General features: G+C 57.7%; 3 protein-coding genes across 5 annotated transcripts; 2 read left to right on the top strand and 1 right to left on the bottom strand.

Moving 5' to 3' along the window:
- Positions 1 to 4,382: 4,382 nt before the first annotated feature.
- Positions 4,383 to 12,955, top strand: KLHL17 (kelch like family member 17; the record flags this gene model as incomplete). Its single annotated transcript, XM_084220234.1, has 11 exons — positions 4,383 to 4,599; positions 5,449 to 5,570; positions 5,983 to 6,204; positions 7,125 to 7,241; positions 7,913 to 8,126; positions 9,288 to 9,432; positions 9,888 to 10,055; positions 10,328 to 10,416; positions 11,266 to 11,339; positions 12,036 to 12,217; positions 12,727 to 12,955. Exons 1-11 carry the CDS (start codon positions 4,389 to 4,391, stop codon positions 12,953 to 12,955), a joined length of 1,773 nt encoding a protein of 590 aa, XP_084076360.1. The 5' UTR covers positions 4,383 to 4,388.
- Positions 12,956 to 18,470: 5,515 nt separating this feature from the next.
- PLEKHN1 (pleckstrin homology domain containing N1) lies at positions 18,471 to 65,773 on the top strand (the record flags this gene model as incomplete). The annotated part of the gene is made up of 18 exons (XM_084220408.1): positions 18,471 to 18,550; positions 20,066 to 20,165; positions 23,930 to 24,076; positions 24,330 to 24,410; positions 25,924 to 26,011; positions 27,277 to 27,401; positions 27,932 to 28,066; positions 28,397 to 28,477; positions 30,705 to 30,774; positions 30,980 to 31,137; positions 31,612 to 31,803; positions 59,888 to 60,085; positions 60,499 to 60,547; positions 60,890 to 60,934; positions 61,254 to 61,420; positions 61,680 to 61,832; positions 62,331 to 62,464; positions 65,629 to 65,773. The coding sequence occupies 18 exons, from the start codon at positions 18,471 to 18,473 to the stop codon at positions 65,771 to 65,773; spliced, it is 2,148 nt and encodes a 715-aa protein (XP_084076534.1).
- On the bottom strand, positions 65,065 to 72,982 carry PERM1 (PPARGC1 and ESRR induced regulator, muscle 1). 3 transcript variants are annotated; one of them, XM_084220011.1, is made up of 5 exons: positions 72,855 to 72,982; positions 70,399 to 72,054; positions 69,448 to 70,326; positions 68,218 to 68,334; positions 65,065 to 66,270 (listed from the first exon to the last, which is right to left on the bottom strand). In XM_084220011.1, exons 2-5 carry the CDS (start codon positions 72,050 to 72,052, stop codon positions 66,191 to 66,193), a joined length of 2,730 nt encoding a protein of 909 aa, XP_084076137.1. In that variant the 5' UTR covers positions 72,053 to 72,054; positions 72,855 to 72,982; the 3' UTR covers positions 65,065 to 66,190. The 3 variants fall into 3 exon arrangements, with proteins under 3 accessions (XP_084076137.1, XP_084076135.1, XP_084076136.1); XM_084220009.1 differs by having other exon boundaries at positions 69,448 to 72,054; XM_084220010.1 differs by having other exon boundaries at positions 69,475 to 72,054.
- Between the last annotated feature and the right edge of the window lie 48,914 nt (positions 72,983 to 121,896).

Below are 121,896 nucleotides of genomic sequence, written 5' to 3'. Positions count from 1 at the left end.
GGGGAAGGCAGCAGCAAGGGTGGCAATGCAATTTATTCTGTGATCGGCCCGCTGGAAGAGGGAATAATTTGGGATGTCCGAGTCTGGGGGGTAAGGGCAGTGCAGATCTGCTGTAGCTGTGCAAACAACCCTGGCACCTGATTATTGATGGGAAAATGCTGCTCCACTGGGATCCTCTCCCTCCCCAGGGATCCAAGCTCCTGCTCCATCCCGGGGGGGTTTGGCTGTGCCATTTTGGAGGGCCCTGGTGCCACCTCTCAGAGCTGCCTGTGCTGCTGTGCCACCCTGGGCTCCAGCCCAGTGCCTCTGAGCACCTTGTGCCTCCCCAGAGCAGCACTGGTGTGGAGCTGCAGAGCTGTGCACAAACAGCTGATTTTCCAGCAGGGAGGCACAAAGGGATGGGGACGCCCCGAGGGGGTGGGTTGGGGCTGGCTGCACGTCAGGCCTGAGGGCACGGGGGCTGTGCCCCGAGCCCCTGTCCCCACCGTGCCAGCAGCTGCACAGGATGTGGCCCTGCTGCCTCCCAGCCCTCCTGCCAGACACAAAATCCCCATCCAGGCTGTCAACAAAAAGCTATTCTCCAGGGCCTTCCTGGGGAAAGGGCAGGCTGGGAACTTCTCCCTGGAGGATGCTCTGTTCCCTGTTTATTGCCCAGCACACTCCTTTTCACTCCCAGCAAAATATGGTTTTTTTGTGTGGAGAGAACAGGCCTCCCTTTGGGCAGGGATCATTTGCATTAATTAACAGAGCTGTTATGCACGGCCACGCTCCGGCGCAGAGAAGCCAAACAAACGCCTCCTTTTTTGTTGTTGTTTTATTTTTTATTTTTTTTTTGTGCCACAACCTCAGAGTTATTCCAAGGGAGGCGGCACATCCGTCCCCTCCCGTGGGGACACGTGCAGTGCTGCTGCTGCCCACAAAAGTGGGCTTGTGCTTCCTTTCCTTCCCCTCTGCAGCCCTGCACTCTGCTGTGCCATGTCCCATGGGGCAGGCAGGCGGTGTTCCCGTCAGTGACACCCCACAGACCCTCATTCCCTGGGAAGAGGCTTTCCCAGGGAAATTGGGAATATTTGGTGCTGCCAGCCAGGCGGGGAGCTCAGCACAGGGAGCAGCGCTGGGCTCTTCCAGCCCTTTCTCCACGTGGGTTTTGTTGTGACCCTTAAAGCAGAGGAGCTCTGATGGGAATGGACCTGGTGGGGTGGAGGGGACAGTGGGGACTGCAGAGGGGACAGTGGGCACTGAAGAGGGACAATGGGCACTGAAGAGGGGACAGTGGGCACTGAAGAGGGGACAGTGGGCACTGCAGAGGGGACAGTGGGGACTGCAGAGGGGACAGTGGGCACTGTACCCACTGCAGGGCTCCACCCAGCCCCGTGCCAGGAGGGTGACACTGTCCCACGGGGCTGCTGGGAGGGTGAGCAGCTCCTCAGGGAGCCAAAAGCCCCCCGAGCACAGCTGGCTCAGGCTGCCAGGACTGTGCCCTGCCTTGGGGACACCGAGCACAGGTGGCTCAGGCTGCCAGGACTGTGCCCTGCCTTGGGGACACCGAGCACAGCTGGCTCAGGCTGCCAGGACTGTGCCCTGCCTTGGGGACACCGAGCACAGCTGGCTCAGGCTGCCAGGACTGTGCCCTGCCTTGGGGACATCGTGGAGCCCGGCGGCAGCGCAGGGGCTGCGGTGGCACCTCCCTCGTGTCCTGCTGGGCTGTGTCACAGGCTGGGGGACACTGTGGTGGTGTCACAGCTCAGGGTGGGTGGCACAGCCCTGGGGACCGCAGGGAGAGGGTGCTGAGCTCTGCCTCCCGGCCACGGGGTCACGGTGTCACCCTTGTCACCTGCCCAGGGCCACGCAGTGACTCGTGGCAGGGTGGGCAGTGAGCCCAGCACTTCCAGCTCTTTGGAAGTCCCCCCAGAGCCTCCAGCAGCACCCCCAGCCTGCTGTGCCCTCTGGGGGCTGCCCCAGGGTGCCAAAGCCTTCCTCACAAACCTCCAGGAGCAGCGAGGCCACCTCTCCCCGGCTGTGTCCTGCCTGTCCCCTCTGAGCCCTGCCGCTGCTGCAGATGTGGGAGCTCCTGTCCCCAACCCCAGCCCCTGGAGGGACGAGGAGCAGGGACATGACTGAAATACTGATGGCACAGTGTGCTCAGCAGGGAGGGACACAGAGAGAGCAGCCCGGGCAGGGCAGGAAAACGCTGGGGCTTGCAGCTGGGCATGGGGAGAGAGGTGGGGAGGGTCTGTCTGCTCCCTGCCCCGAGGCAGCTCTGGGGAAGGACCTCTGGAGCCCAGGCAGGGATGTGAATAACAAAAACCCTCCTTCCTGTGGGCATCTCAGCCCGCAGATGGCAATTTGGAAATGGGGCATCCTGGGGATGCTGCAGCCTCCCAAAATGGGATGTGGGAGGACAGGACCCCACTCCCGGGCTCTTCCCTGCTGCCGGGGGCACGGTGACATCCTGCTGTCCCTGCCTCTGCCAGAGGGAGCGGGGACCCCGCAGCGCCCGGGTGATGCCAGCAGCACAGGGCACCGCAGGCTTCTCCCCAGTGAATAAACGCGTTTATTCATCCTCTCATCCTCCCCCAGACTCCCGTACGTGCTACAACTGCTCCTTAAAAAGGCAGGAGCGGGCTGCAGCCCCGGCTGAGCAGCGCTGGGTTGCTGTTTTCGCTATTTTTAGGCTCGGCAGGGCTGGTGCGGAGGTGTGCAGCAGCGGGGGCCGAGGGGATCCTCTCGCCGCGGGGATGCTCGGGTCGGGTTCTCGCTGCTTCCTCCCTGCTGCTGCCTCTCCCTCCTTCCTCCTGCTGCTCAGCCATCCCTCCTCGCCCCCCAGCTCCTGTGCTGCCGGCTCAGAGGCAGCCAAAGGCCTGGATGCGAACAGCAGCAGGGGGAGGAAATCTCTGCGTGAATAAATGTTCCTTGATCAGGCAGGGTTTGTTTTCCTAGAAGCACAGAATGGGTTGGGTTGGAAGGGAGTGTGAAAGTCATCTGGTTCCGTGGGCAGGGAACCTTCCAGCATCCCAGGGGGCTCTGAGCTGCATCCAGCCCGGCCTGGGATCCAGGGGCAGCCGTGGCTTCTCTGGAAAATCCATTCCAGGGCCCCCCCTGAATTCCTTCCCCATATTGAAGCAGAATTCCTTCCCCACATTGAACCTGAATTTCCCCTCTTTGTTTGACCCAGATGACATTTCCCCAGCAGGGGCTGGTCAGAGCTGTCAGCACAGGGTGCTCGAGCTGTGGTGGCTCCTGCAGGGATCACCCAGGGCTAAAGCCTGGATTGATGCCTTAAATTCAGCTTTCGTATTGTCCACGTTCCGTGCTGCATTGGTGTGTGACTCTGAGCCTCACATAAAGTGTCAGCAGGCTCTCCTCACAGCTCAGTGGCACAAAACAATCCTTTTCCAGCCAGAACCAAGGACATCCCTGCAGTTCCAGGCCCCAAAAGTGCAAACAGCAGGGGGGCAAACTGGGAGGGTGGGAGTGCATCACCCACAGCTGGAATTGGACAATGAACCCCAATAGGGATTTGGACCAAAACTTATAAAAGTGTGAAAACTCATGACTGGTCATCTGTCTTGGATCCATGTTGGGTCCATGTTGGGTCACCTCGGGTCCACCTTGGATCTGTCTTGGGTCCATCTCGGGTCCACTTGGCGTCTGTCTTGGGTCCATTTTGGGTCCATTTTGGGTCCGCCTTGTGTCCACCTTGTGTCCATCTTGGGTCTACCTTGGTTGCATCTTGGATCCACCTTGGGTCCACCTTGGGTCCACCTTGTATCCATGTTGGGTCCACCTTGGGTCGATTTTGGGTCTACCTTGGGTCCATCTTGGGTCCATTTTGGGTCTGTCTTGTGTCCATCTTGTGTCCATCTTGTGTCCACCTTGGGTCCATCTTGTGTCCACCTCGTGTCCACCTCGTGTCCACCTTGTGTCCACCTTGTGTCCATCTTGTTGTGGTCCATTTTGTGTCCACCCTGTGTCCATCTTGTGTCCACCCTGTGTCCATTTTGTGTCCCCCTTGTGTCCCCCTTGTGTCCCCCTTGTGTCCACCTTGGATCCACCTTGTGTCCCCCTTGTGCCCACCTTGGATCCACCTTGGGTCTGTCTTGTGCCCATCTTGTGTCCATCTTGTTGTGGTCCATTTTGTGTCCCCCTTGTGTCCCCCTTGTGTCCCCCCTGTGTCCCCCTTGTGTCCCCCTTGTGTCCCCCTCGTGTCCCCCTCGTGTCCCCCTCGTGTCCCCCTTGTGCGTGTCCTCAGCCAGGCTCTTGCCCTGCCCAGCTGACCCCTTTGCAGCCCATTTATCAATCCCCCGTTCCCCCTCTGGAGGTTAACCCTTTCTTTGCCCGGCAGAGGCGGCGGGAGCGCGCTGCCGCCCGCGGTGCCCGCCGCGGCCATGGAGGGGCCGGTGCAGCTGCTGAACCGCGACGGGCACAGCATCTCCCACAACTCCAAGCGCCACTACCACGACGCCTTCGTGTGCATGAACCGCATGCGGCAGCGCGGGCTGCTCTGCGACATCGTCCTGCACGTGGCCACCAAGGAGATCAAGGCCCACAAGGTGGTGCTGGCCTCCTGCAGCCCCTACTTCCACGCCATGTTCACAAGCAAGTAGAGTCCTCTCTTCCCCAGGGACAGGCTGGCAGCTCTCCCCTCTCCCAGTCTCTCCCCTCTCCGAATGCCCTCCCCGTTCTCGCTGCCCTGCCCTCTCGTGTGTCATTTTTGTGGGTGAGAGCAGGAATATTCCTCATTTCACTGCCTTCCCTGCGTCCCTTTGCCCGTGTGCAGGATCTGGGTGTCCCCCTCCTGCACAGGATCCTGGCCCCCAATCCCTAGAGCTGGGCAGGAAACCTTCCAGAAACAAACCACTTGTTCCAGGCATGGTTAAATCCTCCATTCCCCTCCCTTCCCTGATTCCCTTTGCCCACAGCTGCCTGCACAGGGATCCTGGTGCCCTTTCTCCTGTCCTGACCCCCATTCCCTAGAGCTGGGCAGAAAACCTCCCTGGGCTGTGGTGTGGAGGTGGCTGCAGCTCATTCTGTGCATGGTTAAATCCTTCATTTCACTCCCTTCCATGACTCCCTTTGCCCTCAGCCCCCTGTCCAGGATCCTGGTGTCCCTTCCTGCCCACGATCCTGGTGTCCCTTTCTGCCCACGATCCTGGTGTCCCTTCCTGCACAGGATCCTGGTGTCCCTCCCTGCAGGGAATCCTGGTGTCCCTTCCTGCACAGGATCCTGGTGTCTCTCCCTGCCCAGGATCCTGGTGTGCCTCCCTGCCCATGATCCTGGTGTCCCTCCCTGCCCAGGATCCCAGTCCTGGTACCCATTCCCCTGGGGACCCAGAAACCCTCCCTGGGCTGGGGTGCAGAGGTGGATGCAGCTCGTTCCACGCATCCTCCTGTGGGAGAACAGCCCTGCTGGGGGGGTTTGTTCATTTTGGGTGTCCCTTGCCCCAGATGAGATGAGTGAGAGCCGACAGACGCATGTGACGCTGCACGACATCGACCCGCAGGCGCTGGAGCAGCTGGTGCAGTACGCCTACACGGCCGAGATCGTGGTGGGAGAGGGGAATGTGCAGGTAGGAGCTGTTCCCCACATCCCCACAAAGCTCTTCTGTGCCACCTCTGCCTCCTGGGGACTCCTCTCTCTCCTGCTCAGCGCTGCCAGCTGTGCCTGTGCTGGCAGCTGGGTCTGGCAGTGCCCGGGGAGTTCAGCTGCTGCCCTTGCCCGAGGTGGCTCCTCCAAGCTCTGTGCAGTCCCCAGCCCTGTTCCTGAGCACCTGCCGCTCTCCTGGCCCTGGGGGGTGTCACAGGTGTCCTTCCCAGCTGTTCTTCACCTTAGAAACCAGGACTGCTCTGTCCTTTCTGTGCTTCTGTGCCTGGAGGTGCTCACCAAACCTGCTCTGCTCGTGCCTCGCACTGGGACGAGGGCGAAAATCGTTTCCTTGCCCTGGGAACTCCCTTTTGCCCCATTCTTTTCCACTGTGCCAGACCCTTCTTCCTGCTGCCAGCCTGCTTCAGCTCAATGGTGTGAGGGACGCTTGCTGCAAGTTCCTGCTCAGCCAGCTGGACCCCTCCAACTGCCTGGGCATCCGGGGCTTTGCTGACACCCACTCCTGCAGCGACCTCCTCAAGTCTGCCCACAAGTACGTCCTCCAGCACTTCGTGGAGGTGTCCAAGACAGAGGAGTTCATGCTGCTGCCCCTAAAACAGGTGAGGCCCTGCTGGCAGTGTGCAGGTCGGGGTGCAGCACGGCTTGTCCTGCTCTGTCTGCCAGGGAACAGCCTGAGGGATGTGCACTGAGGGGAGGGGGTTTGGCAGGGGGTGTAGCCAGGTTCTGGGCTTTGGCCCCACTCTCTTCAGGCTGTGGGAAGAGCTCTGCCAGCAGGCTGAATCCCATGGGAAACAGGGAGAGGAGAGGAGGGTAGGACAGGAGGTCATTTTGGTCACTGGTGCTTGCCACGTGAGCTCTGAGCACGCTGCCCTGGCTCGGGGAGCACAGCCCAGGGAGGGGGTGCTGGCTGCCCTGGGCATGGGGCTGGGGTGTTTAAATCAGCTCAGCCAATGTTTCTTGCTGGTCATCATGTGGTGCCAGTGTGGCCCTGGCTCATCTCCCGGGGCAGGGCAATTCCCAGTCCCTGCTCTGCATCACCAGCCTGTGTGGATCAGGATCAGACACCTCCATCACCCATCCCTGGGGCGATGGGAGCTGACAATGAGGGGAGGCTCCACACCTCCCCCTGCTGCAGCTCTGCAGCCCTGGGCAGGGGAAGGGACAGTTCTGGGAGCAGCCAGGGCTGCTGGGTCTGTCCCAGGAAATATGGAAGGGACAAATGCCAGCGGTGTCATCTCCCTGCTGCTGCTGCCAGTGACACCAGGGAGAATTGTCAGGCACTGCAGCAGCCTCAGCAACAGTGGGGGGAAAAGAAGAGCCAGGGAGGATGGTCAGAGATGTCCCCACAAAGCTGCACCTGCTGCTTCTGGGGCACCCAGTTGCTCTTTGGAACCCCCAGCATGTCCAGGAGGCAGAGCATGGCCTCTGGCACTGCTGTTCCACTGTGCTGGGAGCTGGGAATGTCTCCTTTCCTCCCAGTCCACACCATCAGCACTGCCCTCCCCACCCCGCCCTGCAGGTGCTGGACCTCATTTCCAGCGACAGCCTCAACGTGCCCTCGGAGGAGGAGGTGTACAGGGCTGTGCTCAGCTGGGTCAAACACGACGTGGACAGCAGGAGACAGCACGTGCCCAGGGTGAGCGGGCTGGGAAGGGGCTGAGAGAGATGGGAAGGGGCTGAGAGAGATGGGAAGGGGCTGAGAGAGCTGGGAAGGGGCTGAGAGAGATGGGAAGGGGCTGAGAGTGATGGATAGGGGCTGAGAGAGATGGGAAGGGGCTGAGAGAGATGGGATGGGCTGAGAGTGTGCTGGGAAGGGGCTGAGAGTGTGCTGGGAAGGGGCTGAGAGAGATGGGAAGGGGCTGAGAGAGATGGGAAGGGGATGAGAGAGATGGGAAGCAGGAGGGAGTGCTGGGAAAAGGGGAGAGGGGCTGGGAAAGAGGTGAGAGTGCTGGGAAGGGGCTGGTTGTGCCCACCATCTCCGAGTGCCTGGGGTGGGTGGGCACATGGCTGGAGGAGGCTGCAGGACAGGGCAGGTCCCTGAGCAGGGCAGGTCTCTGAGCAGCAGGTCCCTGTCCTACCACTTCCAGTCCAGGTTGGAAGGGACCTGAAATCCCATCTCATTCCACCCCCTGCCATGGCCAGGGATACCTTCCACTCTCCCAGGCTGCTCCAGCTGTCCTTGAGCACTTCCAGGGACGGGGCAGCCCCCGTGCCTCACCCTGAGCACAGTTTCTCCCCGAGTTTGCCCCTCTCAGTCCCCCTGCCCTGCCCCACGCCCCGTCCCAAGGCTGCCCTGCCGCCCCCCAGCTGATGAAGTGTGTGCGGCTGCCCCTGCTGAGCCGGGATTTCCTGATGAGCAACGTGGACACGGAGCTGCTGGTGCGGCACCACTCGGAGTGCAAGGACCTGCTCATCGAGGCGCTCAAGTACCACCTGATGCCCGAGCAGAGAGGGGTGCTGGGCAACAGCCGCACGCGGCCGCGGCGCTGCGAGGGCGCCAGCACCGTGCTCTTCGCCGTGGGTAAGGGTCTGCTGCCCCAAAACCCTGCCTCAGAACCCTGCCACCCCCAAAACCCTGCCCCAAACCCCTGCTTCAAATCCCTGCCACCCCAAATCCCTGCTCCAAACCCCTGCCCCAAACCCCTGCCCCATCCCGGGGGGTTTGGGCTCTGTTTGCTCCCCTCACCTCCTGGCGCTCCAGCTGCTCAAAGTCACCCCCAGGTGTGTCACAAAGTCTCTGTTCCCAGCCCGGCGCCCAAAGGAGTCAGAACTCTTCAGTTCTTGCTCTCAAGGTGGTTTATTGTTCCTTGTCTATAAAATTCTTTCTCCTGACCTGACGAGGTCTGCTCAGCAGGACAGTCAGAGGCACTCAGGGCAGTGTTATCTTTTTACACTAAAAACTACGTGTACAATATTTACAATAACTTCCCAATACCTATTGTAAATCAACGATGACCCCGATGAAGGGGAGAGAGAATGATGCCTCTGACTCCATGTTTCAGAAGGCTTGGTCTATTATTTTATGATATATATTATATGAAAAGCTATACTAAGAGAATAGAAGGAAGGATTTCATCAGAAGGCTGGGTGAGAATAGAAAAGGAATGAATAACAAAGGTTCAGACTGACCGAGACAGTCTGGACAGCCGGACTGTGCTTGGCCATTAATTAGAAACAACCACATGAGCCCAATCCCAGACCCACCTGCTGCATCCCACAGCAGCAGACAATCACTGTTTGCATTTTGTTCCTGAGGCCTCTCAGCTTCTCAGGAGGACAAATCCTAAGGAAAGGATTTTTCATAAAACGTGTTGGTGACAAATCCCTATCACCTGTGTCAGACAGTGAGCTTCCACTCTAAACCAATCCACAAGTGCCACCATCTCAGCAGAAGGTGGAGACCAAGAGGGAGAAGGAGAAAGGCTGGACACGCCCAGATTCCTCCATCCTGCCCCCTGAACCCCCATCCTACAAACCCCAAAAATCCATTTTTCACCCCGTGATAAATTCACTATCCTTCTACTCAAACTGTCATGGCTGGCAGACCTTCATATAAGGTTGGTTATGTGCTCCATGGGTCAGAGTCAAAGGCGCAGGGGGCTGGGGCTCTGTGCCAGCGTCCCTGATCCCCCTGGCCGGGCTCCTGGCAGTCCAGCCCTGAATTCCAGTGTTCCCTGGGCAGGTGGCGGGAGCCTGTTTGCCATCCACGGCGACTGCGAGGCGTACGACACGCGCACGGACCGCTGGCACATGGTGGCCTCCATGTCCACGCGCCGCGCCCGCGTCGGCGTCGCGGCCATCGGCAACAAGCTCTACGCCGTGGGCGGGTAAGGGGGCACGGGGGGCAGCGTGGGCTGGGGGCTGGGGGGTTGGAAAGGGCCCTTCCTTGCACACGGGGGGCTCTGTGCCCCTGGGGTGCTCCTGCCAGCTGCTGCTGCTGCGGGGCTGAGATTCCTCCTGGCAGCCCTGGGAGAGAGGGGAGGAACGAAGGGAGGTGTCCCCAAAAGGGGCCAGAGCAGGACTGACCCCACAGTCTGACCCCGCAGACTGACCCCGCAGAAGTGAGCTGGCAGGGATGTGTGGGAGATGCCCCTCAGGCGTTCCTCCCTGTTTCCCTTAGAATGCCAGGCTGGTTTGGAGCCTCAAAGCTCATCTCGTCCCACCCATCACGCCTTCCACTATCCCGGTTTGCTCCAAACCCCGTCCGGCTTGGACACTTCCAGGGATCCGGGGGCAGCCGCAGCTTCTCTGAGCAGCCTCTTCTCCCCTTCTGTCCCTGCAGCTACGATGGGACCTCTGACCTGGCCACGGTGGAGTCCTACGACCCCGTCACCAACTCCTGGCAGCCCGAGGTGTCCATGGGCACCAGGAGGAGCTGCCTGGGGGTGGCAGCCCTCCATGGGCTCCTCTACGCTGCTGGCGGCTACGACGGGGCCTCGTGCCTCAACAGGTAGGGATTGCCTGGCTCCAGCCCTCCCTGCTCCTGAGACACTGTCCCTGAGCTGGGAGCCCTGCTCCTGACCCTTGAGGAGATGTTTTGCAACTCAGCTCCTTCTTCCAGCGGGAGAAAACCCCACTTTGTAGCCCCAACAGAACCCAGCCCATGTCAGCTCCTCCTCCATTTCCCCTGTCTATCCCAGCTCCCTTGGGAGCTGCCCCATGTCCGAGAGCTTTCACCTGGGCTCTTCCAGCATCCCACCTTTCGTCCCTGTGTCCCTGCAGTGCAGAGAGGTACGACCCCCTGACGGGCACCTGGACCTCCATCGCTGCCATGAGCACCCGGAGGCGCTACGTGCGCGTGGCCACGCTAGGTGGGTGCTGCTGGGGGGTCCTGGGCAGGCTGCCCTGCGCTGCTGAGGGCTCCTTTTGCTGCTCTGCTCCAGTCCCTGCCCCCTCTGCCATGCCCTGGGGTGCTCCCTGCCTCTGCCCTTCTCCCTGGCACCTGGGGTTCATCGCGCATCAGGCGGCTCCTGAGGGGATCCGCAAACTTTTCCCTTCTAGTTTGGAGCAAGGGGCTGCCAGTGGATGATCCCCTGTGCCTGGAGAGGGAGGGACAGCCTGATGAGTCCTTCACTGTGGAAGCAGGACAATCCTTCCAGCGATAATCCCAGCCCCACTCTCATCCCAGCAGGAGCTGCCTCTCCCTGGGGATGCTTCCCACCTGGCCCAGCGGCCCCGCTGAGCCTGTCCCCTGCTCTGCTCTCTGCCTTCAGCCCTGCTGCTGACTCAGATCTCCCCTCCCCTCCATCCCCATCTCCTTCTGAGCCTGCCACAGCCGATCCTGGCATTCCCCTGCTCCAGCCTCCTCTGCTAAAAATACCCCGGGGCTCCGGCGGGGAGCACCGTGAGGAGGAGGTCAAGGAGCAGCAGCAGCAGCAGCAGGGAGAGCTGCCTGATGAATATTTCACAGCGCTGCTGCTGGAAGGGGAGGGAGCTGGGCTGGCTGTGCTGGGAGGAGCTGCCTGGGGCAGGGGAGCTCAGCCTGGACCTGTGTGGGCACCCCCAGAGTGGCACCTGTGACATTCTGAGTTCCCCTACCTGTGGGGAGGTTCAGCCTGGAGCTGTGTGGGCAACCCCAGAGTGGCACCTGTGACATTCTGAGTGGCTGTCCTGGGTCAGGGACGTGTCTTTAGCTCATGCCTGTGCCTCTGTCTTTGCAGAAGGCAACCTCTATGCAGTCGGGGGCTACGACAGCTCATCGCACTTAGCCACGGTGGAGAAGTACGAGCCCCAGGTAAATGGGGGAGATTTGGGTGACTCCTGTGCTTCCCCCCTCCTCAGGAAGGCCTTAACCCACCGTGCATGGCTGGGAGATGGAGGGGGATCAGCAGGGACAGAGCATCCAGGGTGCAATCCTGAGCAGACTGATCCACGGCTGCTCTGTCAGAGCTCTCTGGGAAGTTTTGGCCCCCAGAACAGCCCCTGGCCCCGTGGCTCTGTGGGCAGCAGGGATCCTGGCTTTGCCCTGAGCTGTTCCCAGCTCCCAGCTGAGCTCCTGCTGGCTGCACACCCAGCCTGGTGAGCGGGGAGTGTGGCAGGCTGGGGACACGTGTTGTGCCCCGGGACACAGCTCTGCTGCAGCAGGGTCGGCCACTGCAGAAAGATCAAAGAGAAGGTCCTGCAGGCTTCTCACGAGCTGCAAAGCCCCAGCTGCACTCACAGGGATTGGAAATAGATACGGCTCAGTCCCCAGGGCTGGGCTGGCATTCAGCTGGGGCACAACTGGTGGCCTGGCATGGGGACCTGTGTGCCCCTGGGATGGCTCCTGCCAGCTGCTGCCGTGCCCTCTGAGCCAGGCAGCTGAGATTCCTCCTGGCAGCAGCGGGGAGGAACGAAGTGAGGTCCCCCAGAAGCGTTTTCATGGCAGTGGCCAGGACAGGGCTGGCCTGGCAGGGATGTGTGGGGTGGCTGATGGGTTCCCTGTCCCCAGATCAACACCTGGAGCCCCATTGCCAACATGCTGAGCCGCCGGAGCAGCGCGGGCGTGGCCGTGCTCGAGGGGATGCTCTACGTGGCTGGTGGCAATGATGGCACCAGCTGCCTTAACTCCGTGGAGCGCTACAACCCCAAATCCAACACCTGGGAGAGCGTGGCCCCCATGAACATCCGCAGGTAAGGGGCTGTGCCCCTCTGGAGCCTCAGCTGCTGCAGCAGGAGCGGGGATCCCACCTTGCTGTGCCATAAAACACAGGCACATCACGGGGTTTAGGGTTTGTGGCTGGCTCAGCACACTGCTGCTGTGCTCAGAGGGATTGGAGGGACAGCCAGGAGGGCACGGCAGGGATGCTCTGCAGAGGGATTTATCCTCAGCAGTTTGTGTGGCCGTAAAGAGCCAGGGGTTGAGCTGGCTGAGCCCACAGAGATGCTGCTGGGCTGTGGGAGGAATCAAGGCTTGCAAGTCCGAGGATTTTAGGCTCAGAGGGTTTGGTATTTGATGAGGTTTGGATGAGAGTGTCGGAGAGCAGGGGAAGATCTGTGCCTCTGTGCTGTGCTCTGCCTGTTTGTGCCCAACAGTCCGTTTCCACGGGGTGTCTGTGGGGTGCCAGAGCTCTGGGCAGGTCCCCGCTGTGCTGAGCTCCCCCCACACCTCCCAGCCTCACCCCTGTGCTCGGTCCTTCCAGGAGCACCCACGACCTGGTGGCCATGGACGGCTGGCTCTACGCCGTGGGCGGCAACGACGGCAGCTCCAGCCTGAACTCCATCGAGAAGTACAACCCCCGCACCAACAAGTGGGTGGCCGCCTCCTGCATGTTCACCCGCCGCAGCAGCGTGGGGGTGGCCGTGCTGGAGCTGCTCAACTTCCCCCCGCCCTCCTCGCCCACCCTCTCGGTGTCCTCCACCAGCCTTTGACAGCCGGCCCGGCCGTGCCTCGGCCCCGGGGGACAGCGGCGACACCCGCTCGCTCTGAGCGGGGAGCACGGACCCCAGCCCAGCCCAGCCCTCCCGGGGGGCTCTCCCCGCTCTGGGGACACCAGATGGGCTCCAGGGCTGGCCCCTCCTGGAGGGCGAGCAGAGGGGGCTCTCCCTCCGGCCAGACTCATCCAGCGCCCCCCAAACGCTCCTCTGGGCAAGGGGGACCCCGAACCATCGCTGCTTGTGGGGTCGCCGTGCTCTGCCAGCCCTGCGGGGGTCCCGGGGGACACGGCCGGGTGTGACCCCCCCCGAATGTCACTGTAGCCACACTCAGCCCGAGCCCGCGCGCTGCTCCGGGCTCCGGGGCCGCTGCCCCCTCCGAGGGTGTCTCTTTGATGCCTTAACCACACCGAGAGAAGAAGCCCAGCCCGGGCACAGCCCTGCGGGATGGGGAGGGTCCCTGACCCTCTGGGATCCCCGCTGAGCGTGGCTCGGGCCCGGCAGGCGGCCGCAGGGACCGCGGTGGCGTCGCTGCCGTCCTGGCCCAGGTTCCAAGACTGGGACGCTCTGGGAATGGCCCGGCCTGTTTGCTGTTCCCCTCTCTGCAGAGCAGATTCTGGGTTTGTGGAAAGGAAGCAGTTCTTGGAAAAAGAACGGTCCAGCCTTCCAAACGGGAAGGATTGCCTGGCATTACTTTTTTGGGTATTAATTTTTTATTTGCCTTTTTTATTTGAACGCTAATACGACTTCATATCCCTTTCTTTTTTACACTGCCCTGCTATTCTCGAGGCAGCAGAAGGGATGCAGTTCCTTTTCTCATTTGCTGAGGAGATGATTCCTGTGCCCTGGACGTTCTCTCTGGAGGGGTGGGTGTGTGCACGTGTGAGATGCCAAAAGCAGCGCAGGAGGGACCGTTTCCAATTAGCGACTCCCTGGCAATTAAACCACCACTTTAATGAACTAAAGCTTGGATAAATTAGCTCTGTAAGGCCTGTCCTAGAGCCAGGGCTCCCGTGCTGTGGTGTTTTCAGGGTGTGCTCTGTGTGTGAGCCGTGAGCTGAGGCACAGATCAGGTGCTCTCCACGCCACAGAGGAACGACTCAACCGCTGGTACCTCAAATGTAGCATTGTTCAAATGTAGCATTGGAAATATGGTCCAACTGTCTGGAACTCATTCCTTGCTCCTTTTTTCCCCCCCTACTCCCCAGTTCTCACTCACAGAGCTCAGATTTCACTCCTGTGGTACTTGTGGGCGTGAATTTTCAAGTAGCAAGAGATTTCTGCTTTTTAAACTCTTCCGAAAGAGGAGTTTAAAAGGAGACAGGTACTCCCCGATTTCAGATCCTTTTCCTGGCAGTCTGGTTTCCCCCAGACAGGTGCCTGCCGGTTTTCCAAGCCCCCTGGCCTCCTTCACGAGCCCACTCACAGTGCCTGACATTGTACACCTGGAATTCCCAGCAGCTTCTGGAGACCAGGGCTGCTCCCCCTCCAGCCTCTCCCCCAGGACACTCTGAGCTTCTCAGGCTGAGGAGCCCCTTTTGGCTTTTGGAACAGGCTCCAAATCCTCTTTTTGTCCCCTTCTCCCTGCCCAGCCTGTCCCAGCTCAGCAGCTCTCCTGTTTCCCTGTGAGTGTCCAGGCTCTGCAGTTGTCTCCTGCTCCGTGTGGGCTGCCCCAGGAAGGTCAGAGCAATCTGCTTTGTTCAAAAACGGATAAAACCAGTGAAATCTGCTCTGTTTCGTGCATGTGCCTCCACCCAAGGGAGCTCTCAACCCTTTCCATCCCATTCCTGTAGCCAGCAAAGGGATTTCCCTCTCCTGCTGGGCTCACATCAAGGTGTCTGTGGCTCCAGGGCCCCCTTTGGAGGAGGATCAGCCCAAAAGCCCCGTGGAGAGGCAGAAGGGGCTGGGGCTGGGCTTGGCCCGAGGTGCTGAGGAGCTCAGGAGGAGTCAGGAGTGAAGGGAGAGTGGAGCCCAGCCAGGAGCTGCAGTGCAGGAGCTGCTGAGAGGGAAACGGGGCTGGTTTCAAACAGGGGCAGTGGCTGGAGCTGCTGAGAGGGAAACGGGGCTGGTTTCAAACAGGGGCAGTGGCTGGAGCTGCTGAGAGGGAAACAGGGCTGGTTTCAAACAGGGGCAGTGGCTCAGCCCCTGCTCCAGCTGGGGCTGCTGCAGAGGGCAGAGGGAGCTGTGCCTTGGGAGCAGGACCTGGGGGAAGTGAGAAATGCAGCGGCTGAGGAGAATTTTGGTGCCACGTGCCCTTGGCCTCTTGGAATCTTCGGCTCTGCCACTCTGCAAATCCTGTGTGCTGCTGTCCTGCTCCCTGAGGAGCGGGGACAGGGGCAGAGTGACCCCTGTGTCCCCTGGCTGGGTCCCCAGCAATATCCCACCCAGCCTGACCCACGGGCACCCGGCCAGCAGGGAGCCTCCTGTCCCTGCTGCCCAAACTATGCAGGAAAGGGCAAAACAATCCCCCAGCACCTTCTGGGGGTCCCCAGCTCCCTGACCCACACTGTGTGGACACGAGGTGTCAGCTCCTGCCCTGGCAGGTGCCAGGGTGGGATTGCTCCCGGTGCTGCACGTCCCCCGCCGAGGAGGAGGAGGAGGAGAGCTCGGGGGGGACGCCTGTCTGTGTCTGTCTGTCCGTGCGTAGCAACCCTGTCTGAGGGGAGGAGAACAACTCTGTGTGGCTTCCCTGCCAGTTTTAGTCCGTGGTGTCTCACCCGAGGTGTTCCTTGTCTGCGTTCCCAGCAGAGGAGCATCCCCAAGCCAGGGGGCTCCGGGCTCTGGGGTTTTTCCCAGCGGGGCCAGGCAGGAGCCCCTGCCCTGGTCTGGGGGCAGAGGCTCCCTCAGCCTCTCTGCTGGGCACACCTGGTCCAGATCCATGTCCAAGCGTTGTCACTTTGATTTCTCTGTAACTTATCTGACTTTATTTATGTGGAACTCTGTTTCTCTGAATTTTTTGCACTACATGGGGCTGGGGAGGGGATACAAGCAATAGAAGCCAACGTGTACAATAAAGACATTTTCTTTCCTTTAACTCTGTCTCGCCTTCAGCTTCCTTTATTTACTTTAAAACCCACTTTATTCCTCCCACTCTGCCCAGCCCCTGTTCCAGGTCAGCCCCTGATGGCGCCAGTGCCACCTGGCCCTGCCAGCCCTGCTGGTGTCACTGCTGTCCCAGCGAGCAGCCAGGACCTGTGACAGCAGCAGAGCTGCCCCTGCTCTGGGCCGGGAGGTTTTATTTAGCACCAGCTGCAGGAACAGCACGTTTGTGGTCACGGCCTGAGCGTGTTAGCCACGGACCCGAGGAGGAATCGCGCTGTTGTGGCCAGAACACAGCCGGGGCTGTTTGCTGCAGTGTCTGATCCCGGCCAGGAGGTGCTGGGCTGCTGTTCCCCAGCTGTGCAGGGAGCAGAGAGCAGCCCCTGCCGTGAAAATCGTGGAATTTGTGGTGGGGGCCCTCCGGAGGGGTGTCCTGGTGCTGGGCTGGGCCGGGAAGGGTTAATGGATTCCGGACACAAGGGAGGGGGCAGCTTTTTAAAAAAAATAAAAAAAAAGGAGCAGCTTTTAAAGGTCAAAAATGGGGAGAAATTTTATGGCACATCCGTTCTCAGCTGCTCTCTCCTGGCGAGCGGGGCCTGACCGTGCAATCCCTTTTGGGGGAATATTTTGCAAGGGCAAAACACAAACGGGAGTGTGTCTATCAACCCCAGCTTGATCCCAACAGATTCTCCAGGAAAACCTCCTAAAACAGCCTGTAGGTTTGTCACACCACATCCTTTACGGTGTTTCTTACATCGCTGCTTTCACTAAATCTGATTTTTTTCGAACATGCCATCAATTGAGTTTGTTTTGACAAGATCTGATTTCCACAGCCTCGTGCTGATTTGTATTAATCATATTCTCCTCCTGTCACTCTCAAAGTTAATCCAACTCCCTCACAGCTGTTACATCATTTTCCCAGGAACTTCTGTCAAGTGGCAACCCCATAATTACCGGGGTGGTTTTTTACCCATGGAAACACTGATATCCCTGCTAAATTATGCAACTTCTTTGCAAATTCCGTGGTCCTGCAAGACTGAATTGCAACAGTGACTCAAGCCCTTTGTGTTCAGCTCTCTCAAACTTTCTGATGTGAATTCTCTCTATATTTTGATCCAGAGCATTCATTTTGTGTTTACTTCTTAGCAGCCAGCTGAAAATAAAAAGGGTTTCTCATTTCCTATGCCTGTCATTCCTGGGGGGTTTTTCCATCACAGAAATATTGAGTCTGCATTTACCTTTTGTCATTAACTTCTCATTTTTATTGTCTATATTTCCATGCAGTGAGGCACTCACAGCACGATCAGAAATCTTCAGTTTAGTTCCTTTTAAAGCATTTCTTCTCTTTTTGCTGCTCATGCACATCTCCTTTTGCTCTTTGCTCCCATTTCCCACCGTTCCTAGATTTTGGTTAGTGTCCCGTTTGATCTTTTTTCCCGTTTATTTTTATATCTTCAACCCCACCGGGAAGGGGGAGCCCTTTGGAACCCTTCAGCCCCGGGGATTTTTGTTAATGCTTAAACAACAACCGCCAACTTTATCAACTGCATCCTTATCTCCGCCTGTGCGGCCGGATTCCGTTTGGGAAAACGCTCCGGCCGAATTCCATTTGGGAAAAGGCTCCGGGATGGGTTAATCGGCCGAATTCCTCTTGGGAGAACACTCCAGGATGGGTTTCTGAGCTGAATGCATTTCGGGAGAACGCTCCGGGATGGGTTAATCGGCCGAATTCCATTTGGGAAAATGCTCCGGGATGGGTTAATCGGCCGAATTCCATTTGGGAAAATGTTCCGGGATGGGTTAATCGGCCGAATTCCATTTGGGAAAACGCTCCGGCCGAATTCCATTTGGGAAAATGTTCCGGGGTGGGTTAATCGGCCGAATTCCTTTTGGGAAAATGTTCCGGCGTGGGTTAATCGGCCGAATTCCTTTTGGGAAAATGTTCCGGGATGGGTTTCTGGGCCCAATTCCTTTCGGGAGAACACCCGGGATGGGTTTCTGGGCCGAATTAATTTCGGGAGAACGCTCCGGGATGGGTTTCTGAGCTGAATTCATTTCGGGGGAACGCTCCGGGACGGGTTTCTGGGCCGAATCCCTTCTGGGGAACGCTCCGGGATGGGTTTATGGACCGAATCCCTTTCGGGAGAATGCTCCGGGATGGGTTTCTGAGCTGAATTCATTTCGGGGGAACGCTCCGGGATGGTTTTCTGGGCCGAATCCCTACTGGGGAACGCTCCGGGATGGGTTTCTGGGCCGAATCCCTACGGGAGAACACTCCGGGATGGGTTTCCGCCGGCCGCGGCCCCGTGCCGCCGGTGGCCCGGGCGGGTTCCCAGGAACAGGTACCGGCCCGCCCCTCCCAGCCCGCGGGGCGGGAGCGAGAGGCAGGACCGGCTCCGGGCTCCGCTCACACCCACTCGAGTCAGTCCCGGGGCCGGGAGCGGTCCCGCGGCGGTCGCAGAGCGCTGCCGGCATGGGGAACATCGCCTGCGTCCCGCAGGCTCCCGGCGGCTTCAGGAGCTCCTTCCGAAGGAAACCCTCGCTGAAGAAGGAGTGAGTAACCCCCTCCGGCCCGGGGATGGGGCAGCGGGGCTGGGTCTCCTGCGGGATCTCTCCCTCCCGGCGGGGATCTCCTATTCCCGGTGGGTTTGGGGGTGCCGGGAGCGGCTCGCCCCGAGCGCCTGGGATGGAATTCTCAGCCGGCAGGGAACGGGAGAAGCGGCGCCGAGTTAATTTTCGTTTGGGTAATTAAGCTTTCCCCGGCGGGACAGGCTGCGGAGCACCTGATACTCCCTGTTTGCACTTTCTTAGTCACAGTTGTGGTGCTGTTGTGAGAAAACAACATCCCCGCTCCCTGGGCTTTAGGGAGAAAGCCCCAAATCCCAGCGCCCCGCCGTAGGATTTGTGTTTGCACAGCCAAAGGAGGAGCAGTAGAAAATGTCTGTGAAATCCTTTGGGGATCTGAGTGCTGGGCTGGCCAGGGCAGGCTCAGGTACCGCGGCTGTGGGTGGCTGTCCCAAAATAGGGACAGCCAGGGAATGCACTGCAGCTTCCCAGCTCTGCCACTGCTCCCATGGGCACGGCCAGAGCTGGGAAAGAGCTCTGGAGGGAGCCAGGTGATTCCTCGTGAACCTGTCTGTGCCAAAAACCCCTAAACTCTGCCAGGCTGAGGGGTGTCTGATTGGAAGGAGACCCTGAACTGTCCCCCGTGGTGCCAGAAATCAGGGACAAACCTGTAGGAGCCTGAGGAGTTCCTGTGGGTAAAAGAGAGGGGATATCTTGGGGGGTTTGGGGTAAAAGAGAGGGGATCCCTCAGGGAATTTGGGGTAAAAGAGAGGGGATTCCTCAGGGAGTTTGGGGTAAAAGAGAGGGGATTCCTCAGGGAATTTAGGGTAAAAGAGAGGGGATCCCTTGGGGAGTCTGGGGTAAAAGAGGGGGACTCTCTTGGGGTATCTGGGCTCTGGGGGTCTCACCCCAGGGCGCTGTGGTGGAGCAGCCAAGCCCCAGAGCTCCTCCTGTCCCACTGACTCCCAGCTTCCCACGCTCGTGGGGATTATCCCGGTTTTCTGCTGCAATCTGAGGAAGTCCCAGCACTTCCCAGCAGCACCAGTGGCTGCTTGGGACTGGTGTGCACACAAGGAGAAACTGGGAGTGGGAGGGAAGGGGGAGGGAAGGCACCCAGGCAGAAATGAGCCCTCTCTGTGAGTATCTGCCGTGAGGGTCCATCCCCGCTGCAGGGGCTCTGCAGGAGCTGGGTTTGGTCTCTGTGTGCTGCCACGGAACATCCAGGCCCTGTGCAGATTTTGGGGCACAGCTGAGCCAAGCTGATCATTGGGCTGTAAAAGCAAAAAGCTGTAAAAAAGCAGAGAAACCCCAACAAACGCAGCAAAGTCTCTTTTCAGGGCTCCCAGGCTTTGTCATCCCTGCCTGGGCTGGGATGACTCGAAGGCCCGTGACAAATTGCTTGCTTGGTGCCCTGGCTTCCTTATTTCTGGGCAGGACTCACCATGCCTCAGCCTGGGTCTGTGTTTTCATATGTGTTTTGGTTTTTTTTTTCCTTTTCTGTAGACAAAACGGCAAGAAAAAGCTACCCAGCTTCTTTGGGCTCGATGGAGGCCAGGAGAGAGACACGACCACGGACAAAATCCTGCAGTACATTCCGGCCAAGGCAAGTTCCAGCACCTCCAACCCCCTCCCCGCTGCTCCAGGGCTTTATTCCCACCCACCCCAGCACAGCACCCGGGGAGGACGCTGGGTTTGGGTCTGGGGGCTGCAGCAGCTCAGTCCCAGGAGATGCCAGGAAGGGATGAGCCCCTCCCGTGCAGGCGTGGAGGGGACGTGGCTCACCTGGGAGCCCCGCGGGGACACGGGGACATCTCCCCCGCACCTTCCCTCGGGCTCTTTTGTTTCTGGGTCGCCGGGGAGGGAAGGGAAGCGCCGAGCGAGCTTTGGCAGGTGGGGTGATTCATTCCCACGCCGCAGTGAGACGGAGCAGGAGCGGATTAGCAGGAGCCTGGGAAGGGAATCAGGAAGGGCAGGGCTGCCCCGGGCACGGCCCAGCCTTGTGGCCACATGGCCCCGCTCCCAGGGGAAAGCAGGGGGGAGCCAGCAGCCCCCGAGGGCTTGGGGGGTCCTGCTGGGAGGAATTCGGGGAGCATTTGGGCCTGGGTGTCCATGTGGGGAAGGGGAAACTGAGGCGCAGCAGAGGGAACTGCAGGGAAGGCTCCCTGCGGGAATCAGCTGGATCCAAGGGGATCAGGCAGCAAAACCCAGGCCCCAGATGGATCCTGGATTCTTCCCTGGGGAAGCAGGACGAGCTGTCAGAGTTGGTGGATCCTGAAGAAGGAATCCTGGCAGAGGTCACCGGGAGATGCTCACCTGGGAACCCCAGGGAGTGTGGGATCTCTCCGGGGATGGAAGGAAGGAGGGTGGAGCCGGTTTTCAGCCTTTGCCCTCGCCTGGGGCAGCGGGGGTGCAAACTCTGGGCTCAGCCACAAGCTCCCTGTGTGGCCTGGAGGACGCCTGGGCTTTGCCCCTCTCCCCCTGCTGCGTTTTTGGCCGCAGCAGCAGCTGCAGGGCTGGCTCGGAGCGGAGCTGCCAGCACAGGGCAGCCTCGGAGGAGATGGCATCGCCCGCTCCTGCCCGGGACAGGCACCTGGGACGGGGCCAGGCAACATCCCTGGCACCCCCAGCAGCCCCTGCCCCGATTCCCACAGTGACAGCCGGGGGGAGGATGTGCCCCAGAGCCTCTGGTTTGGTGTTTTTCCCATGGAAGAGCAGCCCCGGGGCTCCTGCTGCCAGCTGAGCTCTTCCTGCCGCTGATTCACCGCGGGGCTCGGGGGCTGCAGGGGCCAGCGCGGTTAATGAGTAACCCGTTCTACCTGTAGGATGAGAACATGTCAGGGCACTCGCAGCTCGGGAGGAACCAGGCTGGCGAGGGCCGGGGAGCGCCGGGATAACGGGAACGGCCGGGATGGGGCTGGGGGAGGGCACGCCGCCCGGGCTGGGGAGGATTCCAGAGGCAGGGAAAATGCCAGGCCCCTTCAGCTCTGGCTGAGGCACCCTCCACGGTGTGGGAGCCGCCAGGGCAGCCGATTTTGGGGCTGTGACCCTGTTTTTCCACGGGCTGGGAGCTGCTCCTGTGCTCAGCCACTGCATCCTCTCCTCGGGCTCGCTGCCCCTCCCAGGCTCGCTGGGGTGAGGGAAATGCTCCCTTTGTTCCTGGCCACACCAGGGGCTGGGCAGGCTCCCCCTCTCCCTCCTGCCTGCGGGAGGATCCCTCTGGAAGCTCTTCCCCAACGCTGCTGCTGCGTTCCCAGCTCCCAGACTGCTTTTCCTTCTCAGTGCCTTCTCCATTCCTGGGAAATTTGGCAGCCACGTCCCCAGCAGCAGCAGTGCCCCAGCAGCTGGTGGCTTGTGCTGCTCCTTATCTCCATGCCCATGATTTTATCACTTCACCCTCTCCCCACTCCCAGGTGCTGCTGCTGCTGCCCTTATCCTGTGTTTTGTTATTGCTGTACCCGTGACCAGCTGCTCTTTGCTCTGCTTTTGTGACACAAATTCCATTTTTCCTACGCTGAGCTGCCCCAGGGAGGCCTTTACTGGGCACGCAGTGTGTTCCCTAAGTTCTGTTCCATAGCTGGGAAACTGGGGGGAGGATTGCAGCAGGAGAGGGTTAACTCATGTCCTAAAAACAGCAACCAAATTCAGCGAGGCCCTGGAAGGAGCCCCGTGCTCTGCAGGTGAAAGGGTCCTGACCACTTTTGGCTCCATTCCCAGTTCCCTAGCTCCATTCCCAGTTCCCCAGCCCCATTCCCCGTTCCCCAGCCCCATTCCCAGCCTCATTGCCAGTTCCCTAGCTCCATTCCCAGTTCCCCAGCTCCATTCCCAGTTCCCCAGCCCCATTCCCCATTCCCCAGCCCCATTCCCAGCCTCATTCCCAGTTCCCCAGCCCCATTCCCAGTTCCCCAGTCCCATTCCCAGCCCCATTCCCCGTTCCCCAGCCCCATTCCCAGCCCCATTCCCGGTTCCCCAGTCCCATTCCCAGTTCCCCAGCCCCATTCCCGGTTCCCCAGCCCCATTCCCAGTTCCCCAGCTCCATTCCCAGTTCCCCAGCCCCATTCCCCGTTCCCCAGCCCCATTCCCAGCCCCATTCCCAGTTCCCCAGCCCCATTCCCAGTTCCCCAGCCCCATTCCCAGTTCCCCAGCCCCATTCCCCGTTCCCCAGCCCCATTCCCAGCCCCATTCCCAGTTCCCCAGCCCCATTCCCAGCCCCATTCCCGGTTCCCCAGCCCCATTCCCGGTTCCCCAGCCCCATTCCCGGTTCCCCAGCCCCATTCCCGGTTCCCCAGCCCCATTCCCAGCCCCATTCCTGGTTCCCCAGCCCCATCCCCAGCCCCATTCCCGGTTCCCCAGCCCCATTCCCATTTCCCCAGCCCATTGCCAGTTCCCCAGGCTGTCTGGAGCAGGGCTGAGTCCCAGAGGGGCCCTGCAGGACGCTGGCTGTCCGTGCTGTGCTTCCTCATCCTCATCCATCACGGGCACCCGCAGCTGTCCAGCAGGATCAGGAACGGGGTCAGGAACGGGGTCAGGAACGGGCACAGCGGGAATGGGGACGGGCTGGGGCTGTCACCGGCCCTGCAGGACCCCAGGGAACCGCTGCAAACCTCCCCTGGCCCACCCAGTTTATGCCTGGGATGAATTCCCAGGGTCTGGATGTGCCCAGCAGAGCTCAAGTGCCGGCGGGTGTGGGGCTGAGGGGATCAGGGCTCAGGGTGCAGCCCTTCCCTCCTCCCAGGGACACCCAGGGCTCTTCCCAGGAAAACAGCAGGAAGGGTTTTATCCCCCAGGTGGGGAGCAGTCAGGGCTGTGGGGTTGTGCTCCTGCACAGAAGGAAAAATTCCCACAGAACCAGGAAATCGGGGAAGCCCCCAGCCCTGAGTGCTGCCTCCTCTCCTGTGGTGCTTCCTGCAGCTTTTCCAGGCTTTCTGCAGGAAAAATCTGCCTTGTGGCTGTGGGGCTTTGCCCCAAAGCTGCCTGGCACCCAGGACCCAGAGAAAGAGAGGGATCCGAGCGGGATCCGAGCTGGGGGAGCTGCGGGACCAGGTGGAATCAGAGCAGAGGAAACCTTCCCACTCTGCCCTGCGGAAGGCACGCTCAGGGCGCGCTGGGTGGGTGTTCCTGTGGAGCTGGGGCACCCTGAAAGTGAAATGTGCCTGTGGCCCCGCTCTTTTCCAGCCCAGAAGCCCCAGCTTTAGGTCAGGATCTCCTCATGGGCTCCCAGCAGCGGCCGAGCCCCGGCCCCACGTTGGCAAGGAGACCAACAACAAACAGCCCGTGCTGGGCACCTGCCCAGGAATCCCTGCTGGGAAGATGTTCTGGGAATGGCTCTGCCACCACTCTGATCTGCTTTTCCCTGTGACCTTGGTGCAGATTATTCAGAAGCAGGAAAACCAGAAGGAAAACCTGGACCAGAGGTTCCCCAGCCTGTTCAAGAAGGGCCGAAGGAAAACGGTGGTCAGGAATTTGGGCAAAATGATTTATTACTCCAAGGTCAAGTTTAAGTTCCAGCACTGCCAGGTAAACCTGAGGCTCCTCTGTGTGGGGATTTCTGTGGGAAGGGTGATTCTGGGATCGTGGAGAATTCCCTGGGCACTGCCCACCTGCTCCCGTCCCTGTGGGCACCTGGGGCGCTTCCACCAGCACAGGTGTGAGGCTTTTCCGTGCCTGGGATGCAGAGGGAGGCTGGGAGGTGTCCTGGGATAACCCCAGAGGTGTCCTGGGATAACCCCAGAGGTGTCCTGGGATGACCCCAAAGCTGTCCCTTCTGCAGGAGGTCAACAGCTGCTTCCTGGAGCTGTTCCAGTCCTACCTGTACTTCCAGTCCACGGCTCCCAACGGCCTCACCTACCAGGTAGGGCTCACCTGGGCAGGCTGGGCTTTGGGCTCTGTGGGCACCGGGCAGACAAACCCCTGGAGATGTCCCCAGGTCCCTTTCCCAGTGATGCCAAACCCCAAAAGGGAGTTTTGTCCCCAAGCCTGTCCCCAGAGCAGCTCAGGGTCACCTGGGCCAGGGGTGGAGCAGCCCAGGAGCAGGTGAGAGGTGGCCTGGAGCCACCTTTGTGCTGAGCACAGGGAGCTGAGCCTTGGGGACCCCCAAACGCCCCAGGGGGAGTTCTCCATCTGCAGGATGGGCTTTTCCAACTTTAATTATTCTCTGGGAGAAGGGGGCAGAGCAAGCTGAGCCTCGGGAGCTCTGCTGGCAAACCACTCATGAATCTTTTAACCTGGTGGTGCTGGGGAGCTGCAAATAATGACTGAACTGCTCTGCACCACGGCTGTGGAACAGCAGCCCCTGGATGTTCTCTTCCTCCACACAACCGAGGAGCTAAAACCGAGCATGTTTGGGAGGTGATTGTCAAATTAGTTCCTCTAAGAAATGATTCATTAGCCTTTAGGTGGCTTGAGGTTGATGTAAAACACCAGCAAAACCTCTCCAGTCGTCTCCAAGGCAGCCTTCAACTGGAAATTCCCATGTCAGGAGAAAAACAACATCTCAAACCCTCCTGGCTCCTTTAGAAACAGAGTTTATTAATTGTGGGGGAATTAACAAGGAATTGATGTGCCCCGAGGCATCAGAGCCATTAGCATCTTTTGTGAAGGGTGTTTAGGGAGCCCAGAGGGGAGAGGACAGAGCTGTCACCTTTGGGCTTTGGGAATCTGAACTGGGCCTGGGATCTGGGCAGACTTTAGGGCCAGCCCCATTCTCTGCCTCTCTCCTGTTACATCACCGCTGTTTTGCTGAGGTTTAAAGTGGAAAGAGAAAAAAAAATCCTGTGGAATATGAAAGTATATAAGGGTTTAAAAAACCCCTGTGGAATAGAAAGGTGTATAAAGGTAAAAAAAAAAAGTGGAATATGAAGGTATATAGTAAAAAAAAGTGGAATATGAAGGTATATAAAGGTCAAAAAAATGTGGAATATGAAGGTATATAAAGGTAAAAAAATGTGGAATATGAAGGTATATAAAGGTTAAAAAAATGTGGAATATGAAGGTATATAAAGGTAAAAAAAATGTGGAACAGAAAGGTATATAAAGGTAAAAAACCCTCTGGAATATGAAGATATATAAAGGTTAAAAAAAACTGTGGAATAGAAAGGTGTATAAAGGTAAAAAAAATTTGGAATATGAAGATCTATAGTAAAAAAAATGTGGAATGTGAAGGTATATAAAGGTAAAAAAAAAGTGGAATAGGAAGGTATATAAAGGTAAAAAAAAAGTGGAATAGGAAGGTATATAAAGGTAAAAAAAAAGTGGAATATGAAGATACACAGTAAAAGCCCCGTGGGATGTGCAGGTGTTCCTGGCTGGGGCAGGGGACTGCTGCAGGCTGGAGCCCCCAGTGACCCCCTGTCCTTCCCTCCCAGGGGCTGCTGCCGCTGCAGGAGCTGCAGGTGCGGGAGCTGGGGGCCGGGCAGGGCCCGGGGCAGCAGGACCACGCCTTCCACATCTCAGGTGGGTCCGTGGGGCTCGGGGTGAGGGCACGGGGGGCTCTGCTCCCTGTGCCAGCCCCTGAGCTCCTGTCCTCATCTTCTCTTCCTCCTGGGCCCTCTCAGATGTGGCCGTGGGTGATGCCCTCGGGGTGTGCCTGGGGGTGGGGGTCAGCTGAGAGGGCTAATTAATTAATTAGCGTTTTTAATTGAGGAGCTGGCTGCCCAGGGAATGCCCCGGGTGCGGCATCCCGCAGGGAAAGCGAGGGAGGAGGAAACAGGAGAGCTGCAGAGGCACAGACACGTGGGTGCCCCGAAAACGCCGGACACAAATTGCTGTCATGGGTTTGCAGGAGTCTGCGCCCTGCCTCCCAGCTCAGCCCTGTGCACCCTGCACTTCCTGCAAGACAGACACACTTCAAAGGCCCAGCAAAACCTTGTTTATAAATAATGCAGGAATTAGGGCACTAAAGATACCGCAGAAGGGCAAAGTCCCCCCGTTCATCCCGGCTTATCTGGGTACCTGCAGGTCCCGCAGAGGCAGATCCTTCCGAGCCTGCAGCAGGCAGGGTTTGATATGGGCTGAGAGGTAAATGATTAATCACAACATCCCCGCTGCCTCCTGCCAGGAGTGGTTATTGCTCTCAGCAGGCTGTTGGGAGCAGGCAGCAGAGGGTGTGGGAGGCTGTGCTCATGCCCTGAGATGAGTGAGAGCTGGAAACTCCAGAATCAACCAGCTGCAGGGCTGTCCCTCCCTCCCAGGGGATGTCTGGAGTCATCCCCAGCTTGGCTGGCACGGGTCAGATTCAGTGAGGCAATAAATAAACAAACAGTGCCAGAAAGCCACTGGTGCTCTGCATCTGGGGAGCCAGGGTGGAGCTGGGAGATGATGCAGGGCTTTCCACAGAGAGCTTCCCACAAACTGCTGGGGGGGTTGGAAGCTGAAATCCACCTCTGGAGGTCGGGCTTGGCTTTCAGGCTGACTCTGGGATTTCTTCCTGGCCTGGTTTGGGGTGAAAAGCTGTCTGGTGCTCAGGGCTGGTGTGACAAAAGGGTGGCAGGGAGGTGGCAGCAGAGCTTGGGTGTCCCCAAACCCCTTGGAGGGCTGAGGAGTGTGCCAGCTGTGCCAGCTGTGCCCTGAGGGAGGTGGCAGCAGAGCTCAGGGGTCCCCACACCCATTGGACAGTGTTCCAGCTGTGCCAGCTGTGCCAGCTGTGCCAGCCAGCTCCCGATGGACGCTGCTGTCCCTGCCCAGCTCTGCTCCACTCACCCCGGCTCTCCCACCCCCAGGGCCCCTGCTGAACCCCCTGGTGGTGTTCTGCCAGTCTGAGACCGAGCTGAAGCAGTGGCTGTACCACCTGGAGAAGCAAATCCAGCTCTGTGGAGGGAGCCTGGCCCTGCCCCTGCTGTCCCAGGTGGGTGCCCCACAGCCCTGTCCCCCTGCTGGCTCCCAGCTGGGACACTGGTCTGGATTCCCTTTGGGGGGGCTTTCCTGGGGTAAAAAGGGGGCAAAAAGAGCTTGCAAAGGGCTCTGAGAGCCACTGTGCTGGAAGGAAGAGCTGCCACCAGCAGCACAGCTCCATGGGGTCAGGGCTTGGGTCAGCCCCAGAGAAGCTCTCACGCTTTTGGGTGCTTGTGCAACCACCCAGAGCTTGCAAAACCTTAGGAGGAGGAGGAGGCTGAAGCCTAGCAAACAGAGAGGAGTTGTCTCTCCCAGCCTCTGAGGGTGTTTTAATTCCCTCCCCACTTGTCAAACAGAAATATCCCCCTTGGAAAGGCATTTCCAGGTGATGCTCGGTGTGCAGAATGCCAATCCTTTCCCAGCTGGAAAACTGCCTCCTGCCCAGATTTATCTGTTCTCTCCTGCTCCTGCCACACCCAAAAAGCATCCCCAGGTGGGGCAGGCCTGGCTGGAGGCAGGGGTGGTCAGTGTGTCTGTCCCTAGGGCCCCGGGGACAAGGAGGAGCTGCGCTGGTCCGTGCAGAACCTGCCCGTGCAGGACTGGAGGGGAACCCAGCGGGAATCCCTGGGAGAAATCCTCTGTGTGTCCAAGGTGAAGCTCCAGCACCTGCCCTTCCAGGTAGGACACGGCTCCAGGGAGGGAGGGATGGAGGGATGGATGGATGGATGGATGGATGGATGGATGGATGGATGGATGGATGGAGTGATCCATGGATGGAGTCACTGGTGCAGGCCCCATCTCCCAGCACAGGGAAGCAGCCTAGCCCTTCCCAAATCCATCTTTGAGCACAGGGAAGCAGCCTGGCCCTTCCCAAAGCCTTTTCCCAGCACAGGGAGCAGCTCAGCTCAGCTGCTGCCAGAGCCCTTGCCCCAGCTGCTGTCAGGAGGACAAAGCCCAGGGCTCTCTGGCTGTTCCCAGGGATCCAACCATGTCCTGTCTGCTCCCCAGGAGCAGCACGACCGGCTGCTGGTGCTCTACCCCTCCACGCTGGTGATCGTGTCCGAGGAGCCCTCCGGCCTCTGCTTCAAGGTGAGCTCCCCTCAGAGCACCCTGCTGCTCTCCACCTGCTTTCCCCAGCTCCTGGCATCCCTCCCGTGCCAGCTGGCAGGGAGCAGGCACAGGGATGGTGCAAGGCCTCTTCCCACGAGAAACACCTTGCTCTCCTGCAGCAGCCCAAGGGGAAGGAGCTGCCTGCCAAGGAGTCTCTGGGAAGAGGAGGAGGAGGAGGAGGAGAAGGGAGGCTGTGCTGGCAGGGAGCCCGGCCCTCCTGCTGCAGGCAGGAGCTGGCACAGCCCCAGAGAGCCCCTCAGGGGGCTTTTCCCCCCGGGCTCTGTGCCACGGGCCCACTTTGGAGCTGGGAGCAGCCTGGCAGCACAGCTGTGGGGTGGGGAAGGGCACAGGAGGGGAGGGGAGGGGAGGCTGCTGCTGGTGCAGCGCTGGCACCGGTCTCCCTCTGCAGGAGCAGAAGGGACAGCAGGGACAGGGAGCATCCCAGGGGATGCAGAGCAGCTTCTCTGCTGTGTCTGCCCACGGGAGCAGTGCTGGAGCCGCAGCACAGGCAGGCAGAGGCACTGAGCAGTCAGAATGGCCCTGAAATCATCCAGTGACATCCCTGGTGGCACCTGGGGACGCAGCCGAGCGGGAGCACGGCTGTGCTGGTTAATGGCTGGGCTCGGTGGAGCTCGAGGGCCTCTCTGCCCTTCCCTTCCTGCGATCCTGTGATCGTCTGATGGCTCACTCAGAGCTCCCTGCTCCTCCTGTGCTGGAACAAATGTGCCACAAGGAGCAGTGACCTGTCTGTGACCCCGGAGCCGCTGCTCTGCTGCATCCCTGAGTCACCGAGCCGGGGACAAACAACCCCGCGGAGCTGCAGGGCTGTGAAATGCACAGTGAAGCCCCCGGGGCCCTGCTCCACGCGGCTCCACATCCCGCAGAACGCTGCCATTGTTATCCCCGGCAAGAGCATCTCCCGGGAGGCTCCTTCCCGGGGCAGGGCCGTGGGCAGGCAGAGCTCTGCCCATCCCGGAGCCGCTCCGGACGGCGTTTTCCAGCGCCGGGACACGCCCCAGCACAGCCTGCTTTCGGGAATGTGCTGTTCGCAGCTCCTGGGAACGGGGCACCGCGCAAGGGGGCCCGGGCTGGGCTCTCCCATGAGCTCATCTCTTTTGAAACCCTAAACCTGCCCCGTGCGCTGCTCCCTTCCCAGGGATGCTGCCTTCCCACGGTGCCGGGCTGATTCACCGGCCTGTGACAGGAACCTGCTTTTCCAGAGGCGTGTCCGGGCACGGGAGCCTCCTGCGGGGCTGCCGCACTTCCCCTGCCCGCAGTTTGTTCCGCAGCTTCACAGCGACCGCAGGAGCTGCCCCTGCCAAGGGTGTGGGGCGGGGACGGGGCTGGGATGGGGCTCACCCCAATCCTCCGGTGGGAAAAGGCCCCGGGCCAGGTGGAAAGCAGCAAGGGGGAGCTGCTGGGGGGGCTGGAGTTGTCTGTGGGATGTTGGTGAGCTTCCCGAGGTGGGACTTTATCCAGAGGGTGTCTCAGCACCAGGAGGCAGCAGGAATCCCACTGGGATGTGCAGGAGGTAGCAAGAATCCCGCTGGGATGTGCAGGAGGCAGCAGGAATCACTCTGGGATGTGCAGGAGGGATCCCGCTGGGATGTGCAGCAGGAATCTCACTGGGATGTGCAGGATGCTGGAATCCCGCTGGGATGTGCAGCAGGAATCCCGCTGGGATGTGCAGGATGCAGGAATCCCACTGGGATGTGCAGGATGCAGGAATCCTGCTGGGATGGGCAGGATGCAGGAATCCCACTGGGATGTGCAGGATGCAGGAATCCCGCTGGGATGGGCAGGAGGCAGGAATCCCGCTGGGATGTGCAGCAGGAATCCTGCTGGGATGTGCAGGAGGCAGCAGGAATCTCACTGGGATGTGCAGGAGGCAGCAGGAGTCCCGCTGGGATGGGCAGGATGCAGAAATCCCGCTGGGATGTGCAGGGGCAGGAATCCCGCCGGGATGTGCAGCAGGAATCCCGCTGGGATGGGCAGGATGCAGGGATCCCGCTGGGATGTGCAGGATGCAGGAATCCCGCTGGGATGGGCAGGATGCAGGAATCCCGCTGGGATGGGCAGGATGCAGGAATCCCACCGGCATTGCCCTGCGGGAGCAGAGTTTGGCCGCCCGGGTGCCCCGGAGCTGTGCCCCGTGCCCCAGAGCTCTGCCGGCTCCGTGATCCCAGCCCTGCCCCTCTCTCCGCAGGGAGAGCTCCCCCTCAACGCCATCCAGGTGCTTTTTGAGGAGAACGACAAAACCTCCTTCCTCATCGAAGGTGGGTGTCCGGCACGGGCAGGGGGGCTCGGGGGTGCGCCCACCCTCCTGCTGGGCAGCCGGGGGAATTTGGGTCCTGGCAGGAGGGCAGCACCGAGGGCAGAGCACTCCCAGCTCCTCCAGCTCCCGTGGGATGCGGGGCGGGATGGAGCAGGGGGGCTCCTGAGGGATCAGCCCGGGATCAGCAGCGGGGGATGCTTTTCCAGGCCGACTGATCAACTCCATCCGGGTGACCTGTCCCAGCTACCAGGACTACCAGGAGTGGCTCTACTGCCTCAAAACCGCCCAGTTCCGAAACGCCGACTCCTCCCTCTCGGGCTCCGAGAGCTTCTCGGTGGGCTCCAAGCTGCCACACCTCAGCCAGGTACGGGGTGCTGGAGTTTTGGGTGGGAAGCCACGGCTGTCCCATCTGTGTGACACTCTGGTGACACAGCAGGCTCTGCTGGAAGCTGCCAGCGAGCTGCTGATCCCTGGGGATTGTTTAAATAATTGTTTATTATTTTTAAATTATTTAAATTAATTATTCAGGGGGAAAATGACATTGAATTCCCTCAAAAGCAGAGGGACTGTGACAGGGCTGGGCAGTGAGGCGCTGGCACAAGGACAGGGATGGGTTTGGGGCTCCTTGATCCCTGTGGGTCCCTTCCCAGCTGGGATATTCTGTGATTCCTGCCAGAAGTGGCAGCCAGGCTGGGGTGGGGGTGGCTGCCTGGCACCCTTCTCCTGCCGGGCACCCCCTCCCTGCCCTCACTCACCCCAACAGCAGCACATCCCACAGCAGCTGCTGGCCGTGGGGACACGAGGGCAGTGTCCCCAGGGGTGTGCTGTCCCCGTGCAGTTCCCCAGCAGTGGGAGGGGATCCCTCAGCTCTGACGGCCGGACCAACTCCTGGGCGTCCGGAGGGAGAGTGACCACGCTGACCCAGCTGTCCCAGACCAGCGGCTCCCTGCCTGACCACTCCTTCCTGCTGGCCCCCGAGGGCCGCCTGCTCCAGGAGCCCCTATCCCCTGGCTACTCCCAGCCTCTCCATGTAAGTGAGCCCCAAATCCAGCCTGGGATGCCTGGGGGGATCCCCTGGGCTGGGGCTGGACGCTGCCTGTGGTGCTGGCAGTGTTTGTGGGGGGCTGGAACAAATCCCTGCCTGCAGCCTGGGCTTGTCCTGGCTCAGCTGCGTCAGGGAGAAGGCTGCTGAGGGATCCCAGATCCCAGTTCCAGTCCCATTCCAGTCCCATCCCAGTCCCAGTCCCATCCCAGTCCCAGTCCCATCCTAGTTCCAGTCCCATTCCAGTCCCATTCCAGTCCCATTCCAGTCCCAGTCCCATCCCAGTTCCAGTCCCAGTCCCAGTCCCATCCCAGTTCCAGTTCCAGTCCCATTCCCGTTCCAGTCCCATCCCAGTCCCAGTTCCAGTCCCATCCCAGTCCCAGTTCCAGTCCCATCCCAGTCCTAGTTCCAGTTCCATCCCAGTTCCAGTTCCAGTTTCAGTTCCAGTCCCAGTCCCATCCTAGTTCCAATCCCATCCCAGTCCTAGTTTCAGTCCTAGTTCCAGTCCCATCCCAGTTTCAGTTCCAGTCCCAGTCCCATCCCAGTTCCAGTCCCATCCCAGTCCTAGTTCCAGTCCCATCTCAGTTTCAGTTCCAGTCCCATCCCAGTCCTAGTTCCAGTCCCATCCCAGTTTCAGTCCCAGTCCCATCCCAGTCCTAGTCCCAGTTCCATCCCAGTCCCAGTTCCAGTCCCATCCCAGTCCTTGTTTCAGTCCCAGTTCCAGTCCCAATTCTAGTCCTGTCCCAGTCCCATCTCAGTTCCAGTCCCATCCCAGTCCCATTTCCAGTCCCATTCCAGTCCTCTGCCCTGTGCTAGAGCTTTTTGGGATGACAGAAGATCCCAGAGGGGCAAACAGGAGGTTCCAAGGCTGGGAAATCCCACGATAAAAGCCGCAGGGGGTGGAGGTGATGGCCAGGTGGGGTTTTTGCTCTGCCCAGGGCAGGAATCCCACCCCAGGGGTGGCAGGGTGTGCGGGGCAGGGTAGGAATCACCCCCGGGGGTGGCAGGGTGTGTGGGGCAGGAACCACACCCCAGGGGTGGCAGGGTGTGTGGGGCAGGAATCACCCCCAGGGGTGGCAGGGTGTGTGGGGCAGGAATCACACCCCAGGGGTGGCAGGGTGTGTGGGGCAGGGCCCGGGCAGGACCTCGGCCGTGTCCCTGCGCGTTCCCAGCCCGAGGAGAGCCAGCTCCAGCCCTGTCCTCTGCTTGCAGAGCCTGGCACAGCCCAGCTGGCCCAGCTCAGGGCTGCCCACGCAGGAGCTGCGCCGGGGGAACAGCGCCAGGAAATCCAAGGGCAAGAGCAGCGGGCAGGCGGTGGCCGGGCAGGAGGCCGAGAGGAGCATCTGCAGCCGCATCCCCGAGAACCCCAAGGCAGAGATGCAGTCCCCGGTGTACCAGGAGCCCTACCCTGCACAGGGCCCCCAGCAGCACCCCCTGGCACAGCTGGAGTCGCGCAGGGTGAGGGATGGCAGGGGACGGGGCTGGGGTCAGGATGGAGATGGGGTGGGGATGGGATGGGAATGGGGATGGGGTCAGAATGGAGCTGGGGTGGGGGTGGGGATGGAGGAGGGATGGGGATGGAGGAGGGATCAGGATGGAGGTGGGGTGGGGATGGGCAGCAAATCAGCCTAGGGTTAAGGCAGGTGCCACAATTAAAGGCATCACAGAGGCCATGTTGTGGCAGTTTTGCGATGCCCTTGGGATGCCTTTTGCAGCTGCAGTGTTCCTGGAGCTCTGGGCTTTTAAGTTTTCAGAACCCTAACCCTAACCCTAACCCTAACCCTAACCCTAGGCCGGGCAGCAAATCAGCCTAGGGTTAAGGCAGGTGCCACAATTAAAGGCATCGCAGAGGCCATGTTGTGGCAGTTTTGCGATGCCCTTGGGATGCCTTTTGCAGCTGCAGTGTTCCTGGAGCTCTGGGCTTTTTAGTTTTCAGAACCCTAACCCTAACCCTAACCCTAACCCTAACCCTAGGCCGGGCAGCAAATCAGCCTAGGGTTAAGGCAGGTGCCACAATTAAAGGCATCGCAGAGGCCATGTTGTGGCAGTTTTGCGATGCCCTTGGGATGCCTTTTGCAGCTGCAGTGTTCCTGGAGCTCTGGGCTTTTTAGTTTTCAGAACCCTAACCCTAACCCTAACCCTAGGCCGGGCAGCAAATCAGCCTAGGGTTAAGGCAGGTGCCACAATTAAAGGCATCGCAGAGGCCATGTTGTGGCAGTTTTGCGATGCCCTTGGGATGCCTTTTGCAGCTGCAGTGTTCCTGGAGCTCTGGGCTTTTTAGTTTTCAGAACCCTAACCCTAACCCTAACCCTAACCCTAACCCTAACCCTAGGCCAGGCAGCAAATCAGCCTAGGGTTAAGGCAGGTGCCACAATTAAAGGCATCGCAGAGGCCATGTTGTGGCAGTTTTGCGATGCCCTTGGGATGCCTTTTGCAGCTGCAGTGTTCCTGGAGCTCTGGGCTTTTTAGTTTTCAGAACCCTAACCCTAACCCTAACCCTAACCCTAACCCTAACCCTAGGCCGGGCAGCAAATCAGCCTAGGGTTAAGGCAGGTGCCACAATTAAAGGCATCGCAGAGGCCATGTTGTGGCAGTTTTGCGATGCCCTTGGGATGCCTTTTGCAGCTGCAGTGTTCCTGGAGCTCTGGGCTTTTTAGTTTTCAGAACCCTAACCCTAACCCTAACCCTAACCCTAACCCTAACCCTAACCCTAGGCCGGGCAGCAAATCAGCCTAGGGTTAAGGCAGGTGCCACAATTAAAGGCATCGCAGAGGCCATGTTGTGGCAGTTTTGCGATGCCCTTGGGATGCCTTTTGCAGCTGCAGTGTTCCTGGAGCTCTGGGCTTTTTAGTTTTCAGAACCCTAACCCTAACCCTAACCCTAACCCTAGGCCGGGCAGCAAATCAGCCTAGGGTTAAGGCAGGTGCCACAATTAAAGGCATCGCAGAGGCCATGTTGTGGCAGTTTTGCGATGCCCTTGGGATGCCTTTTGCAGCTGCAGTGTTCCTGGAGCTCTGGGCTTTTTAGTTTTCAGAACCCTAACCCTAACCCTAACCCTAACCCTAGGCCGGGCAGCAAATCAGCCTAGGGTTAAGGCAGGTGCCACAATTAAAGGCATCGCAGAGGCCATGTTGTGGCAGTTTTGCGATGCCCTTGGGATGCCTTTTGCAGCTGCAGTGTTCCTGGAGCTCTGGGCTTTTTAGTTTTCAGAACCCTAACCCTAACCCTAACCCTAACCCTAACCCTAACCCTAGGCCGGGCAGCAAATCAGCCTAGGGTTAAGGCAGGTGCCACAATTAAAGGCATCGCAGAGGCCATGTTGTGGCAGTTTTGCGATGCCCTTGGGATGCCTTTTGCAGCTGCAGTGTTCCTGGAGCTCTGGGCTTTTTAGTTTTCAGAACCCTAACCCTAACCCTAACCCTAACCCTAACCCTAGGCCGGGCAGCAAATCAGCCTAGGGTTAAGGCAGGTGCCACAATTAAAGGCATCGCAGAGGCCATGTTGTGGCAGTTTTGCGATGCCCTTGGGATGCCTTTTGCAGCTGCAGTGTTCCTGGAGCTCTGGGCTTTTTAGTTTTCAGAACCCTAACCCTAACCCTAACCCTAGGCCGGGCAGCAAATCAGCCTAGGGTTAAGGCAGGTGCCACAATTAAAGGCATCGCAGAGGCCATGTTGTGGCAGTTTTGCGATGCCCTTGGGATGCCTTTTGCAGCTGCAGTGTTCCTGGAGCTCTGGGCTTTTTAGTTTTCAGAACCCTAACCCTAACCCTAACCCTAACCCTAACCCTAACCCTAGGCCAGGCAGCAAATCAGCCTAGGGTTAAGGCAGGTGCCACAATTAAAGGCATCGCAGAGGCCATGTTGTGGCAGTTTTGCGATGCCCTTGGGATGCCTTTTGCAGCTGCAGTGTTCCTGGAGCTCTGGGCTTTTTAGTTTTCAGAACCCTAACCCTAACCCTAACCCTAACCCTAACCCTAACCCTAGGCCGGGCAGCAAATCAGCCTAGGGTTAAGGCAGGTGCCACAATTAAAGGCATCGCAGAGGCCATGTTGTGGCAGTTTTGCGATGCCCTTGGGATGCCTTTTGCAGCTGCAGTGTTCCTGGAGCTCTGGGCTTTTTAGTTTTCAGAACCCTAACCCTAACCCTAACCCTAACCCTAACCCTAACCCTAGGCCGGGCAGCAAATCAGCCTAGGGTTAAGGCAGGTGCCACAATTAAAGGCATCGCAGAGGCCATGTTGTGGCAGTTTTGCGATGCCCTTGGGATGCCTTTTGCAGCTGCAGTGTTCCTGGAGCTCTGGGCTTTTTAGTTTTCAGAACCCTAACCCTAACCCTAACCCTAGGCCGGGCAGCAAATCAGCCTAGGGTTAAGGCAGGTGCCACAATTAAAGGCATCGCAGAGGCCATGTTGTGGCAGTTTTGCGATGCCCTTGGGATGCCTTTTGCAGCTGCAGTGTTCCTGGAGCTCTGGGCTTTTTAGTTTTCAGAACCCTAACCCTAACCCTAACCCTAACCCTAGGCCGGGCAGCAAATCAGCCTAGGGTTAAGGCAGGTGCCACAATTAAAGGCATCGCAGAGGCCATGTTGTGGCAGTTTTGCGATGCCCTTGGGATGCCTTTTGCAGCTGCAGTGTTCCTGGAGCTCTGGGCTTTTTAGTTTTCAGAACCCTAACCCTAACCCTAACCCTAACCCTAGGCCGGGCAGCAAATCAGCCTAGGGTTAAGGCAGGTGCCACAATTAAAGGCATCGCAGAGGCCATGTTGTGGCAGTTTTGCGATGCCCTTGGGATGCCTTTTGCAGCTGCAGTGTTCCTGGAGCTCTGGGCTTTTTAGTTTTCAGAACCCTAACCCTAACCCTAACCCTAACCCTAACCCTAGGCCGGGCAGCAAATCAGCCTAGGGTTAAGGCAGGTGCCACAATTAAAGGCATCGCAGAGGCCATGTTGTGGCAGTTTTGCGATGCCCTTGGGATGCCTTTTGCAGCTGCAGTGTTCCTGGAGCTCTGGGCTTTTTAGTTTTCAGAACCCTAACCCTAACCCTAACCCTAACCCTAACCCTAGCCTAACCCTAGGCCGGGCAGCAAATCAGCCTAGGGTTAAGGCAGGTGCCACAATTAAAGGCATCGCAGAGGCCATGTTGTGGCAGTTTTGCGATGCCCTTGGGATGCCTTTTGCAGCTGCAGTGTTCCTGGAGCTCTGGGCTTTTTAGTTTTCAGAACCCTAACCCTAACCCTAACCCTAACCCTAGGCCGGGCAGCAAATCAGCCTAGGGTTAAGGCAGGTGCCACAATTAAAGGCATCGCAGAGGCCATGTTGTGGCAGTTTTGCGATGCCCTTGGGATGCCTTTTGCAGCTGCAGTGTTCCTGGAGCTCTGGGCTTTTTAGTTTTCAGAACCCTAACCCTAACCCTAACCCTAACCCTAACCTAGGCCGGGCAGCAAATCAGCCTAGGGTTAAGGCAGGTGCCACAATTAAAGGCATCGCAGAGGCCATGTTGTGGCAGTTTTGCGATGCCCTTGGGATGCCTTTTGCAGCTGCAGTGTTCCTGGAGCTCTGGGCTTTTTAGTTTTCAGAACCCTAACCCTAACCCTAACCCTAACCCTAACCCTAGGCCGGGCAGCAAATCAGCCTAGGGTTAAGGCAGGTGCCACAATTAAAGGCATCGCAGAGGCCATGTTGTGGCAGTTTTGCGATGCCCTTGGGATGCCTTTTGCAGCTGCAGTGTTCCTGGAGCTCTGGGCTTTTTAGTTTTCAGAACCCTAACCCTAACCCTAACCCTAACCCTAAGGCCGGGCAGCAAATCAGCCTAGGGTTAAGGCAGGTGCCACAATTAAAGGCATCGCAGAGGCCATGTTGTGGCAGTTTTGCGATGCCCTTGGGATGCCTTTTGCAGCTGCAGTGTTCCTGGAGCTCTGGGCAGCAAATCAGCCTAGGGTTAAGGCAGGTGCCACAATTAAAGGCATCGCAGAGGCCATGTTGTGGCAGTTTTGCGATGCCCTTGGGATGCCTTTTGCAGCTGCAGTGTTCCTGGAGCTCTGGGCTTTTTAGTTTTCAGAACCCTAACCCTAACCCTAACCCTAACCCTAACCCTAGGCCGGGCAGCAAATCAGCCTAGGGTTAAGGCAGGTGCCACAATTAAAGGCATCGCAGAGGCCATGTTGTGGCAGTTTTGCGATGCCCTTGGGATGCCTTTTGCAGCTGCAGTGTTCCTGGAGCTCTGGGCTTTTTAGTTTTCAGAACCCTAACCCTAACCCTAACCCTAACCCTAACCCTAGGCCGGGCAGCAAATCAGCCTAGGGTTAAGGCAGGTGCCACAATTAAAGGCATCGCAGAGGCCATGTTGTGGCAGTTTTGCGATGCCCTTGGGATGCCTTTTGCAGCTGCAGTGTTCCTGGAGCTCTGGGCTTTTTAGTTTTCAGAACCCTAACCCTAACCCTAACCCTAACCCTAACCCTAGGCCGGGCAGCAAATCAGCCTAGGGTTAAGGCAGGTGCCACAATTAAAGGCATCGCAGAGGCCATGTTGTGGCAGTTTTGCGATGCCCTTGGGATGCCTTTTGCAGCTGCAGTGTTCCTGGAGCTCTGGGCTTTTTAGTTTTCAGAACCTACCTAACCCTAACCCTAACCCTAACCCTAGGCCGGGCAGCAAATCAGCCTAGGGTTAAGGCAGGTGCCACAATTAAAGGCATCGCAGAGGCCATGTTGTGGCAGTTTTGCGATGCCCTTGGGATGCCTTTTGCAGCTGCAGTGTTCCTGGAGCTCTGGGCTTTTTAGTTTTCAGAACCCTAACCCTAACCCTAACCCTAACCCTAACCCTAGGCCGGGCAGCAAATCAGCCTAGGGTTAAGGCAGGTGCCACAATTAAAGGCATCGCAGAGGCCATGTTGTGGCAGTTTTGCGATGCCCTTGGGATGCCTTTTGCAGCTGCAGTGTTCCTGGAGCTCTGGGCTTTTTAGTTTTCAGAACCCTAACCCTAACCCTAACCCTAACCCTAGGCCGGGCAGCAAATCAGCCTAGGGTTAAGGCAGGTGCCACAATTAAAGGCATCGCAGAGGCCATGTTGTGGCAGTTTTGCGATGCCCTTGGGATGCCTTTTGCAGCTGCAGTGTTCCTGGAGCTCTGGGCTTTTTAGTTTTCAGAACCCTAACCCTAACCCTAACCCTAACCCTAACCCTAGGCCGGGCAGCAAATCAGCCTAGGGTTAAGGCAGGTGCCACAATTAAAGGCATCGCAGAGGCCATGTTGTGGCAGTTTTGCGATGCCCTTGGGATGCCTTTTGCAGCTGCAGTGTTCCTGGAGCTCTGGGCTTTTTAGTTTTCAGAACCCTAACCCTAACCCTAACCCTAACCCTAACCCTAGGCCGGGCAGCAAATCAGCCTAGGGTTAAGGCAGGTAATTAAAGGCATCGCAGAGGCCATGTTGTGGCAGTTTTGCGATGCCCTTGGGATGCCTTTTGCAGCTGCAGTGTTCCTGGAGCTCTGGGCTTTTTAGTTTTCAGAACCCTAACCCTAACCCTAACCCTAACCCTAACCCTAGGCCGGGCAGCAAATCAGCCTAGGGTTAAGGCAGGTGCCACAATTAAAGGCATCGCAGAGGCCATGTTGTGGCAGTTTTGCGATGCCCTTGGGATGCCTTTTGCAGCTGCAGTGTTCCTGGAGCTCTGGGCTTTTTAGTTTTCAGAACCCTAACCCTAACCCTAACCCTAACCCTAACCCTAGGCCGGGCAGCAAATCAGCCTAGGGTTAAGGCAGGTGCCACAATTAAAGGCATCGCAGAGGCCATGTTGTGGCAGTTTTGCGATGCCCTTGGGATGCCTTTTGCAGCTGCAGTGTTCCTGGAGCTCTGGGCTTTTTAGTTTTCAGAACCCTAACCCTAACCCTAACCCTAACCCTAACCCTAGGCCGGGCAGCAAATCAGCCTAGGGTTAAGGCAGGTGCCACAATTAAAGGCATCGCAGAGGCCATGTTGTGGCAGTTTTGCGATGCCCTTGGGATGCCTTTTGCAGCTGCAGTGTTCCTGGAGCTCTGGGCTTTTTAGTTTTCAGAACCCTAACCCTAACCCTAACCCTAACCCTAACCCTAGGCCGGGCAGCAAATCAGCCTAGGGTTAAGGCAGGTGCCACAATTAAAGGCATCGCAGAGGCCATGTTGTGGCAGTTTTGCGATGCCCTTGGGATGCCTTTTGCAGCTGCAGTGTTCCTGGAGCTCTGGGCTTTTTAGTTTTCAGTAACCCTAACCCTAACCCTAACCCTAACCCTAGGCCGGGCAGCAAATCAGCCTAGGGTTAAGGCAGGTGCCACAATTAAAGGCATCGCAGAGGCCATGTTGTGGCAGTTTTGCGATGCCCTTGGGATGCCTTTTGCAGCTGCAGTGTTCCTGGAGCTCTGGGCTTTTTAGTTTTCAGAACCCTAACCCTAACCCTAACCCTAACCCTAACCCTAGGCCGGGCAGCAAATCAGCCTAGGGTTAAGGCAGGTGCCACAATTAAAGGCATCGCAGAGGCCATGTTGTGGCAGTTTTGCGATGCCCTTGGGATGCCTTTTGCAGCTGCAGTGTTCCTGGAGCTCTGGGCTTTTTAGTTTTCAGAACCCTAACCCTAACCCTAACCCTAACCCTAACCCTAGGCCGGGCAGCAAATCAGCCTAGGGTTAAGGCAGGTGCCACAATTAAAGGCATCGCAGAGGCCATGTTGTGGCAGTTTTGCGATGCCCTTGGGATGCCTTTTGCAGCTGCAGTGTTCCTGGAGCTCTGGGCTTTTTAGTTTTCAGAACCCTAACCCTAACCCTAACCCTAACCCTAACCCTAGGCCGGGCAGCAAATCAGCCTAGGGTTAAGGCAGGTGCCACAATTAAAGGCATCGCAGAGGCCATGTTGTGGCAGTTTTGCGATGCCCTTGGGATGCCTTTTGCAGCTGCAGTGTTCCTGGAGCTCTGGGCTTTTTAGTTTTCAGAACCCTAACCCTAACCCTAACCCTAACCCTAACCCTAGGCCGGGCAGCAAATCAGCCTAGGGTTAAGGCAGGTGCCACAATTAAAGGCATCGCAGAGGCCATGTTGTGGCAGTTTTGCGATGCCCTTGGGATGCCTTTTGCAGCTGCAGTGTTCCTGGAGCTCTGGGCTTTTTAGTTTTCAGAACCCTAACCCTAACCCTAACCCTAACCCTAACCCTAGGCCGGGCAGCAAATCAGCCTAGGGTTAAGGCAGGTGCCACAATTAAAGGCATCGCAGAGGCCATGTTGTGGCAGTTTTGCGATGCCCTTGGGATGCCTTTTGCAGCTGCAGTGTTCCTGGAGCTCTGGGCTTTTTAGTTTTCAGAACCCTAACCCTAACCCTAACCCTAACCCTAACCCTAGGCCGGGCAGCAAATCAGCCTAGGGTTAAGGCAGGTGCCACAATTAAAGGCATCGCAGAGGCCATGTTGTGGCAGTTTTGCGATGCCCTTGGGATGCCTTTTGCAGCTGCAGTGTTCCTGGAGCTCTGGGCTTTTTAGTTTTCAGAACCCTAACCCTAACCCTAACCCTAACCCTAACCCTAGGCCGGGCAGCAAATCAGCCTAGGGTTAAGGCAGGTGCCACAATTAAAGGCATCGCAGAGGCCATGTTGTGGCAGTTTTGCGATGCCCTTGGGATGCCTTTTGCAGCTGCAGTGTTCCTGGAGCTCTGGGCTTTTTAGTTTTCAGAACCCTAACCCTAACCCTAACCCTAACCCTAACCCTAGGCCGGGCAGCAAATCAGCCTAGGGTTAAGGCAGGTGCCACAATTAAAGGCATCGCAGAGGCCATGTTGTGGCAGTTTTGCGATGCCCTTGGGATGCCTTTTGCAGCTGCAGTGTTCCTGGAGCTCTGGGCTTTTTAGTTTTCAGAACCCTAACCCTAACCCTAACCCTAACCCTAACCCTAGGCCGGGCAGCAAATCAGCCTAGGGTTAAGGCAGGTGCCACAATTAAAGGCATCGCAGAGGCCATGTTGTGGCAGTTTTGCGATGCCCTTGGGATGCCTTTTGCAGCTGCAGTGTTCCTGGAGCTCTGGGCTTTTTAGTTTTCAGAACCCTAACCCTAACCCTAACCCTAACCCTAAGGCCGGGCAGCAAATCAGCCTAGGGTTAAGGCAGGTGCCACAATTAAAGGCATCGCAGAGGCCATGTTGTGGCAGTTTTGCGATGCCCTTGGGATGCCTTTTGCAGCTGCAGTGTTCCTGGAGCTCTGGGCTTTTTAGTTTTCAGAACCCTAACCCTAACCCTAACCCTAACCCTAACCCTAGGCCGGGCAGCAAATCAGCCTAGGGTTAAGGCAGGTGCCACAATTAAAGGCATCGCAGAGGCCATGTTGTGGCAGTTTTGCGATGCCCTTGGGATGCCTTTTGCAGCTGCAGTGTTCCTGGAGCTCTGGGCTTTTTAGTTTTCAGAACCCTAACCCTAACCCTAACCCTAACCCTAACCCTAGGCCGGGCAGCAAATCAGCCTAGGGTTAAGGCAGGTGCCACAATTAAAGGCATCGCAGAGGCCATGTTGTGGCAGTTTTGCGATGCCCTTGGGATGCCTTTTGCAGCTGCAGTGTTCCTGGAGCTCTGGGCTTTTTAGTTTTCAGAACCCTAACCCTAACCCTAACCCTAACCCTAACCCTAGGCCGGGCAGCAAATCAGCCTAGGGTTAAGGCAGGTGCCACAATTAAAGGCATCGCAGAGGCCATGTTGTGGCAGTTTTGCGATGCCCTTGGGATGCCTTTTGCAGCTGCAGTGTTCCTGGAGCTCTGGGCTTTTTAGTTTTCAGAACCCTAACCCTAACCCTAACCCTAACCCTAACCCTAGGCCGGGCAGCAAATCAGCCTAGGGTTAAGGCAGGTGCCACAATTAAAGGCATCGCAGAGGCCATGTTGTGGCAGTTTTGCGATGCCCTTGGGATGCCTTTTGCAGCTGCAGTGTTCCTGGAGCTCTGGGCTTTTTAGTTTTCAGAACCCTAACCCTAACCCTAACCCTAACCCTAACCCTAGGCCGGGCAGCAAATCAGCCTAGGGTTAAGGCAGGTGCCACAATTAAAGGCATCGCAGAGGCCATGTTGTGGCAGTTTTGCGATGCCCTTGGGATGCCTTTTGCAGCTGCAGTGTTCCTGGAGCTCTGGGCTTTTTAGTTTTCAGAACCCTAACCCTAACCCTAACCCTAACCCTAACCCTAGGCCGGGCAGCAAATCAGCCTAGGGTTAAGGCAGGTGCCACAATTAAAGGCATCGCAGAGGCCATGTTGTGGCAGTTTTGCGATGCCCTTGGGATGCCTTTTGCAGCTGCAGTGTTCCTGGAGCTCTGGGCTTTTTAGTTTTCAGAACCCTAACCCTAACCCTAACCCTAACCCTAACCCTAGGCCGGGCAGCAAATCAGCCTAGGGTTAAGGCAGGTGCCACAATTAAAGGCATCGCAGAGGCCATGTTGTGGCAGTTTTGCGATGCCCTTGGGATGCCTTTTGCAGCTGCAGTGTTCCTGGAGCTCTGGGCTTTTTAGTTTTCAGAACCCTAACCCTAACCCTAACCCTAACCCTAACCCTAGGCCGGGCAGCAAATCAGCCTAGGGTTAAGGCAGGTGCCACAATTAAAGGCATCGCAGAGGCCATGTTGTGGCAGTTTTGCGATGCCCTTGGGATGCCTTTTGCAGCTGCAGTGTTCCTGGAGCTCTGGGCTTTTTAGTTTTCAGAACCCTAACCCTAACCCTAACCCTAACCCTAACCCTAGGCCGGGCAGCAAATCAGCCTAGGGTTAAGGCAGGTGCCACAATTAAAGGCATCGCAGAGGCCATGTTGTGGCAGTTTTGCGATGCCCTTGGGATGCCTTTTGCAGCTGCAGTGTTCCTGGAGCTCTGGGCTTTTTAGTTTTCAGAACCCTAACCCTAACCCTAACCCTAACCCTAACCCTAGGCCGGGCAGCAAATCAGCCTAGGGTTAAGGCAGGTGCCACAATTAAAGGCATCGCAGAGGCCATGTTGTGGCAGTTTTGCGATGCCCTTGGGATGCCTTTTGCAGCTGCAGTGTTCCTGGAGCTCTGGGCTTTTTAGTTTTCAGAACCCTAACCCTAACCCTAACCCTAACCCTAACCCTAGGCCGGGCAGCAAATCAGCCTAGGGTTAAGGCAGGTGCCACAATTAAAGGCATCGCAGAGGCCATGTTGTGGCAGTTTTGCGATGCCCTTGGGATGCCTTTTGCAGCTGCAGTGTTCCTGGAGCTCTGGGCTTTTTAGTTTTCAGAACCCTAACCCTAACCCTAACCCTAACCCTAACCCTAGGCCGGGCAGCAAATCAGCCTAGGGTTAAGGCAGGTGCCACAATTAAAGGCATCGCAGAGGCCATGTTGTGGCAGTTTTGCGATGCCCTTGGGATGCCTTTTGCAGCTGCAGTGTTCCTGGAGCTCTGGGCTTTTTAGTTTTCAGAACCCTAACCCTAACCCTAACCCTAACCCTAACCCTAGGCCGGGCAGCAAATCAGCCTAGGGTTAAGGCAGGTGCCACAATTAAAGGCATCGCAGAGGCCATGTTGTGGCAGTTTTGCGATGCCCTTGGGATGCCTTTTGCAGCTGCAGTGTTCCTGGAGCTCTGGGCTTTTTAGTTTTCAGAACCCTAACCCTAACCCTAACCCTAACCCTAACCCTAGGCCGGGCAGCAAATCAGCCTAGGGTTAAGGCAGGTGCCACAATTAAAGGCATCGCAGAGGCCATGTTGTGGCAGTTTTGCGATGCCCTTGGGATGCCTTTTGCAGCTGCAGTGTTCCTGGAGCTCTGGGCTTTTTAGTTTTCAGAACCCTAACCCTAACCCTAACCCTAACCCTAACCCTAGGCCGGGCAGCAAATCAGCCTAGGGTTAAGGCAGGTGCCACAATTAAAGGCATCGCAGAGGCCATGTTGTGGCAGTTTTGCGATGCCCTTGGGATGCCTTTTGCAGCTGCAGTGTTCCTGGAGCTCTGGGCTTTTTAGTTTTCAGAACCCTAACCCTAACCCTAACCCTAACCCTAACCCTAGGCCGGGCAGCAAATCAGCCTAGGGTTAAGGCAGGTGCCACAATTAAAGGCATCGCAGAGGCCATGTTGTGGCAGTTTTGCGATGCCCTTGGGATGCCTTTTGCAGCTGCAGTGTTCCTGGAGCTCTGGGCTTTTTAGTTTTCAGAACCCTAACCCTAACCCTAACCCTAACCCTAACCCTAGGCCGGGCAGCAAATCAGCCTAGGGTTAAGGCAGGTGCCACAATTAAAGGCATCGCAGAGGCCATGTTGTGGCAGTTTTGCGATGCCCTTGGGATGCCTTTTGCAGCTGCAGTGTTCCTGGAGCTCTGGGCTTTTTAGTTTTCAGAACCCTAACCCTAACCCTAACCCTAACCCTAACCCTAGGCCGGGCAGCAAATCAGCCTAGGGTTAAGGCAGGTGCCACAATTAAAGGCATCGCAGAGGCCATGTTGTGGCAGTTTTGCGATGCCCTTGGGATGCCTTTTGCAGCTGCAGTGTTCCTGGAGCTCTGGGCTTTTTAGTTTTCAGAACCCTAACCCTAACCCTAACCCTAACCCTACCTGGCCGGGCAGCAAATCAGCCTAGGGTTAAGGCAGGTGCCACAATTAAAGGCATCGCAGAGGCCATGTTGTGGCAGTTTTGCGATGCCCTTGGGATGCCTTTTGCAGCTGCAGTGTTCCTGGAGCTCTGGGCTTTTTAGTTTTCAGAACCCTAACCCTAACCCTAACCCTAACCCTAACCCTAGGCCGGGCAGCAAATCAGCCTAGGGTTAAGGCAGGTGCCACAATTAAAGGCATCGCAGAGGCCATGTTGTGGCAGTTTTGCGATGCCCTTGGGATGCCTTTTGCAGCTGCAGTGTTCCTGGAGCTCTGGGCTTTTTAGTTTTCAGAACCCTAACCCTAACCCTAACCCTAACCCTAACCCTGGCCGGGCAGCAAATCAGCCTAGGGTTAAGGCAGGTGCCACAATTAAAGGCATCGCAGAGGCCATGTTGTGGCAGTTTTGCGATGCCCTTGGGATGCCTTTTGCAGCTGCAGTGTTCCTGGAGCTCTGGGCTTTTTAGTTTTCAGAACCCTAACCCTAACCCTAACCCTAACCCTAACCCTAGGCCGGGCAGCAAATCAGCCTAGGGTTAAGGCAGGTGCCACAATTAAAGGCATCGCAGAGGCCATGTTGTGGCAGTTTTGCGATGCCCTTGGGATGCCTTTTGCAGCTGCAGTGTTCCTGGAGCTCTGGGCTTTTTAGTTTTCAGAACCCTAACCCTAACCCTAACCCTAACCCTAACCCTAGGCCGGGCAGCAAATCAGCCTAGGGTTAAGGCAGGTGCCACAATTAAAGGCATCGCAGAGGCCATGTTGTGGCAGTTTTGCGATGCCCTTGGGATGCCTTTTGCAGCTGCAGTGTTCCTGGAGCTCTGGGCTTTTTAGTTTTCAGAACCCTAACCCTAACCCTAACCCTAACCCTAACCCTAGGCCGGGCAGCAAATCAGCCTAGGGTTAAGGCAGGTGCCACAATTAAAGGCATCGCAGAGGCCATGTTGTGGCAGTTTTGCGATGCCCTTGGGATGCCTTTTGCAGCTGCAGTGTTCCTGGAGCTCTGGGCTTTTTAGTTTTCAGAACCCTAACCCTAACCCTAACCCTAACCCTAACCCTAGGCCGGGCAGCAAATCAGCCTAGGGTTAAGGCAGGTGCCACAATTAAAGGCATCGCAGAGGCCATGTTGTGGCAGTTTTGCGATGCCCTTGGGATGCCTTTTGCAGCTGCAGTGTTCCTGGAGCTCTGGGCTTTTTAGTTTTCAGAACCCTAACCCTAACCCTAACCCTAACCCTAAGGCCGGGCAGCAAATCAGCCTAGGGTTAAGGCAGGTGCCACAATTAAAGGCATCGCAGAGGCCATGTTGTGGCAGTTTTGCGATGCCCTTGGGATGCCTTTTGCAGCTGCAGTGTTCCTGGAGCTCTGGGCTTTTTAGTTTTCAGAACCCTAACCCTAACCCTAACCCTAACCCTAACCCTAGGCCGGGCAGCAAATCAGCCTAGGGTTAAGGCAGGTGCCACAATTAAAGGCATCGCAGAGGCCATGTTGTGGCAGTTTTGCGATGCCCTTGGGATGCCTTTTGCAGCTGCAGTGTTCCTGGAGCTCTGGGCTTTTTAGTTTTCAGAACCCTAACCCTAACCCTAACCCTAACCCTAACCCTAGGCCGGGCAGCAAATCAGCCTAGGGTTAAGGCAGGTGCCACAATTAAAGGCATCGCAGAGGCCATGTTGTGGCAGTTTTGCGATGCCCTTGGGATGCCTTTTGCAGCTGCAGTGTTCCTGGAGCTCTGGGCTTTTTAGTTTTCAGAACCCTAACCCTAACCCTAACCCTAACCCTAACCCTAGGCCGGGCAGCAAATCAGCCTAGGGTTAAGGCAGGTGCCACAATTAAAGGCATCGCAGAGGCCATGTTGTGGCAGTTTTGCGATGCCCTTGGGATGCCTTTTGCAGCTGCAGTGTTCCTGGAGCTCTGGGCTTTTTAGTTTTCAGAACCCTAACCCTAACCCTAACCCTAACCCTAACCCTAGGCCGGGCAGCAAATCAGCCTAGGGTTAAGGCAGGTGCCACAATTAAAGGCATCGCAGAGGCCATGTTGTGGCAGTTTTGCGATGCCCTTGGGATGCCTTTTGCAGCTGCAGTGTTCCTGGAGCTCTGGGCTTTTTAGTTTTCAGAACCCTAACCCTAACCCTAACCCTAACCCTAACCCTAGGCCGGGCAGCAAATCAGCCTAGGGTTAAGGCAGGTGCCACAATTAAAGGCATCGCAGAGGCCATGTTGTGGCAGTTTTGCGATGCCCTTGGGATGCCTTTTGCAGCTGCAGTGTTCCTGGAGCTCTGGGCTTTTTAGTTTTCAGAACCCTAACCCTAACCCTAACCCTAACCCTAACCCTAGGCCGGGCAGCAAATCAGCCTAGGGTTAAGGCAGGTGCCACAATTAAAGGCATCGCAGAGGCCATGTTGTGGCAGTTTTGCGATGCCCTTGGGATGCCTTTTGCAGCTGCAGTGTTCCTGGAGCTCTGGGCTTTTTAGTTTTCAGAACCCTAACCCTAACCCTAACCCTAACCCTAACCCTAGGCCGGGCAGCAAATCAGCCTAGGGTTAAGGCAGGTGCCACAATTAAAGGCATCGCAGAGGCCATGTTGTGGCAGTTTTGCGATGCCCTTGGGATGCCTTTTGCAGCTGCAGTGTTCCTGGAGCTCTGGGCTTTTTAGTTTTCAGAACCCTAACCCTAACCCTAACCCTAACCCTAACCCTAGGCCGGGCAGCAAATCAGCCTAGGGTTAAGGCAGGTGCCACAATTAAAGGCATCGCAGAGGCCATGTTGTGGCAGTTTTGCGATGCCCTTGGGATGCCTTTTGCAGCTGCAGTGTTCCTGGAGCTCTGGGCTTTTTAGTTTTCAGAACCCTAACCCTAACCCTAACCCTAACCCTAACCCTAGGCCGGGCAGCAAATCAGCCTAGGGTTAAGGCAGGTGCCACAATTAAAGGCATCGCAGAGGCCATGTTGTGGCAGTTTTGCGATGCCCTTGGGATGCCTTTTGCAGCTGCAGTGTTCCTGGAGCTCTGGGCTTTTTAGTTTTCAGAACCCTAACCCTAACCCTAACCCTAACCCTAACCCTAGGCCGGGCAGCAAATCAGCCTAGGGTTAAGGCAGGTGCCACAATTAAAGGCATCGCAGAGGCCATGTTGTGGCAGTTTTGCGATGCCCTTGGGATGCCTTTTGCAGCTGCAGTGTTCCTGGAGCTCTGGGCTTTTTAGTTTTCAGAACCCTAACCCTAACCCTAACCCTAACCCTAACCCTAGGCCGGGCAGCAAATCAGCCTAGGGTTAAGGCAGGTGCCACAATTAAAGGCATCGCAGAGGCCATGTTGTGGCAGTTTTGCGATGCCCTTGGGATGCCTTTTGCAGCTGCAGTGTTCCTGGAGCTCTGGGCTTTTTAGTTTTCAGAACCCTAACCCTAACCCTAACCCTAACCCTAACCCTAGGCCGGGCAGCAAATCAGCCTAGGGTTAAGGCAGGTGCCACAATTAAAGGCATCGCAGAGGCCATGTTGTGGCAGTTTTGCGATGCCCTTGGGATGCCTTTTGCAGCTGCAGTGTTCCTGGAGCTCTGGGCTTTTTAGTTTTCAGAACCACCTAACCCTAACCCTAACCCTACCCTAACCCTAGGCCGGGCAGCAAATCAGCCCTAGGGGTTAAGGCAGGTGCCACAATTAAAGGCATCGCAGAGGCCAGGTTGTGGCAGTTTTGCGATGCCCTTGGGATGCCTTTTGCAGCTGCAGTGTTCCTGGAGCTCTGGGCTTTTTAGTTTTCAGAACCCTAACCCTAACCCTAACCCTAACCCTAACCCTAGGCCGGGCAGCAAATCAGCCTAGGGTTAAGGCAGGTGCCACAATTAAAGGCATCGGCAGAGGCCATGTTGTGGCAGTTTTGCGATGCCCTTGGGATGCCTTTTGCAGCTGCAGTGTTCCTTGGAGCTCTGGGCTTTTTAGTTTTCAGAACCCTAACCCTAACCCTAACCCTAACCCTAGGCCGGGCAGCAAATCAGCCTAGGGTTAAGGCAGGTGCCACAATTAAAGGCATCGCAGAGGCCATGTTGTGGCAGTTCTGCGATGCCCTTGGGATGCCTTTTGCAGCTGCAGTGTTCCTGGAGCTCTGGGCTTTTTAGTTTTCAGAACCCTAAACCTAACCCTAACCCTAACCCTAACCCTAACCCTAACCCTAGGCCGGGCAGCAAATCAGCCTAGGGTTAAGGCAGGTGCCACAATTAAAGGCATCGCAGAGGCCAGGTTGTGGCAGTTTTGCGATGCCCTTGGGATGCCTTTTGCAGCTGCAGTGTTCCTGGAGCTCTGGGCTTTTTAGTTTTCAGAACCCTAACCCTAACCCTAACCCTAACCCTAGGCCGGGCAGCAAATCAGCCTAGGGTTAAGGCAGGTGCCACAATTAAAGGCATCGCAGAGGCCAGGTTGTGGCAGTTTTGCGATGCCCTTGGGATGCCTTTTGCAGCTGCAGTGTTCCTGGAGCTCTGGGCTTTTTAGTTTTCAGAACCCTAACCCTAACCCTAACCCTAACCCTAGGCCGGGCAGCAAATCAGCCTAGGGTTAAGGCAGGTGCCACAATTAAAGGCATCGCAGAGGCCATGTTGTGGCAGTTTTGCGATGCCCTTGGGATGCCTTTTGCAGCTGCAGTGTTCCTGGAGCTCTGGGCTTTTTAGTTTTCAGAACCCTAACCCTAACCCTAACCCTAACCCTAGGCCGGGCAGCAAATCAGCCTAGGGTTAAAGCAGGTGCCACAATTAAAGGCATCGCAGAGGCCATGTTGTGGCAGTTCTGCGATGCCCTTGGGATGCCTTTTGCAGCTGCAGTGTTCCTGGAGCTCTGGGCTTTTTAGTTTTCAGAACCCTAACCCTAACCCTAACCCTAACCCTAACCCTAGGCCGGGCAGCAAATCAGCCTAGGGTTAAGGCAGGTGCCACAATTAAAGGCATCGCAGAGGCCAGGTTGTGGCAGTTTTGCGATGCCCTTGGGATGCCTTTTGCAGCTGCAGTGTTCCTGGAGCTCTGGGCTTTTTAGTTTTCAGAACCCTAACCCTAACCCTAACCCTAACCCTAACCCTAACCCTAGGCCGGGCAGCAAATCAGCCTAGGGTTAAGGCAGGTGCCACAATTAAAGGCATCGCAGAGGCCATGTTGTGGCAGTTTTGCGATGCCCTTGGGATGCCTTTTGCAGCTGCAGTGTTCCTGGAGCTCTGGGCTTTTTAGTTTTCAGAACCCTAACCCTAACCCTAACCCTAACCCTAGGCCGGGCAGCAAATCAGCCTAGGGTTAAGGCAGGTGCCACAATTAAAGGCATCGCAGAGGCCATGTTGTGGCAGTTTTGCGATGCCCTTGGGATGCCTTTTGCAGCTGCAGTGTTCCTGGAGCTCTGGGCTTTTTAGTTTTCAGAACCCTAACCCTAACCCTAACCCTAACCCTAACCCTAACCCTAGGCCGGGCAGCAAATCAGCCTAGGGTTAAGGCAGGTGCCACAATTAAAGGCATCGCAGAGGCCATGTTGTGGCAGTTTTGCGATGCCCTTGGGATGCCTTTTGCAGCTGCAGTGTTCCTGGAGCTCTGGGCTTTTTAGTTTTCAGAACCCTAACCCTAACCCTAACCCTAACCCTAACCCTAGGCCGGGCAGCAAATCAGCCTAGGGTTAAGGCAGGTGCCACAATTAAAGGCATCGCAGAGGCCATGTTGTGGCAGTTTTGCGATGCCCTTGGGATGCCTTTTGCAGCTGCAGTGTTCCTGGAGCTCTGGGCTTTTTAGTTTTCAGAACCCTAACCCTAACCCTAACCCTAACCCTAACCCTAACCCTAGGCCGGGCAGCAAATCAGCCTAGGGTTAAGGCAGGTGCCACAATTAAAGGCATCGCAGAGGCCATGTTGTGGCAGTTTTGCGATGCCCTTGGGATGCCTTTTGCAGCTGCAGTGTTCCTGGAGCTCTGGGCTTTTTAGTTTTCAGAACCCTAACCCTAACCCTAACCCTAACCCTAACCCTAGGCCGGGCAGCAAATCAGCCTAGGGTTAAGGCAGGTGCCACAATTAAAGGCATCGCAGAGGCCATGTTGTGGCAGTTTTGCGATGCCCTTGGGATGCCTTTTGCAGCTGCAGTGTTCCTGGAGCTCTGGGCTTTTTAGTTTTCAGAACCCTAACCCTAACCCTAACCCTAACCCTAGGCCGGGCAGCAAATCAGCCTAGGGTTAAGGCAGGTGCCACAATTAAAGGCATCGCAGAGGCCAGGTTGTGGCAGTTTTGCGATGCCCTTGGGATGCCTTTTGCAGCTGCAGTGTTCCTGGAGCTCTGGGCTTTTTAGTTTTCAGAACCCTAACCCTAACCCTAACCCTAACCCTAACCCTAGGCCGGGCAGCAAATCAGCCTAGGGTTAAGGCAGGTGCCACAATTAAAGGCATCGCAGAGGCCATGTTGTGGCAGTTTTGCGATGCCCTTGGGATGCCTTTTGCAGCTGCAGTGTTCCTGGAGCTCTGGGCTTTTTAGTTTTCAGAACCCTAACCCTAACCCTAACCCTAACCCTAGGCCGGGCAGCAAATCAGCCTAGGGTTAAGGCAGGTGCCACAATTAAAGGCATCGCAGAGGCCATGTTGTGGCAGTTCTGCGATGCCCTTGGGATGCCTTTTGCAGCTGCAGTGTTCCTGGAGCTCTGGGCTTTTTAGTTTTCAGAACCCTAACCCTAACCCTAACCCTAACCCTAACCCTAACCCTAGGCCGGGCAGCAAATCAGCCTAGGGTTAAGGCAGGTGCCACAATTAAAGGCATCGCAGAGGCCAGGTTGTGGCAGTTTTGCGATGCCCTTGGGATGCCTTTTGCAGCTGCAGTGTTCCTGGAGCTCTGGGCTTTTTAGTTTTCAGAACCCTAACCCTAACCCTAACCCTAACCCTAGGCCGGGCAGCAAATCAGCCTAGGGTTAAGGCAGGTGCCACAATTAAAGGCATCGCAGAGGCCATGTTGTGGCAGTTCTGCGATGCCCTTGGGATGCCTTTTGCAGCTGCAGTGTTCCTGGAGCTCTGGGCTTTTTAGTTTTCAGAACCCTAACCCTAACCCTAACCCTAACCCTAACCCTAGGCCGGGCAGCAAATCAGCCTAGGGTTAAGGCAGGTGCCACAATTAAAGGCATCGCAGAGGCCAGGTTGTGGCAGTTTTGCGATGCCCTTGGGATGCCTTTTGCAGCTGCAGTGTTCCTGGAGCTCTGGGCTTTTTAGTTTTCAGAACCCTAACCCTAACCCTAACCCTAACCCTAACCCTAGGCCGGGCAGCAAATCAGCCTAGGGTTAAGGCAGGTGCCACAATTAAAGGCATCGCAGAGGCCATGTTGTGGCAGTTTTGCGATGCCCTTGGGATGCCTTTTGCAGCTGCAGTGTTCCTGGAGCTCTGGGCTTTTTAGTTTTCAGAACCCTAACCCTAACCCTAACCCTAACCCTAACCCTAGGCCGGGCAGCAAATCAGCCTAGGGTTAAGGCAGGTGCCACAATTAAAGGCATCGCAGAGGCCATGTTGTGGCAGTTTTGCGATGCCCTTGGGATGCCTTTTGCAGCTGCAGTGTTCCTGGAGTTCTGGGCTTTTTAGTTTTCAGAACCCTAACCCTAACCCTAACCCTAACCCTAACCCTAGGCCGGGCAGCAAATCAGCCTAGGGTTAAGGCAGGTGCCACAATTAAAGGCATTGCAGAGGCCAGGTTGTGGCAGTTTTGCGATGCCCTTGGGATGCCTTTTGCAGCTGCAGTGTTCCTGGAGCTCTGGGCTTTTTAGTTTTCAGAACCCTAACCCTAACCCTAACCCTAACCCTAGGCCGGGCAGCAAATCAGCCTAGGGTTAAGGCAGGTGCCACAATTAAAGGCATCGCAGAGGCCAGGTTGTGGCAGTTTTGCGATGCCCTTGGGATGCCTTTTGCAGCTGCAGTGTTCCTGGAGCTCTGGGCTTTTTAGTTTTCAGAACCCTAACCCTAACCCTAACCCTAACCCTAACCCTAACCCTAACCCTAACCCTAACCCTAACCCTAGGCCGGGCAGCAAATCAGCCTAGGGTTAAGGCAGGTGCCACAATTAAAGGCATCGCAGAGGCCATGTTGTGGCAGTTTTGCGATGCCCTTGGGATGCCTTTTGCAGCTGCAGTGTTCCTGGAGCTCTGGGCTTTTTAGTTTTCAGAACCCTAACCCTAACCCTAACCCTAACCCTAACCCTAGGCCGGGCAGCAAATCAGCCTAGGGTTAAGGCAGGTGCCACAATTAAAGGCATCGCAGAGGCCATGTTGTGGCAGTTTTGCGATGCCCTTGGGATGCCTTTTGCAGCTGCAGTGTTCCTGGAGCTCTGGGCTTTTTAGTTTTCAGAACCCTAACCCTAACCCTAACCCTAACCCTAGGCCGGGCAGCAAATCAGCCTAGGGTTAAGGCAGGTGCCACAATTAAAGGCATCGCAGAGGCCATGTTGTGGCAGTTTTGCGATGCCCTTGGGATGCCTTTTGCAGCTGCAGTGTTCCTGGAGCTCTGGGCTTTTTAGTTTTCAGAACCCTAACCCTAACCCTAACCCTAACCCTAACCCTAGGCCGGGCAGCAAATCAGCCTAGGGTTAAGGCAGGTGCCACAATTAAAGGCATCGCAGAGGCCATGTTGTGGCAGTTTTGCGATGCCCTTGGGATGCCTTTTGCAGCTGCAGTGTTCCTGGAGCTCTGGGCTTTTTAGTTTTCAGAACCCTAACCCTAACCCTAACCCTAACCCTAGGCCGGGCAGCAAATCAGCCTAGGGTTAAGGCAGGTGCCACAATTAAAGGCATCGCAGAGGCCATGTTGTGGCAGTTTTGCGATGCCCTTGGGATGCCTTTTGCAGCTGCAGTGTTCCTGGAGCTCTGGGCTTTTTAGTTTTCAGAACCCTAACCCTAACCCTAACCCTAACCCTAACCCTAACCCTAACCCTAGGCCGGGCAGCAAATCAGCCTAGGGTTAAGGCAGGTGCCACAATTAAAGGAATCGCAGAGGCCATGTTGTGGCAGTTCTGCGATGCCCTTGGGATGCCTTTTGCAGCTGCAGTGTTCCTGGAGCTCTGGGCTTTTTAGTTTTCAGAACCCTAACCCTAACCCTAACCCTAACCCTAGGCCGGGCAGCAAATCAGCCTAGGGTTAAGGCAGGTGCCACAATTAAAGGCATCGCAGAGGCCAGGTTGTGGCAGTTTTGCGATGCCCTTGGGATGCCTTTTGCAGCTGCAGTGTTCCTGGAGCTCTGGGCTTTTTAGTTTTCAGAACCCTAACCCTAACCCTAACCCTAACCCTAACCCTAACCCTAGGCCGGGCAGCAAATCAGCCTAGGGTTAAGGCAGGTGCCACAATTAAAGGCATCGCAGAGGCCATGTTGTGGCAGTTTTGCGATGCCCTTGGGATGCCTTTTGCAGCTGCAGTGTTCCTGGAGCTCTGGGCTTTTTAGTTTTCAGAACCCTAACCCTAACCCTAACCCTAACCCTAACCCTAGGCCGGGCAGCAAATCAGCCTAGGGTTAAGGCAGGTGCCACAATTAAAGGCATCGCAGAGGCCAGGTTGTGGCAGTTTTGCGATGCCCTTGGGATGCCTTTTGCAGCTGCAGTGTTCCTGGAGCTCTGGGCTTTTTAGTTTTCAGAACCCTAACCCTAACCCTAACCCTAACCCTAGGCCGGGCAGCAAATCAGCCTAGGGTTAAGGCAGGTGCCACAATTAAAGGCATCGCAGAGGCCATGTTGTGGCAGTTTTGCGATGCCCTTGGGATGCCTTTTGCAGCTGCAGTGTTCCTGGAGCTCTGGGCTTTTTAGTTTTCAGAACCCTAACCCTAACCCTAACCCTAACCCTAGGCCGGGCAGCAAATCAGCCTAGGGTTAAGGCAGGTGCCACAATTAAAGGCATCGCAGAGGCCATGTTGTGGCAGTTTTGCGATGCCCTTGGGATGCCTTTTGCAGCTGCAGTGTTCCTGGAGCTCTGGGCTTTTTAGTTTTCAGAACCCTAACCCTAACCCTAACCCTAACCCTAGGCCGGGCAGCAAATCAGCCTAGGGTTAAGGCAGGTGCCACAATTAAAGGCATCGCAGAGGCCATGTTGTGGCAGTTTTGCGATGCCCTTGGGATGCCTTTTGCAGCTGCAGTGTTCCTGGAGCTCTGGGCTTTTTAGTTTTCAGAACCCTAACCCTAACCCTAACCCTAACCCTAACCCTAGGCCGGGCAGCAAATCAGCCTAGGGTTAAGGCAGGTGCCACAATTAAAGGCATCGCAGAGGCCATGTTGTGGCAGTTTTGCGTTGCTCTTGGGATGCCTTTTGCAGCTGCAGTGTTCCTGGAGCTCTGGGCTTTTTAGTTTTCAGAACCCTAACCCTAACCCTAACCCTAACCCTAACCCTAACCCTAACCCTAGGCCGGGCAGCAAATCAGCCTAGGGTTAAGGCAGGTGCCACAATTAAAGGCATCGCAGAGGCCATGTTGTGGCAGTTTTGCGATGCCCTTGGGATGCCTTTTGCAGCTGCAGTGTTCCTGGAGCTCTGGGCTTTTTAGTTTTCAGAACCCTAACCCTAACCCTAACCCTAACCCTAACCCTAACCCTAGGCCGGGCAGCAAATCAGCCTAGGGTTAAGGCAGGTGCCACAATTAAAGGCATCGCAGAGGCCATGTTGTGGCAGTTTTGCGATGCCCTTGGGATGCCTTTTGCAGCTGCAGTGTTCCTGGAGCTCTGGACTTTTTAGTTTTCAGAAACATAACCCTAACCCTAACCCTAACCCTAACCCTAACCCTAGGCCGGGCAGCAAATCAGCCTAGGGTTAAGGCAGGTGCCACAATTAAAGGCATCGCAGAGGCCATGTTGTGGCAGTTTTGCGATGCCCTTGGGATGCCTTTTGCAGCTGCAGTGTTCCTGGAGCTCTGGGCTTTTTAGTTTTCAGAACCCTAACCCTAACCCTAACCCTAACCCTAACCCTAGGCCGGGCAGCAAATCAGCCTAGGGTTAAGGCAGGTGCCACAATTAAAGGCATTGCAGAGGCCATGTTGTGGCAGTTTTGCGATGCCCTTGGGATGCCTTTTGCAGCTGCAGTGTTCCTGGATCTCTGGGCTTTTTAGTTTTCAGAACCCTAACCCTAACCCTAACCCTAACCCTAACCCTAACCCTAACCCTAGGCCGGGCAGCAAATCAGCCTAGGGTTAAGGCAGGTGCCACAATTAAAGGCATCGCAGAGGCCATGTTGTGGCAGTTTTGCGATGCCCTTGGGATGCCTTTTGCAGCTGCAGTGTTCCTGGAGCTCTGGGCTTTTTAGTTTTCAGAACCCTAACCCTAACCCTAACCCTAACCCTAACCCTAGGCCGGGCAGCAAATCAGCCTAGGGTTAAGGCAGGTGCCACAATTAAAGGCATCGCAGAGGCCATGTTGTGGCAGTTTTGCGATGCCCTTGGGATGCCTTTTGCAGCTGCAGTGTTCCTGGAGCTCTGGGCTTTTTAGTTTTCAGAACCCTAACCCTAACCCTAACCCTAACCCTAACCCTAGGCCGGGCAGCAAATCAGCCTAGGGTTAAGGCAGGTGCCACAATTAAAGGCATCGCAGAGGCCATGTTGTGGCAGTTTTGCGATGCCCTTGGGATGCCTTTTGCAGCTGCAGTGTTCCTGGAGCTCTGGGCTTTTTAGTTTTCAGAACCCTAACCCTAACCCTAACCCTAACCCTAACCCTAACCCTAGGCCGGGCAGCAAATCAGCCTAGGGTTAAGGCAGGTGCCACAATTAAAGGCATCGCAGAGGCCATGTTGTGGCAGTTCTGCGATGCCCTTGGGATGCCTTTTGCAGCTGCAGTGTTCCTGGAGCTCTGGGCTTTTTAGTTTTCAGAACCCTAAACCTAACCCTAACCCTAACCCTAACCCTAACCCTAACCCTAGGCCGGGCAGCAAATCAGCCTAGGGTTAAGGCAGGTGCCACAATTAAAGGCATCGCAGAGGCCATGTTGTGGCAGTTTTGCGATGCCCTTGGGATGCCTTTTGCAGCTGCAGTGTTCCTGGAGCTCTGGGCTTTTTAGTTTTCAGAACCCTAACCCTAACCCTAACCCTAACCCTAGGCCGGGCAGCAAATCAGCCTAGGGTTAAGGCAGGTGCCACAATTAAAGGCATCGCAGAGGCCATGTTGTGGCAGTTTTGCGATGCCCTTGGGATGCCTTTTGCAGCTGCAGTGTTCCTGGAGCTCTGGGCTTTTTAGTTTTCAGAACCCTAACCCTAACCCTAACCCTAACCCTAGGCCGGGCAGCAAATCAGCCTAGGGTTAAGGCAGGTGCCACAATTAAAGGCATCGCAGAGGCCATGTTGTGGCAGTTTTGCGATGCCCTTGGGATGCCTTTTGCAGCTGCAGTGTTCCTGGAGCTCTGGGCTTTTTAGTTTTCAGAACCCTAACCCTAACCCTAACCCTAACCCTAACCCTAACCCTAACCCTAACCCTAACCCTAGGCCGGGCAGCAAATCAGCCTAGGGTTAAGGCAGGTGCCACAATTAAAGGCATCGCAGAGGCCATGTTGTGGCAGTTTTGCGATGCCCTTGGGATGCCTTTTGCAGCTGCAGTGTTCCTGGAGCTCTGGGCTTTTTAGTTTTCAGAACCCTACCCCCTAAACCTAACCCTAACCCTGGATGGGATGGGGATCGGGGAGTTATGGGGATGGAGGAGTGATCAGGATGCAGGTGTGGTGGGGATGGGATGGGGATGGGGATGGGGATGAGGTGGGATCAGGATGGATGTAGGATGGGGCTGGGGATGCAGCTGGGATGAGGATTTGGATGGAAATGGAGGTGGGATGGGGCTAGGTGTGGGATCTGGATGGATGTAGAATGGGGCTGGGTGTGGGATGGGGATGGAGGTGGGATGGGGATGGAGCTGGGATCAGGGTGGATGTAGGATGGGGATGGGGATGGGGATGGGGATGGAGGTGGGATGGGTATCTATGCAGGATCAGGATGGATGCAGGATCAGGATGAATGCAGGGTCAAGATGAATGCAGGATCAGGATGGATGCAGGATCAGGATGAATGCAGGGTCAGGATGAATGCAGGTTCAGGATGGATGCAGGATCAGGATGAATGTAGGATGGGGCTGGGGATGGAGCTGGGATGGGGATGGATTCTCCTGCCTGGGAAAAGCAAGGTTCACCTTTCCCTGCTGGCGCTGCTGGCAGGGACAGGGGCCTGGCAGGTGCTTCAGAGCAGGTGTGAAAGCATTGCCAGGGGAAGAAGGGCTGTGGGAGGGAGGTTGCACATGGCAGATGGAGCAATGCCTCCCAGAGCCCTGGGATCCCAGCTCCTGAGGCATCCCATGAGTAAGAGGCTATTGCCTCATGGGACACAGCTTCCTCCTCCAAGGGTTTTCCAGCATGTCTCCATCAGTTTTTTACTGTGGTGCCACTTTCCCAACACCTCAGTGACTGTTCCTTAAGGAATTCCCCTCCCTGGCCCAGCCAGGAGTCAGCCCCATCATCCCACAGGGATGAGCAGCATTTGGGACTTGATTTGCAGGGCCATTCCCCACTGCAGCCCCTCCTGGGGATGAGCTGCCCGTGCCCTGTCCCCATTTCCATCCTGCCTTGGCGCTCAACAGGCAGGGCTGGGTGGGAGTTCAGCCCTCAGCAGCTCCCAGCTGCTCCCCTGTGCACTGGTACCTCCACTCCCAGTTGCCCCAGTGCTCCCAGTGGGGCCTCCAGCAGGAACTCCTGCTGCCCCCAGCTGGCCCTGACTCAGCAGCCAGGCTCCTGCCTCCAGGAGTTGTGCCCGGGGCTGTTTCTTTCTTTCCCTGCCATCCGAGCAGGCACCACGGAATCTCCAGAGCTGCGTTTTGGGGTGGGGCAGGGCCCAGCAGAGTTCCCTGTTCCCTGCAGCCAGGGTGGGCAGAGGGGAGCAGGTTTCCCCTGTCTGACCACTGGACGCACATCACAACCACCAGACAAAGGCAGGGACAGAGACGTGAGCCAGGCTCCCGAAACTGGAGATGAGTCAGAGCCAGAGCCCTCTCTGGCCGCCCCAAAAATCCCAGCTGAGATAAGAGAGAGCCTGGTAAAGGCACATGTCTGCCTCTGGGAATCTGATAGGGAAGGGCTTCCTGAGTCATCCCCACCCTGGGGTGACCCCCTGCCCTCCAGGGTCCTTCCTGGCTCTTCCCTGCCCTTCTTCAGCGCCAGGTGGGCATTTCCCAGCTCTGCACAGCCAGGATCCAACCTGGTGCTGGATTTGGGGTGGGCAGAACCAGGTGGGCAGCCCCAGGTGGGCAGCCCCAGGTGGGCATTTCCCAGCTCTGCACAGCCAGGATCCAACCTGGGGCTGGATTTGGGGTGGGCAGAACCAGGTGGGCATTTCCCAGCTCTGCAGGGCCAGGGTCCATCCTAGAGCTGGATTTGGGGTGGGCAGCACCAGGTGGGCATTTCCCAGCTCTGCACAGCCAGAGTCCATCCTAGAGCTGGATTTGGGGTGGGCAGCACCGGGTGGGCAGCCCCAGGTGAGCATTTCCCAGGTGGGCAGCCCCAGGTGGGCACACCCCAGCTCTGCAGGGCCTGGTCCAACCTGGGGCTGCTTTGTTGCAGTTCCTGCAGTGCCACGGGCAGACAGGACCGGCCCAGGGGATGGTGCCCGGTGCCCAGCAGCTGTCCCTGGAGCAGTGGCACTGCCAGCCCCTGCCAGGGCACGGCAGGGACGTGCCCACCGTCCCCATCTACAGCACCCCAGGCACCCCACGCCGGCTGCAGCTGCGGGCACCGGCCCAGGGCTCCTACCTGGGGGAGGTGAGCCTGGGAACCGCCCTGGGGGGGCAGGGGACACTCGGGGGGTGCAGGGGACACTCAGGGGGTGCAGGGGACACTCAGGGGGTGCAGGGGACACTCAGGGGGTGCAGGGGGCACTCGGGGGGTGCAGGGGACACGGTGCAGGGGGACACTCAGAGGGTGCAGGGGGCACTCAGGGGGTGCAGGGGGCACTCAGGGGGTGCAGGGATCACTCAGAGGGTGCAGGGGACACTCGGGGGGTGCAGGGGACACTCGGGGGGTGCAGGGGGACCAAGCTGGGGTCCCATCTTGCCAGGGGGGTCCCTGCAGGGCTCTGGCCCCCCTGCTCGGCAGGGGTGAGGCCGATGCCCTGGCAGGCAGTGCCAGGCTGTCCCAGCCGTGCCACCCTGACCAGGCTGTCCCTCTGTCCCCAGGTGTGCTCCCTGCCGCAGGAACACCTGGGCCCTGAGCTGCATCCCCCAGGTGAGGCCCCGGGGCTGGGCCCCCCTCCTGCCCTGCCCTGCCCTTGGCACCCCCAGCACTGGCACCATGGTTAAGGAGGATTTTGGGCTTTCTCTGATAACAGACACTGGCTTTTAACAGAGAACACCCCCTTTGACATGAGGCTGCAGAGAAAACTCTTCAAATTAAATAATAAAATGAATTTTTAAAATATTATTATAAATTTATGCAATTATATAAATTTATTATATATATAGTTATATATTTGTATACATTAAACGTATGTAAATATTATCTGTAAATATTCTTTTTATATAGATAAAAATCATATAATATAAATATTCCTCCCCATTTTTCCTGCAGATGGCACCTGCCCCTGCTGGGACTCTATGTCCTACCATGATAATTATAATTTTTTTTTTTTTTGAATGTATGTATATAGAGAGAGAGAGAGAAAAATTACGTATTATACATAAATATATTTAGAATAGTAGGAATCATATCTGTCCCTGTCGGGACTCCACCTCCTACCACAATAATTATAATTATATGATATATTTTTTGAAATTTTTATATATATATGTATGTATGTATGTATATATGTATGTATGTTGTATATAGCATATAAATATATATATTTATAATAGTAGGAATTACATATCTTTATATATATATGAAATGATATCCAGACAGGCAGTTGTAACTGTGCAGTCCCGTTTCCCTGCAGATGGCACCTACGACCTGGCAGACGCCAGCTGTCCCTGCCGGGACTCCTCGTCCTGCCACGACTACGCCGAGCTGCAGAGCTTCCAGAGCGAGCTGAGCTACGACAACCTCTGGGAGGCGGAGGAGAGGGAGCCGGGCAGCCCCTGCCGCGCCCCGCTCGTCTTCCAGGTGTGAGGCTGCTCCCGGCACGGAGCAGCCCCGGCACGGAGCAGCCCCGGCACGGAGCAGCCCGGCACGGAGCAGCCCGGCACGGAGCAGCCCGGCACGGAGCGGAGCAGCCCCGGGCTCTGCCCGCACGGCCCGGCCGGTGCGGGGCTCAGCCCTGCCCCGGGCCCATCCGAGCGGCCCCGGGCTCTGCGGGGCTGCAGGAGCCGCCGTGCCCCGGGGGCTGCTCCAACAAACCAGCTCTGCCCCCTGAACATCGCAGAGCGAAAAGGGTCGGGCTCCCTCGGGCGGAGGGCGCTCGGTGTTCAGGGCTGCCGGGGTGGGTTGGGTTCCTGGGCTGCAGAGCCCTCAGCTGGTCCCTGTGAGGATCCCCTGCGTGCCCGGGGCATTGCCCATCCTGGCGGCTCACCGCCTGGTCCTCCTGCGAGAGCAGAGGCAGCAGGCTGGAGATGGAAGGGGAAAAACCCCAAAACCCCAAAATCCCAAAAGCCCAGCCGGGTCTGAGCACAGTGGGGATTTCTTTCCACCTTCCTGCCAGTGCTGCCTCCAAAGCTGGTGCCAGGAAAAGGCCAGGTGGTCTGCGCTCCCCGAGTCTTCCCTGCAGAGGAAACCCCAAATCCCTCCGAATCTGGGGATCCCTCCTTTCCTCCCTGTCCTGGGCTCACCCCAAATGCTGCCTGTGGCTGTCCGGGCAAGGAGGGGAGGAAATCCCCCCCGGGAGAAACTCCAGAGCAGTGCCAGGGGGGCTGGGGTGCCCCTGATGTCCCCCTGGGGCCAGGACAGGACACAAACAAGGGACAGAGTCTCGGCGTTGTTATTTTCCAGCCTCTTAACCAGATCCTTTCGGAAGGTCAGCAGCAAATCCAAATGTTTTCACCTGAGGCTCTGAATTCTTAACCTTTGTTCCCTGCAGAGGCTGCAACTCAAACACAGCAGCAAAACCTCTGCTCTGGTTCCTTCTCTGGTGCAACCACGGCCATTTGTGCTCGAGTATGAGTATCTCTGTATTTTCGGGTTTTTTCGGGAGGTTCCCACCAAAGTTTACATGTAAAGGCCGAGTGGGTTCTTGTATTTAAATGTAAATGTGGCTGGTTGAAGAGCTGTTGGATTTTCTAGCTGTGGCTGTTGCTCAGTTCTGTAAAACACCTTCAGGAGGGCGTGGGTCCGGCTCTTGGAGCTGCTGTTGTTTTCCCTCGGGTTTGCTCTAGTTTGGGGAGGATTGGTGTCTGATAAGCCCCAAAAGATCGATTTATTCCGAACAAAATGTGCTAGGGGACATCCCAAATGCTCTGAGAGGTCTCCCTGCCCCTGAGGGAACACTTTGAGGGTCACCATCCCATTTTAACTGACTGCAATGATCACAGGGGGAGATCCCCCTCCTGATATTAAACTTCCCTGTGGATTTCTGGGGTTGGACAATCCCAGTGTGCATCCCCGGGGATCACCTCCCTCTCTTTGCCATGCTCTGCTCTGATTGGGGTGAATTCTCTGCCCTGCTCCTGTGTTTTTATTATCTTTACGGAGCCGTTCGACAGCCGAAGGTTGGGAAGGACCCGCCCGTCCCTTCCCGGGGATGTTCGGGATCCGCTCCGGGCTGTGATGGGAAACTCCCCGAGCGCCCTGCGGGTGGGAGAATCCCCCAAAATCCCCCAAAATCCCCCCAAATCCCCCAAAATCCCCGGGGACCGGAGCAGTCGGAGCTCCTGCCACTTCTCCCTCTGCTCGGCCGGGCTGGCACAGCCCAAAACCCCTCGGGAGGGCGGCGGGAGCTCCACAGAAATTCCCGTGGGGAGCAGTGAGAGGGAAGGGAAAGGCAGAGGGAAGGAAAAATCCGAGTGGGAAAAAGTCTGAGTGAAAGAAAATGCGAGAGAAGGAAAATTCAGACTGGAGGAAAAATCAGAGTGAAAGAAAAATCAGAGGGAAGGAAAATTCAGAATGAAGGGAAAATCCGAGGGAAGGAAAAATCAGAATGAAGGAAAATTCAGACTAAAGGAAAATTCAGGGTGAAGGAGCTGCTGCAGCCAAGGCCATTCCCAGGAAAAGGGGGAGAGGCATCCCTGGGTGTCCGGGCGGGATGAAATACGGGGCAGCTCCTCGGGCAGCACCTGCCTGACTTTTTCATGTGCCTGGCACTGCCGAGGTGTCAGATGAGGGAGCTACGTGCAGGGAGGGATGGCAGCTACGTGCAGGGATGGCCTCGGGGCGTGCGGGATGCACCGAAGGTCGCTGGGACTGTGCCGGCTGAGGGGCGAGGTCCTGGCCTCCCCCTCAATCCCTCGGTCCTGGCAGCTTTAGTCCGGGAGAAATCCTTGGGTATATTGAATTTGCGAGGTTTAATCTCCATTTTGGCCGCGGATAAAAATCCCAGGCATGCCCGGCCTTGCTGTGAGGCGGAGGAGAGAGCTGGAAAGGTCAGAGAATAAACCAAGCATTAAAATTTCAGGCTGCTCTGCGCCCCGGCGGAGCGTGGCAGAGGCTCCCAGCTCCCCTGAGAGCAGCAGGACCTTTCAGTAATTCCTCTCACTCCTGCAGCCAGCTGAGAGCCTCCAGCTCCTGAAATATTCATCGCATCCTCTCCTTCCAGGGCGGATCAGAGGAGCGTGGAGTGCACCTGTGACCTGCTGGCTCCTCTCTGGCTGCCGAGTCCTGCTGGCATCTCCCAGGCCCAGCTCTGAAATATCACAGACAGCACGGGGGGACAGACACCTCCTGTCCCCCTGTCCCCCCCAGAGCAGCCCTGGGAGCAGCCCTGGGCGAGGGGCATGGGGACAGAGGGACATTCCCCCTTTGGAGGGGGACAATTCGGGGGCACAGAGACACTGGGACATTCCCCCTTTGGAGGGGGACAATTCGGGGGCACGGAGACCCTGGGACATTCCCCCTTTGGAGGGGGACAATTCGGGGGCACCGAGCCTGTCCCCGCTGGAGCAGCACAGGGACAGCCAGGAGTGTCACTGTCCCCACCCCAAGGGCAGTCCCCAGAGCTGGGAGGGGCTGGGACAGATCCAGCAGCCCCCAGACCCCACACACAGCCCTGTCCCCTTCCTGTCCCCTGCACCCATGAAGGGTTTGGCCAGAAACCCTCCCAGGTTCAGTGAAATCCTCAATCCCTGGGACAGCCATAACTCTTGGGCCAGGGTTGGACCCAGGGGTTTCCAGCCAGCTGAGGATGCACCTCTGGGATGCAGGGAGGGGATGGAGGCAGTGCTGCTGCCTGCTGCTCTGTCCAGGGGAGCCCCTGAGCCAGGGGGCCCCCCTGGATGGGGCTGCTGGTGCCACGTGGCAGCCAGGACTGCTCCAGAGGGGCAGGAACAGGGACACAGGGGACACTGCCCCATGGCCCTGCCTGCTCTGTGCCCAGGACTCTGAACCCCCAGCTCCTGCAGCCCTGGCTCCACACTCACACTCACACTCACACTCACACTCACACTCACACTCACACATGGATTTATCCTGTACCCAGGGCTCTGAACCCCCAGCTCCTGCAGCCCTGGCTCCACACTCACACTCACACTCACACTCATTCACACACTGATTTATCCTCCTGCAAAGCCCAGGGCTCCCTGAACGGCTCCCCACAGACAGAGGGATGGACGCAGAAGTAGTAAATGAGATAGAACTTTATTAGAAGCTTCCAGCACGTTCCATATCTGCTCTCCTCCTCCCCAGAAGCCCTCTCAGTGGGTGCTCAGCTGCTCCAGGCCGTGCAGAGCCGGTCCAGCCCTCACCCCCTGTCCCAGGTCCCGCTGTGCCCTCCTCTCAGCAGCACCCCCGGCCCAGCCCTGCAGCCCTTTCAGCTTTTCAGCACGAGGAAGGGAAGCTCCCCTCTCTGCTGTCGCCTCACAAACACAGCACAGAGCCCCCGTGGATCTCACTCCCTCACTGGGGCTGTCCCAGGCTGGTGAGGGGAGGAAATTCCTCCTGAGTGATGCCCTGGGGTGCTGAGGGAGGCACTGGGGAGAGGGGGAACTGAACCATTCCATTTTCCCCCCACTTTCCATTCCCCGCTCTCCTCACCCCACATCTCCCCCAGCCAGCTGTGCCTCCCTGGACGGGAGGAAATAAATCGAATATCCAGAGCCTTTCCCGGCTGATTGGCACAGCCAGACCTGCCCGCCTCCATCTCCGACATCCCCCTGTCCCTTCTCCTGACACCTCCGTGAGCTCAGCCCCTGTCCCTGCTGCCCTCCCCGGCTGTCCCTTCCCCCGAGGGTCCGAGTGACCCCTGCCCGTCCCCTGCTGCGGGACGGGGACGTGTCCCTGCCGCAGCTGTCCCCAGGGACAGAGCCAGCCGGGGCTGCGGCGGCCACGTGCGGCAGAAACCTTATCCCCTCATCACTGCACTCCCTGGAGTGAAACCCGAGCGGGCTCTGATCCTCCCGGAGCGATCGGAGCGGTCATGGGAGCGCTTGGCAGCGACCCCCGCATCCCCCGGCAGCTGCTGCCCAGCCCAGGCTCGGCCGAGCTCTTCCCAAAGCTCCTTCACGGGTATCCCGGCTCTTTTGTCGGGATGAAGCGCTTCCCTGCGTCCTCCGTGCCCTCCTGTGCCACCAGGTGACTCCAGCGGGGAGGAGGGACCGGCTGGCGCTGCCAGCCCCTGTCCTGTCCTGTCCTGTCCTACCGTCAGTTCCCGTCCCCGGGAGGCTCCCGCTCCCGGTGCCATCCTGTCCCGTCGCGGATGGGGCCGGGGAAGCTCTCGGGGCCGGCTCCAGGCTTCTCCCACTGTCCCGAACAAAGTCCCGGCCCCGGGCAGCGGCTCCGGCGCGGCAGGGGTTAAGTCCGGGGGTGCCCTTCCCTGACCTGCCTTCGGAAGTAGCGGATGGCCGAGAGGGTGCCAAAGCTCGCCAGGAACACTGGAAAAGAGCCCAGCACATTCCCACCGTGACTCCGGGGGCTCCTCCCGGCCCCGGGGGTCCCGGACTGCGCGGGGACACGCGGGGGTCGCTCCCGTCCCTCCCCCGTCCCCTCCTGCCGGTGTTTTGCATTCCCTCCGCACGGAATCTGCTCCCAGAGCCTGGCTGGGCACACCAGGGCCGAGCTGGGGGGCGTGGAGACACCAGCACCCCAAAAAGGGCTGGTTTAAGGGGGATGCTCTGGTTGGGCACAGAGATCCAGAGGGGGAGTTAATGGAGGCGGGGGGATACCCGGATCCAGGTGGGGATTCCGTGGATTGGCTGGAGTCACGGGTTCAGGGGGAGATTTGATCTTGGATGAAAGACACGCAAGGAAAACCCCACCAGGGCTTCAGGACAGCACCTTCGTTTCCTGCTTCTGTTTGCACCAGGAGGAGGCTATGAAAAATCCCATTTTGTGGCTTTTCTGGGGATTTTCTAGCCCCAGCCAAGAGCAGAAAACATCCCAAGCTCCAAATCAAAAGATGTAAGGACACAAGAAATAACTAATGGGGGTGGAACACAAACCAAGCTCTGCTCTGTCCTTGCACCCAAAGTTTTCCACGTGATTCCTAAGGGACAATAAGCTCCCTTGATTCCCAAACAAAACCAGGAATCCGAGCGTGGTTTGGGACACCACGTTTTAAACTCAGACTGGATTTTGAGCTATGAGCTAGAGGAACACAAACTCAGCTTGTTTGAGCCCAAATGCCCAGAGAGAGCCGCTCCTGCCTCCCTCCTCCCCAGGTCATCCCGCCCCGGGGCGTGAGGAGCTCATCCCCCATTCCACACCTTCCCTGGGGCCGCCCCAAAACCTCAGCGGGACGGGGAGCAGGCCAGGGGCTGCGGGGATGAGGGCAGAGAGCAGCCTTAGCTCAGGAGCTATTCCCAGCCCGCGGTGTCAGCTTCCTGCTGACCTTCGCAGGGAACATTCCTCGCCTGCGAGAGCAGCAGGGAGCCTCGGCCCTGGCATTGCTTCCCATGGAAGGGGCTCTGCAGAGGAATGCTGCCCTGGAAGGGCTCTCCAGGCTGCACCCAGGGATTGGGATTGGGAATGCTGCCCTGGAAGGGCTCTCCAGGCAGGGATTGGGATTGGGAATGCTGCTCTGGAAGGGCTCTCCAGGCTGCATCCAGGGATTGGGAATGCTGCCCTGGAAGGGCTCTCCAGCCTGCATCCAGGGATTGGGAATGCTGCCCTGGAAGGGCTCTCCAGGCTGCATCCAGGGATTGGGATTGGGAATGCTGCTCTCCCTGAGCCCTCGCTCATCCAGCCACCCCCACTCCTGCGGGATTCTGTGAATTTCTGTTTCCTCAGCTTCCTCTCTCCTCACCAGCTTCCAAGAGCTGGGCTTGGAGAGGAGAGGATCCCACAGATCTCCAGGGAATTGCAGGACTCAGTGCAGGAGGATGATGGGGGGCAGATTAAACTTCCTCTTCCTCTTCCTCTTTGGGGAGAAGATTAAACCTTCCAAGCACCTCAGAAAAACACGGGAATTTTGGTGCTGGTTGAAGGTTTTGGCCGTGGACAAAAGAACCCCAGGCAGGCTTGGCCTTGCTGCGAGGCCAATTGTGTTGGGAATTTTGCTCCTGCTGGGATGAGGGAACCTAAACCTGCTCACTGCAGGTCCTGAGGAAGTCCTGACAAACTGGATGGGGCTGGATGGAGCAGGACCAAGGCCTTGGAGGCAGCTCAGCCCCAGCCAGCAGCTGCTGTGTGGGGAAAGCACAAAAGACACGAGCGGCACTCGGGATCAGAGGGGAGAGGAGGCACGGAAACGACTTTGGAACACCGGGAAAAAGGGCTGCACTTCCCCACAGGCAGCTGCAGGTATAAATATCCCTCTTTTCCTCCCTGCCAAGGTCCCCCAGAGCCCTCCCCAGCCCCGTGCAGGCGGGCACTGTACGTACTGGTCTTCCAGGCATCCGGAGCCTGCAGGTCAGATGTCTTCACGGCCCAGGAGGCGAAGGCGCAGAAGACGAGGCACATGTCCTTGTGGCTCAGCACCCGGGGCTCCTCTGCTGCTCCTGCCACGAGAGGAGCACGAGGTCTGGGGGCTCCGTGCCACCCCCTCTGCCCCCCCACAGCAAATCCCTGGGAGATCATCCCTGGAGGTCTTTTGGCACCAGGGGGGGACGTCAGAGGGCTCTGCGCGTTCCCAAGGGACAGTGGCACATTTGTCACCCCCCCTCAGTCCTACACTTGGTTACAAACCCCGAGGAAATGTCTGCTAAAGCCACCCCAGGCTGCCTCCCCACAGATCTCCCTGTGGAGGCTGCAGTTGGGTCTGGGGAACAGGTTTGGGACACAGCAATCCCACAGATTTGGGACACAGCAATCCCTGGGGACACAGGCACGGTCCCCTTCCTGTCACCAGTGTCCCCAGGCACAGCCAGCTCTAGGACAGCATCACAGAGTGCTCAGCATCCCTCGGGGCATCCCACCCCACTCCTGCCTCCCCAGGGATGGAGACATCCCTGAGTGCTCTGCATTCCCTGACCCAGCCTGGAACAGCTCCACATCAGGTTCTTTTTGCTTGCTCCTATTCATCTGATCAGGCTTTTAATTAAAGCTGGCTTGTTAATTAGCTGTGACCACCTCAAAGGGGTTTTTTCCTCCATGCAAACAGACTGGAAGCTCCATGTTGAGGCTCCCTTTGGGATGGCTCCCTCAGTGTTTGGGTTTAGGATTAACTCTGAGGCTCTGAGCACCATTTAAGCTCAAAGACAATCCCCTGCCTGTCCTGGTGGATCAAACCTCCCCCTTATTCCCATTTCTCCCACCTGCCCCCAGGAACAGGCAATGCTCAGGTGACCTCTGAGGTCTCCAGAGGGTGTTTTTTGCTCAGGGTGGGTTTTACAGTCCCACATTCCCTGTCCATGCTGGGGGACCTGGCCAGGAGCACTGGCTTGGCACGGGGACAGAGAGAGGGACATCCCAAAGGACATCCTGAGGGACAGAGAGAGGAACAGCCCGAGGGACAGAGAGAGGGACATCCCAAAGGACATCCTGAGGGACAGAGAGAGGGACATCCCAAAGGACATCCTGAGGGACTGAGGGAGGAACATCCCGAGGGACAGAGGGAGCATCCCAAAGGAGAACCAGGGTGACACAGCCCTACAGGGGACACCAGGATTTACCTCTCAGTGCCAGGGCCCTGTCCTCACCTTCTGGCCACACCTGGGCTCCTCCCAGCGGGACCAGGGCGAGCTCCTCTCCGGATCTTCTGGGCACCAGGGCCTGCGAGGTTGGGGCTTGGCCTCCTCCCAGCCGCCCCTGCCTCTGCAGCAGGGACCTCAAAGCCCCCACAGCTTTCTTCACCTCCGAGGCTGGAGCCATGGAGAAAATCCCTCTCCAGCCCATCCTGTTGGGGGCTGGCTCTGGGAAGAAGTGTTCATAGACATCAGGGACTGAGATAACCACGGTGTCCTTGTCTGGAGCAGAGCTGGGAGCCTCCTTGTGCAGCCCGGGGCGCTCCAAGCCTCTGACCTTCTTTCTTTTCCTGTCTTTGGCTTTGCCTTTTTTCCTGCTTCCTTCTGGCTCGGTGAAGAAGTACTCGTACAGTTCTGGCCAGGAGATTTCCCTCTGCAAGGGCGATCTGCGCCCCTCCAGGGAGCTGCCCAGCTCCTCCTCCTCCTCCTGGGAGTCGCAGAACAGGTACTCGTACATCTCGGGCCAGGTCACATCCAGCGAGTTGGGCTTGCCCGAGGCGCCGTCGGCAAAGCACAGCGGGCTCACGGCCCTGGGGAGCTCAGCTGCAGCTTCCCAGGGGATCCCAGCTGCAGGCTCAGACGGGATCTCGATGGCAGGGATCCTGGGGAGCTCAGCTGCAGGGATCCTGGGGATCTCAATGGCAGGGGTCCTGGGGATCTCAATGGCAGGGGTCCTGGGGAGCTCAATGGCAGGGGTCCTGGGGATCCCAGCTGCAGGGATCCTGGGAATCCCAGCTGCAGGGATTCTGGGGAGCTCAGCTGCAGGCTCAGATGGGATCTCAATGGCAGGGATCCTAGGGAGCTCAGCTGCAGGGATCCTGGGGAGCTCAGCTGCAGGGATCCTGGGGAGTTCAGCTGCAGGGATCCTGGGGATCTCACTGGCAGGGATCCTGGGAATTCCAGCTGCAGGACTCCTGGGGATCCCAGCTGCAGGCTCCCAAGGGATTTCAGGTGCAGGAACCTCAGGGACCTCTGAGGGTTTCCTGGGAGCCTCAGCTGCAGACTTCCTGGGAATCTCGGCAGCAGGAACTGCAGGGACTGCAGGGATCTCTGAGGGCTTCCTGGGAATCTCAGCAGCAGGAATTCCAGGGCTCTCAGCAGCAGGAATTCCAGGGGTCTCAGCTGCAGGAACTCCAGGGATCTCTGAGGGTTTCCTGGGAATCTCAGCTGCAAGAATTCCAGGGATCTCAGCTGCAGGAGCTCCAGGGATCTCTGAGGGCTTCCTGGGAATCTCAGCAGCAGGAACTCCAGGGCTCCCAGCAGCAGGCTCCCCCCCAGCCCCCTCAGCAGCATTCCCTCCAAACGCTGCCGCACTCCCGGGCTGCAGAGGCTTCCCTGGCACCTCCCGGCCCGCCGGTGCTGGAGGAGCCGCGGCTCCGTGGCCAGGCACCGCTGGGACACTGTCACGTCCGCCCAAGCCACCGGCCTGCCCTGCCTTTGGGGGCTTGGTGGCCTTCGCCTTCCCCGGGGACTGCGGCCCCGGCTCCTTGCCGCGGGGCTTTGGGGGAGCAGTGCCGGCATCGCCGCCATCCACGCCGGCGCCGGGCACCGCCTGCTTGTTCTCCGCAGCCTCCTCGCTGCCCAGCCTCACCAGCGCTCCCTTGGCCGCCTTGTCCTTCGCTCTGCCCTTCCGAGGGGACACCGGCGAGCCCGGCGGTGCCTTCCCGGCCGGGGTGGCGCCCGGTGCCGCTGTCAGAGGGTCCCTGTCCCCCTCGGTGCCGCCGGCTCCGCGCTGCTTGCGGCTCTTCCTCGGCTGTGCCGGCACCTTGGGCCTCACCACGCTGGGGGATGCGCTCGGCGAGCTCGGCTCCGTGCCCGCCTTCTCCTCCTCCGCCGCCACCCTGGGCCCCGTCCCCAGCGACGGGCTCGGGGGGTCCCCCGCGGGTCCCCGCAGCCCGGGCTCCGAGGGGACAGCGCTTTTCTCGGCCGATCCCTCCGCCGAGGCAGAGGCTGCTGGAGCTTCTGGCTGTGCCAGCAGGGCTTGTCCCCCTCCCGCGTCCCCGCCCTGCTCGGGGGGTCCGGAGGGCTCCGTGGCCTGGCTGCCTCCGGCCGCTGCCACCGCCGTGTCCCTCCCGGGCGGCCGCGGCGGCTGCCTCCTCTGGGCGCTGGGCATGGCAGCGGGCGCCGGGCAGCTGGGCTTGTCGCTGTCGCACAGGAACCTGCCCACAGAGCCCAGCTCCGCTTCGTCCTCGCTGCCCGACAGCAGCTCCGGCACGCAGAGCTGCCCGCGCTCCGGCCGGCGCGGGGCGGTGTCACCGGCGGTGTCACCGGCCGTGTCACCGGCCGTGTCACCACGTGGGGCAGCGCTGGCCGTGCCAGGCAATGCTGGCTCGCTGCCCGGCCTGGCTGCCGTCACCCCGCCGGTGCTGCGGGGACAGTCGCGTCCCGAGGCGTCCCCTTGCTCAATGTCACTGAGGCACTGCTCCTCGGCCGTGGCCAGCGAGGCCGGCGCCAGGCTGCACTCCTCGGAAGCCTGGAAGAACTCGGCCCATTCGCGGTCGTTCAGCTGGATGCTGTACTCGAAGTTATCCATGCCTGCGGCGGGGGAGCGGCGACACGTCAGGCAGGACGGGGCGGCCCCGCTGTGGGCACACGGAGGCCAGCTGTGCGCCCCCAGCCCTTCCTCCCGGTTCCTCCCTTCCACCTGCTCATCCTCACCCGCTTCCAGCCCAAACCCATCTAGAAATTCCAGCATTCCATCCCCTGGGAACCTCAGCAGGACAGGGATGGCCGTGCTGACCACAACCCAGCCAGCAGTGGGAGAGGCCACTGCCATCCCCTCTGGTCCCCTCTGCCTCTGCTCCCCAGCACGGCTGCACCGGGGCTTTGGGATGCTCCCCAGAGCTGCACCGGGGCTTTGGGATGCTCCCCAGAGCTGCAGTGGGGCTTTGGATGCTCCCCAGAGCTGCTCTGGGGCTTTGGGATGCTCCCCAGAGCTGCACCGGGGCTTTGGGATGCTCCCCAGAGCTGCAGTGGGGCTTTGGATGCTCCCCAGAGCTGAACCGAGGCTTTGGGATGCTCCCCAGAGCTGCACCGAGGCTTTGGGATGCTCCCCAGAGCTGCAGTGGGGCTTTGGATGCTCCCCAGAGCTGCACTGGGGTTTTGGGGTTCTCCCCACAGCAGCATCACACCCCACACCCCCCCTTCCCCCCCATTTTGCCTCCAATCCACCTTAAACCCCCCAGTGATGTTCCCGAGCGTTCCCGCAGCCCGGAGCAGCCGGGGCACCCCGCGCAGCCTGGGCAGCAGCCCCGCCCTTGCCCGGCGCCCTGGGCAGGGACCTGCGGCACAGCGGGACAGCAGGACACGCGGGGAGGTGACAAGGGCCGTCCTACCTGTCCCCCAGCCCCGGGCGGGGATGGAGCCATTCGAGGAGCCGCGCAGGAGAGCCCTCCCAGCACAACATGATGCCGTGCCCTGGCCGGGGGCAGAGAGCCCGGCTCCAGCTCAGATCCATTCAGGGGCTAAAAATAAACCCTCCCTCCCTCCCCGGTGTCACTTGAGATCCCAGTGCCACCGGCCCGGAGAGGGCAGGGCCATATATAGAACTGGTGGGGGACATGCCAGGGTGGCAGCCAATGTGTGACCGTGCCACAGCCGCAGCTGGGGGCACCGGGACCCTCCTGGTGCCCCCTGCTCCCTGCCGGGGTCACCCCATGGGGAAGGGGGACACGCCACGGAGCTGCCAGCCTTTGGCACACCTGGGTGGCAGCGACTGTCCCTTTTCCCACAGAGCCACCTCTTTGCCTTAGTCACACTCTCCAGGGTGACACGAAGCCACCCCAGGGGCAGGGTTCACCTATTTAGGGCGCTCCCAGGGCACTGATTGCCAGCCTGCTGCCGGGTGACATCAGGAGGTCACAGCCAGCTCCAGGGTCTTGTGACAAACCTTGCAGGGCGTGTGGCAGCCGGCCCACGGCACCAGGGCCACCTGGGCCACGTGCTGCGGGCACAGCTCGGGGGGAGCCTGGCACGGGGCAGCGGCAGAGTGCCCAAGGGTGGCCTGGCAGGTCACGAAGCTGAGCCAGAAATAACCCTCAGCTCCCACCAGCCCCGGGCCTTCCTCCCACCTTCCTCCTCCTCCCCATCCCAGGGCCAGAAATAGCTGCCCTGGAGGAGCTGCCTGCAGGACAGGGGCTGGCAGAGCGAGCCCCAGCCCAGCCCAGGCCCCCAGCCCTGCCCCGAGGCTCCAGGCACCCCCTGGGCCCCCAGGACCCCCCAGTGGGGCACGGCCTGGCCAGGGCTGGGGGTGCTGTGGGAGCCGAGAGTGACCCTGCACTTCTCGGGGGTCCCACAGGCCCTGCACCCCTCGGGGGTCCCACAGGCCCTGCAGCCCTTGGGGGTCCCACAGACCCTGCACCCCTCGGGGGTCCCACAGGCCCTAAACCCCTCGGGGGTCCCACAGGCCCTGCACCCCTCGGGGGTCCCACAGGCTCTGCACCCCTCGGGGGTCCCACAGGCTCTGCACCCCTCGGGGGTCCCACAGGCCCTGCACCCCTCGGGGGTCCCACAGGCCCTGCACCCCTCGGGGGTCCCACAGGCCCTAAACCCCTCGGGGGTCCCACAGGCCCTAAACCCCTCGGGGGTCCTCCCCAGGGCCAGGTGTGGCCATGCCCCCCTGCCCACCCCAGGGAGCCGGGGGACCGCTCCCGGCTGTGTCCCCATGGAGAGGGGACAGCAGGTCCCCGGTCCTGCCCTGCCATCCCACGGGATGGCTCTGTCCCCACGGGCAGGGGACAGCAGGTCCTGCCCTGCCATGCCGCGGGACGGCTCTGTCCCCACGGGCAGGGGACAGCAGTGTCCCCGGTCCTGCCGTGCCATCCCGCGGGACGGAAGCTCCCCGCGGTGGCGGCCGTCCCGCACTGCACGGCCGAAGGGAGCCAGCAGAGCCCAGCCCAGCGGCGGCCGGAGGGAACATTGCCCGGGACACGCTTCCCTCCTCCGGCCGAGAACATCTGGAGGAAGAGCCGCTCCTCCCCGGCCTCCCTCGGCCGCTCCTCCCCGGCCTCCCTCGCCCCTGATCTGCCCGCGCCCCGCTCCCCTCGCACGCCTCGCAGACCAGAGGGGAAACCGAGCGGTTTCCTCTGCTTGGCTCAGCCGACTTCCTTCCCTTGGAGCCGGGCCTGAGGCAGGGAAAGCTTTCAACAACTGCCGGCAAAGCAGCAGGGAGCGCGGGAGGGGCAGGGACACAGCTGGGGCGGCAGCCGGAGGGTGGGATGGGGCTGGGATGGACTGGGATGGGGCTGGGATGATCCTGGGATAATTCTGAGAAGATCCCGGGAGGATTCTGGGATGATCCCGGGATGATCCCGGAATGATCTGGGATGATTCTGGGATGGTGGGATGATCCTGGGATGATTCTGGGATGATCCTGGGATGATCCTGGGATGATCTGGGATGGTGGGATGATCCTGGGATGATCTGGGATGATTCTGGGATGATCTGGGATGATTCTGGGATGATCCTGGGATGGTGGGATGATCCTGGGATGATTCTGGGATGATCTGGGATGATCCTGGGATGATCCCAGGATGCTGCAGGCTGCTCCAGCCCCATCCTGCGGATGGCACCAGCACCTCCAGGACGGACGCTGTGGGATCCAGGACGTGATATAAATAACCAATGTCACCCTGCCATGAGAGCAGGGCCCGAAATAAAGCAGCAGATGTGGCCCCCCCGTGCCTGGTGGGACACAGCGTGGGAGGCACGGCCAGGAATGGGCATGGAAAGGGCAGGAAAACTGGGAATGCCATGGAGGGCACTTCCTTTGGGAGAGAGACACCTCCAGCTCAGCATTCACCACTCCCAGTGCAGAGGAACATCAGTGTCTGGGAAAGGAGCTCTCAGGGAACGGAGTAATTGGAATATTCCCAATGTGGAACAATTGGAATATTCCCAATGTGGAATAATTGGAATATTCCCAATGTGGAATAACTGGAATATTCCCAATATGGAATAATTCCCCTCCTACCCAAGAAACTCCATTTGGGAAAGCTCTGCCTTCGTGCAGTTTTTCAAACCAGCCCTGGAACATCACGAGTGTGGGGGCTTGGCTGAGCTCCCCGTGAGACAGCCCAGACAATGCAGAGAAACAAACGTGGGTTTGATTAGGAAGATCCTCCCTGCCCTGATCTACACCCATCACATGCTGTGCAGCAGGGCAGGAAGGGAGAGATCGCAGTGGAAAAACAAAAAATAAAGCAGAATGGAAAAAGAAATCTGTCTGCAGCTTCAGGAGCAAGACAGCCTTGGCCCTTGCTGCTTGCCCGGGACAGAGAGGTTTATTTGGGATTATTTTCTCATTCCTCCTGCAGTTTTAGCTGGATGATCCCAGAGCCTCAGGCAGTGGCCTCGGCTGTCCATGTCTGGCTGCTCCCCTGTGCTCTCCCCTGCCCTTCCATCCCCTGACCTGCCCCTGATCTGATCCATTCCTTCCTTTCCATAAACTCCTGCGTGGTCCCGCCTGCCCGAGGGGATTTGGGAATGCCCCGACCCTGCACAGGGCCAGGAGCCCTCCCTGGGAGCAGCAGCAATTGGGATCCAGCCCGGGGAAGGCCGGGGAGGACCGGCTGGTGGTCAGGAAAGGGTTAACCCTGCAGTGAAACTCGGAGCCAGCGAAGCCGCAACCACCGGGCTGGTTTTGCTGGTTTGGGGGCAGGTGAGCAGCAATTATCACCCCCAAACCACCCCAGATCCGCATTGCTTTTACCCAAACCCTTTAACTTTTTTTGGTTTTGGGGTTTTTTGGTTGGTTTTGTTGTTTTGGTTTTTTTTTTTTGCCTGAAACTCACTCCCCGGGCTCTGTTAAAATTCCAGCCCATGCTCCCCGAGCCGGCTCATGCAAAGGTCACACTCGGCTCACTTGAAACCCAGCCCGAGCTGGCCTGAAACTCTGCCAGGCTCTTCCCAAAGCTCGGCTCCTGGCCGCAGTTTCGGGTTGCTAATCCAAGCCTGGCCGGGTTTCACATTTCTGAGCCAGCTCCGGCTCTGCCCTCCCAGGAGCAGCCCCGCTCTGCCACCCGACCGGGCAGGGACAGGGACAGGGACAGGGTGGCAGCGCCAGGCACCTCCGAGGAGAGGGAAACCAGAGCAGGGAGATGCCCGGAGGCAGCGGGACAGGCCAGGAGGCAGGAGCAGGGAGGCACTGACCCTGGGGACAGCCCTGCCACCCCCAGCTGTGCCTGCACAGACACTGTCCCCTGTCCCAGAGCTGTCCCCGGGCACAGGTCCCCACAGGACTGGAGGATTTTGTCAGTGGCTGCCCCTGAGAATGTCCCAGGCCAGGCTGGACAGGGCTGGGAGCAGCCTGGGGCAGGGGAAGTGTCCCTGCGGTGGCACGGGTGGCACTGGATGAGCTTTGGAGTCCTTCCAACCCAAACTGCTCCTGATTCCGTGACTCTGGGCAGCACAGGGACACCGCGGCTGGGTGGCTGTGCTGCTCCTGCCTTGGGGACAGCAGCTGTAGGGCCAGGTGACCTGTGCCGTGTCCCAGCCACCTCCCTTTCCATGCCTACCCACTCTCTTTATTCTCTTTATTCCATTATATTATTAATCCATATTGTTATTCCATTATTATTCTATTTATCCATTTTTAAATTTTACTTAAGTCCTGAAAAGAGGCCTCCGGGCTGAAGTTCAGGCTCGCAGGAATCCTTTTTTCCCCGAAGCCGGCAGGATTTTACCTGCGCACTCCTCTTCCTGCCGTTTCCACTAGATGTCACTTACAGCCGCCAAGTCCGCGCTTTCCCGGGATTTTTCACCTCCTCTCCGGCGGCTCAAACGCTGTGGAGCGGGTCTGTGGGAGCCCAAAAAACGGAGTGTGGGCTGTGCGGAACGGGAGGACCGTGCTGGCACCGGGGGAGGGCTCGGGGCATCTCCTGAGCATCCACGCAGCTGCTGTGGGAGAGGGGAAAATCCCAGCTTCACCCGGCTGGGAGAGCAGGGCCGTGCTGACACTGCCAGGGAACCCCTGTCCTGGCAGGGAAAGGCTCAGCGATGCACAGCGGGGTCACCGCTGCCACCCTGGGCACCCCTGGGAGCGCTGTCCCATGGCAGCCTTGGGAATGCCACCATTCCCTGGGCAGTGCCCCAGCACCCTCTGGGGGCAAACCCTGCCCAAAAATCCAGCCTGGCCCTGCCCTGGCACTGCTCCAGCCTGTCCCTGGTGTCCAGAGCTGCAGGGAGGTGTCCCGGGACCACGAGCTGGACTCCCGGGCCACCCCTTCGTGTCCTTCCTCTCTGCACCCAGAGCCAGGCCAGGGGGAGTCGCTGATCTGGGAGGGAGCGCTGGAGGGAAGTGGCCACCAGGGTCCCCGTGCCGGCCACCGGCAGCAAGGAACACGACAGAGAAAGGGAGAAGGACCCGGGACTCCTCCCGGAGTGTCCGAGCTCTGCCCTGGCTGCGGGCCCGGACACGGAACGGTAGCGGGAGCAGCAGCCCCAGCTCCACTCGCTGTCCCAGCCCTGATTAACGATGTTTTGGGTTGAAAGGGCCTCTCCTCCCAGCCCGGCCCCAAACACGAGCTGTTCCACATCTGCAGGGCCCCGTCAGCCCCCAGGGTCCCGAGTTCCTCACCCCGGCGCTGCCCACCCCATCCCGGGGCTCTGTTGTTGTAACTCCCGCACATCCCTCGCTCCCTGCGCTGATCCCGGGCTGATCCCGGGCTGATCCCAGCCCTGATCCCACCCTGATCCCGGCCCACCCACTGCCAGCAGCCTCACAGAGCGGGGCCAGCTCGGGTTGCAAACACAACAGAGCCCAGAGCTCCACACGCGCGGCCCCAGCCCCGGCTCCAGGGGTGCCCCAGCCCGGCTCGGATCAAAGCACAGCCCAGCACTGCTGGTTTGATGGGCTTCTGTAGAGATGGGCTAACTGAGAGGCTTTTTAAAAGATTTTATTGTATGATTAGTCTCGATAGAGAAAGAGACAGAAGAGATGTAAAACTCAACGCTGTTCTTATTAGGACCTCCCCACCCAAAATTTCTCCCTAAATTCTTTAGGGAAAAATTAAATTACTAAATTTCAATACTTTATGAATGTCTTTTGGTCTATTAGGTTTTGCCACACAAAAACCTGTATTTTCACCCCACGTGGCCCTGCTACAGTGCACCTTCCACAGGACTGCAGGACTGGATAAACTTCCCATCCTCAAGAATTCTTCACGACTTCAGGAATTCTTTACAAATCCGTTTCTCCCAGAGCACATTCATTAACCCGCTCAGCTCCCAGGCTCCAAAGTGGGAATTTCCCAAATGCCTGGGGAGCTGCCCACGGGGAGGGTTCCCAAGGCACCGTGGACGTGCCAGCAGCGGGTGACGGTGACACCGTGCCAGCAGCGGGTGACGGCGACACCGTGCCAGCTGTGCAGGAGGGAGCTGTGCCAGGAGCAGCACCAGGCTCAGCCCTGAGGAGCCCAAATGTCAGAGCAGCTCAAGCTCTGCCAGCTGACAGCTCCCAAGGACCTGAGGACGCTTTTCCCTGATCCTGATATCTGCCCTCGCTCACCTGGCAGTGAAACGCTCCAGCCTGGGCAGAGTTTCCTCTCATTTCTTCCCATGTTTTTGAGTACAAAGCCCACAGAGAGTCGCTGCCAGCCCTGATCTCCTCAGGCTGGAGGCTTTTGCAGAGGTTTCTGGGGCAGGGTTGGGTTAGAGCTGCTGGAATGACTCTGGCTCGGCCATTCCAGAGCCTCAGGGGGAATGCTGCTCTGCCCTGGCTGCTCTGCCCTGGAGCAGCCAGGGCAGAGCAGCAAAGGTAAAAACCCAGAGCTGGGACAAATCCTGCAATCCTGGAACGGTTCAGGCTGGAAAAAAGCTCAGTTCCACCCCATGTGGGGTGTGCCAGGCTGTGCCAGGCTGCTCCAGCCCCTCCCGCTCCCAGAGATGGGGCAGAGCTGGGTACCCTGCACCAGGGCCAAAATTTCTCCCTGATTTCTCCCTTTTCCAAGCCAAAGCCCTGGGTGTCTCTGTCACTTCCACATCCCCACTTTTCCTCCCAGTTTTCCTCCCCGCAGCCCTGGCTGGCTAATCACTGCTGGCTAATTGGCCCGGCAGTGCCTGGAGCCAGGAGGGGCTGCTGGAGGAGGCTGCAGCGAGTCAGGCAGCAGCGAGGCTGCTCCTGCACCTTTTTTATTCCTCCCCCGGGGCAGAGAGGCTCAGAAACTCCCGGCATGGCACCAAGGCTCCCCTGCTCTGGCATCTTAACAAGAAGCAGCTGCTGGAGGCAGAGTGAGGAGCAGCACAAGGAAAAGGCCCCGCTGCATTAATTAAAGGTCACAGGGCCATTCCAGAGGCTTCCCAATTACCTCTGCTAGAGTGTGGCTAATGTGAGATAATGATGTCATACAGCCACTAATGAGGCAGGTTATCCAAACCCCCCAGCCCCCTCCCTGCCAGCATCTCTGGGATGAGCCAGAGGGAAAAGGGCCACTCTTCCCTCTGCTCCTTTTCCTTCAGGACCTGGATAATGCAGCCAGGGGAGGCAGGAGGAGAGGCCACAGCCCTCTCTGAGGTTTTTGTGCCGAGGAGCAGCTCGGCAAAGCCCCTTCCCCTCTGGACTGCCCCTCGGGAGGGATGTCAACAGGATATTGTGGGCTCTGACCCCGTGCCTCAGCGCTGGGGCCGAGCCCAGCCCCATTAGTGCTCCTTAATTGAACCTAATTGGGAGGTGGGAATCTGCTCCTGCTCTGGAAGGATCCATCCCTGTGCCCCCCAAGCAGGGATCTCCAGGGTGGGGAGGAGGAACCGCTGGATCTTCTCTCAGCATCCCTCAGGGCAGGAGGAAAAGTGCCCTGGGGCTGGGGGACACAAAATCGCGCAGGATGGTCCCCTCTGAGGAGCAGCCGTGTCCTCACCTCCTCCCCTCACCTCCAAGGGGTCTTGGGTCAATATTGGTCTGGGGAGCGGGTGGAAAAAGGGTTGGAGTGCTCAATTCCTGCACCAGGCAGGAGGAGCAGGGACAGGACTCTGGGACAGGGTTTGGAGTCAGGGAAAAAGCCACGGGGTGAAGTTCTGGGAATGGGAAGAGGAAAGGGGACAGGGAAGCACCCAGGATGAAACAGGGTGAACATCTGGAGCAGAGGGAGGTGCCCAGCCCCAGCTCCACAGCTGAGAGCTGGGATGAAAGGCTGAATGTCCTGGGAGAAGGCAGCTGGGTGATGGGATGAAGGCTGAATGTCCTGGGAGATGGGATGTGCCAGAGGAAGCAGCCCCAGAGCCCAACCCCAACCCAGGCCCTGCAGAGGGCCCAGCCTGCCCCAGGGGCTGCTCCTTTTCCAGTTTGGGGTCTCTGAAGCAAAGGGGGCCCTGCCCCAGCATCCCCCACCCTGCAGGGAGCCCAGGGGCTCCTTTCTGTCCTTGGAACGTTCACCTGGGTAACAGCAGAGCCCTGCAGCACAGCTCGGGGGACCTGGCAGCCCTGGGGATGAGGGAGAACTGCACAGCTGGATGGGCTGCACAGCTGGATGGGCTGCACAGCTGGATCAGCACTGCCAGCTGCAGCTGCCAGTGGCACCCAAGCCATGGGGCAGCCCTGGGGATGAGGGAGAGCTGCACAGCTGGGTGGGCTGCACAGCTGGATGGGCTGCACAGCTGGATGGGCTGCACAACTGGGTGGGCTGCACAGCTGGGTGGGCTGCACAGCTGGATCAGCACCTCCAGCTGCAGCTGCCAGTGGCCCCCAGACGGTGGGGCAGCCCTGGGGATGCTCCCAGGGCCCTGCAGGCTGCAGAGTCCCTCCCTGGTGGCCAGGCTGCTGCAGGGCTGCCGTGACAGACCGAGCTCAGCCCCTGCCTGGCTGCTGCCTCCCCCAGCACGGATCCAGTGAGGATCCAGGGCAGCCTCAGCCTCTCCCTGTGCCCTCCTGCTGCCTGCTCAGGCAGTTCCTGCCCAGCTCTCCTCTGTTCCTGTCCCTGCCTGCCCTTTGCCAGCTCCTGAGCTGGCTCTTCTGGAGCATTTCTTTTCCCAGGGCAACGCTCCTGCTGGCAGGGGAGCAGTGGAGGCAGCACAAAGAGGAGACCAGGAGCCCTGCCCTGAGGCTGATCCACCTGCAGAGCTGCTGGAAGGGCACAGGCAGAAGCAATTCCTGCTCTCCTCTGGGAGCTGGGAGGTCTCTCCCAGCCAAGATCCCAGCAAAGCCCTCCCAGCCCCACACCAGGGAGCCGCAAACTGGAATTTCCTGGGGATAAACTGCAGTGACCCTTCTCCAGAGGAGCTGCTGAGCCCTGCCCGGATCCACAGCCACAATCGGGGAGTGTTTGGGGGCAGGAGCTGCCAGCTGTGCCTCCTCAGGCTCCGGGAACTGGGAGCACACGGCGGCCGGGGGAGGCAGAGCCGGAGGGAGCAGCGATCTCAGCCTCGCAGAGCCGAGCAGAGCCGGGGCTGCTCGTTATCTGCAGCTCCCACCCCTCCCACATCCTGCAGGAAAAGTTGTCAGGGCAAAGAGAAGGGAGGGAGGGGAGAGATGAAAAGCCTGAAAAGGCAGGAGCAGAGAGGGTGAAGCAGCATCCAGCTTTTCCGGGGCCAGCAGGGCACAGCCCGGGCTCAGAAGGAGATTTCTGCCCACCGGGCTCCCCCGGATCCCCAGCCAGGCTCCAGCAGCCGAGGGTGGGGTGCTGTCCCCCTGCCAGCGCCGTGACATCTGCTGCAGGAATTCTGCTCCCCCAGGCTGGGTGGGATTTTTCCACGCAATCCCGGATCAGGCTAAATCAACAAAAATCTCCCAACCTGCAGTAAAGGAAGAGGCTGGGAAGGGCTGGAGCGCTAAACCCTGACCTTTGCTAATCCCCAGGCAATCACTGCAGGCGAGAAGCTTGCTGCAGGCGGCGGCAGACTTTGCTCTCCCCACGGGCAGCATTTTTAACCTTCAGAGCAGCTCTGCTGTCAGCCTGGAGCAGCAGCTGTGGGGCAGGGCAGGGCTGGGGGAGCTGGGAGCTGCTCCCAGGATGATCCCAGCCCTGCCTGGGGCTTCCAGGGAAGCTGGGATGTGCCTCGGGAGACCTTCTGAGAGCAGCAGCACCTCCCTTTGCTTCCTTCTCCATTTCTAAAAATGGGGATAGCGAGGCTGAGGCCTTGGAGATGTTGCTATAAAAAACAATCCCTGTGTAGCAACTGGAGTGCTTACAGCAGACTGGGAAGGTGCTGCTGCTTCCAAGCAAAATCTGGATGTTCTGAGCAAATTCCTTGGCTCGTCTGGCAGCAGCAGGACCCTCAGTCTCGAGCCAGGCCCAGTTTTGCTCCCAGATTTCTGGTCCCTGCACATCCAGGCTGTCCCCAAGCCCCGGTTCTGTGCAACCTGCAGCACTCAAGCATCTCCAGCTTGGAGAAACAAACAGAGGGTGGCAAAGCTGAGCAACACCTGCTGCAAAGCCAGCCCCAGCCCTCCTCCTCCTCCTCCTCCTCCTCACCCAGACCCACCGCAGCCAGGCAGGAGCAGAGCTTCCCGCTGGGAATATTCCAGAGGGAATGTGGGGATGTTCCAGCTGTGCAGAGGGGCTGATCTGTCGGCCTGGCAGGCTGGGCAGCTGTGCAGAGCCCAGGGGCAGGGGGGGCTGTGCTGCTGGGGCTGGGGGCAGCAGCACCCCCACCCCCCAGCCCTGCCACATCCCAACCCCGAGCAGGGCTGCAGGAACGCTTCAAAAGGAAATGCAATCCCTGCCAGGTGAGCAGCTGGGCCTCGCCGGGGGCTCCAGGGCGCAGCCGGAGCCGGCCTGGCTTTCCCCGTGCCGATTGTGTCACCATCGGTGTCACCATCGCTGCCACCGGCTCCTGCTGCTCTGTGCGACGGTGACTCAGGGAGCAGTGACTCATCGGAGCCTGGCTCCGTGCTGATGGAATCGCTTCCCCACCGCCACTTTCCGCAGGCAGGGACCCGTCCCCAGCTCTGCCCACCCTCATCCCGCTCTGCCCGGCTGTGAATCCGGGAAGGGCTTGTCCTTGTTTTCCTGCTCCCGACTCCTCTCCGGGCGGAAAATAAACACCGAGTCTGTCGCCTCCGAGTTATGGGCGAGTTTAGAGGCTGCAAGTGTGAAAAAGTTAATGGTCTGACACTGCAGTCAATCACCCCGAGCTCCCGGCTGTGCCAGGGCCACCCCCGAGGGCCGGATTGTGTCAGAGCTGTCACCATCCCCAGGTGGCCCTGCAGGAGGGTGTCCCTGGCTGGCTCTGCTGCCCGACTCTTGCCCAACCACCCGGGTGTTGCAATCCCGAGCTCCGAGGGGTTTGTGCTCGTGTGGATTTGCACGAAGAGGGGGGTGGAGAGGGAGGGGGAAACCCACTTGGTGGCTTTCTTTGAACGCCCTCGGATGTTTGCAAAGCCATCAGCGAGCCGAGCCTGCCCGGGACCCCCGGGGCTCGCACGGGATGGGGGTGGATGGATGGATGGATGGATGGATGGATGGATGGATGGATGGATGGATGGATGGATGGATGGATGGATGGATGGAGTGAGTGAGCGAGCTCAGGGAGTTTCTGTCCATAAAGTGGAAAACAAGGATTTTGGAGCGTGGCTGTTCCCCTCCGTAGGGTAAATCAGCAGGACGTGTGGAGCACAGGGAGTTTCCACGCAGAACGTGAAACCCACGGAATCACAGGGCACGGGGAGTTCCCATCCCTCAACTCAAACACAACCGCTTGACACCAGCGAGCTGCCCCGGGCGGATTCCCCCTTCCCGAGGAAAAATTTTCCAGGCGGCCCCTGCGTGCCCTGCCGGCTCGGAGGGCCCTGGAGCCAGGCTCAGCAGAGCTCTGGCCTGATTTCATCCCGAGATTTGTGTCTGTGCCGGGGCGGCGCTGCTGCCTGGGGCCGCTTCTGGTTCATGTTAAGCGCAGCGCTAATGGGATCCATGTGACTGCGGGGGAACAGCCCTGAGCTGCCGGGAACGCATCTGCCGGGGAGCCTGCCCGCTCTTTGGCACTCCCGGGGAGGTTCCGAGCGGTGCCAGCCCCGGCAGTACCAGCCCCGGGCAGTGCCAGCCCCGGCGGTGCCAGCGGGGATTCTCCCGATACTCCTTCCCGGGGGGGGATTAGCGGCCCCTCGGGTGGGATTAGCGGCTCCCCGGGGAGCTGTGGAGCCCGGAGCACATCCCCGATTTTGGGGGATGCAGCAGCGCTGGGCTGAGGGGGAGGACCAGGGGAGGAGGTTTGGGGAGCAGGGGAGCAGGGCAGGAAGGGATTGGGAGCCAGGGGAGGAGGTTTGGGGAGCAGGGGAGCAGGGCAGGAAGGGATTGGGAGCAGGGCAGGAGGTTTGGGGAGCAGGGGAGCAGGGCAGGAAGGGACTGGGAGCCAGGGGAGAAGGGCAGGCAGGGCTGGGCAGACGGGAGGAGGTTTGGGGAGCGGGGATAGGGAGCCAAGGCAGGGATGGGAAGCAGGGCAGGCAGGATGCCAGGCTCCTGAAGAGCCCTGCTGCCCTCTCCTCACGTCCACAAAGGCTCTTTGTGCCGTGCTGGTGCAGCTCAGGGCTGGGGGAGAGGAGGGGCAGCGCTGCCCCGGGCTCCAGGAGCCTGGCAGGGCTGGTGGCCAAAGGGACGCTCAGGGAGGGACACTCCGCCGAGCCCTGGGGCAGGAGCTGAGCTCAGGCAGCTCTGGCATCCTGCCGGGGAGGAGAGCAGCCTGCTCCAGCCTTCCCTGAGCCTGGATTTGGGATGGAACCAGCCAGAGCCTCTTCTCCTGAGAGATCTGCTCGCTCAGGCACACGCGGCATCGCTTCAGTGCTGCTGGGCCTCTGCTGCTCGGTGCTGGGAGGAGGAATCAATCTTCATTTGGCTGCCCAGCCTGTCCAGCTGGATGGCAGGGCCCTGCTCCCGCGGCAGCATCTGCCACAGCAGGGCTGGGATCCGTCTCTGCCAGCAGGAAATGTCATTAGCAGTGCCACTGTGGAGGCTGCAGGGAGCAGAGGTTTAATATTTAATTCCAGGCCTGGTGTGGTGGCAGCTCCTCAGCGCTGCTTTCTCGCCCCGCCGTGGGGCTCCGGCAGGAAAAACTCTGCAATCCTGAATCCCACCTCCCCCAGGGCTCAGCACCCATTTATTCTGCTTTTTCAGCAGCAAGTGCCGACAGGAGCCAGCCAGCCACGGCTCCTGGGCACTGTCAGGAGGAGCAGGAGCGCTCTGAAAGCCAAATCTCCCTGAGAAGGAGGAGGGGAAATGGGCTCGGTGACAATGTGTGCACTTCGGTGACAATGTCTGCTCCACGTGGGGACAGCGTGGCAGGACGAAGGTGTTTTCTGCACGGGGCACCATCCCAGCCCCACCCCGCCTGACGGGTTTAGTGCTGTGAATGGTCGGTGATCAGAAAGGTCTTTTCCTTATCAATGCTGCGATTCCGCAATCCCCGTCCTGTCCTTCAGTTTAGCCGCGCTCCCTCCCCTCCCCGGGCACCAAACACCAACTCCTGCCATCCCCCAGCTCAAACCAGCGCTTTGGGGGGAGACAGGAAAACGTCTGGGATGGGGGAGCATCCGTCCCACCGAGCCGCGAACTTCCCCTGCCAAAAATAAAAGGGAAATTTGCGCTGGCACCGCAGGCATTGTCCCGCGGGGTCCCCTCCTCCTGTCTGGCACCCCCTGGCCGGCCCTGCCGCCTGCCCGGCCAGTGTTTATCCCCTCCGGGCCGGGTGTGAAGCGCTAATTGCTGTTGACACCCTGCAGGCTGGCAGGTCCGGCTGCCCCGAGCCGGGTGCTGGACGCTCCCCTGAAGCTCAGCGTGAAGTCCGGCCCTGTCACCTCGGCGGGGACAGCCGCACCTGGGCTCCTCTGCCCTCCTCAGCAGCTTTCCTCTGCCATCCTTGGGGCTGCCCCATCCCTGGAGCCGCTCCAGGCCGGGCTGGGCGGGCTCTGGACCAGGCTGGGATAAAGGGCGGCACCCCCTGCCCGTGCCCCCCCCCAAAGCACCGAGAGCAGCGGGACCTCCCCGCGTTATTGCTCCGTCCGTCACCAAAATTCCCCTTCCGGAGGAGCCAAAGCCCGGCTGGGGTCTGGAGGCAGCGCCCACAGTGCGAGGGCGGCTTCGGGACCTGTCCCTGCTCGGTCCCACCGGGAGCAGCCTCGGCAGCACCCCCGAGGGACATCACGGACTGACAGCCATTCCCGGTGTCCCCAGGCTGTCCCCTCCCTCCTGACACCGATTTTTCCAGGATGAAAGGCTCCTGGGGACAGGAGAAGTGTTACAAACAAATAAATAAAATCTCAGCGCGGGGAGGGGAGGGAAGGGGAGGGGAAGGGGCTCCCGGGGAACCAGGCAGCCTCGTAAAAGGATGACGCAGGCGGCGAGAGCCGTGGAAGGATGCCAGGGGATCTGGAAAACAGGTTCTGGGGAAAAACACCCTCCTGCCGGCTCCCTCTGCCGCGGGCGGGGCGCGGGCTCTGCCTCACGGCCCCTCAAGCCCTGCAGCACCCCCAAAACCCCGCAGCCTTTCCCGGCTGCCCGGAGCCATCCCTCCCGGGGCAGATCCACGGGCTGGGCTGCCGGGGAGAGCAGAACCCCTTGGGAGGGCAGCGGGACAAAGCCCGGCCCTAGAGGGGGCACGGAGCCCCATCCCAGCCCCCGGCCGAGGGGGGAACCCCCGGGAGCCGGGGGAACCTGGGGACGAGGAGGAGGATGAGGAGGATGAGGATGATGAGGAGGATGAGGATGATGAGGAGGATGAGGAGGATGAGGAGGATGAGGAGGATGAGGAGGATGAGGAGGATGAGGAGGATGAGTCCTGCTTCCTTCCCACCATTGTCTGCCGGAGCAGGGATGGGGAAATCCTCCCTCAAGTGACTCCAGAGGAGGTTTTCCTCGATGAGGCAGCCGCTTTGTTTTGCTGGAGTATCTGGAGCATGGCGAGGGCTGGGAAGGGGCAGGGGGGATGAGATTCCAGCTGGGATCCTCTCCCGGCCATGGAAAGGAGATTTGGGGGATGAGATTCCAGCTGGGATCCTCTCCCGGCCATGGAAAGGAGATTTGGGGGACGTGATTCCAGCTGGGATCCTCTCCCGGCCATGGAAAGGAGACCTGGGGGATGAGATTCCAGCTGGGATCCTCTCTCGGCCGTGGAAGGGAGATTTGGGGGATGTGATTCCAGCTGGGATCCTCTCTCGGCCGTGGAAAGCAGACCTGGCTTTCCTGCACACGCAGGGCTCTGTGTGGGCACAAACTCGCTGTGCCCAGCCCCAAATTGGCGGGGAAAATGGGATTTTCTAGGAGGTGAAAATGGGATTTTCTAGGAGGTAGAAGGCGAAGAGGAGAGGGGGAATTGCCAGGGCCCCTCCTGAGCCTCGTCCCGCGGGCTTTGCTGGGTGCCTGCCCTCCGAATAAAGCTCGGGGTGAACTCCCAGCTCCTTCCCGGGGCAGGAGGAGAGGCTGCGGGCTCTGCCAGCGCCGGGCTGACACGGCCCAGGGTGGGGCGGTTATTCATGGCTCTTTAATGAGGACATTAAACCCCAGCGCTCAGCCGCGGCCGGAGCGTCCGGGAGTCCTTGGGGAGCAATTGTGCCGAGAAAAGGCGGCTCCGGGGAGGGCCGCTTGATAAATTAACTTTGGCAATGCTCGCCGACCGTGTCATGCCAATAAGGCAATTGAGAGTGAAAAAAGAGCTGGACTGGAAAGGTGGGCGAGAGAGGGAAGTCCTGGAGACAATTGACAGAGACAGGGCAGGGGCAAGGACCGGTGATTCCTCCCTCCGTCAGGACGACACCGCTCCAGCACTTAAGGAAAACTGACAGCCCAAAGAAATGAAGTCTCTGGCAGCACCGGTGGCCCAGAAGTCCTTCCCGGAACCGCAAATGAGCCGTGAAAGGCCGGGAGGGCCGAGCAGCCGTCACCCTCCTCCCGGCGCTGCTCTCATCCCAAATGGGGACCGCACACCCCATCCCTGTCCCCTCCGAGGGCAGCAGCCTGTCCTTGCTGTTGATCTTGGCCACCCTGGAGCTCGCAGTGTTTTTCCAGCTGCACTTTAGGGCTTGCTCTGTCTCTTTCCTTTTTTTTCTTTTTTTAATTTTATTTTTTTAATTTCTTTTTTTTCCCAAACCAGATTCCTCCCCAGCCGTGTTATCCTGTATGGAAAAGCGCAAACAGCCTCCTGGGAGCCCAAGGCAAGGCCAGGCAGGCACGGAGCCACGGGAGGAAGCCGGGGCAGGGCAGCGAGGGCAGGGCAGGAGCGGGCAGGGCTTCCCCTTCTCCGGGGCGAACTCCCCGACACGGAAACGGCCCCGGCTGCCTCCCGGCTCGGGCTTTTCTACTTCTCAGGCTCTGCGCTGGTGCCTCAGGTTTTGGCCTTTCTATTTCTCAGGTTCTCAACAGATGCCTCAGGTTTTAACTTTTATATTTTTCAGATTCTGCTTTAGTGTGCGGGTCTGGGCTCACATTGTGGGATGGTGAGCTCTGTACACAGAGCAGGGAGACAAAACAATTCCTGCTCCAGCTGGGCACCGAGGACAAATGACCCAAATCTCAGCCCAGGAGCACAAACCCCGTGGGCTGCAGAGAGAAAAACAAGGGTGGGACTGCAGGGGCTGAAGCTGGAACGGGACAATTCACTCCAAGATGCAAATGGGGCAGAACTGACAATTTTGTGACCGATCATCCATTTTTGGGGCCATTTTGGTTCATCCTGGGTTCATTTTGGGACCATTTTGGTTCACCTTGGGTGCAGCCCTGGCTGGGCTCTTGTGCTGCCCAAGGTGGATCCATTGAGGAGAAACTTTTCCCAAATCCCTGCTTTATTCTTTAGCTCTGCCCAGCCTGGAGCTGCGGGGCCGGCGGGGGTGGCAGGGCTGGAATTGTGCGGGGTGTGACGAGCAGGGGAGCTGCGACAGCGCCCCAGAGCCTGCCCGTGGTGTCACCCACAGCCCTGGGTGTCACCCACAGCCCTGGGTGTCACCCACAGCCCTGGGTGTCACCGCCGCCCCCGTGACCCCTTGGAGAGCGGCTGATTAGAGGCAATTAGCACCGCCCGCTAATTGGAGCGCCCAGCCCTTGGGTGGATGCCTGGGGTCGGGCTGGGCTCCCTCGGGAGGGGAGCCAGGGCTGCTCCTGTGTCACCTGGGATGTCATCTGGGATGTCCCCTGGGAGCCAGGGCTGCTCCTGTGTCACCTGGGATGTCACCTGGGATGTCCCCTGGGAGCCAGGGCTGGCTCCTGTGTCACCTGGGATGTCATCTGGGATGTCCCCTGGGAGCCAGGGCTGCTCCTGTGTCACCTGGGATGTCACCTGGGATGTCCCCTGGGAGCCAGGGCTGGCTCCTGTGTCACCTGGGATGTCACCTGGGATGTCCCCTGGGAGCCAGGGCTGGCTCCTGTGTCACCTGGGATGTCACCTGGGATGTCCCCTGGGAGCCAGGGCTGGCTCCTGCATCACCTGGGATGTCCCCTAGGAGCCAGGGCTGGCTCCTGTGTCACCTGGGATGTCACCTGGGATGTCCCCTGGGAGCCAGGGCTGCTCCTGTGTCACCTGGGATGTCACCTGGGATGTCCCCTGGGAGCCAGGGCTGGCTCCTGTGTCCCCTGGGATGTCACCTGGGATGTCCCCTGGGAGCCAGGGCTGCTCCTGTGTCCCCTGGGATGTCACCTGGAGGTGTCACCTGGAGGTGTCCTGGAGCTGACCCTCACCCTGGACCCACGGGGGGCTCACAGCTCCCCTTGCCTGGGCAGGGGGAGCGGTCCCAAAGTGCCAGGGACAGCGTTGGGTGGGATTCGGGGGTGACAAATCCCCCCTGGGGCACCTGGGAGGTGTCCGTGGGGTGGAAGGGGATGGATTTTAATCTCCAGCCCAACACAGACCGTGCCAGCCCATGAACATTTGGAGATGCTGCCATCCCGCAGCTGCCCCTGCAGCCAGACCCCCTCACCTGGGCCACAGTGACAATTTCAGGGTGACAGATGGGAGGGACAAAGGTGGAGGCAGCAGTGGGGCTCCCTGTGAGCCCTCCAGGTAGAACCCCAGGTGTGTTTGTGGTTTTTTTCTGCAGGATTTTTGGGAAACCAGAGCTCCCAGCTGAGATTCCCAGCAGGTTTCCCCCGTGGATAAATCCCGAGTGTATTTATGTTTTTTCTGCATCATTTTTTGGGGAAACCAGAGCTCTCAGCTGAGTTTTCCAGCAGATTTCCACCATGGATAAATCCCAGGTGTATTTATGTTTTTTCTGCAGGATTTTTTGGGGAACCAGAACTCCCAGTTGAGATTCCCAGCCCGTTTCCCCGTGGATAAACCCTGGTGCTCCCAGTGGCCCCGTGGCTCTGTCACAGCGTCCCCTGAGTGTCCCTGCCCTGGCACAGGCACAAGGACAGCTTTGTCCCCAGCGGGGCCAGGGCCACCCGCTCAGCTGTGGCACGCAGGGCTGGCCCTGTCCCTGTCCCCTGGCTGCCAGCCTGCCTACGTGTCCCCGGGGACAAATCCCTGCAGCTCTGCTCAGGGTCAAACCACCGGGAGGGAGGCTGCTGCTGCTGCTAGGGGGAATGCTGCATACAGGGAAAATAAATATAAATATAAATATAAATATAAATATAAATATAAATATAAATATAAATATAAATATAAATATAAATATATGTAGTATGTATATAAATATATGTAGTAATATATTAATGTTAACATTACAATAGTAATATATAATATTACTATTGTAAAATTACAAAAATCATAATTATACAATTTATTATTATTTTAAGTAGACATAAATATTAAGAATACAAAAATATAAAATATTATAGATATAAATATATCAAAATATTACAAATATAGATATTTACATAGATATTTAGATATCTATATCTAAATATCTCTATAAATATCTATATTTGTAATATTTTGATGCATTTATACTAGATTTCTATTATATACATATAATATATAAATATCTATATTCATATATATATAATTAAATATAAATTAGATATCTATATTAAATATGATATATTAAATATATATTTAATATATTTAATATATAGGATATAAATGTAACATAAATAAATAAATAAATAAATAAATAAATAAATAAATAAATAAATAAATTTTAACAGGACAGGTGCCCAGCCATGGCACAGCCAGGACACTGTGACCCTGGGGACAGGTGCCCAGCCCGTCCCATGGCACAGCCAGGACACTGTGACCCCGGGGCAGGTGCCAGCCCATCCCATGGCACAGCCAGGACACTGTGACCCCAGGACAGGTGCCCAGCCCGTCCCATGGCACAGCCAGGACACTGTGACCCCAGGACAGGTGCCATCCCATGGCACAGCCAGGACACTGTGACCCCGGGGCAAGGCCAGCAGCCATTCCCACAGCAGGGAGTGCTGCACACCTGCCAGGAGCTCACCTGGCAGGGTGACAGGGGCTGAAATCTGGCTCTGACCTTGCTGGGAGCCCAGGTGCAGCCCCCAGCCCTGGCCTGGCAAAGCACCAGGACCTCTGCTCCCTCCTGACCCATTTGGGATAACCGAGGTGCAGCCCCCAGCCCTGCTCTGGGCTCTCTGCTCCCTCCTGACCCATTTGGGATAACCAAGGTGCAGCCCCCAGCCCTATTCTGGGAAGGCTCTGGGGTTTCTGCTCCCTCCTGAACCATTTGGGGTACCCGAGGTGCAGCCCCCAGCCCACCCCACACCCCATACTGTCCCATATCCCACCCCAGCCCTGCTCTGGGCTCTCTGCTCCCTGCTCACCCATTTGGGGTACCCGAGGTGCAGCCCCCAGCCCTATTCTGGGAAGGCTCTGGGCTCTCTGCTCCCTCCTGATCCATTTGGGATAGCCGAGGTGCAGCCCCCAGCCCTGCTCTGGGCTCTCTGCTCCCTCCTGAACCATTTGGGACAACCAAGGTGCAGCCCCCAGCCCTATTCTGGGAAGGCTCTGGGGTCTCTGATCCCTTCTCACCCATTTGGGATAGCCGAGGTGCAGCCCCCAGCCCTGCTCTGGGCTCTCTGCTCCCTCCTGATCCATTTGGGGTACCCAAGGTGCAGCCCCCAGCCCTATTCTGGGAAGGCTCTGGGGTTTCTGCTCCCTCCTGACCCATTTGGGGTACCCGAGGTGCAGCCCCCAGCCCCAGTCCTGTCCCACATCCCACCCCGGGCAGGCTCTGTGCTCTCTGCTCCCTCCTGATCCATTTGGGGTACCCGAGGTGCAGCCCCCAGCCCCAGTCCTGTCCCACATCCCACCCCAGGCAGGCTCTGTGCTCTCTGCTCCCTCCTCAGCGACTTGGGAGTCCCTCTCCCCCTCCGGAGGGCCCTGCCGGTGTCTGCCTGCTGACTGGAGCTGTCATTATCAGCTCAATAAATCTCTGGCTCGGGTTTTATTGAATCCCTGCCTGAGGGGGAACAAGCCTGTAAAGGTTGAGGAGAGCAGAGCTTTCCCACGCCTCAGCCACGCCGCCGCAGCTCTCGCTCGCATTCCGGGGCTGCCAGCGCTCCGCAAATGTTTGGACAGCCTTGAACAAATAACACACCTTTAAAGAGGCCAGCATGAAATTTTTCCTCACCGCCCAGGCACCCTCCCAGCGGCTCCCCCCGCCCCGCCGCCCCAGCCCGCGTGTGTGTCCGTGCCCCGTGCGTGCCTGCTGCCTCCATCCTCCCCTTCCCTTTGTGCGCGGCGCTCGGGCTGCTCTCCAGCTGCCTTCGGGGGGAGGAATTCTGGCATCCCTGCCTCGCTCCGGGGGCCGGGATGGGAAAAGGGAGGAGGTTTTCTGGCTTTTCTCCTGGCCAGATTTCCTTCAGCAGGTAGGGGAGGGAGCGGCCAGCGGGGGTTTTCTGCTGAGCCCGTGCCAGGCTGCCAGTGGTCACCTCTGGATGCCAAGGTTTTTTTTCCAGCCCAGCCCCGTGCGGGTTTCCAGGGGCTGGCTTTGGCTCCTGGCAGCCACACAGCTCCTCTAATTAATGCCGTGGCTTCCTTCACACAGCCCCGCTGATGGAGCCTGACCCTGACCCCAAAAACTCCCCAGGGCACCGGGCTGGAGCTGCGGCAGCATCCCCGCATCCGCACGGCCTCGGGACGGGCTCCAGAACTTTCCTGGGGGCGTGGGATGAGCTTTGCACGGGGCAGGGAGACAGCCCCGAGCGTGCTGGGGGGGTCTGGAGAGCAGCTCCGGCAGCTGGGCCGAGGAGGAAGAAAAACACGGATGTGAGAGAGCATCCAGCTGAGGCAGCCCCGCCGGGGAGGCTTCCAGGGCCTTCCTGGGGGAAAAAAACACAGGGGAGGCTTCCAAGGCCTTCCTGGGGATAAACTGGGGAGGCTTCCCGAGCCTTCCTGCGGGGAAAAAACCCGCGGCTCCCTCCCAGATTTCCCCCAGGCTGCTGCCATGGGAATCCAGCTGTGAGCATCCCAAGGATGAGATCTGTGTCACCCGGGGGGAATTCAAGGATCCTCTGCAGGGGGAATTCAGGATCCTTTCCAGGGGAATTTCAGGATCCTCTCCAGGGGAATTTCAGGATCCTCTCCAGGGGAGATTCAAGGATCCTCTGCAGGGGAATTTCAGGATCCTCTGCAGGGGAATTCAGGATCCTCTGCAGGGGGATTTCAGGATCCTCTCCAGGGGGAATTCAGGATCCTCTGCAGGGGGAATTCAGGATCCTCTCCAGGGGAATTTCAGGATCCTCTCCAGGGGAATTTCAGGATCCTCTGCAGGGGAATTTCAGGATCCTCTGCAGGGGGAATTCAAGTTTCCTCGGCAGGGGGAATTCAGGATCCTCTGCAGGGGAATTTCAGGATCCTCTACAGGAGAATTTCAGGATCCTCTGCAGGGGGAATTCAAGGATCCTCTCCAGGGGAATTTCAGGATCCTCTGCAGGGGGAGTTTCGGGATCCTGTCCTGAAGGACAGGGGCTGCTCGGGCTGAAGCCGAGCCGGTGGCAGGCGGCAGAGCAGGTCCGGGAGGGGCCCCAGCTGCCGGTGATTCCCGGTTTTCCGTGAGCCCCGGGATGGGATGGTGCCTGGCGTGTTGCTGGGATGTGTTTGGGGCAGGAGGGGGTGGACGGGCCGGGCAGCCGCCCGCCCGCTGCGCTCGGGGAATGTCAAACACCGCAGCCATCTCAACAGCTCCTCAAATTCCCCCTGCCTCGTTTCCCGTCGCTGCTTTCCCAAATGCTGAAAGGCTTTGGGCTCCCGTGGATTTAAAAGAAAAAAAAAAATAGGAAAAAAAAAAAAAAAACCTGGAGAGAATCCAGGACTGAGATTTCTGCCCACTCCATCTGGGCTGTCAGCGCCGCTGCGCTCCCCACGCATCCCCAGCTGGGGAGGGAGAGCCCCGCTGGAGCACACGAGTGACAACGACACTGTGACGGGGCCTCGGGGGTGACAGCGACACGCCTGCCCGGGAGGGGACGGTGCCAGCGGAGCGGGGAAGGAGCAGGGCAGGGAGGGAGAGGCAGGGATTTGTGGCGAGCAGCGCCTCGGCGTGTGCCAGGTGGCAGCCCCGCCTGGCACGGCACCCGAGAGGTGACACAGCCAGCAGCGGGTGGCAGCTGGGACGTGGGGACACTCAGGGCTGGGTGCCTGGGAGTGCCACACCCAGCCAGGAGCCGCGGGCACACGCCTGGCACGGGGCTGTCACCGTGTGTGGATGCCCAGTTTGGGCTGTGGGTGCCCAGTTTGGGTTCTGTAAGTGCCCATTTTGGGTTAGGTGTGCCCAGTTTGGGCTGTGTGTGCCCCAGTTTGAGCTGTGTGTTCCCAGTTTGGGTTCTGTGTGTGCCCAGTTTGGGTTCTGTGTGTGCCCAGTTTGGGTTCTGTGTGCCCAGTTTGGGTTCTGTGTGTGCCCAGTTTGGATTCTGTGTATGCCCAGTTTGGGCTGTGTGTATGTGTATGTTTGGGTTCCTGCTGGAGTTTGGGTTCTTTCCTTCTGAACCTGGGCTTTGGAGCATCCCTGAACCCACCCTGGCCTTTGGAGCATCCCAAAAACCGCCCTGGCCTTTGGAGCATCCCTGAACCCACCCTGGGCTGAACCCTGCAAGGTTCAGGCGAGGTCTCAGGCTGCTCCACTGCTGCAGCCGCCCCCAAAAAAGCCCCGGGAACCTCTCATTTACCACGGGAGGCGGCCAAAAATCGCCTGTTTACTTTCAAGCCCTAAATGATCTGTTAGCAAAGTGCAGACCACAGAATGGGTGGCCCCTTTCCTGGAGAAGCTGTGAAAACCTGCCCAGTTCCTGCACCGGGAAAGCAAACAAATAAACATGACCCCGAGCGGGGTTTCGGTGCCTCCCTCCCCATCCCAGCAGTGCCTGGCTCCCCTCTCCCTGAGAGCCCTGCAAAACAAACCCAGCCCGGCTGATAAGAACCAGCCCCGACAGCGACTGATGGGAGAAAGCCGGGCTGCAATTAAGAATCTGAAATGCTTTAAACAAAGGGCAAAAGCAATCAGCGCGAGGTAATTAAAATGGATTAAACGAGGCGAAAACCGTCGGAGCAAAATGCTGGGAACGGCTCCAGCCGGGCAGGATGGATAACGATGGGAAATGTGCGGGCCGGGCCGGGCCATTCATATTCCTCGGCTCTTCCGAGAGTCTTGGAGGAGCTCGGGGCCGCCTGCAAGCAATTAAAGCTCACGGCACCCCGGGGAGGCCGAGGTTATTGCACACACTCCGAGGTGGCTGCGCAGGGAGGGGAGCGGTGATTTATCCCGGTTTGGGGTGATTTATCCCAGTTTGGGGTGATTTATCCCAGTTCGGGGTGATCTATCCCAGTTTGGAGTGAGTTATCCCATTTTGGGGTGATCTATCCCAGTTCAGGGTGATCTATTCCAGTCCAGGGTGATTTATCCCGGTTCTGGCCCGGGTGGAGCGGGGCAGCAGCCCCAGGTTTGTTTCCCAGCAGGCAGGGGGATGGTGCCACGTGGGGAGAGGTTTTTGGCTCCCCGGCAGCCGCCGTGGGAGTTCTTCCCTCCGAGCTGCCGTGTTTATTTTTAGCACCTCGGTTTATGTCAGGAATGACAAATTTGGCACCCGAGCTCGGATGTGGCCGGGACAGGAGCAGCTCACAACAATAAAAACCTGAGCAGGCTCCGGCTGCCTCTTCCTCTTCCTCTCCCCCTCGCTGAGGTCTGTCCCCGACGCGCTCCTGGCGCGGCCCCAGGGACACGGGAACTGTTCCCCGTCCTTTGGAGGGGTGGGAAATTGTGGGATGGGTTGGGATGGTTGAAGGCCTTAGGAGGAGCAGGAAATCATGGAATGGTTTGGGTTGGAATGGCTGAACACCTTTGGGGTGGGAAATCGTGGGATGGTTTGGAATGGTTGAAGGCCTTAGGAGGAGCAGGAAATAGTGGGATGGTTTGGGTTGGAATGGCTGAACACCTTTGGAGTAGGAAATCATGGAATGGTTTGGGTTGGAATGGCTGAACACCTTTGGAGGAGTGGGAAATCGTGGAATGGTTTGGGTTGGAATGGCTGAACACCTTTGGAGGAGTGGGAAATCATGGAATGGTTTGGGTTTTGGTTGAAGCCCTTTGGAGGAGTGGGAAATTGTGGGATGGTTTGGGTTGGAATGGCTGAAGCCCTTTGGAGGGGTGGGAAATTGTGGGATGGTTTGGGTTGGAATGGCTGAACACCTTTGGAGGAGTGGGAAATTATGGAATGGTTTGGGTTGGAATGGCTGAACACCTTTGGAGGGGTGGGAAATCATAGGATGGTTTGGGTTTTGGTTGAAGCCCTTTGGAGGGGTGGGAAATCATGGAATGGTTTAGGTTTTGGTTGAAGCCCTTTGGAGGAGTGGGAAATCATGGGATGATTTGGGTTGGAATGGCTGAACACCTTTGGAGGGGCGGGAAATTGTGGGATGGTTTGGGTTTTGGTTGCAGACCCTGCTTTTCCAACCCCATCCATGGGCAGGGACACGTTCCACCATTCCAGTTTCCAGCCTGGCCTTGGACACTTCCAGGGATCCGCAGCTCCTCTGGAACACCCCAGGAGCTGCCTGCAGGGAAGGCTTTGCCAGCCAACAATAACACCCAGGTACAAGTGAAGGAAGGGATGTTCCACTTGTCCTTGGGAGAGAGAGGAAAAAAAAAATAAATAAAAGAGATCTGTCTTGTGCCTGTGTTTAAAAAGCAAACTCGTCACTGGAAAATGAATCGGATTTCTGGGACAGCGCATCCGCTCCGAGGGCTTAGCCTGCAAAATAAAAGAAGGGATAGAAAAGGATAAAAAATAAACCCCAAGGCTTCGCTTTTCCCACGGGACAGAACTGAAGCAAAGCCTGGAGAGCGCTGCTTGCCAAGGCTCCCTGACTCCGGATTCCTTGGGTTTAACTTCCTCCAGGAGCCTCTGCCCGCCCCAGGCTGGGCTGAAGGTAATTTGGTTAATTGGCTGTCACGGTGATTGCGGTCAAAAGGGACCCTGGGCAGTGGGGAAGGGGAGATCAGGGGGCTCCTGGGGGTCATCAATCACCGGGGGCCACGTTCCAGAGCTGAGCCTTGTGCTGGGCCAGCCCAGCCCCGTCCAGAGCTGAGCCTTGTGCTGGGCCAGCCCAGCCCCGTCCAGAGCTGAGCCTTGTGCTGGGCCAGCCCAGCCCTGTAGAATTTCAGTTCCCATTCCTGGAGCGCCCTGAGGCACACAGAGATCCCATCTCCCTCCCCTTGGCACAGCTTGCAGCCAGCTCTCCCCTGAGATCTGTGCACTTGGCCCCCAGTTCTGCTCTCAGCATTTGCTGGCCTGGGGTGTGGGAGACGTTTGAATTCCCAAAGCTGGTGATGGCATCACTGACTGACCCATCCCCATCCTGCAGGCCTGGATCCTCCAGGAGGTGTCAAACTCCAGGCTCCCCGTGGCTGCCTGGTGCCTGCAGCTCCCCAAAATGTCTGGAAACCCAGGGACACCCAGGACAGGAGGATTTCCCTCAACCTCTGACTGATCACGGAGATCCCACCCCAAACACTCCGTGAGGGATCCATCGGCACGGGGCAGGCAGGAGCAGCTGGGATCAGAGCAAACTGGGATTAGATGGAGCTGGGATCAGGTAGAGCTGGGATTAGAGCAGCTGGGATCAAATGGAGCTGGGATTAGTGGAGCTGGAATTAGATGGAGCTGGGATTAGATGGAGCTGGGATTAAATGGAGCTGGGATTAGATGGAGCTGGGATCAGATGGAGCTGGGATCAGATAGAGCTGGGATCAGATGGAGCTGGGTTCAAATGGAGCTGGGATCAGATGGAGCTGGGATCAAATGGAGCTGGGTTCAAATGGAGCAGGGATCAGAGGAGCTGGAATTAGATGGAGCAGGGATCAAAACAGCTGGAATTAAATGGAGCTGGGATCAGGTAGAGCTGGGATTAGAGGAGCTGGGATCAAATGGAGCTGGGATCAGAGGAGCTGGGATTAGATGGAGCTGGGATCAGGTAGAGCTGGGATAAAGTGGAGCAGGGATCAGATGGAGTAGGGATCAGGTGGAGTTGGAGTCAGAGGAGCAGGGATCAGAGCAGCTAGGATGAGATGGAGCAGGGATCAGATGGAGCAGGGATCAGATGGAGCAGGGATCAGAGGAGCAGGGATCAGAGGAGCAGGGATCAGGAATCTGCCCACACCACAGGGAGCACCCAGCCGCAGCCAGAGGGACGCAGCAGCCCCTCCGTGCTTGGGGAATGAACCCAGCGAGGGCAGGAGGTTATCCGGGTTATCCCGGAGGAGCTGCTGCTCCAAAAGGGCATTTTGGGGGCGCTCCACCCTCGGCAGGGACCGGGCTGCTCCCTGTCAGAGCCCGCAGGAGCAGCCCATCCGTCTTGTGCAGCTGCCGGTGTTTTGGCTGGAGCAGATAGGAATTAGCGGCTGGGCAATGTTTGTTCTCACCAGGCAGGAGGGGAGGCTGACAGCGAGAGAAACGCGGGCCAGGAGAAAAAATAGCCCGGGAGAGGAGGAAGGAAGGGGAGGGGATGTGTGCAAACACAGAAATAAACACACGCCGCGCTCCGGGGGTGAGCGGGGCAGGATGGAGAAGCGGCCCCGGCTCAGCCCACGCTGCAAACGCGGCGCAGACAATTTTGGGAAGGAGGAAGAGCCCGGCCCCGCAGCCCCTGGCAGCGGCGAGGTGGCTGCACGAGTGACAGCGGCGGGGAGGGAGCGGAGGAGGAGGAGGAGGGGGAGGAGGATGACGAGGAGCTCCTGTGACACACGCCAGCAGCTCCAGTGGCGGCTGCGTGGGTGGCAGCGCGGGCTGCGTGCCTGGCTCGCCTTTCCCAGGCACGAAGCAGCTCCCCCCGCACGGAGAGATGGTCATTAGCTGTGCCTGCTGCTGCTCCCAGCCTGTCCCTGCTGCTGCCACTCTGTCCCTGCTGCTCCCACCCCATCCCTGTCCCTGCTGCTCCCACCCTGCCCCTGCTGCTGCCACTCTATCCCTGCTGCTGCTCCCAGCCTGTCCCTGCTGCTCCCTCCCCATCTCTGCTGCCACCCTGTCCCTGCTGCTCCCACCCTGTCCCTGCTGCTCCCACCCCTGTCCCTGCTGCTCCCACCCCTGTCCCTGCTGCTCCCACCCCTGTCCCTGCTGCTCCCACCCTGTCCCTGCTGCTCCCACCCCATCCCTGCTGCTGCTCCCACCCCATCCCTGCTGCTGCTCCCATCCCTGTTCCTGCTGCTCCCACCCCATCCCAGCTGCTGCTCCCATCCCATCCCATCCCATCCCATCCCATCCCATCCCATCCCATCCCATCCCCAGCTCCAGCTCCCCTCTGGATCCCTTTCCAAAGCCCTGGAAGCTGCTGGGTCATTCCTGGCCTGGCTGGCACAGGGTGGCACAGGGTGGCACAGGGTGGCAGAGGGCACATCGTTCATTCCCAATTCAACGACAGCAGCCAGACCTGGGAAAGGTTTCGGGGCAGGGCAGGCTCTGCTTGGACTCAGGGAGGAGTTCTGCTGGGGGATCCCAGTACAAACTGGTGTCACCTGGTGAGGACAAGGTGTGCAGGCCAGGGGCACAGAGGACTCTGAATTTTGGGGAGGTTGGAGCTTCTCTGGCTATTCCAGAGCGTGGGATTTAAACAAACCTCAGCTGACCTGGCCCTGCCAGGTGTGGGCTCCCTTTGGGTGATGTTTTCCTCCCCTTCATCCCGAGGTCCTGCTTGCCCTGGTGGAAGTGGGGATTGTCCAGGCCTGGGGCAGCCTCGGGGCGAGCCTGGTGCAATTATTGATCAGCCAATTCAGGTCAGGCTCAGCTCAGTTCTGCAGAGGATCAATCACCCCAGCCCTGCTCGCTGCAACTTTAATCAGCGTGACAAAAGCTGAGCTGAGGGGGAGTTGGAGCTTGGCTCTGCCCTAGATTTTTTTTTTTTTTTAATTTCCCTTTATCTCCTGCTCTGCTCCTGCTGGTGGAACGGGGAGGAGCTGGAGCAGGAAAACACTTGGGGTTTTCTTGGTGCCACAGCTCTGGGTGGGCAGGGAATGTTTAAAGTCCTGATAGGAATCCCAGTTACAGCACGAGGAGAGCTGGATTCTTAAAATAAGGCATTTTGTAAAAAATTCTCCTCTTTGTGCTGCTGGAGGCTGGAAACGCCACCTGTGCGTGCTCTGCAGGATCAGTTCTGGGAACCTGGAGCCCAAAACGCCAAGAACCCAAATTTAGGATGTGTTCCATCACATCCCCCTGTGGCACACACAGAGGGACTTAAAAAAAAAAAAGACTTTTCTGGGGACAGCTGCGGGGTCTGTCCCTTTTCCTGAGGCCAGCAGCGCGTCCCCCAGGGCTGTGGGGAGCCTTTGGAGCCCCAAAGCTCTGCTGTCCCCTCCCGTGTCACACGACAGCGCAGCAAACAACCCCGAGCTCCCCTCCCACCTGCCCGAGCCCCAAAGCTCTGCCGGGAAGGGCAGCTCGGGCTTCCCAGGAGGGCACAGCTGGCATCCAGCTCGGCCGTGTCACCCGCTGCCCCCGAGCCCCTCCCCGGCCGGGGGATGTGGCAATCCTGCCCGGGACGGGCTCCGGGAGGGGCAGGCGGAGCTTCCCCCGCACTGTCTGCGGGGCTCTGGGCGCTGGAACGCGGGGCTGGAGCCGCTCGTTCCCTCTGGGGAGCTCCGGGCTGACTCATGCCTGTACCTTGGCTCTGGTTGGCACTGCTGGCACCGATGCTCTCGCTCTCTCTCCTCTCCTCTTGCTCTGCTTTTCTTTTTTTTTTTTCTTTTTTCCTTTTTTTTTGTGTTTTTTTTTCTTTTTTTTTTTTTTGGTTCTTTTGTTTGTTTGGTTTTTTTTAAGTTTTTTAATAGTTTTTTAAAAGTTTTTTAAAATTTTTAAAAATTTTTGAATTTTTTTTTTTTTTTTTTTTTTTTATGGCTGGAATTTGTCCCCGCGGCGCTGACCCTGACACGGACAAACACCACCCGTGCCCTGGGGTTTTATGGGGAGCCAGCCAGCCCTTCCCTGCGTGCTCAGAGCCAGGGGAAGGAGGGCAGCAGGGCAGGGGGAGGAGGATGCACCTGAGAGCTGCCAGAGAATCTCGCCCTCCTGGGCCAGACTTCCACCCCAAACCACGTCTGGCTGCGTGGGCAAACCCCTGAGCTCCGTCCCCTGTGCCCTTCTGAGAGAGAAAAGGGATTTTAGGGCTGCACACCGGGGTGGACAATCCCAGCAGAGAGGCACTGAGAGCCTGGCATCCCCTCTCCTCCAGGATTGCTCCTTCCCCAGCTGGAAATCTCCTCCCGTGCCTCGTGTGGCTGCTGTCAGCCCCACACACCTCCCCAGCCCTCAGCCAGCTCTTCCCACGGGGCTTTTTTTGCTTCTCCTCGCAGCCTTCAGGGCGTTTCTGGCATTAAAATGTCTCATTTCAGACCTGCAGCCTGGCACGAGGCCGGGGGCCCGCAGAGAGCTCTGCCCCTGCTGCTGTGTGATGGGACTGGACTGGAGACAGCGGGGCCAGATGTGCTTGGGGTGGGTAAATGACCCTTCCTGAGGCGTGTCCCCCCCCTGCTGCCGGCCCTGCCTGCCGTGGGGCTGTTTGTCCCCGCCAGGAACCATTAATTCATTAATTCATTAATTCATTAATTGGAAGAGCGAACGCCCAAAGCGCTGTGGTGGAAATGCGCCTCGGGTTTATGGCCCCTCTTCCATTCTGCCAGTTAAAAAAGCAGTGCAAACATTTAAACAGCAGTGGCAGTAAAGATAAAAATGTAACTTCGATTAGATAAAGATGGAGATACTCCTATTTACACCTGGACCATAACCTTTGTTTGCCTCCCTTGCCGGAGTGCAGCAGCCGGGATTTCCTGGAGGCACAGACACCTCCTGGCGCTCAGCGGGGCCTGGGGACACGGCCCCGGGCCCGGGGGTCCCTCCTGCAGGAGGGGAAGGGGCTGGGAGCTGCTCTGGGCTGGGATGTTCCCTCCCCACGGGGCTGTGGGGACAGCGCCCCGCAGCAGGGACAGCGCGGGGGGATGCTCTGGCAGATGTGCAGCAAACTCCAAACTCTGGCAGATGTGCAGCAAACTCCTCTGGCAGATGTGCAGCAAACTCCAAACTCTGGCAGATGTGCAGCCTGTGCAGGGTCTGAGGGGGCTGGCTGGGGGTCTCTGGGGTGGCTCAGAGAGCAGAGGGGAGTGGATGCTGCAGCTGGGACATCTGGGGACACTGGGACAGCACAGATCTGGGGACATTGGGATTGCAGAGATTTGGGGATGGGGACAGCAGAGATTTGGGGACAGGGACAGCAGAGATCTGGGAACTGGGGTGGCAGAGATCTGGAGATGGGGACAGCACAGATCTGGGAACATTGGGATTGCAGAGATCTGGGAACATTGGGACTGCAGAGATCTGGGGATGGGGACAGCAGAGATATGGGAACATTGGGACAGCACAGATTTGGTGACATTGGGACAGCACAGATCTGGGGATGGGGACAGCAGAGATCTGGTGGTATTGTGACAGCAGAGATCTGGGGATGGGGACAGCACAGATCTGGTGGCATTGGGACAGCAGAGATCTGGTGGCATTGGGACAGCACAGATTTGGTGACATTGGGACAGCTCAGATCTCTGTCCCTGCTCCTCGGGGGCTCAGTAGGGGGACAGGAGGCCCATGCCTGGTGGGGGAAGGGTGGGATGTCACATGCCTGGAGCTGTGGCAGGGCAGGAGCAAAGGGCACTTCCCTGGGATCCACATCCCGGCCAAGGGAGGTCCCCACGAGCTGATGTGCAATTAATTAATTAATTAATTAATTAGCAGTGTCCCCACAGGCTGATCACCACGGCCTGATGTCCCAGGGCTTGGCAGGGGGACAGACCCTCCCATCCCTTCCCCAGGGGACACCAGCACTGCAGAAATTCCCTTTTTTTTCCTTTTGGCTGTCCCCTGCTGCCAGCGAGGTTAAAGCAGCGCAGCCCTGGTGGCACTGCCCGCCTGCAAGCCACGTGTCAAGGGCACAGAGAAGCAGGCCTTGGGGACATGGTGGCACATGCCTGCCTTGTTTTTCTTTTTTTTTCTTTTTCTTTTTTTTTTTTTTGCCTGCGTCAAGCGAGCAGATTCCATTTTAATGTCACGCCCGTGCTGTGCGGTGGTGGGACATTCCTCCCAGCGTTGCCATGTGAGGCCAGCACGGTGTTTGGCTGCCCTTAAAGAGCTTTATCAGTTCCTGAAGTCACTTTGCAAACAGCGGCAGCCAAGGAGCCGGGGGTGAGGGGCAGCCAGGAGGAGGAGGAGGAGGAGGAAGGGGGGGAGAGGAGGGAGGAAAAGCCAAGCAGGAAGAAAAAGGGCTTTGTTAATTTTAATGGGGTGTGTTATGTTCCTCCTTCATCTGGCAGATATGCCACACTGGGTGATGACAAGCTTTATGGAGCCCCCGGCCCCCCCGGGCTCGTTAAGCCCCCCCTGGCCAGCAAAGCCCGGCTTAGCAGCCCTGCCAGGCCGGGCTGAAGCGCGGCTCTGTTTTCATCACGGAAAAGCCTCCGGGCGCATATTTTTGTAATTAGGCTCTTTCTGCTCAGCAGTTTTTGCAGCTGTGATGACACTTGGGTGTCGCCCCCTGCTTTCTCACGCTCTCCCTGCCAAGGCTGGGCCGCCGCCAGCGCCGAGGTCACCCGCTGGCCCCGGTGGCCCCCGCGCGCTCCGGGACGGCGCTTGGCCGCTGGCGGCGGTGGCGGCGGGCCAGGGGTCCTCCCCGGGGCGGGATGGAGCCGGGAACGGCCGGCTCCGGGAGCGGGGATCGGGATCTGGCCCTGCCCGGCCCCGGCGGGGTCACAGGAAGGGGCCGCGGCGGCCGCTCTGCTCCCGGCTGCCGGCCCCAGCACGTGGCCGGAAGGTTCTGGAAGGGCTCCAGCCGGGGACGCTGCACGCCCTGCTGGGGCTGCCTCACAATGAGCTTCTTCCTCAGGGTCAGGTGGAGCTTCCTGTGCGTCCGGCTCTGCCTGCTGCTGCTTTTCCAGTGGCACTGCCGAGCAGAGCCTGGAGGGGTCCTCTGCTGGTGTCCCTGTGGGGCCTGGATCCATCCCTTCCCATCCCTGCGGGGCCTGGATCCATCCACCCCATCCCTGAGGGGCCTGGATCCATCCATCCCCATCCATCCCCATCCATCCCCATCCATCCCCATCAATCCCCATCCATCCCCATCCATCCCCATCAATCCCCATCCATCCCCATCCATCCCCATCCATCCCTGCGGGGCCTGGATCCATCCATCCCCATCCCTACAGACCCTGGATCCATCCATCCCCACCCCTCAAGGGCCTGGATCCATCCACCCCCATCCCTGCAGGGCCTGGATCCATCCACCCCCATCCCTGCAGGGCCTGGATCCATCCATCTCCATCCCTGAGGGGCCTGGATCCATCCATTCCCATCCCTCCCCATCCATTCCCATCCCTCCCCATCCCTGCAGATCCTGGATCCATCCATCCCCATCCATCCCAATCCATTCCCACCATCCCCATCCCTGCAGGGCCTGGATCCATCCATCCCCATCCCTCCCCATCCCTCCCCATCCCAGTCCCAGTCCCATCCCTTCCCTCCCTCCCTCCTCACAGCCATGGATAAGTCAGGATGCTCCCATCCCTCCCTCCCATCTCTCCATCCAGGAGGAGCCTTTCCCTTTTCCTTTCCCTTTTCTCCTTCCCCCTTCCCCTTTCCTGTTCCCCCTTTCCCCTTTCCCCTCTCTGCCTTTCCTGAGCCCAGGCAAGCCCAGGGAGGGTCTGGAGCGCTTCCCACGCCCGCCGGGGGTCGCGGAGCCGCTTCCTGCCCGGAGCCCCCCGGGAGCCCCCGGGCTGCTCTGCGGGCCACCCTCCGTCAGTCCGTCCGTCCGTCTGTCCGCCCGCCCGCCAAGCTCGCTCCAGCTGCGGCCGATTACAGCCGGAACGGCTCGGCGGGACCGCGGGGATCATTAATTAGCGCTCGTTAATGATCGCAGCCTGCAGGGATGTCACCGCCGGGACTGTCACCGCGTCCCCTCCCCGTGCAGAGGGATGGGGTCTGCAGGGCGAGGGGGGGTCTGCAGGAGGCTGGCCCCGCTGCCCCCGCCCTCCCCGAGCCCCGCCGTGCATTTCCAGCCCTAAAGGAAGGGTTCTGCCCCCAAAACTCGGCCTCTTCTTCAGCCAGGCGTTGAACATCGGCTGCTGCGAGAGCGAATTCCCCTCCTGCCTCGGTTTCCCCCTTTGGACCGGGAGCTGCCGGGAGGAGGAGCAGCTCCTCTGCCCTTCCCAGATGTTTGTACGGTGGGAGCCTTCAGGAAAATGAATTTTATTGGCCGTGAAGCGCTCAGGGAATGAAGATGCTCAGCTCTGGGGTGGCAGAGCTGGCCCCGAGCCAGCTGTCACAGCACTGGGCGGCTGTCACCTCGTGAGGCCACTCAGCCTCCTCTGCAGCAGCACTGGGATTTCCCATTCCCTAAAAAAGAAAAAAAAAGGGGGGGGGAAAGGATTACAAAGGGCAATGTGGGAATTTCAGGCCGAGGCGATTGGGATTGTTCAGCCTGGAGAGAAGAGGAGGCTCCGAGGTGACCTCGTGATCTCGTGGTGGCCTTCCAGGACCTGAAGGAGCTGCAGGGAAAAGGGAGAGGGAATATTTCCAAGGGATGGAGTGACAGGAGAAGAGGGAATGGCTTCCCACTGAAAGAAAGGAGCTGTGGATGGGATATGGGGAAGGAATTATCCCCTGGGAGGGTGAGGAGAGCTGGGATGGGAATCCCAGAGCAGCTGGGGCTGCCTGGATCATCCCAGATCATCCCAGAGCCCCCTGAGTCCATCCCGGGCCCATCCCGGATCATCCCGGCCCATCCTGAGCCCATCCAGGGCTATCCTGGTGCCATCCTGGACCATCCTGGACCACCCCGGATCATCCCAGACCATCCCAGATCATCCTGAGCCCATCCAGGGCTATCCTGGTGCCATCCTGGAACCATCCTGGGCCACCCCGGATCATCCCAGACCATCCCAGACCATCCCAGATCATCCCAGCCCATCCTGGGGCCATCCTGAAGCTCCCCCAGCTCCATCCCAGATCATCCCGTGCCCGTCTTGGACCAACCTGGATCATCCCAAGGCCATCCCAGGGCCATCCCAAAGTGCCCTGGGTCCATCCCAGATAATCCCAGAGATCCCTGGAAGTGCCCAAGGCCGGGCTGGAGCCCCCTGGGACAGTGGGAGATGTCCCTGCCGTGGCACTGCAGGATGACCCTGAAATCCAGCCCAAACCATCCCAGGGTTTTGTGATACAGATCACCAGGAAATGTGAAATCCCTGGAAATGTGTCCAGGGATTAGAGCTCTGATCCATCCCTGTTTCTGGAAAAGGATGGGCAGAGCCTCCAGCTGTGCAGGGCCAAGTGGACACAGGGCACAGCAGACTGGGAATCCTGGGATCCTGCAGTGGTTTGGGCCGGGAGGGACCTCAAAGATCATTTAATTACAGCTAAATCAATGCACTTCAGCATCAATTAAGCAGGAAAATCCAGGTTTTCTTTCCACAGGGGACTCTCCCTCCGGTGCCACTTGCAGATTGAGCAGCCAGACCCAGCAAAATCCCCCTCTGGAATCACTGAAGATCCTCTCTGGACACCAGGTTATTTTTAATGACCTGAAAAAAGCTTTTTAATATATATATATAAAAATAATATATTAATTTATATTTTATATATATTTTTATATCTTGCATATATATACATATATATATAAAATTTTTAATAATATATATATAATGTAAATTCCAACCCCAAGCTGATTTTTCTGCTGACTCCAGGAGCTGAAACCTGGATGAAAACCACTCCAGGATGGGAAAAGCTCTGCAGAAATGAGGCTCAGCAGCAGCAGGCTCGCCCTGAAAGCTCAATCTCGCCCAGATCAGGGCCAGGGAAGGAGCCAGCAGCTCTGGAGGAGCTCACCAAAGTGCTCTCATTTATTCTTATTACCAGCCCTTGCATGCCAGCTTCCCTGGAGAGCTCTTCTGGAAAAATATCCAGAAGGAAATTAGATTTTAAAAAAATCAATCAGAGCCTCCCTCCCTCTCTCCCAGCAATTCCCAAATCAGCTGGGTCAGACCCAGATCATTTCTGGCTGGGTTTGCTCCTCATTTCCCAGGTGGAACTCACTCTGGAGAATTCCTGGAGCTCAGGGTTGGGGCTGGCCTGTGGCAGGAGGGATTTCCACATCAGAGCTGCCTCTCCCTCGGTTTTGGGGTGTTCCACTGGATAATTTCCCTGAGTTTTGGGGTGCTCCACTGGATATTTCCTCTCCCTGAATCTTGGAGTGTTTCACTGGATGTTTTCTCTGAGTTTTGGGGCATTCCACTGGATATTTCCTCTCCCTGGTTTTTGGGGTGTTCCACTGGATAATTTCCCTCAGTTTTGGGGCATTCCACTGGATATTTCCTCTCCCTGGATTTTGGGCTATTCCACTGGATATTTTCTCTGAGTTTTTGGGGCATTCCATTGGATATTTCCCTTCCCTGAATCTTGGGGTGCTCCACTGGATAATTTCCCCCTTTTCAATCACCCCCCAGCCCCGGGCTGGCTCCATCCCTGTTCCAGCAGCTCCAGAGGACTCCCAGCAAAGTTAATTTGGCTTTTCCATGAATATTTCAGTGCAAAGGCTTCAGCTGGAGCAGAGCAGAGCCTCTGGTCAGGCCTCGGATTGGGGGCCATGCTCAGGGAATGCTGCAATTGCCATAAAACCCCTCTGTCTTTAACAAACCCTTCCCTAATTTGACCCCTCCCTGCTCAGACATTCCCAGGAATATTCCCAGAAAATCCGGCCCAGCAGAAGCAGGAATGTCACAGCACTCTCTGTGGAACAAGCAGTGATTTTAATTTTTTTTAAATTTTTTTTTAATTATTTTTTTATTATTTTTTCCCCTGAGAACGTTCTCGGGGCAGGCTCGTTTTCCCTGTGAGTGCTGTCAGGATGAGCAGGGACAGGGGCAATAGGAGGGATCAGAATCCCAAAATTCCAGAATTCCAGAATCCCAGGGTTTAAGGGCCCTCCCTGCTGGAATGGCACTGGGGGTGCCCCCCTGTCCCCCAGACCCATCCCCAGCCATGGGCAGAGCTTTGGGGTCAGCTCAGGCCCTTCCTCCCCCCCCTTTTTGGGGTTGCTCAATATTCCCTGGTGATTTTCCTGCCTGGCTGATGCCGTTTGTTATAAATAGGCTGCTCATGCATTTATTATCTCTCCTTTGGAGGCACAGTGTGACACAGAGCTGTCTGTTCCCGGCTCGGAATGCTCCTCCAAATTCCCAATCAATCAGGAATTGCTGCAGCACCCTTCCAGCTCCTTGGCAGGAGGGGGGGAACGAGGAGAAATCCACATTTAGAAAGAACTTCCAGATCTCCCTGTCCCAAAGGGCCCCAGAGCAGGGAGAGGACCCCGAGAACTGGCAGGGAAATGGTCAGAGAAGCCCTGGAGCAATTTTATGTGTTCGTGGGGTGCCTCTATTCATGCACTAGGGGTTCCTCCCTTTGGTTTTTATTTTTATTTTTTTCCTGCCTTTAACCTTTTTTGTCTTCACCAAATTTTATTTATTTTATTTATTGATAATGTATATTATTTATAATTTATATTTTATATTATGTTGTATTATGTTGTATTATATTACATTATATTATATTACATTACATTACATTACATTATATTATATTACATTGTATTATATTATATTGTATTATATTGTATTGTATTATATTATATTGTATTATATTATATCGTATTATATTATATATTAGGTTAGATTATAGATTATGTGATATTATATTATATTATATTATATTATATTATAGATTATATTATAGATTATGTTATATATTACATTATATTGTATATATTCTATTCTATTCTATTCTATTTATTATATTTATTATATTATATTTATTATATTATTGTATTGTATTGTATTGTATTTATTGTATTGTATTGTATTTATTGCATGATATAATATATATTTTTAAAATGTTTATTTATTGGTGTTTTATTACTTATGCCTGAATTCTCTGCCTCAAACTGGGACCAGGATGAGCAGAAAGCAGCTCTGGATGTTGTGCCCTGTCACAAACACCCGTGGGAAATCCTAGGCTGGAATCATTTCACAAATCATGGAGACAAAAAAATAAAAATTGGGAGAATTCCCTCTCTTCTGCATAAACATCACAGCATTCTCCTTTCTCTGTGCTGGGAAGTCCCTGGTGTCCCCAGCCATGGGGAAAATCAGGACTCAGCCCTAAACGTGCAGGGCTGGGAAATGAGATTTAAATCCTGAGGCTGCAGGGCAGGAATGGGGGCTTGGCCGCCCTGGCGGTTTTCTCAGCCTCTGCTGTTTCCTCCAATTCCATTTTTCAGCCACCAGGGCTGTGTTTTCAGCGCTTTTTAAGCAAAACCTGAATTTCTCACAGTGCCGGGGCCGCAGGAGTTGCGAACCGGAGCCGAACGTGGATTTGTCCCCCAGGAGAGCTCGGGATTTTCTCGGAATTCCTCTGGAGTGAGGATTCCCTGAGCCTCAGGGTGCCTGGCTGGGGATGATCCTTCCTCAGCTGCTCTTCCCAGAAATGCCTGCAGTCAGAGGGGCAGGAAAATCCTGGGTTTTCCATCTGGGACTGGGGGCTCCTGCGGCTGATTTAGGACGGGAAGGGTCATCCCTGCTGGGCTTTGTTCCCTTTCCCAAGGTGAAAAATGGGATGGGATAAAGGGGTCAAGGCAGCAGGAGAGGAGGGTGGGAAAACCCATCCCCAAATCCCCATCCTTCAGTTTATTATGGGGGAAAAAAACCAAAATAGCCTGGGTTTGGCCACTGGGAAAGTTTGGATTGGGAATTAGGAATAAATCGGAATAAATCCTTCCCTTGCTGCAGGGAAGCTGCCCTGGAGGGGCAGGGAGAGCAGGGCTCGGCTCTGCAGGGATAGCCTGGGTGGAAAAGGAGCTGGGATGATGGGAGAGGAACTGGGATGATGGGAAAGGAGCTGGGATGATTGAAAAGGAGCTGGGATGATGGGAGAGGAACTGGGATGATGGAGAAGGAACTGGGATGATGGGAAAGGAGCTGGGGTGATGGGAGAGGAACTGGGATGATGGAGAAGGAGCTGGGATGATGGAGAAGGAACTGGGATGATGGAAAAGGAGCTGGGATGATGGGAAAGGAACTGGGATGATGGGAAAGGAGTTGGGATGGGCCCTCCTGATGGAAAAGGAGCTGGGATTATGGGAAAGGAACAGGAATGATGGAAAAGGAACTGGGATGATGGAAAAGGAGCTGGGATGATGGGAAAGGAACTGGGATGATGGGAAAGGAGTTGGGATGGGCCCTCCTGATGGAAAAGGAGCTGGGATTATGGGAAAGGAACAGGAATGATGGAAAAGGAACTGGGATGATGGAAAAAGAGCTGGGATTATGGGAAAGGAACTGGAATGATGGAAAAGGAACTGGGATGATGGAAAAGGAGCTGGGATGATGGGAAAGGAGCTGGGATGATGGGAAAGGAGTTGGGATGGGCCCTCCTGATGGAAAAGGAGCTGGGATTATGGGAAAGGAACAGGAATGATGGAAAAAGAGCTGGGATGAGCCCTCCTGGTGGAGAAGGAGCTGAGATGATTGAGAAGGAACTGGGATGGGCCCTCCTGATGGAAAAAGAGCTGGGATTCTGGAAAAGGAGCTGGGATGGGCCCTCCTGATGGAGCAAGAGCTGGGATGGGCCTCCTGGCAGAAGAGGAGCTGGGATGATGGACGAGGAGCTGGGATGGGCCCTCCTCGCTCCAGCCTCTCCCATCAGGGATGCTCCAGGTCCCTGCCCAGACCCAGGGAGAAGGGAGGGCAGGCAGCTCCGTGTGTTTTCCCCGCTGCAGCTCCGTTTCCAGGAAAATCTGCCCTTTCACAGTCGCTTCAGCGAAAATGTCAGGGAATGCCAAACGCCCGGAGCCACAAACACCGGGCACAGGAGAGGCTCCATAAATCAGGCAGCGGTTAGTGGGAAAAAATCAGGTTCCAAGGAGCAGAGCAGTGGGATACGGGGCTGGGTTTTGTTTTTTGGGGTTTTTTCGCCCCCCCTCCGAGGCAGGGCAGCAGCGTTTGAGTTCATTATGCGGCGCAGCAGTGGAGGAATTCATCACATTGTCAGAGCGCGGCTGTTTTTTTGTGGGTCGGGGCGGTGAGTGTGGCTGCGGGCGCGAACAAAGGCGTCCCGCCACCACCTCTGCCTGCCCACAAAGCCCGGGGGGCTGGTGGCCCAGCCGGGAGCCGGGCGGGCACAGCTGTGACCAATCCAACACAGCTCCCCTCAATATGGAGTGACCCCGGTGCTTTCTGCAACCTGCTCCGGGCTCATCCCCGAGCGCTCGCACAAAAGCCGCCAACAAACAAAACCTTTGTCAGCACTTCCAAGGCTTTCCCTCGGAGGGAAAAAAAAAAAATCTTAAATATTTCATTAGGCTCTTCTCGCGCCTTTCTTTTCGCTGGTTTCTATTTTTTTTTTTTTTTTTACCTGCTCTGGGTTTTTAAAAAATTAAAAAAAAAAAAAAAAAAGCCGAAGTGGACATGAAAACAGAGTGGAGATGAAAACTCTGGGTCAACAAATGATTAAAGGAGGGGAAGGGATGGGTTTGGAGGTGGGGGAAGGTCCTGGTGCTGCTGTCCCGGCTGGAATTACAAAGGGGAAAAGAAACTCCCCCAGGTGCAATAGTTTTTAAATGAAACTGAACTAACTTTAAATAAGTTTTTAAATAGTTTTTTTCTGTTTATTTAGGCAGACCAGCACTGAAAGGCCGCAGCCAGAGGGGCTGGGGATGCTTGGAAAAGGCTCCTGGGTACCTGGTGGGTGCATTCCAGCTCTCGGGGTGGTGGGAGATCCCGAGGGAGGTCATGGGATGATGGAATGTCTGGGTTGGAAGGGACTCCAAAAGCAGCTCGTTCCAGGGACACTCCAGCATCCCAGGCTGGCCTTGGGTGCTTCCAAGGATGTGGAATCACCTGTGCCAGGGCCCCACCACCCTCCCAGGGAAGGATTTACTCCTGATTCCCCATCCAAACCTCCTCTGCGGCCGAAGATGGGAAGGCTGCAGGAAGAGAAGGTGGGGGAGGAAAAGCCAGAAGTACCCTTGATCCCATCCTACTGATCCCATCCCACTGATCCCATCCCACTGATCCCATCCTACTGATCCCTTCCCACTGATCCCATCCCATTGATCCCATCCCATCCCACTGATCCCATCCCTCTGATCCCATCCCATCCCATCCCACTGATCCCATCCCATCCCACTGATCCCATCCCATCCCATCCCATCCCATTGATCCCATCCCATCCCACTGATCCCATCCCTCTGATCCCATCCCATCCCACTGATCCCATCCCATCCCATCCCATTGATCCCATCCCATCCCATCCCATCCCATCCCATCCCCCTGATCCCATCCCAAACCTCCCAATGACCTTTCCCAGGCTGGGAGGGCTCCCTTTGCTCCCCAGGCTCTCCCTCCACCCCTGAGCTCACAAATACTACAAACATTACAAACATGGAGCACTTTTCATAACTCTGCCCTGCCACAGAGTCCATTCTGCTCCACCAAAGGACTCTGACAGGACTTTTCCCCCTTTTTCCCCTTTTTTCCCCTTTTTCCCTGCCCTGATTCCAGGAGCTCCAGAGGGCAGGGAGCCAGGCACAATGGCCTCACTCCTCTTTTGTTTCAGCCTTGATTTACCCCGCCTTGTAAGGACCCTCCTGAATTATTCAGTGTTATCACTCAGGATGATGCTGGATTATTACAAGGCTTCCTTCCCTCCCGTCCTCCCCCCTCCTCCTCTTCCTCCTCCTCCTCCTCCTCCTCCTCCTCCCCCCCTCCCTTCCCATAACCTTTAAATTCTTTTCACACGTGAATGGGTTCAAAGGAAGTCGAGGAAGGCAAACACACAACGAGGAGGTTGCAGCTCTGCCCCTCTGCTGTCAGCTTGATAAATATAATGTGTCACCAATTAAAAACCCATTGCCATTCTGCTGCTGCAGCCCGGCCTCGTTAGGGCCCTCCTCCCGGGGTGGCTCCCAGGAGCTGCTGCTATCATTGTTGATAACAGAGGAGCTGCTTTTTCCCATCCTGGGCCATTTCAGGCCTCCACATTGGCATGTAAATAAGTTATTCACCCGGCATCACTTGCTGATAGAAAAATGACCATGAAACTCTTTGATTTTGGGTTTGCTCTTGTCACCGGCGCACAATGAAATCAAGAGTTGCAGTTTTCTGGCTGGGGCTTGTGGAGGGCTTTTATTATTTTTCCCCCCCTTTTTTTTTTCTTTTTGCCTTTTCTCTTTCCCAACTCTCCCCTTGCAGCATTTGTATGGAAATGGTGCCATCCCACAATTTAATGCCGGGGCTGACCTGTGAGGTGTCCCCACTCCAACAGAGCAGATCCTTGTTTATTTTTGCCCTCCCCAGGAACATTCAAAAGCGATCTGGGTCACGCAGGAAAAGCTGTTGGCTTTTCCCCCTCTATTTTATTTTTTTTTTGGGGGGGCTCTGAACTCCTTTGGAGAGGAGAAAGGCACCCACGGGGAATCTGGGACAGTCCCACATCTCTGCCTTGCCCCAGGGTGCAGCCAAGGGGGGAAATTTTCCCTGGAATATTGATGCATTCCTTCAGCCTCCTGCCTCTCTCCAGCTGCTTTTCCCCGGAGGGATTTGCATTCCCGTTGGCAGCTCCCAAACCGTTCCTGTTTTCCCCTCATTCTGCCTCAATTTCGGGGTGCTGGGCACAGAGCTCACCCACAGCCTCTGGGAGCTCCATTCCCTGGCCACCAAAACCCCTGAGACCCTGCTCCTGTCCCTCCTGGGTCCCAGCACAGCTGAAGGGCATTTATTGGGGGACAAAAAGCTGTTGGGATTTCCCTGGAAATCTCCAGGGCTGGGTTTGGGGAATATTTTGGGTGAAATGTTGGGATTTGCTGTGGTCAGAGCTCCTCATTTCCAATTTAAGATCTCCACACCAACCTGAGCTGGGACATCTCCAGACAGAAACCACCACCAACAACCTCTGGGGCTTTTTTTTTATTTTTTTCTTTGCCTCTGTTTTGTGTTTCTTGGGGTTTTTTGTTGTTTTTTCTTTTTTTTTTTTTAACTTCAGCAGAGCTTTTGGGGAGGGATGGGAGAATCTTTCATTCCGGGGAGCTGGGCCCGGGGTTTGAGTGATAAAGATGCTTCTGTGCAGCGTTTGAAGTGGAAATTCATGCAGATTTGGAGCCTGGATGCTCCCAGCAACGTTCTGGGAAGATTTGCTTGTTAGATCCGTGTAATAAAAGTTCCTCCCTCCCACCCCAGCCCAGCTCATCCCCGGCCTTTCTCCGGGCACAGTCTGGAATCTCTGAAGTTCCCCCCTCGCCTGCCAAGCACCACCTGCAAGAGGGGGAGTTCCCTGGAGCTGGGAGACAAAAGGATTTGCAATCAAAGCCTCGGAATAGGAGGGGAAAAAGGCAGGAAAAAAGGCATCAAAAAGTTTTTCCACGTTCTGGGCTGTCTGGGAAAGAACTGTGGGGTTTTCTTGCCTCGTTTACGGGCTATGGGAACAGGGATGGCTCCCAAAATCTCTTATCATCCTTTTTGGTGGGAAGAGGAGGATGGAATTTAATCCTGTGGGACAGAAATTTGCCTTTCTGGGCGGTGTTGTCGCTGCTTGGCCTCCAAGAGAAAATGTCTCTACTTTGGTAGGGAAAAATCAGGATTAAACTCGGTTGGTGAAGCAGAGGGAAGAGAACAAATTGGAATCCTGGCAAATTGGAATCCTGGCCTTGCATTCCCAATCTCATTCCTCTTTTTTCACTGAGTGGATTTTGAGGGAGGTGAGAGGTAAAAATTTCCACAGCAAAAGTCTGCGAGTGAACCAAGGGTTTGGGATGAGATGATCTTTAAGGACCCTTGCCACCCCAAACCTGGGATTCCAGCCCCAAACTCTGGGGCTCCATAAAGACAATTTCATTTTTCAAAAGTCCTGACAGAGAGAGGGGAGAAAACCTTGGCCTGGTTGGGGAAACGAGAGGGGAGATGTGGGGTGAGAAAATCCATCTGGGGATGGGTGGGCAGAGCTGGACAGGAATTTTGCTCTCCAAGGAAATCCTTCCCCAGCAGGACCAGGGGAGGAAACAGAACTCGAGGCATTCAGGAAAGCTCTGGAAATGCCTTAAAAAATTACAATGACAATGAAATTACAATTCTTGTGCCACCTGAAAGGCCTTTCTGAGCTTTGTACCCCACTCAGGATGACTTTTCCCTTCTTCCTCCCGAAACGATCCCCTTCACCTTCGGTTTGCCACCCCACCCAAATTGGGGCTGGATCCCCGATTTTCTGCCCCTCCCCACCCCTCCTGCCGCTGCCTCGTTATTCTTTAACTTCCCAAGGCCCCGTTTCCCTGCAGAGCCCGGGGGAATGTTTATCCCGGGAATGTTTATCCGCTGTCACCGGGCCGGCGCGGCCAGCCCCGGGGTCACCCCGGGGATTGACACCCGAGCCCCCCTGCCCTCCTTAGGGATGCACCGGGCTGTCAGTAACGAGGCCACGAGGTTTGCTCAGCGCCCCCCATCTCAAAAGATAATCTGGGAATAATTGGGACTTAAGGAACTGGTGGGAATCTGATTTTTTGGCGGCGCTGCCATTCAGGAAACAGATGGACATCTTATTTTCGCCCTAATTTGATGGGCTCGCTTGACAAAATGGCAGAGGTTGCACTTTGCTACAATAATCAGCTGCCACTCAGACTTTGTAAGGGGCTTGTGGAGGTTTCTTCTTAATTAGAGCGTGGCTCCCTATCGGGGAGGAGGTGATTCCCAGCAGCTTCTCTGCCTCCCGAGCCTGGAAAAGAGAGGGGAAAACCGAGGGGGTTTTCAGGTTTGTGTCAGATTTGGGGGTTTTTAAAGGTCTGGTTTGGAAAGTGGAGCTCGGGAGGGAGCTCATTGTGCGGGGATAATGAATTCATGGATTTGCTCCCTCTGCCCCTGGGCAGCTTTCCCCGGGCTGGGGGGCACCTCGGGAAGCTTTGGAAAGCCTCGGGATTTATTCCCGGGTTTGCAAACCCCACTTTTCACTTGCAAAGAACTTCCCAGTGCTGCCGTTTAACCCCTGACCTCCCGTGCTGCTTCCCATCCCTCTCCAAAGGGGATCCTCTGGGATCCCAGCCCCTCCCAGGCTGCTTTTCCCACCGGGAGCTTTGTTAATGAGGCAGATATAATTACCCCCACCCCAGGGAAGTGCTGGAGTCACCATCCCTGCAAGAGCTCAAAAATTGAGGATTTTGGTGGCCCTGCAAGAAGTGTTTTGGGGGAATGCTGCGGGGTGTCGGCTCCGAGGTTGGATTTCAGCGTCTTGGAGATTTTGCCAAACTTTTCCAAAAGGTTTGGGACTTTCTCCCAGACTTAATGACTCCGTGGTTTTGTGTTCAAGCCCCTCAATCGGGTGCTGATGGATTAAAGAGCCAGCCCAACCCAGCTGCCACCAAGCCCTGACACATTTGATGTCCTTTCTGCTTTCCTCATTCCTGTCCCCTTCCAGACTCCATTTTTGCCTTTTCCCAGCAATTTCTGTGGGCAAAGCTGAGGTTATTGAGCGACCCAGGGACTCCAGACTGGGAGAGGATCCAGCCCCAACCTGCCCCATTCTGCACACGAGGAATAAAGGGAATTCCAGTGGGATTTGTGGAATGGGAGGTGCAGGGTGCACAGACTTCCCCCAGGGCTCATCTGCCACTCTTGGCTGTGCTGTTGGACATCCATCCACCCCTGGATGTCCGTCAGTCCCTGGATGTCCATCCACCCCTGGATGTCCATCAATCCCTGGATGTCCGTCAATCCCTGGATGTCCATCCACCCCTGGGTGTCCATCAGTCCCTGGATGTCCATCAGTCCCTGGATGTCCATCAATCCCTGGATGTCCATCAGTCCCTGGATGTCCATCAATCCCTGGATGTCCATCAGTCCCTGGGTGTCCATCCACCCCTGGATGTCCATTCACCCCTGGATGTCCATCAGTCCCTGGATGTCCATCCACCCCTGGATATCCATCAATCCCTGGACGTCCATCAGTCCCTGGATGTCCATCAGTCCCTGGATGTCCATCCACCCCTGGATATCCATCCACCCCTGGATGTCCATCAGTCTCTGGATGTCCATCAGTCCCTGGCTGTCACTAACTCTGCATTTCTCGGTTTTCAGGAGCGGTGAAAAAGAACCCACTGAGCCTCCATGGAGTGGTTTGGATTGGAAAGGGGCTTGGATGCCATCCAGCACCACCCATCCCATGGGTCCCACTGGCCCAGGCTGCTCCATCCCACCAGCCTTGGCTTGGACAATTCCAGGGATGGGCAATCCACAGCGTCTCTGTGCCTCTGGCTGTGGCATCACCCCAAGCCTCTCCACCGCTTCTTCCCCTAAAAACCACCCAGAGCAGCAAACCCTCCTCCTCTGTGAAGTTCCTCACCAAAAATCAGTTTTTTCCCTTGCTGCCCATCAGCTCGGGGATGGTTTTGTCTCTTTGCAAACCTCCGGGGCGACCTTCACACTCCTCCAACTTTGCAGAGCCAAAATTTACAGCAAGGTCATTCCAGCTGCTCCCGACCACGGAAGGGATCCCAGGAAACTCCTCAGGGATTCCAGAGCCCTCCACCCACCTCGGAGCATCCCCTCTTGATTTATTCTCCCCGCAGATGAGGTGGTTGCAAGGATTTCAAGAAGCCCATCTAATGGAGTGCTGGAAATGATAAATCAGTGGGGCTTTGTAAAGGTTATTACTTTAAACAAAGAGGGGCCTGAATGGAGCCAATTAAACGGCACCTGAATTGATAAACAAACTGCTTATTGTCGGGGGCTATTCTGCAGCTCTGGGGGTCCCCCCTCGCTGGAGGCCTGGGGATAAATTTACATGTGATTGGAGTTTAATGGGCCGCAACAGGCCTCCCATCCCATCGCCATGGCAACCGGCCCTTTCTCCAGCTTTTAAACAGTCTGCACCGGCCTTTTATGATTGTCTGCTGCTGGCAGCCCGACGGGGTGGGCCTGCCTTGTAGCAATTTGTTTCTGTCCCCGGGCACGGCCCGGCCGGGCCATGAATATATCTGGGGGGACACGGCGACAAAGGGCCGGGCCGAGGGGGCTCCATGGAGACCCTGGCACTGGAATGGTGACATATGGTCCGTGCTGACCCCGGGCAGCCCCACAATGGGCAGCCCTCAGCCCCTTCTTGGTCCCCGGCCCGCTTAGGCCGGGCCTATTCACGCCTAGGCCGGGCCTATTCAGGCCTAGGCCGAGGCAGCGGGCCTAGGCCGCTCCCCCCGCCTGTCTGGGGGCTTTGCCCCCGCTGAAACCTCAGCCCTGAGCGCTAAAGGGAGAATGGGAGAGGGGAGGGAGGAGATAAAGGCAGGAAGAAAAGGCTCTCCATGTCCCAGAGATGTTTGCTTTCCACTTGATTGGAGGCTGAATGGCCGCGGGTCGCGGCTGGCGGGGAGAGCTCCCGGTGCCGGATCCCCAGAGCGGTTTGGGGTCAAAGGGACCTGAAATCCCGACCAGTGCCACGGGCAGGGACACCTTCCACCAGCCCAGGGTGCTCCAGCCCAGCCTGGGACCTCCAAGGGATGGGGCAGCCATGGCTGCTCTGGGAATTCCATCCTGGCCCCTCATCACCCCCACGGGAGGGATTTATTCCCAATATCCCGTCTCACCCTCCGCTCTGGCAGTGATTTTTCACAGGGCAATGGAATAAAGCCACAGGGATGCTGATTTAATCAGAATATTGGCATTTTTCACCCTCCTTGTTCCTGTCCCTCCATCCCTTGTCCCCAGTCCCTCTCCAGCTCTCCTGGAGCCCCTTTGGGCACTGGAAGGGGCTCTGAGCTCTCCTTTTCTTCTCCAGGTGAACATTCCCAGCTTTTGAAGGGGGCTCAGGCTGAGGGTCCCCCTGGCCCTGGATCCCACCTGGATCCTGCCTGGATTCCCCTGGATCTCCCTGGATCTCACCTGGATCCCCTGTGGATCCCACCTGGATCTCACCTGGATCCCATTTGAATCTCCCTGGATCCCAGCTGGATCCCCCCTGGATCCTCCCTGGATCCCCCCTGGATCTCACCTGGATCTCCCTGGATCCCCCATGGGTCCCCACCTGGATCCTGCCTGGATCTCCCAGGAATTCACCACAGAAAACTTTCCTTCAGCAGGGAAAATTAAAAATCCCCTCAGTAATCGATGCACCAAACTTTGCAATGCTGGCAAAAATGCGGATTTTGCGCCTGGAGAGGAGAATTTCCCCCAAAAGTGGCTGAGCTGGGGGTGCTGTCAAGGCTCAGCTCCTCCTGGCTGCCCTCCCCAGCCCTGGAGCTGGTGTGAAGGGCTGGGATCAGCTGCATTCCCCCTTTCATCTCGGGTGTGACTTTGTGTCCAGCTGCACCACCAGGGCCCCCTGTCCCCTTATTTCCTGGCAGTTTGGTGGCTCAGGCACAAATCCCAGGGTTTCCTCCCTGTCCCAAGGCGTTGTGGCACTTGGACAGGGAATTCCTGCAGCCAGGACTGGGAGAGCAAAAATTCCAGGGCCCCTCTTGTCTCAAAATCCAGGATCCCCTCTTGTCTCAAAATCCAGGGTTCCTCTTGTCTTGTGCCACTTGGAGAAGGAATTCCTGCAGCCAGGGCTGGGAAAACATAAAATCCAGGAGTCCTTCTCCCCTCAGGAGTGTCACAGCACTTGGAGAGGGAATTCCTGCAGCCAGGACTGGGAAGACAAAAAATTCCAGGGTTTTCTCTTGTCTTGTGGCACTTGGAGAGGGAATTCCTGCAGCCAGGAGTGTGACAGAGCCATCCCAGAGGCTGCTCTCCAGGAGATCTCTTCCCAATCTCCTTGGGACACAGAAATTCCATCATTTTCTCTGCCCTGATTCCTGCAAGGTGCCCGAGGTGCAGGTAAATACCTTTGCAGCAGGGTCTTAAAAATGATGGCAATTAAACCCCCTTTGTGTGGGAAAAAAGGCTTTATTTTCATTGATATTTTCATTGATATTTTCATTGATATTTTCATTGATATTTTCATTGATATTTTCATTGATATTTTCATTAATACATCCCAGAGTTGTTCTCAGCTGGAGATTTAATGCCTGAGTTTGAAATCTCCCAGCTTCTCCCAGGAAAAACCAGCTCTTCTCCTTGGAATTGTGAAATTCTCTATTTGGGAGAGTGGACCCACTGAAATTCTCTATTTGGGATATTTATCAGCCCATTTTGATGTGGCCTGGGGTTTTTAAAATCAGTTTTTCAAGGACTCTTAACCCGGATCCATGCAGGGCGGGCAGGCAGCAAAACTCCCCCCAGGGCAGCAAAATTCCGTCTCCTTCCCTTGCCATTTGCTTGGGAGGGATTTTCCTGCCAAGTTTATGGCCAGGCCTTGCATTTGAAAGGAAAATTGCCCTTCTTGAGCCGGTGAGAGCAGGAGAAGAATCAACACCGAGCAAAAGGGGAGGTGAAAGCCTGGCCAGAGGCTTCCAGCTGCAGCAGGAGCCGGCGGCCTCCCGGATTTTCCCATCCCGGCCCGGAATTCCGGCGGGTTTGGTTCTCCAAACAGGATCTGGGCCGTGCAGGACATCCCCAGCCCCGAGCAGGATGGTTTCATCAGCAGGGAGGAGAGCAGGAAGGTGCTGAGGTGAGGCTGGCGGGGAGGAAGTGATGGCAATCCCGCCTCACATCCCGAAATTCCCCCCAAGTTTGGGAAGGAGCCCGTTCTTTGCCCAAACCCCGTTCTTTGTTGATTATCCCCACATCCCTCCTGACATGCCCCCAACCCCATCAGGGCAGGCTGGGGTTGTGGAGGGAGGAAACCCAGCTCAGCTTTTCCTTGGGATCGCTGAGAGAGGGGAGTTTTCCCTTGGAAATCTGGGAATTTGCACCGCCATAAGGAACTCCCTCCCTGGCAGAGCCTCGCCCACAAAGCCAAAGCAGGAGGCTGAGAATGTTTTTGATTGGGATGAAAGCAATAGAAATGACCCCAAAGAAAGGAGGAAATCCTGGTTTATGGCATCCATTTGGTCCTTGATGGGATCGTTCCCGCGCTCCTGGCA

Source organism: Fringilla coelebs (assembly GCF_963513975.1).
Source record: "Fringilla coelebs genome assembly, chromosome: 22".
Classification (NCBI taxonomy): domain Eukaryota; kingdom Metazoa; phylum Chordata; class Aves; order Passeriformes; family Fringillidae; genus Fringilla; species Fringilla coelebs.
Note: the sequence above shows the minus strand (reverse complement) of the source record. Positions and strands in the feature narration are given on the sequence as shown.

Bases quoted from the DNA above. Each gene is read 5' to 3' on its own strand.
- PERM1 (XM_084220009.1), bottom strand. From the start codon at position 72,052: ATGGATAACTTCGAGTACAGCATCCAGCTGAACGACCGCGAATGGGCC. The intron at 68,335-69,447 runs GTAAATCCTGGT...CTCTCGTGGCAG, and splicing joins CAGGGCCCTGGCACTGAGAG to GAGCAGCAGAGGAGCCCCGG. The intron at 66,271-68,217 runs GTACGTACAGTG...GCTCTTTTCCAG, and splicing joins TCCGGATGCCTGGAAGACCA to TGTTCCTGGCGAGCTTTGGC.